Source organism: Vicia villosa, linkage group LG3 (assembly GCF_029867415.1).
Source record: "Vicia villosa cultivar HV-30 ecotype Madison, WI linkage group LG3, Vvil1.0, whole genome shotgun sequence".
NCBI lineage: Eukaryota > Viridiplantae > Streptophyta > Magnoliopsida > Fabales > Fabaceae > Vicia > Vicia villosa.
Window position 1 is genome coordinate 206770195 of NC_081182.1, and position 143231 is coordinate 206913425.

The 143231-nt window shown below is 31.7% G+C and overlaps 1 protein-coding gene, 1 long non-coding RNA gene and 1 pseudogene across 3 annotated transcripts in view; all 3 read left to right on the plus strand.

Annotated features, from left to right (window-relative positions):
- The window catches only part of LOC131593399 (serrate RNA effector molecule-like), a 9588-nt gene extending 902 nt beyond the window's left edge, over positions 1 to 8686 (plus strand). The window contains exons 2-12 of the mRNA XM_058865885.1: positions 1522 to 1646; positions 2704 to 2755; positions 5526 to 5600; positions 5720 to 5794; positions 5932 to 5979; positions 6122 to 6190; positions 6293 to 7090; positions 7179 to 7224; positions 7388 to 7623; positions 7707 to 7886; positions 8331 to 8686. Of these exons, the coding sequence (XP_058721868.1) occupies positions 1522 to 1646; positions 2704 to 2755; positions 5526 to 5600; positions 5720 to 5794; positions 5932 to 5979; positions 6122 to 6190; positions 6293 to 7090; positions 7179 to 7224; positions 7388 to 7623; positions 7707 to 7886; positions 8331 to 8391 (1765 nt within the window). The 3' untranslated portion in view covers positions 8392 to 8686. The remainder of the gene's footprint in view (positions 1 to 1521; positions 1647 to 2703; positions 2756 to 5525; positions 5601 to 5719; positions 5795 to 5931; positions 5980 to 6121; positions 6191 to 6292; positions 7091 to 7178; positions 7225 to 7387; positions 7624 to 7706; positions 7887 to 8330) is intronic.
- Positions 8687 to 52754: 44068 nt separating this feature from the next.
- LOC131659815 (serrate RNA effector molecule-like) lies at positions 52755 to 111660 on the plus strand (annotated as a pseudogene).
- Positions 111661 to 135738: 24078 nt separating this feature from the next.
- On the plus strand, positions 135739 to 140165 carry LOC131593400 (uncharacterized). Of its 2 annotated transcripts, XR_009280950.1 has the most exons (8): positions 135739 to 135941; positions 136037 to 136079; positions 136892 to 137347; positions 137536 to 137614; positions 138466 to 138637; positions 138719 to 138846; positions 138977 to 139045; positions 139453 to 140158. It is a non-coding gene; the product is annotated as an uncharacterized LOC131593400 (long non-coding RNA). The 2 variants fall into 2 exon arrangements; XR_009280949.1 differs by having other exon boundaries at positions 136037 to 137347; positions 139453 to 140165.
- Positions 140166 to 143231: the final 3066 nt, after the last annotated feature.

The window sequence follows — 143231 nt, forward strand, 5'->3', positions numbered from 1 at the left end:
TTTTAATCTCGAAAGGAATTTTTAAAGCGGGGGGGTTTAATGAAAAACAGAGAACATATTCTTGTAGTGCTTAAAATTTTATCGACATTCATTAGGGTTACAACTTCAATATTTAAACCATAATGTTCTATCATATGTCATATCTCTATCGAGCACATTAATCTTTAGATGTTAATAGTTTATGTTCTTTAAAGTCTTCATTGTGGAACATTAATCTTTAGATCTTAATAGTTTATGTTCTTTAAAGTCTTCATTGTGGAATAGTATATGCTTTACCAAGTAGCATTTAGTTGGAGTGGGAATCTAACTTTCAAGGAAATTTCTTTGACACAACACTTGATTTGGGATATGATTGGGGTTTTGGCATCTATTTATTTGGCACTCAAGGATTTGCTGAAGGGGTTTTGCTATTCATGTCAAGGGATTTAGAAGCTTTGTTCCATCGATTATTTATTTTTCTCTGTTGTTTTCTGTTTGTTTAGAAGAGTTCCTTGCCTGCCTGCCTTCCCTTTTTTTGTCAAAGAAATTTCCACTTGAACTTATTATTATTATTTATTTATTTTTTTGTGTTGAAGAACTTATTCTTTTAATTCTAGTTGAAAATGATGATTTTTCAAGTGTCGTTAATATCAAAGTGGTTCGTCATCGTAGAGTTCTAAAATCTCCATGGACATTTATTTTGAATGAGTGTGTGTTTGTAATGTGGTTGTGGATTGCTATTAACATAGGAAAAAAAAAGTAAACTACTATTGTCTTCGGCATTATATGATCGACAATCTGTCATTTTACATACTAGAATCCAGGAGGAAGAACATTACACTGTTCCTTGTGTTTTCTGTATATTTTTTCTGCTTTCCCTTGATGATAGTTATCCTATATTTGTTCCCCTTTACAGATTTGCGATCTATTTCACTTTTTTTAGATTATATATAAATCTCATTAAGATAACCTTGCTTTTCCAATTATGCTTGTGAAGAAATAATGTAGTGCCTTTGAAGGATATTGGATTTATTAGGTTTGTGGTTTTTGTCAAGCTTCCAAGCCAATTTTGTTTATATTCTACAGTTGTTTTCAACTTTGTAACTTACTTGATGATTAATGGTCATACTTATATGTTCAGAGTCATCAGGAATGTAATACTTTTTTATTTATTATCATGTAATTGGCTTCATTGGAAGGATTTTATTCTTGTAAAATGATTTAATTTGTATGAAAATGTTTTAGTGTTTTACACATGTCAATCAATCATAATTGTCAGATCAGTAAGGCGTTAGCTTTATTCCTAATAACTTATAAGTATTCATTTGATTGGTGATTTGTTTTCAATGTAAAACTTTTTACACTGACAATTTATACCAATTGAACTCGTGTAAAAATATAGTTAGATTATAGAGCATGCAATTCTTTTCTGTATTATTTGTTTATTTTTATCCATGTTACCCTTCCATCTATGTTACTCTATGCATTAGACACTATGCTAACATTTTCCTCTCTTTAATTGCTTTGCTATGTGAGCAACAGATTTGGCTATGATCACTTTGGTGGCTATGAAAGGGGAGTGGGCGGAAGGGGTGGTTATGCAGATGATAGACCTGTTGGCAGGTTTCCACATCGATCTGCAGGGGGGTATCAAAACGGAATTTCTGGTACGTTAATAATTGAAGCATGCAAATAACTATCAAATCTTGTTTTTCTTAAAACATATAAATGAAATTTAAGTTTAGCTTTAATTCTTGTCTTTTTCTTTTGATTGAGCCTATTAAACTCAACTAATCCCATTATTGAGTATTGATGTGTATGTATTTATAATAGTTCAGTTTCTTTTATTGCATTTTGTAAGGTTGAGTTAGGTTCTGTCTAAATCGTGAGAGAGGTTGTTCTTTCAGTATTAGTAGCAAGTGAATTAACATGATTAGTCTGCATGTCCCAAACATACAGTCTAAAAGATGTTTTCTTTATCATATATATGAATATCACAGTCCTATAATTTAGTACGTGTTTATCATTGTCTTTAGTCTATTAAGATTTTTGGGGCCCGCCGCATGAAGTTGCAGTTTGAGATTGATAACTATGCTCTGAAGTCATTTGAATTTTTACGCATCATGTTTTATAAATTGTTCATGTATTAAAAAGTTACTTCTTCAGATGCTGCAGCGAAAATGTTTAGAATCCATTAGTATATCTTTATAAATTATGAATTACTCAATCTGCTTTGTTTTCTTTTTCCTTTATTGAATTTATTGCCTTACTTTTTTCTTCTTATGGAAGTTAAATTGTTACCAATCTTGTCATTCAAAATTGAGCATTGAATTTAGTTTTCACACTGTAATTTTGTGGTATCAATGACATGCATGCTGCTTTTCAGCTGTTATAAAGATTGTGCTTGGTTGCTTTTTATTGGTTTGACTTGGTTTTCTTTCGGTCACGTCCCCTGCATGCATTTTTAAACCAATGCAGTTTTTTTCTTCTCTCCCCAACTCTTGATGGAGGGTGTGTGCGTGTGTGTGCCCCCCTGGCTAGTGTTTGGTGTTTATATTCAAGTTAGCTGTTATCTCTTTCTAAGTCTCATTTTTCGATTAATTGGGAATGGTTTGTGACAAAGTAACCCTCATTACGAGCTATCAAACATGCCTATCTTTTCTTTCAGGGTGAAGTGAATTTTTTGTTGAAATGTTCTTTATGTTATGGGTATGTCTTTTGCAGATCTAGATGCCGCTCGCGGTTATGCAGATGGGCCAAGTGGAGGTGCTCGAAGGTCAGTTTACTAATTTAAATTATGAATAACTTGTATTACCCGCATCTATCATGTATTTCTTGGGAAACAAACAACAATTCTCTTCAATGGGAAGGTTGTTGACAAAGTAAATATGACAAACATTCCAATGGATTAAGAGTGCCAGATCTGAAACACGGGATCTAGAGTTTTATGCTGTTAAGGAATTTTTAAATTATCTTGGATGCAAATGTTCCAATATCTTTAATGGGTGGCTTCATTTTAAGATTCACCTTGTTATAGTGATTATCAGTACCCAGACTCTATTAAGTGCTACTTGTATTTTCTCGAGCCACTTGGAAATGAGATTATGGGTGTGTTCTTGGAGGAGCTTAGCGTGTGTGTGTGTGTGTGATGTCAACATCCCAATTCTCCCTTAGACAAAAATGTGTATTTGTAATTCAGATCCAAACAAAACAAATGCAGTGTGAGTGTGAGGAGGAACAAGGTGCTGGAAAATATCAGAGGACAGTTGTTGTCTAAGAACACCAAGTCTGTTATAGTGATTATACAAGGTCAGTACCAGACTCTATTAAGTGCTACTATTTCTTGAGCTACTTGGAGATGAGATTATGGGTGTTCTTGGAGGAGCTTAACAGGTGCTTGTGATGTCAACACTCCAATTCTCCTTTGGTCATAAATGGGTATTTGTAATTCAGATCCAAACAAATGCGGTGTGAGTGTGAGGACAAAGTGCTGGAAAATATCAGTGGACAGTTGTTGTCTAAGAACACTAAGGGTCTGTTTGAGAGAAGTGGTAAAGAAGACAAAGATTCCCCCTTTTTGTCAATTTGCCACTTTTTTCAAACAGTCCCAAAGTCTTCTCTGGTAGCTGGGGCTTTATCACTTTATCTGCGTGACATGACAATATTTGGATATAAGTAATGCCAGAGGAGATACTTGTGAAAATAATTTTTTTATTGAAAATAACCTAATTCAATATTTTTTTGCTATATTCATACACACGACCTTCTCCGGATTTACCTTGTGAGGGCAGTCCTTGTGAATAACATTGAAATGTTAAATGAAGCCAGCCATAAGAAAACATAATGCATTCATGAACAAATATTATGTACACGAGAAAGGTTTTAAAATTGGCTAGTATATCTTCATTGATTATATATTCTCCTAGTGTTCTTTTCTTCATATTTATTATCTTCTCCTAGTGTTCTTTTCTTCATATTTGTCATCGAACCTCCATTTCATAAATTTTTTAGGTTATTCTAGTAAGTTCACCTTTAGAATACCTTAACACACTGATGCAACAACATTGTATCTGGTTCTCCTTCTACCCTGAGCGTTGACAACAACAAGAAGCTACAAATTTTGTTCTAGTCCTCAGCAGCTTGTTAACGTTCTTGATGGGAATAGGTCTTACTGGCCTAGAAAGGCCTATGTTTTGGCCTGACTTGACATATTTAATACGAAGGTCCTAGCTTTTTTAAAAGCCTATTTAATTAAATGGGTCAGACTTAGACTATTAAAAAAAGTCTATGAAGCCTTATGGACAGGTCTATACAGGCACATCTATTACTCCCTCCGGTTTTTATTATAAGTTGTTTTGTGGAAAAATTATGTATCAAATTAGAAATCATTTTACAATACCATTAAGTTATTAATATTATTTTTCTTATTATTTTCTTAGATGTTTATTATACTCTCTTCTTTCCCTTATGTAAATTTATCTTTCCCATACCATTAATGAAAGACAATTTTGTAAAATATTCATAATTTATATTTTCCATACAATAATGATTGCATTTCTTGATTGCATTTCTTAATACGTGTGATAAGTCCAAAACAACTTATAATAGAAAATAAAGGGAGTATAAAATAGGCTAAATAGTAACCCTCCGTTTCTTATTATAAGTCGTTTTGCACTTTTCATACTTATTAAGGAATGTAATAATTATTATATAAAAAGAAAAATTATGAAGGATTTTACAAAATTGTTATTCATTAATGGTGTGAGGAAGATAAATTTACATAATTAAAAGAAGAGAGGATATAATAGGAAAAATAACATTAATGATTTATTAGTTTTTGCAAAATGATTTATATTGTGGTACACATTTTCTCCACAGCGGCTTATAATAAAAAAAACGGAAGGAGTATATAAGAGGCCGTGTTGTCTATTTAAAAAAATAGGTAAATTGAATTATTTGGATTGTTTGAAAGGCTTTGATGCATTTCTGCCAGAGAAATGTTCTGATGCATTTCTTCATTAAGGAAGTTGAATTGTTTGAAAGGCTTTGACTTTGTCATACATACCCAAGATATGTAAGGTTTAAAAGAAGATGCCAAAGCTGGTGATGTGAGTCATGCAGTCACACATGTGAATGGGTTATCAGCGTGTTTACACATGCTGAATAAAAAGAAACGGGTTATCAATGTGTTTAAGATATGTAAGGTTTAAAAGAAGATGCCAAAGCTGGTGATGTGAGTCATGCAGTCACACATGTGAATGGGTTATCAGCGTGTTTACACATGCTGAATAAAAAGAAACGGGTTATCAATGTGTTTACCGCTTTTGTCTTTTATAGTAGTAAATGAGAAAATTGCATTTACTATTTTCAATAAATCCTTTTTATTCCTTTGAAGGGTAGTTATGGAAGTTTCTCTTAAATGTTTATTATGTTATGTTATTGTTGATTTGTGGGACGTTGTTTGCTTTTATTTTACTCTATTGAACTTGACAATGTGATGTTTTGGGGTACGTTTATTCATTTGAAGAGCTTGTGAATTATTTCAGAGAGGGATTAATGTCCTATAAGCAATTCATTCAGGAGCTTGAGGATGATATACTGCCATCTGAAGCGGAGCGTAGGTAAGTTTAAAAAAATAACATCATTTTGCATTTTTCTAAGCTCCTACTCCTAGTACTAAAGAATTTCTAGTTTGTTTATTGATTATTGATGAATCATGTGTATAATCCATTATTTCTAGATACCAAGAGTACAAATCAGAGTATATTACTACCCAAAAACGAGCTTATTTCAATGCTCACAAAGATGAGGAATGGTATGCGTTTTTTCCCACTGCTTAAACTTTCAATTTACTCTTGAAATATTCTTTTTTGGAAAGTATAAATTAGCATCTTGTTTCACGTTGAAGCAATCTCGTGTTCATTCCTTTATTTGATTTAAACTTTGATGTAGGTTGAAAGATAAATATCATCCTACAAATTTACTTCCAGTTATTGAAAGGTGAGTTTATTCAGAATTTGCAGTTTATTGAAGATCTGAACACAACTTGCCCTTTATGTTGATGGATGATTAGATAGTCAGGCAGACTAATATTTTAATTTAAGATATCTAATCATATTGATTCTGGCACTTAATCTTTTAGGAGGAATGAAAATGCTCGGCGTCTGGCAAAGGATTTTTTGCTTGATTTGCAAAGTGGAACACTGGACATGTATGTTTTTGTCTTCTCTCTGTGTGTGTTTCATACTGCTCTTCCTCACGCATATTAAAATTCATTGAATGATGATAGTACTTGAACTGCTGTTTTATGCAGAAATCCAGGTTTAAACTCTGTATCCACTAGATCAGAGCAAGCCAGTGAGCCAAATTCAGAGGAGGAAACAGAAGCCGGTGGCAAACGAAGAAGACATGGTAGGGGATCTAATAAGGATAATGATTTCTCTGCTGCTCCAAAAGCTCACCCTGTCAGTTCTGAACCTAGAAGGATACAAGCTGAGATTCAACAGGTTCAGGCTGTTGTTCGGAAGCTTGACAAGGAAAAAGGGATCGAAGATAATATTTTATGCACCAATGATCATAGCAAAAATGGTGATAAGGCTCACAGTGGATCTGTGGGTCCTGTAATAATCATCCGTGGCCTAACTTCTATTAAGGGCTTAGAAGGCGTTGAGCTGCTGGACACACTGCTAACATATCTTTGGCGGATTCATGGTGTAGATTATTATGGAATGCTTGAGATTAACGATGCCAAGGGTTTTAGGCATGTGAGACCAGAAGGAGCAAGGCATGAAGAAACTGGTAAATCGGGGTCAGAATGGGAGAAAAAGCTTGATTCATTTTGGCAGAGAAGGTTGGAAGGCCAGGATCCCTTGGAAGTAAGGACTGCAAAGGAGAAGATAGATGCTGCAGCAGCTGACATGTTGGATCCATATGTTAGAAAGATTAGGGATGAAAAGTATGGATGGAAATATGGCTGTGGAGCTAAGGGTTGCACAAAGCTTTTTCATGCAGTTGAGTTTGTGTACAAACATCTCAAGCTAAAACATCCTGAGCTTGTGTTGGAGCTAACATCAAAATTGCGTGAAGATCTTTATTTTCAAAATTACATGAAGTAAGTATTAATCAAGCCTTTTTTTTAGTGATTAGTCTTGCAAATGGTAGTGGAAATATCACACTGATTGACCTTACCCTTATTGTAGTGATCCTGATGCTCCTGGTGGAACCCCTGTCATGCAGCAATCTCAGGTATAATGGAAATTCTATTTACCATACAATATTTATCTTGAAAAATATCACAAATGGTCTGCACATCTTTATGGTTTAAGCTTAGCAAAATATTTCTGGATATGTCTTTATGGTTTGACTCTCAATTACTCAATTGTCCACTTTCTTCCTTCCCTCTATATAGAAGGACAAGCCTTTAAAGCGCAGATTACTGGATGGTCGATTGAAAGATGATCGTGGGAATCAGCGAGACCAGGATAGGAATGACCGAACAAATGGAGACAGTTCTCCATCCCGTGAAAGGCGGTTGGGTGGCCGTGATGAAACCATGTTTGATGCATATGGAGGGCCTGCTGTACCTCAATTCTCCTCAGATATGCACCCTCCTCCTTCAGTTTTGATGCCTGTACCTGGTGCCGGGTTGGTTGCTCTTTCACTTGAATGTATCGAATTAATAGTTTTATTGAGTATTTTTGGTACTTATATAATTTACATCTATTCAGGCCTCTGGGACCCTTTGTTCCTGCTCCACCAGAAGTTGCGATGCAGATGTTTAGGGATCAAGGACCATCTTCATTTGATACCTCAGGGATGACTATGCGTTCTGGTCCTCAAATAGGGGGGCAGACTTCTATGATTGCGGTTCCTCCAGCCTTTAGACCTGATCCTCGACGGATGCGGAGGTAATTATTCTAACCATTAGACATGATGCCTTTTTTCCCGATCCATGAATTTGATAGACTTTTTGAGTGCTCTCCGGTAGAATTGCTCTTGCTTTTAAAATTATTCTAACTTGGGAGATGAAACTCCTATCTTTTGCCTAATATTTTTACACATTTATTTTGAGCTTTTATGAGTTTATTCAGCCATAAATGGCTTAGTATTCTGCTTACTTTAAAACCAACATCAAATTTATACCAATTCATAAAAAATCACCACCACGGAATCAAATGCTCATTTATGTGGCTGCGCATTAGGAGTGAAACTCTTTTGGGTTATTAAAATACCGTGTGGTGGGAGTATTTCTACCGTGGATGCTTGCATGTCTTCAGTACTCAAGTTATTCATTCATTATTGAACTGAGTTGTTTATGGGAATGTTTAACTCATTTCCTAATGGTGATGCAGTTATCAAGATTTGGATGCACCTGAAGAAGAAGTTACTGTTATTGATTATCGGAGTTTGTAAGTTTCACTAGGATGTCGCATTGAGATTGAATTGACAGCATATTGTTTCTTTCAATGATACTCTGGTCAGAGCAGCAGTTTAGTCGTGTAATATTGGGGTTAGATATCGTTTCTGTTGTGCCATAGATGTTGTAACATTTATAGATTTCTGGAACAAAATGCTACCTGGCTGGTCTTCTTATATTTTTAAGACGATTACATTAAAACCGAGATATTTATAGAGAGATCAATCAAGACCATCTCCCTCCCCCAACTGAAAAAGATTTTGGTGGATAATAAAAATTTGTTTAAGACAATATGTTGGCTTCGTATCACGTGTGGTTGGTTCTATTGATTTTGAAAGTATTTTAATGTTTGTGAGCAATAATGATTTGAGATATATGATCTATTTTAAAAGTAACATAAATTTTTAACTTATTTGAGTTAGGGTTCTCTAATTATTTGCTAACTATACTTTGTAATATTTTTGTTATAACCATATCTTTGATCTATACCTTTACACTTCTACCATCTTTTTTCTTTGCAACAAACGTTGCACAGCAGATGGCTGTTAATCCCGCCCTGCCACAATGTTTCCTTCATATCAAAGCATTTCCTTTTTAGGTTAGGGTTCTCTAATTGTTGCAAGAGTTTGATTTGAAATCTCTAAGTTCACATGATGCTATTCTTTTCTTTTTTTTAGGTTTATGTGTAGATAAATAAATATTTTATACAAATATTGTATTAGTTACTTTTTTTTTTTTTATATAAATTGAGTAGCTTCATTGCACATAATATTGAGTTGGAGAAAACTATAATAAGTTGCAAAATTCATTTTTAAGTGGTACCAATGATGCATTATTATGACTAATTTGAATTTCAATGTAGAACCTCGTTTGAAAGAGATGTTTGATATATCACCCAAGTGTTTTGAAGATTAATGTTGGTATTTTGAAATATTTATTTATTTATTTTTTTTAAAATTTAATAATACTAACTATAAATAGTTCCACGAGAAAATTAAGTAGTTTTTTTTAAAACTATTTTTATTCATTGAATGAAAACAAAAAAATTAATAGTAGTTTTTTTTAAAACTATTTTTATTCATTGAATGAAAACAAAAAAAATTAATTTCGCCAAGCTGCAATTACAATTTGTGAATTTACTCGCGTTTTAAAAGAATTCTTAGCGACAAGGACCAATCATCCGCTCCAACATCAAGGGTGTCATACCCTCACAAACCGAAGGATCCCCCACAAGATATGAGAATCTTCAGAGTTGTGGCCGTTTCTAGTGATTATGGAAATGCTCTAGTTTATCCACCTAAAAAATCAGTGTTTGTGATTATGGAAATGCTCTAGTTTATCCACCTAAAAAATCAGTGTTTATGACTGTGTTATTTATTATACAAAAGATTCATAGCGGAAACATGATATCACATATCAGGTCACTAAAAAATATATTGACATTTAGATTTATGGTTTACAATGAAGTTCATTTTAAATTCACATATGTCCTCTTCCCTAATCACATCGCCGTCCTGGGCAGTCGTCCTTTGTTGGAGAAGAATCTATAGGATTTAAGGGGGACACCTGTTCCTCGTCCACCAGTTAACTATCAACGATAACTTTAAGAAAGTCCAAATTACTTAGGTCAGGCGGGGATAAAGAAGAAAATATGCTCTCTCGTCCACTCAAAATATATACTAGAGATCGATGATAATTCATCCCAGAGATTTTACACCCCATTTTCCAACTCATTTGTGGAACAAAGGGCGTCTTTCAGAGATGTCTTAAAAGACTTCTTCTTAGTGGCGATCTTTGTGGCCTTTGCTTCCCTGTAACGAGTCTGTTCTCCCAAGTATCCTCGTCCTTCTGCAAGATCTTCAATAACCCATGTCTTTCAGTGTAGTCATCCTTATCTTTCTTGAGCTTCGCCCTTAACTCCTTTTCAACCTAGTCTCTCCTCCTCCGGTCGATATCCTCTAACATTAAAGCCCCCGGTAAAACGTTATCCTTCATGCCGATAAGCTCATGAGGCGTCTTAAATTGGAGAGCCTTGTAATCGTCACAAAACTTCTCAAAAAATGGGATATGGGAACCTATGAATAGAATAGTATCAACACCATCATCACTCTACAAAGTAGGGGCGGCGGAGCTTCGCCATCATACGACCTCTGAGTGCTCGCCTTTCATAAAGTAGGCGAGGGGGTACTGTTTCCAACAACATGTGAAGAGCCCTCTTCCAATTTCTAGGCCTTCTCGGCTTAATTTTTCTGTATTTAACAACAAATCCCTCTAAATGATTCTGAAGGCTATTAGTTTCCCCATGCGCGATTTGGATTTTTTCTCACCTCTTTATCTACTTCTCGAGAGTAATCTTTAACATTTGATCTACATATAATGCATAAAGATCACACACAATATTTGGAAACAGCTATAAATAGCGTCAGGTTATGTAAAATGTACTGTTATAGGCCAATTTGTAGATATATTTGTTCATACTTTTGAGGCCTTTTTGCAACTTATAGTATGGCTTTTAATGTTAAAGTATTTAATTCATGTAAATAAATAAGTTTAAGTTTATGTTTGTATATATATATATATATATATATATATATATATATATATATATATATATATATATATATATATATATATATATGTAGTTTCTTTACTTTTCCTTTGCAATTTGTAGAATTTTTTTGATATAACATGCTTTGGGGCTTAAAGTGTGAAGGAGAAGATCTTTGAAGAGGCAAGAAGTCCAAAACAAGCAAGAAAAATGGAGCAAGTTCGCCAAGCGGGCCTGAAGCGCGCTTAGAGAGGGAGAAACAAAGAGGATACATATTTTGGAGGTCGCTTAGCGAGGTCAACTTTGAAGACCAAATATTTTCGTAGGCTCTCTTAGCGCCTAGCTGGCTAAGCGAGAATTCACTTTATGGAAATTGTGTTTTAGGCACTTTGAGATATTTTAGGGTGTTAAAATTATATTTTACAACAAATTTCCATTCACAACTTTTAGGGCACAAAATAGAGAGAAGAGAAAAAACAACTTTGAAGATTTTATCAAGATTTCCAAGCATCATCCATCTTCATATTTGATATTTTATGCTAGTGAATCTTCTTTTGTGGCTTGTTGTTAAAGCTACCATGGCTATGGCTAGATAAACCTCTTTTGTGTCAAGATTAGAGGTAGTTAATTTGTATAGTATGTATTTCTTTTAATCTTTTGTGTATGAACTCGATTGATGATTAATATATGGTGAATATCTTGTTGTTTATGTTCAATTTGTTGATTTGAATCACTATTGAGAGATATGTTTCAAACCTTGACCTAAAGATATTCATCTATCAATAAACAAACTCTAGAGATAGATTTGTGAGTTAATAATCACTTGTATAAAGCTTTAAAGATTATCATGTTGATTATTGGCATGAGAAATCATCTAATGGTTAATATGATAACACTAACGATATAGCTTTAGAGATAAATGGTATCCAGAGGATACATGATTGTATTAATCATTAATAAGTTCATACGCTTGATTAATCGAATATATATGAAGCAAGTTAACGAAACTTGATCTTGACGGACTTTTCTCAAATAGTTCAAAACTCTATTTTATTGTCCTTACTTTATTTTCTTGCAATCAAACATTCCGTTACTAAAACTTTTCCAAAACCCTTACTAAAAAAATTTTAACTGTAGAACGGCGGTAATATCGCATCAATCCTTGTGGAAAAAAAATACTTACCCTATAAAGTGTTTTCAACATGTACTCAGGTAATAATCAAGGGAATCACCACCCTTTACCCATAAATTAATTACTGTGCGCGAATATGCTCAAATCCATGACCTCAAACCTCCCCTGAAGAAAACTATCCTCGCCTCACTAAGGGTAAGGTACTTACTGTCATATCCTAAAATTGCCACAAGCTAACCCTTCTAGGTCAAGGGAAGAGAGAGGCTCCATTAGCCCACACCACTACGAGAGAGTCTTCTCACCCCCTCACTTGAACAAACTTGTCTATCTAATTCTTGTAGTGGTTTGAGTGAGGCTTAAAAATGGGCTTTTCCCTGCATGTCACCTAAGGAAACCCAACTGTTTTTTTGAAGGCCTGATAGTGTAAAATGATAAAACTACCCCCACAGTAGGGGTGATCTCTAAAATTTCACACACCATCTCGAAGGCCCTATTAAATCCCCAACTATTAATAAGTAACTAGGAAGGCGCGACATTGAGGACCTTCATAAATTCCACGACCAAAGGGGAAAAGAGGAAAAAGATCCCCATATCCTTGATAAAGGGGAGATAATAGTATAAATAAAGGGAGGGATGATCGGAAGGGATAACCATAGTAACCCTCTCTCACGGTGAACATGCCTCCAAGATAACCATCCCTTCATCTTCTAAAGAAGAAATATTCACTTCCGACTGAAAGAAGAGGATCCACTCTTCAGTGATATAGGTGGACCCAATATCCTTGGCCTCTTTAGGTACTATAGAATGGAAAACAGTTGTATCTTGGCTCCTTAAAAAGTAGAAGAACTAAAAAGAAATCATTACCACCATGATAATCGCTAAAGGGGCCACCTAAGCCCTCAAAATTACACGATTTTTCACTAGCCGAAACTTTATTACAAGTTTTATCCTACGGTCCTTGACCACAACTACTATAAAAGAAAAAGAAAAGGATATAATCCATACCTAAAAAGGAGGAGAGAGAAGAGAACTTGTAGGAAAATTAGACAAATTGGGAGAATGAAAGAAGCTCGCGGAAGTTGTAATTATAAATAGAGGAAAGAAGGGAATATGGGGAAGCCTTTATAAGGAAATTAAAATCAGTATCCTTTTAGGCTTCGGACTTTTGAAAAATCCAACACGCTTCTAGCATGTCCCACTGATGTTTAACATCTCGAAAAATAGGCCAACATTGCTTACATTTAATATAAGCAAGCATATCCATCTGAGTGATTGATGTTTGACATCCCCATGTGACATCCTGGCTAATCAGGAGACATATGACATGAGGATGGTGACTTACCCCTAACCAATGGGGCTCACCTCCATTTAATGGAGTTGTCTTCAACTGAGGGACTCACCCTAAGCTGAGGGATTCACCTCCCACAAAGGGAACCACCTTTAGCATAAATAATCTCCCCAAGCTTAGGAACTCACATCCAACCAAGGGAACCACCTTTACTTGTGGACTCGCCTCCCATTCAAACAGATCATCTCCAAATTAGGGACATGCTCTAAGCTAAAGGACTTTCCCTAAATTATGAGGCAGAACCCAAAAGAAGCCTTAAAATACTTTTCCCTTTATAAGCCCTTGTGCTTGAAAGACTATGTAGTGATATATTTATAAGAGTCCCAAATAAGGGCGACGCCGGGTCCTCACCTCGTGAGGCATTGCTCGAGCGCTATCTTTATAGGACGTGAGGGATCATCCTTAGGATAAAAAGCATGTATAGTACCATTATCTCTCCACTAGTTGTGTAAACCGAGTCATAAAACTAATTTATGGAAAATAAGTAATCAACAATCTCCTCATGTCAAGGAGGAGAAATTACCACTTCTTAGGGTTTCCTAATCCCTAGGCCTAGGGGCCTGTACATATACTTTTTCCCTCAACAGGAGAAAGACATATAATTACACCATAAGCATAACACTTATACATAAAGCCTCTCACCTCACTTGAGTAGTCCATCTCACACCACTGTAAACACCACAAACATTACCGAACCTGGCCTCTCGCCGCCGCGGGAAATCCTTAACCATCATCATTTACTAAGGCGTCTTAGTATCCCTTATCTGTGTAAGGGTACCACTCACACATGTACTTCTTGACAAGTACATGACATATCATCTATATAATATTGATCAATATTAATAATTTTATCATTCTTAAAAGGGTTAGATTCATCAAAAGAAACATGTACAAATTCTTCAACAACAAGTATTCTTTTATTAAAAATTTTATATGCTTTACTAAATAGAGAGTAGCCTAGAAATATACCCAAACGGGATTTTGCTTCAAACTTACCAAGGTTATCCTTACCTTTGTTTAATACAAAGCATTTGCATCCAAAGATGTGTAGATATGCAATGTTTGTATTTTTACCTTTGTAGAGTTCATATGGTGTCTTCTTTAAGATATGTATAATCATAACCCAATTACTTACATAACATGTTGTGCTTACTGCATCCACCCAAAAATACTTTGGTAGCTTTGTTTCACTTAAAATTATCCTTGCAAGTTTCTCCAAAGACCTATTCTTTCTTTCAACTACACCATTTTGTTGAGGTGTCCTTGGTGCGGAGAAGTTGTGTGAAATACCATTGTAATCACAACATTTTTCAAATGTTGAATTTTGAAACTCTCCATCATGATCATTTCAAATTGATACATTCATTATAAATTATTCATTTTGGCCTAGCTTTGCATATTTATTAAAGACATTAATAACACCATATTATGAACTAAAAACAATGTCCAAGGAAATCTTGAAAAGTCATCAACAATATTCGATTCACAATAATTACCACCAAAGCTAATAGTCCTCGTGGGACCAAATAAATTCATATGAATTAACTGAAAGTGTGTAGAAGTAGAAAAGAAAATTTTGCCTTGAAAGAAACTTTGATTTGCTTACCCTTTTGATATATATATATATATAACATAATTTATCTCTAACAAATTTCATATTAGGTAAGCTAATAACAAGACCATGCTTTGCTAATTTATTTACAAGGTCCCTATGAATATGAATAATTATTTTATGTTAAAGCCATTTATTATTGTTAACTACAAGACATTTGAGTCTCAAAAATAAGTCATCCAAAGATATCATGAAGATATTATTGATTTTTTCCCAACAAGTTGGATTTCATGAGAAATTTTATCTTCTATGATACATGCATCTTTATTAACATTTATTTTATGGCCTTTATCACATAATTGACTTATGCTTAAAAGATTAAACTTTAAACCATCCACATATAGAACATCGTCAATAGTGGTAAAGGGTGAGTTACCTACTTTTCCAATACCAAAAATCTTCCATTTTCTATTATCTCCATATGTGACAAATTGTTAGACTTTAAGGTCAAAGATGTAAGTTTTTATTTATCTCTCATCATGTGTTCGGAGCATCAGTTATCCAGGTATCAAATATTAGTTGTGGTCTTTAAGCATTCCTACAAAATAAATTAAAATTTGTTAGGTACAAAATATTCTTCGATTCTTGTGGGTTAGTTCATTTCTTTATCCAAACACACTTTTCACTTAGAACACCAATATTTCTCATATAGCAAGCATTTGGGGCATGACATTTAGAATTACAATAAAAGCATGAAGATTTATTTAAAGAAATTTTGTTTTATAATGATAGAAATTATTTTGACATAAGTAATTTTTTATTGGAAGTTATCTTGCACATTCTTGGGTTGAACATTGGTGTAAGCATTGCTAGACTTTACAAATATAGTCTTACTTGAACTTGGTTTGTCAAGTTTGGAATATCCAAGACCCCTTTTATCATTTGTATATCTTTACTTTCTTATAACACTTACTAAAACAAATTGGCATTTTTCATATTTCTTTATCACTTTATCCAATTCAACAATATTTGATTCAAGATAATTATATTTATATGCTGAATCTTTAACTTTGTCTAATTCCACTTGCATGATATTTGCTTAACTTTCTAAACATGAAATTATTTTCTTTTGTTCGATACATGTTTTAGAAAGTGTTAAACATTCAACATGTAATTAAAAAAATGCATTTTGTAATGCATCATGAGATGATTTCTTATTAGTTTAAAAATCACTAACCTCTTTATCTTCGTCGTCAGAATGATACGAGGCCATCAAAGAGAATTTTGCGTTTTCTTCATTGTCTGAATCTGAGGATGAACTCACTTCATTATCTCCCTATCCAATGAATGCTTCCTTTGGTCTCATGTATTTCTTTCCTTGGAATCCATTTTTCTTCTGTGAGATAGGTAATAATCCTTGTTATGTCCTTGTTTCCCACATTTGAAGTATGTAAAGTTATGATTTAAAATAGATGTTTCATTCCTCTTTGAAAACCTCTTAACTTGACCAAATTTCATAGTTTTATCCTTATTTAAGATTTTTCTAACTTCTTGACAAGTAGATTTATGTTTTCATCTTCATCTGGATCATCATCTTGAACACTTACTTACTTTTGATTTCACTTTTAATGAAATATTTTTATGTTTATTTTCATGTTTTTCATGTTGTTCTAGTCTTCCAAGTTTCAATTTATGTTTTTGTAATTTTCCAAACAATATCGCCAATGTCATCTTGGATAAAATTTTCTTTTAGAAAATAGTCGTTACTTTCGGTTGTAATGCTCTTGTTAAGAATCTAAGTACTCTTAGATTTAATTAATTATTTGTGAAAGTTTTCCCAAGAATAATCAAATGATTTGTCAAATGAGTGGACCTATTTTGCAAATCTAGTATCTTTTCTTTTAGTTGCATTCTAAACATCTCATATTCTCTCATATTCTCTCTCTCTCTCTCTCTCTCTCTCTCTCTCTCTCTCTCTCTCTCTCTCTCTCTCTCTCTCTCTCTCTCTCTCTCTCTCTCTCTCTCTCTCTCTCTCTCGAGATAGAGTGTGTGTGTGTTTAGTCTAGATAGTTTTACTTCCTCCGTAACATCGAGTGTGACCTCCAAGGTTTCCCATATTTCTTTTGCCACTTGACCATTATACACCCCAAAGAATTCACCCATCCCTAAGGAAGATGCTATTATGTTTTTGAATTTATTATCATGTATAATTTTCTTATTATCGCCATCATTCAGGTTACCTTTAGGTTTTGGTTGGCTTACATGATGACTTTCTTAGCAAGTGTACTAATATGGTCAAAGCAATAAAAATAAATTCGTCTCATAGGAATTGCAAGTTTAAACAAGATTATAATCGTGCGATTTAAAGTAACTACGGGGTTTTAAGGTTGGTTTTGTGGAAAATAGTTATGCGAATAAAATTTAATAAAAGTTAAGATAATTAGAAGGTGATTAGATCTTATCCCATTCCCTTCATCCCCCCTGTTGATTATTGTGCATTACTTGAATAAAATTGACTCTATAATTTTATGGTGAATTAACAAGACCATTATATCCAATTGATTGGTGTACAACTTTCTAATTTATACGACAAATCCCTAATTCCTTAGACGAATTCCAAGTAAAACTAAGAAATATACGTGCGTTAATTCTTTGGCCACAACTTATAGTTACCTATTCCTAGTTAATTACTAAGTTGAACAATTGCTCTATGTCTGATCAGTAAACTTATGGTCAATAGTCCTTACTTATCTAATTTCACTTTGCACGCTCGTCAATGCACAAAGAGCCTTGAGAATAAAAGCAACAGAATAATAATAATAAATTCAAAATATTCAAATAACATCAAACACTCATATGATCCAAGCGAGTAAAATTAAGTTCATCTCTAAAACCTAATCAAGAGAAATCTAGTTACTCATAGTTAAATAGTGAAATACCATGAGTTTAGATTTAGAGTACATGAAAACCAAGGAAGAATAATCTCTTAAATGGCTCCAAAATTGTCTAAATACTTGCTTGAGAAATCCAGGGGGCAATTTTCTATTGTCAAAACCGTAACCCCTAAAAAGTAGCATTCTTTTCTATTTAAAGTTGTCAAAATGCGTCAGAATCTATCACCATCACGACCATGATGAGTACCATCACGATCATGATACTTTCTCACCGCGCCCATGATGGGAGCATCACATTTTCTTTAATTTCCTATCACGCCCACGATGAGAGCATCGTGGTTGCAAGAATTCTCCGTGCTTTTCTTCCTTTTTCTTTGCTTTTTCTTCATAATTTGGCTGTGTCCCAAATATTTCATCCTTTGACTATTTTGCTTAATTCTTCATCATTTTAACTCCTCTATTACTCAAAATTTTACTGGTTTTATAAAAAATAATCGTAAATATTACGTAATGATAGTGTCATCACAACCTCAAACTTACTTTGTTGCCCATCCTCAAGTAAGTTGCGTGTAAATTGAAAATTTGAACAAAACAAAATGCTTACCCTTACCAATAGTAACTGTCTTTCTATTTTTTTTTCTGATTCGTCCGTTTCTGCTTCAATCCAAATAATTCCAAAAATTTATTTCCACATAAGAGTACTTAACTTGTTTCGCATCTCACCTTTGTTTACCCAATTTGACAGGGTAATCACTTACTCAATGTACAAAAGCATCTTACCATAAGTTTACAAATTTTCTAACAAATTCAATATAAGTTATATTTAAACAAACACTTTCGAGGTCCTTCTAAGGTTGTAACGTAGCTTATGTTAGGGTAGGATATTTTGGAATAATAAGCCTGTAACTTGGCTTATGTAACCCTATTCCTTCCATTATACTCTTTACCCGATCAATTAGTACTAGAGAATACAAATTTTGTTGGTCCTTTTCATTCATTTTCATCATTTTTTTGAAGAATTCATTTTAAATTCTCTATTTTCTTTATTTCTCTTTTTTTCCCTCTAATTTCACCATTATTTTCTCTAGTACCCCCAACCCCAAACTTAACATTGCTCACTTCCAAGAGCAACCCCAAACTTATACTTTTGCATGAGACAAGGAAAATCAATTTTCTACCTAACTTCATGTAGGATGGAAACATTTAATATTTCAAGTCAAATGGTTGTATAATAGGCCGAGGCATCTAGAGATCATTTACACTTCAGTTGGCTGTACCTTTTCTTCATCAAATGTCAATTTGAATCAGGAACTTCCATTTTGATCAACTTTTTTTCATTCTTTTCTGGTGACTTATTTTCATTTTGATTTTTCATATTGTCACTAGTAAGGTAGCAAATCATTAACTGAAGAAACAACAACAACAAACTCGAAATTGAAACTCGAAATTAAAAATATCACAGGACAACTAACACTTTCTATTTCACTATCGTCTACTAGGTCTAATTCTTTGAGTGATAAAGGATCCGATTTCAAAAAAAACCCTCACGTCACTAAGAGAAATTGAAAAAGTATTTCATCTAAAGCTATTTGTCATTATTGTGGTGATAAGGGACACATTAGGCCTCTTTGTCATATTATGAACGTTCAAGTTTCTAATGGTAAAATGACATGGATTCCTAAGTCTACTTCAACTAACCCTAAAGGACCCACTAGTTGGGAATCTAAATTACCTATTTGATTGTCACAGGAAGTCTTGTCTCCGCAAAAAGGCTATGGTTTCTAGATAGCGAATGTTTAAGACACATGATGGGAAATGCTTTCATGTTCATCAAGTTTGATGAGAAGGAAAGCGGTCACGTCATATATGGGGCATCACAAGAGGTAAAATTTTAGGAGAATGTATTATGGAAAATCCCTCCTTAATCACCATTGAAAATGTGCTTTTAGTTAAAGGGCTTAAACATAATCTACTTAGCATTAACCAATTATGCGATAAAGGATACTCACAGAGTTTTAAAAAAGGTAAAGGTTGCATCGCAGTCGTGTAAAGGTTTTTGCGATTTCGGTCAGTACATGTGCGATTGCGTTCGTCTTGGTGTGAACTAACCATAATTTGTTCTTCAATATAAAAAATGGTGATAACGTATCAGTATCGGAACTTGTATAAACCGTTTTGTCGCAGATGTTTTCGCGGTCACAGACCGTTTTTTAAAACCCTGGATACACCGTGGTTTTTAATACTCTAAGTTGTTTGATTGAGCATAAGGCAAGTAAGACCTTAGTTAATTAATATATATATATATATTAAGAACCAACATTAGTTATTTTCTGACCTCTTGGCCTTTTTTTCACTTTCTAGCTTGTGATGAGTTTGTTAACTAAATTGTATCATAAGAACCAACAATAGTTGCCATAGTGGAGATAATGAACTTTCATCTTTTACCATCATTATGTAGCAGCTGAAAAATTTAAGTAGAAAATAAACCAAAAAGGATTTTTCAAGCATGCTATCCAAAATGACATGAATATAAATTATCTAGTTCACTTGATTATAATTGGGTGGTGCAAAAGTTTTGGCTCTAAAATATGCTTTCAATAGAAGAGTCATTTGTCTTTCAAATTGTGAAATCCAAGTGATGAGTAAGGACTGTTTTTTTTATCAAAAGAGTGAAGACTATTATGCTCTTATAAATTTTACTCGGATATATCATGACATTTATTGTTTATCTTTTTTGAAGATATATATTGTAGCTGATTTTTTTTACATAGTTAGAATTATTTTTCCTTGATCATGTGATTTATGACAACATGTGTCCATCTGAGTTGTGCAGTTGAGTACAAGCTTCTCTAGGAGGATGCGAAGAATTTGAAAAACCAATTAGTAAGTACACAAAACGACCAAACCTCTTTCAGAGCTATCATGTGCTAGCGGTTAATTTTCTAACCACGATAATTGAAAATTTTCATGTAGTGACTTCTACTGGTCATTTCCATAAAACAACGATGAGGTGCATGAAGGATAGAAAAACACTTAGAAAGGGGGGGTTTGAATAAGTGTAGTCTTAAAAACTTGAACGATAAAAATAAATTGCGCAGTTATTTTTATCCTGGTTCGTTGTTAACTAAACTACTCCAGTCCACCCCCGCGGGGTGATTTACCTCACCTGAGGATTTAATCCACTAATCGTAACAGATTACAATGGTTTTCCACTTAGCCCACGACTAAGTCTTCTAGAGTATCCTGATCACAACCTGATCACTCTAGGAAAAAATGCTTAGACACAAGCTAAGACTTTCTTAGAGTATCCTGACCACCACGTGATCACTCTAAATACAACTGCTTAGACACAAGCTAAGACTTCCTAGAGTATTCTGATCAACACTTGATCACTCTAGTTACTTACAAATTAATGTAATCAATTCTAAGAGTATTACAAATGCTTCTGAAAAGCTATAATCACAACAGTGATATTTCTCTTAAAGTTTAAGCTTAATCTCACTAATATATTACAACAGCAATGTAGTGAGCTTTGATGAAGATGAAGTTTCTGAGCTTTGAGTTTGAACAGCGTTTCAGCAAGTTAATTGTTAGCAAATCGTCAACCTTGCTTCTCATCAGAACTTCATATATATAGGCGTTTGAGAAGATGACCGTTGGGAGCATTTAATGCTTTGCATGTTCCGTACAGCATTGCATTTAATGTTTCACGCTTTTGTCAACTACCTCGAGCCTTGTTCACGCTGTGTCTACTGACGTTGCCTTTAATAGCTTCCAACGTTCCTTTTGTTAGTCAGCGTAGCCTGCCACTTGTACTTTCTTCTGATCTGATGTTTGAGAATACAACGTTTGAAAATCATCAGAGTCAAACAGCTTGGTGCAAAGCATCTTCTTGTCTTCTGACCTTGAAGTGCTTCTGAGCGTGATACCATCAGAACTTCAGTGCTTCTGCTTCTGATCTCAAGTTCTTCTGATGCTTCCATAGACCCATGTTCTGATTCTGCCTTGACCATCTTCTGATGTCTTGCCAGACCATGTTCTGATGTTGCATGCTGAACCTTCTGAGACAAAGCTTCTGAGCGCTGATTTGTGCATACTCTTTATATATTTCCTGAAATGGAAATTGCAATGTATTAGAGTACCACATTATCTCACACAAAATTCATATCCTTGTTATCATCAAAACTAAGAATATTGATCAGAACAAATCTTGTTCTAACAATCTCCCCCTTTTTGATGATGACAAAAACATATATAAATGATATGAATTTGCGATCAGAAAGAGCAGACGACTAAAGACAAATTACACAGCTATAGCATAAGCATGTGAATATGTCTCCCCCTGAGATTAACAATCTCCCCCTGAGATGAATAATCTCCCCCTGAAATAAATACTCGAAGAACTTTAATAATAAAAGACTTCCCTGATTATTTCGGTAGAGACGATCACATAAGCTTCTGTCTTCTGATAATTCATAGCTTCTGACTTCTGCTTCCATTGGACAACTTCAGAACTTGAATTTCTTTAGATCCCTAGAACACTCACAGCTTCTGATTCCTGCTTCCATTTAGGACAGCTTCAGAACTTGAATTTCTTTGATCTTGAGAACATTCACAGCTTCTGATTCCTGCTTCCATTTAGGACAGCTTCAGAACTTGAATTTCTTTGATCTTCAGAACATTCACAGCTTCTGATTCATGCTTCCATTTAGGACAGCTTCAGAACTTGAGTTTTCTGGATCTTTAGAACATTCACAGCTTCTGATTTCTGCTTCCCTCGGATAGCTTCAGAGCTTTGAATTTCTTCTTACATCACTTCATGCTAGATTGTATCAGAACATTGTTGAATGTACCAGAGCATCATCAGAGCATCTCTACATCCTGAAATGTTACAGAACAAAACTAAACGACAAAAGTCAGCATGAATGAATCAGAACATAAAATATGTTTCAGAACACATAATATGTATCAGAGCCATATAAGCCATATAGAATATATCAGATCCAATAGACAATGTATCAGAGCAAATAGACAATGATTTGGATCATATTCTATTATCAGAATTTCTGATGATTCTTCCTTCTTGCTTCTGATTCTGAAGCTTCCTAGCACTCAGCTTGCTTCAAGAATCCAAGAGCTATTTCTGATCATTCTTCCTTCTTGCTTCTGATTCTGAAGCTTCCTAGCACTCAGCTTGCTTCAAGAATCCAAGAACTTGATTCATCTTGTTGCTTATTTGATCTTGAATCTTCAATTCCTGTAACAACACAACTTAAAAACATATGAAGCTTGCAGCTTCTGTTAGTAATGTGGGGACTTTCTTCCCGGCAACTGCTAATATAAATCAAATTATTTATCACTATTTCTCCCCCTTTTTGTCATAACATCAAAAAGAATGTAAAAGATTCAGATGTAAGCACAGGACAAATGGAAAGAGAAACAAATAGTCATTGATAGAATAAGCAGAAGTACAAGAGTTATGCAGAAAAAGCTTTTCATTGATTAACCAAACAGAGTTACAGAAGATGTATGCTGATACACAAGTGAAACAAGCAAAGAAAACTACAAGGACACAAAGACTACAACCCTAGCCTAGTCCTAATCTAAGCCAGTATATCATGAATCCCAGCGTTGTTCTTGCCCTTGCTTGGTCATCAAATCTTGAAACTCTGCATGCCTGAGCAGCTCCCAGAGAAAGAAGTAAATGAATACAAAGGAGGAACTGAGAACAGTTCACCAGGAGAGAGCGTATTCTCATATGGGCTTTCCCTTAACATAGAAGTTAAGTCATTATGGAACCTAACTTCATCCAATATCTCAAGAAAGTCTTCTTCCTTTGGACAAATGTTGATAACAACATCAAAGAAGAGATCTGACTTGAGAAAAACTTGGAATGCCATCCCGAGATATGTTTCTCATCTTGTAGCCTATTAACCCTTCCATCCGTTCTATTCAAATAGATCAGCCACTGTTGAGACTTAGTTTCTTCAACTGGTTTAAAGTTTTGATGAAGAGAACTAGGCGAAGGATTCATGATGAACGCTAGATCGATGAAGAATGAACTAGGGTTTATGCAAAAGATATTCATAGAAAAGTGAGAGAAAGAGAGAGAGAGCTCATAGATTGATTGAAGAATGCAAAGAAATAGAGAATTAAATAGAGGGAATGTGGGAAAGGAAACGTTCTAGGGAAGGGAAACGTTTGACGGATATAAAAACGAAAAAGAAAATAAAGAAAATGATGAATGGCATTTAATGTTACGTGACAAGAGGAGAGAGAGACTATGACAAATGAAGAGATTTGCACAGTTACCTAAGTAGACGTCCCCTCAACTGCACGCACGCTTGTCCAGAAATAGTGAACACGTGTTTACCATCTGGATAGCCAGTTACAACTGTTTTGCTTTTAAAGAGATTCTGAATCAACTTAGGCAATGAAACGTTAGTAATAACTGAATCACAATTTCTAATTGATTTCAATCAGAACTTCTTAAAAAATCCAATTTCATTTCAGAAGATACTCATACATAAGATCTTCTCATCTTCTCATTCTGGGCATAAATCCATACTAATATTCTTCAGAATGAACTTAAACCTATCTTCAGCAAGGGGTTTTGTAAAGATATCAGCATATTGATGGTCTGTATCCACAAAGTTTAAAGATATAACACCCTTCTGAACATAGTCCCTTATGAAATGATGTTTAATCTCAATATGTTTAGCTTTTGAATGTAAGATAGGATTCTTAGATAAACATATAGCAGAAGTATTATCACAGAAAATAGGAATGTTACTCTCATATATCTGATAATCTTCCAGCTGACTTCCCATCCAGAGCATTTGTGTGCTACAACCAGCAGCAGCAACATATTCTGCTTCTGTTGTTGAGAGGGCAATAGTAGCTTGCTTCTTGCTGTACCATGAGATCAGATGACTTCCAAGAAATTGACAACTTCCAGAAGTGCTCTTTCTTTCTATTCTATCTCCAGCATAGTCAGCATCACAGAATCCTACTAAGTTGTAATCTTTAGATCTTCTGTAAACTAAACCAACATTAGTAGTACCTTTCAGATACCTTAGAATTCTCTTAACCGCTGTTAAATGAGATTCTCTTGGATCTGATTGGAATCGAGCACACAAACAAACACTAAAGAGAATGTCAGGTCTAGAAGCAGTTAGATATAGAAGAGATCCAATCATACCTCTGTACAACTTCTGATCTACCTTCTTACTTACCTCATCCTTACCCAGTACACATGTTGGATGCATAGGAGTTTTGGCTTCTTTGCTTTCAGAAAGATTAAACTTCTTCAGAAGTTCTTTCACATACTTCGTTTGATGAACATAGGTTCCATCGGAAGTTTGGTTGATTTGAATCCTAAGGAAATACTTGAGTTCTCCCATCATGCTCATTTCAAATTCAGCCTGCATAGACTCAGCAAACTCCTTTCCAAGTGTAGCATTAGATGTTCCAAAGATAATATCATCAACATATATTTGACAAATTAAAATATCCTTTTTAAATGTTTTACAAAAGAGAGTAGTGTCCACTTTTCCTCTAGTGAAATCATTTTCCAGAAGGAAATAACTCAAACGTTCATACCAAGCTCTGGGAGCTTGTTTCAATCCGTATAATGATTTCTTTAATTTGAAAACATGATTTGGAGACATGGAGTCTTCAAAACCAGGAGGTTGATGGACGTAAACTTCTTCATCTATGTAACCATTTAAGAAGGCACTCTTAACATCCATCTGATAAAGAGTGATGTTGTGTTGAGTGGCAAAAGAAATTAATAGACGAATAGATTCTAACATGGCCACTGGTGCAAAGGTTTCTGTGTAGTCAATCCCTTTCTGACTATAACCTTGAGCAACCAGTCTGGCTTTGTTTCTTACCACTTCTCCTTTCTCACTTAGCTTGTTTCTGAAAACCCACTTAGTACCGATGATGTTAAATCCTTTTGGTCTAGGAACCAAGTCCCATACATCATTCCTTGTAAACTGATTTTGTTCTTCTTGCATGGAAATTATCCAGTCTGGATCTTCTAGAGCTTGATCAACAGAAGTTGGCTCGATCAAAGAAACAAGACCTAATTGACATTCTGCATTGTTCTTAAGGAATGCCCTTGTTCTGATGGGATCATCTTTCTTTCCAAGGATCACATCTTCTGAATGAGCTGAGGCAAGTCTAGGTGATCTTCTGATAGTTGGTTCTTCAGAAATCCTAAGATTCTCTAAAGATGCAGCAACTTGATCTTCTGATCCATTGCTTCTGAGACTGCCAGCTTCTGCAGCATTGCTTCTTGGTTCTACTGCTTCTGATATATCAATATCAAAATCTGCAAAATTCTCAAACTGCTTTGGTTTTTCAAACCAAGCTTATCATCAAACCTGATATTGATTGATTCTTCTACAATCAATGTTTCAGTATTGTATACTCTGTAGCCTTTAGAGCGTTCAGAATATCCAAGAAGGAAACATTTTTGTGCTTTGGAATCAAACTTACCAAGATGATCTTTAGTATTCAGAATAAAACATACACATCCAAAAGGATGGAAATATGAAATGTTGGGCTTTCTGTTCTTCCACAATTCATAAGGAGTCTTATTTAGAATAGGTCTGATAGAGATTCTATTCTGAATATAGCATGCAATGTTAATTGCTTCTGCCCAGAAATGCTTAGCCATATTGGTTTCATTGATCATGGTTCTGGCCATTTCTTGCAGAGTCCTATTCTTTCGCTCTACAACTCCATTTTGTTGTGGAGTTCTAGGACAAGAGAAATCATGGGCAATACCATTTTCTTTGAAGAACTCCTCAAAGAATTTGTTCTCAAATTCACCACCATGATCACTTCTGACCTTTATGATTTTGCACTCCTTCTCAGATTGGATCTGAGTGCAGAATTCAAAGAACACTGAATGAGACTCATCCTTGTGTTTCAAGAACTTTACCCATGTCCAGCGGCTATAATCATCAACGATGACTAATCCATATTTCTTCCCTCTGACAGATGCTGTTTTGACTGGGCCAAACAGATCAATGTGTAAGAGTTCTAACGGCCTTGAGGAAGAAACAACATTCTTAGACTTGAATGCAGGTCTGGAGAACTTGCCCTTCTGACATGCTTCACAAAGAGCATCTGATTTGAATTTCAGATTTGGGAGTCCTCTGACCAGATTTAGTTTGTTAATCTGAGAAATCTTTCTCAAACTAGCATGTCCTAATCTTCTGTGCCAGACCCATTTCTCTTCAGAAACAGACATAAGACAAGTCACCTTCTGCTTCTCAAGATCAGAAAGATCAATCTTATAAATGTTGTTCTTTCTCTTGCCTGTAAATAGGATTGAGCCATCCTTCTGACTTACAGCCTTGCAAGACTTTTGATTGAAGATTATATCATAACCATTGTCACTTAATTGACTTATGGACAATAAGTTATGCGTTAATCCTTCAACAAGAAGTACATTAGTTATGGAAGGAGAGTTACCAAGACTTATGGTTCCAGAGCCAATGATTTTGCCCTTCTGATCTCCTCCAAACTTGACTTCTCCACCTGGTTTAAGAACCAGGTCTTGGAATGTAGACCTTCTTCCCGTCATGTGTCGCGAGAACCCAGAGTCCAGGTACCATGACATTTTGCTTTCTATCCTCTTTGCCGCCAAGGATATCTGCAACAGAAATTATCTTCTCCTTAGGTACCCACAATTTCTTGGGTCCTTTCTTGTTAGTTCTCCTCAAGTTCTGATTGAACTTGGGTTTAGCAAAATATTTAACAGGAGGAACAACATGATATTCTTTAGGTTTGTCAGCATGATATTTCTTAGGATGTGTCACATGCTTCTTGGTGTGTGTTATGTGAAAACTTTGTGCATGTGATGTGTGCTTAATATCATGGGAGTGGCCAAATTTAAATTGGTTATACAGAGGCTTGTATGATATTTTCATATCATCCATAGATTCAAGCTTGTATGGGATTTCACCCTCATAACCAATGCCAACTCTCTTGTTCCCAGACACAACATATATCATAGAAGCTAGCTGACTTCTGCCAATACTTCTAGATAAGAACTTCCTGAAACTTAAATCATATTCTTTCAGAATATGTTTCAGACTGGGAGTGGATTTTTCTGAATCAGAAGGAGATCCAACATTATTGGATAATTTTAAAACTTTTTCTTTTAATTCAGAATTTTCCAACTCAAGCTTCTTAGTTTCAAATTCAAATTGCTTTTTCAGCTTTTTGTATTTGATACTAAGATGAGCTTTTAATTCAAGAAGCTCTGTTAGACTGGAAACTAACTCTTCTCTAGATAGTTCAGAAAATACCTCTTCAGAATCTGATTCTGATGTAGATTCTGATCCATCATCTTCTGTCGCCATCAGCGCAAAGTTTGCCTGCTCTCCTTCAGAGTCTGATCCTGATTCTGATTCAGAATCATCCCATGTTGCCATAAGACCTTTCTTCTTATGAAACTTCTTCTTGGGATTCTCCTTCTGAAGTTTCGGACACTCATTCTTGTAATGTCCAGGCTCATTGCACTCATAGCAGACAACCTTCTTCTTGTCAGATCTTCTGTCACCAGAAGATTCTCCTCGTTCAAATTTCTTTGAACTTCTGAAGCCTCTGAACTTCCCTTGCTTGCTCTTCTAGAGTTGGTTTACCCTTCTGGAGATCATGGACAGTTCATCTTCTTCTTCTTCAGATTCTGATTCTTCAGGATCTTCTTCTCTAGCCTGAAAAGCGTTAGTGCAATTTTTAACATTAGATTTTAAAGCAATAGACTTACCTTTCTTCTGAGGTTCATTAGCGTCAAGTTCAATCTCATGACTCCTCAGGGCACTGATCAGCTCTTCCAAAGAAACTTCATTCATATTCTTCGCAATCTTGAATGCAGTCACCATTGGGCCCCATCTTCTGGGCAAACTTCTGATGATCTTCTTTACATGATCAGTGTAACACCCGTATATTTTAATTTTTAATTTAAATGGAAATTTAATTAATAATTAGAATTATAGGTGGTTGTGGGAATTAATTGGAAAAGGATGGTTTACGGTGTTGGGCCAAGTGGGATGTTAAGGAATGAGGGGGTGTTATGTTAGTAAAAGTTTTATTCCAATTAAAAGGTTATTTTATAAAATAATAAGGAGTTGAGAATAAGAAAAGGAACGTGAAAAGCAGAGCAGAGGAGATGAGGGATTGGGAAGCTGGTACGTGAAGAGGAGCAATGGAGGGAGAGACCAATCAAGAATCTTTGGCTAAGGTAAGGGGGGACTCTCCGGTTATCATCTGTTATCGTATTCTTGGATAATAATATTGATTAGGGATGTTGTTGAGTCAATTGGATTATATGTCGGGTTTAGGGAGGTTATGAATTGATGAAAATTGCATGGATTAATGATTGATTATGTGTTGTTTTGATGTGTGATGATGAATAATGATGCAATTGATGATTAACTGCCTGTATATGACGTTTAGAGTCAGTTTTGGACTCAGATTGAGTCAGATCGCAGGATCTGACGCAGACCCGAAAATCTGTGAAATCGCCAGTTCGCGCCGCGTCCTAGTGTTGGCGCCGCGAAGGCGTACTTTTTTCCTCGCATCGCGCCGCGTACATAGGTTGGCGCCGCGAACGTGTTTGTGTGCTTCAGGTCGCGCCGCGAAGTCTTGGTTGCGTCGCGTGCTGTAGCGTTAGTTGTTTTCTTGGAAACGTTAAATGATGTGTAACTTTCGAACCGTAGGTCCGTTTTTAGTGCCGTTTCGAGCACGATGAATCTTATGAGATAGCCTATGTTTTAAATGATGAAACGAGGTGTGAATCCAATTATTTTTAAATATGATTTTATTTCTTGATGATTGATGTATTGTACATATATGTGATGAGACGTGTTAAATACATGATATGTTGAAATATTAATCATGTGACGATTTGTTTAATTGGATGATGTATTGTTGACATATATGATGAAATGTGACAATATGAGATGTTGTTTTGAAAAACATTATGATGTGATGATTTGTTTAGGGTCGTATGATGATGACTGATTTGCTTTGAAATGATGTGAATACATGTGTGTCCTTATTTTTGATGATGATGATTGATGTGGACACTTGTATGTTCTTTAATGATGATGAATGATGATGATTGATTATATTTGAATGATGCTAATGTATATAAACATACTTTGATGATGATGATGATGATGATGATGATGAAATGGGTATTTGATGATGTTACTCATTAGACTTGACGATGATATAGTATGTTGTATATGTTGCATTCATTCATGTTCATTGATGATACTGTATCCATAAGGGTGTGTTGGATCAGTGAAGGACATGATTCCCATTGTGTGGAATCTGTGCTGGCAGGGCCGTATCTTGATGATGTTGGATCGGTCATGGGTTATTCCCATTTGATGATGTTGGTACCACATGCATAGTGTCAGTTCATACATATGCATACTTTTATAACATGATTGGATGTATTCCAGTGTTATAAATATTGATGATGTGTTGGTTGTGTGTTTTGTTGAATTAATGTTGAGTATGATTGTCTGTTTGAAAGATGTGTTCTGTTGATGTTTGTGTAAACGATAGATGTTCCTGATAATCTGAATATGATGAAATTGGGTGAATGATATAACTATGATGTGTTGTTATTTAAGATGCAATAACATTTGTTAACTGTGATGAGACTCACCCTTACTGTTAACATTTTCAGATTGAGGATAGCTGCTTTCGACTTGGTGAGGATTAGCTCATAAGTCAGTGGATTAGTGTAGCGTCAGGTGTCATGCTCTGATATTGTAACACTGGGGGAACGTTAGATTAGAGTTTATGATGATACTCTATCGTGTTGTTATTGTATTAAATTATGTGGGATGTTGCATAGATGATGTTATGCTTATCTGTTGATTAATGTTCCGCTGTATAGAAACATGATTTTGTTAAATGGATGGTTTGCCCCTAAGTGAAGCATGACAATTGATTTATGATAAATTTGTTATAATTGGAATTGTGTCACCCTTGTTTTCATGTTTTACTCTGAGTTATTTTATTAATTTCCGCGGGGTTTAGAAGGGTGTTACAATCAGCCTTGGTGTAGCCTTTGTCGAGAACTCTCAATCCAGCAGTCAGAGTTTGAAATCTTGAAAACATCTTTTCAATGTCTTCATCATCCTCCATCTTGAAGGCTTCATACTTCTGGATTAGTGCAAGAGCTTTGGTCTCCTTGACTTGAGCATTTCCTTCATGAGTCATCTTCAAGGACTCATATATGTCATGGGCCGTTTCCCTGTTAGATATCTTCTCATACTCAGCATGAGAGATAGCATTCAGCAAAACAGTCCTGCATTTGTGATGATTCTTGAAATCTTTCTTTTGATCATCATTCATTTTGCTTCTTGTGAGCCTTACACCAGTAGCTTTAACAGGATGTTTGTAACCATCCAACAGAAGATCCCATAGATCAGCATCCAGACCAAGAAAGTAACTTTCCAGTTTATCTTTCCAATATTCAAAGTTTTCACCATCGAATACTGGTGGTCTAGTATAACCATTGTTACCATTGTATTGCTCAGCAGAGCCAGATGTAGATGCAGTTGGATTTGTTTGAGTTTCACCAGCCATCTTTTACTGAAGCGTTTTTCTCTTCCTGAATCTTTTCTAAACACGGTTAAGTGCTTGCACCTTAGAACCGGCGCTCTGATGCCAATTGAAGGATAGAAAAACACTTAGAAAGGGGGGGGGGGTTGAATAAGTGTAGTCTGAAAAACTTGAACGATAAAAATAAATTGCGCAGTTATTTTTATCCTGGTTCGTTGTTAACTAAACTACTCCAGTCCACCCCCGCAGAGTGATTTACCTCACCTGAGGATTTAATCCACTAATCGTAACAGATTACAATGGTTTTCCACTTAGCCCACGACTAAGTCTTCTAGAGTATCCTGATCACAACCTGATCACTCTAGGAACAAATGCTTAGACACAAGCTAAGACTTTCTTAGAGTATCCTGACCACCACGTGATCACTCTAAATACAACTGCTTAGACACAAGCTAAGACTTCCTAGAGTATTCTGATCAACACTTGATCACTCTAGTTACTTACAAATTAATGTAATCAATTCTAAGAGTATTACAAATGCTTCTGAAAAGCTATAATCACAACAGTGATATTTCTCTTAAAGTTTAAGCTTAATCTCACTAATATATTACACCAGCAATGTAGTGAGCTTTGATGAAGATGAAGTTTCTGAGCTTTGAGTTTGAACAGCGTTTCAGCAAGTTAATTGTTAGCAAATCGTCAACCTTGCTTCTCATCAGAACTTCATATATATAGGCGTTTGAGAAGATGACCGTTGGGAGCATTTAATGCTTTGCATGTTCCGTACAGCATTGCATTTAATGTTTCACGCTTTTGTCAACTACCTCGAGCCTTGTTCACGCTGTGTCTACTGACGTTGCCTTTAATAGCTTCCAACGTTCCTTTTGTCAGTCAGCGTAGCCTGCCACTTGTACTTTCTTCTGGTCTGATGTTTGAGAATACAACGTTTGAAAATTATCAGAGTCAAACAGCTTGGTGCAAAGCATCTTCTTGTCTTCTGACCTTGAAGTGCTTCTGAGCGTGATACCATCAGAACTTCAGTGCTTCTGCTTCTGATCTCAAGTTCTTCTGATGCTTCCATAGACCCATGTTCTGATTCTGCCTTGACCATCTTCTGATGTCTTGCCAGACCATGTTCTGATGTTGCATGCTGAACCTTCTGAGACAAAGCTTCTGAGCGCTGATTTGTGCATACTCTTTATATATTTCCTGAAATGGAAATTGCAATGTATTAGAGTACCACATTATCTCACACAAAATTCATATCCTTGTTATCATCAAAACTAAGAATATTGATCAGAACAAATCTTGTTCTAACAATCTCCCCCTTTTTGATGATGACAAAAACATATATAAATGATATGAATTTGCGATCAGAAAGAGCAGACGACTAAAGACAAATTACACAGCTATAGCATAAGCATGTGAATATGTCTCCCCCTGAGATTAACAATCTCCCCCTGAGATGAATAATCTCCCCCTGAAATAAATACTCGAAGAACTTTAATAATAAAAGACTTCCCTGATTATTTCGGTAGAGACGATCACATAAGCTTCTGTCTTCTGATAATTCATAGCTTCTGACTTCTGCTTCCATTGGACAGCTTCAGAACTTGAATTTCTTTAGATCCCTAGAACACTCACAGCTTCTGATTCCTGCTTCCATTTAGGACAGCTTCAGAACTTGAATTTCTTTGATCTTGAGAACATTCACAGCTTCTGATTTCTGCTTCCATTTAGGACAGCTTCAGAACTTGAATTTCTTTGATCTTCAGAACATTCACAGCTTCTGATTCATGCTTCCATTTAGGACAGCTTCAGAACTTGAGTTTTCTGGATCTTTAGAACATTCACAGCTTCTGATTTCTGCTTCCCTCGGATAGCTTCAGAGCTTTGAATTTCTTCTTACATCACTTCATGCTAGATTGTATCAGAACATTGTTGAATGTACCAGAGCATCATCAGAGCATCTCTACATCCTGAAATGTTACAGAACAAAACTAAACGACAAAAGTCAGCATGAATGAATCAGAACATAAAATATGTTTCAGAACACATAATATGTATCAGAGCCATATAAGCCATATAGAATATATCAGATCCAATAGACAATGTATCAGAGCAAATAGACAATGATTTGGATCATATTCTATTATCAGAATTTCTGATCATTCTTCCTTCTTGCTTCTGATTCTGAAGCTTCCTAGCACTCAGCTTGCTTCAAGAATCCAAGAGCTATTTCTGATCATTCTTCCTTCTTGCTTCTGATTCTGAAGCTTCCTAGCACTCAGCTTGCTTCAAGAATCCAAGAACTTGATTCATCTTGTTGCTTATTTGATCTTGAATCTTCAATTCCTGTAACAACACAACTTAAAAACATATGAAGCTTGCAGCTTCTGTTAGTAATGCATCCGGAAGCGAGACTTTAAAATCACACCGCAATTGCGGCCCGATGCGGGTGTAATTGCAGTTGCGGACCGCAATTTAAAACCATAGTGCATTGCAATGAGATTTTGGTGTGGGTATCGTTGTTATTGGTGTGAATATCTCATTACATACTTTCTGTTTTATCTTCCTGTAACTCAATACTTTTGGATCACTAAAAATGATAAATCAAATTGAATTTCTTTAAACTTAAAAGTAAGTAATATTATTAAACTTGTTTTTGTGTTGCTTTTTAAGTCATTTTTTAATTCATTTCAGTTAGATAGATATTACATTTCATACAATCCTCGTGATTGATAATGGATACATTCTTGATGCATAGTTCCAACCACTCCCTTAGTATGAGAATCAAATACTTTGTTTTGGCCCAAATCATTACTTCATTGGAGCTCATAAAAGTGGACAACTCTACAACTCATAACATGGAGCTTAATTGTATTATAAATTTTTTGTATATTTTATGTTATAAAAAATTGAGTACTATGAGCATTATTTTTTATTCAATTTCAACGATTTACAGAGGTTTCAAACCTCAGCAAAAATTTCCCGCAGTTTATATCAGAGACCCGTCTAAAACCCCCACAATTAGATTGTGGGAATCGTATAAGCGAAAATTTTTATTACTCCCGCAATACATTTTGTGGAGTTTAAAACCCCGTAAGTTCTTTAAAAAATAAGCGCCTTTTTTTGTAGTGATACCACAACAATTATTCCCTACCCAATCAAAAGTCTTTCTATCAAGTTTTTCAATACACTAAAACTCTTGGAAGTCTTTCTACCAATTTCTTTGGTACATTAAGACTTCCGCAGGTCTTTATACTAAGTTCTCAAGTCTAGATTATGTCTAAAAAATCAATTTTTTTTTTGTTTGTAAAAATTGCATTTCAGGTAACTACAACAAAAAGTGAGTTTAGGCAGAAAAATCGTTGCCTAAAGTTTTATGCGACCGTTTTTTAGACGTGGAATAATTTTTTTTTCATATATCGTAAAAGCCGTGTCCTATTAGAATAGGCTATAGTTTTTATTTTTACTTTAGGTCACAGTTTGTCATTATTTTCGTTTTTGTTGTAGTCATCAGATAACTTATATAAGTTATCTGTAATGCAATTTATTCCAATTATTTTCGTTTTTGTTGTAGTCATCAGATAACTTATATAAGTTATCTGTAATGCAATTTATTCCAAACATAATGTGAATTGGAGAATTTGGTAGATAGATTTCTATGAATTTTAGTGTATTGAAAATTTTGATAGAAAGACTTCTGAGTGTTTTAGTGTATGGGAAAACTTGGTGGAAAAAATTCTAATACATAAAATTCTCTCAAATTCTCTTAACTTTTAAATATTAGATCATAGAACTTCAACATGAAATGAGAAAAAAAATAAAAATTTCTAATATAAATTATTTTTACAGAAACATTTTGGTCAAATTGAATACAGTGTGAGAGTGAATAAAATTGTTAGAATAATTTCTATATACAAATACTTTAGTTTTGCGTGATAAAATAAATCCATTTAAAATACATCAAACCAAAATTTATTTTTTAAAAAAAGTTAAAACTTTGAAGATGGAAAACTAAAACTATTTTGTAAAAGTTTAACATTTCATAATATCATTTTTTAGAAAAACCTATTTGAATAAAAAAATCAAGTAAAAAAATCAAAACACCTCCTTTTCTGTCAGTCAATTACAATGCACCCTTTAACACATTACCACATTTTCAAAATAAATATTTTCAAATAAAAAATAAAATTAAGTTTCCATAAAAGAATATAAAATTTCAAAATAAAATAAAATAAGATTTATTTACAAAAATTATAATTTTTTTATAGAAAAAGATTTCTATTTCCCTAATCTGAAATTTGGAAATGAATCATAAAAAAAAAAAAAAAAAATTTTTTTTCTTCAAAATATACCTATTTGAAAAATATATTTCATTTAAAATATAAAAAATCACCTAAAATAAATAAAAAATTTAATACATTCTTTGAATAATCACCTTTATAGTAACCCCTTTATTTATTATTGCTATATTTCAAACTTTACTAAATTTGTGAATTTTCTAAAATCATGAATAATTAATTATTTTTAAAACTTTCATCTGAAATTCGTGCGAGTATATAAAGAGATTCTAACCAAACAATACAACATTCCATTCACCCCTTTGCTTCTCTGACTCACCTCTCCCAAATCAAATTCTAGAGAGAGAAACACACACAAATTCTCTTCGAGGGAGAGAGCGCATAAGTATATCTTTCTTCAATTCTTTCATTCATTTTGTTTTTCTTTAGTATGAATCTGAACTTGAAGTTATTTGAATTGTGTTTTTTTTTTAATTTTTCAATTAATGTTTTTTCAGTAATCAGTAATCGGTTCATATTGAAATTCATTTCTTGCTTTGATTTTATGTTTTTGTGAACTTTTTTTGAATTTTGAACTCGATTTTATGTTATTTTAATTTATTTTTTATGCTGAATTTTGGTTTAGTTTCTTTTTAACGGTTTTTGATTTTTTGTTTTTAGTGATAAGGAGAGGTAAAAGGTTTGAAGAATTTTGAAAGTTGAATCGAAGTTGACATCTTCAACTGAAAAAGAGTGAACTTTTAAAAAGTTTTTCTGGGATAGTTTTGTTCTGTTTGGTTTTATGAATTGTTTTACTGTGAGATTTAGACATTTTGTTGATGCTTGTATTTAATAGTTTGTATGAACATGATGCAAAAATCCTAGAGATTAGATTGGATTTTTGGATATTTTCCAACATGCGGAAAATTTTGTTAAGCGTCTAAAACCTTTTTGTGAGTTTTAATTGTAGAAATTAACGTATTCAAAATGGTATAAAATTTTATTAATTATTAGGGTTACACATAGATTTTGTTTTGTTTGAATTATTTGGATATCGGAAAATGGATCATGAATAATGAATTAAATGTTTGGATTGGAGGGATTTTTATAGGTGTGATTTAGTTTTTCGATTTTGTTGATGTTAATATATAGATTTTATTTGTTTAATTGTTCTGAATTTAATTATTTTAAAAATTTTAAATTTCATAACTTTCAATAGAACAGTCAATAGATTGAAATGATCAGAAGCTTAATGTTGATGTCAGTGGTCAAAATGATAGCTAAATCACCTATCACTTACAAAAAAGATGGGAAGTATCCTCATGTCTCGCATAAGTCGAATAGAGTATGCAAAGGACCCCGTTAGATGGTTGGAGTTACCAATGAAGTAGAAAATTTAAATCTATCAAGCTAAATATCTTGCGATGGTGGTGAGATTTAATACTTTACCATTTTGAAAGCTAAATATCTTCTAGGCTCGTATTAATTGCACATGTTTGATATAGGTTTTTTTTTTTTTTTTTGCAAATAAAGAATCTTCAAAAGAGGGTGACAATGAAGAACACCAAATGCCTTCCAAAATAGATGCATCTGAAGGGAAGAACGGCCTCTCATTCAACCGTCTCTCATTCACTTATTAATTATACTCTCTTGTTTACCTTCTTTCATACAATTAATGAAAGATAATTTTATAAAATCATCTATAATTTATATTTTCCAAACATTAATTATTATATTTCCTAATAAGTGTGAAAAATCGAAAATAACTTATAATAAATAACAAAGGGAGTATAAAATAGACTAAATAGTACTCCTCCATTTTTTATTATAAGTTGTTTTGGACTTTTCCCACTTATTAAGGAATGTAATAATTATTGTATAAAATATAAATCATTAATATTACTTTTCCTATTATTTTCTTATGTATTTATTATACTTTCTTGTTTCCCTTCTTTAAATTTATCTTTCACATATCTTTAAAGAAAGACAATTTTGTAAAATTCTTTATAATTTATATTTTATACAATAATGATTACATTTCTTAATATGTGTGAAAATAAAAAACACCTTATAATAAAATATAGAGGGAATATGAAATGGGATAGGATCAAATGACATCAAGGTGTCAAAGTTTTATTTGACATCAAATCTCAACCGTTAAAATAATTGATCAAACGGTGATACAAAATAGCTTATTTTTAGGAGAAAAATATGCTATATATTTATTATTATTATTATTATTTTATTTCGTTTAATATCACCGTTTGATCAATTATTTTAACGGTTAAGATTTGGTGTCAAATTAAACTTTGACACCTTGGTGTCATTTGATCCTATCCCATATAAAATAGGCTAAATAGTAATCCCTATGTTTTTTATTATAAGTCGTTTTGAACTTTCCACACTTATTAAGGGATGTAATAATTATTGTATAAAAAAGAAAAATTATGAAGGAGTTTACCAAATTGTCTTTCACTAATAGTATGAGGAAGATAAACGCACATAATTAAAAAAAGAGAGAATATAATAGAAAAAATAACATTAATGATTTATTGTTTTTTGCAAAATGATTTATATAGTGGTATCGATATTTTTTTCAAAGTGACTTATAATAGGTAAAAATGAATTATTTGAAACTCTTTGTGAAACATGCTTTTAAATAGCCTTCATGGCCAGACTCAAATTTTAAAAAGACCAAACCAAAAAAAGAAACCTATAAATGCGAAAGGCCACTCGCTGACTTGGGCTTTAGAAATTTATTGTAGGCCAGATTCAAGCTTAGTAGCCTATCCTCTCCTATTTCCATCCTAGCATTCTCATTCATGTTTGTTCTTAAATTAATTATTTTTTCGGTGAATTTGTTAGAATGATAGGTGATAATTAGCCAACAAGAAAGAAAGTTCAGTGTTGTTGATTAAAATATTATGTTACAAATTAATGGTCATACAAGACAAGATATGATTAGTAATGAAATTAGTTTGAGTGGATGTCCATATAGTTCTGATTCTGCAAAAGCATCAGTAAGGATGTTAAACTAGACGGTTGATAGTCAAATGGTTAAACTTTGGTTAAATATCTCTTTAGTGTGTGATAGACTGATAAGGAATAGGGTTAATAGAAGATGCCAAAGCTGGTGATGTGAGTCATGCAGTCACATAGGGTTATCGGTGTGTTTACACATGCCAAATAAACAGAAAACGGGTTATCAATGTGTTTACTATTTTCAATACCTCCTTTTTATTCATTTGAAGCCGATCAAGTGCTTTTGATGGAGAGATGAAAAAAGAAGTTGATAGTTTATGATTTAAAGAATGACACTTTTAAGGTTATCGTAAAGTTTCCAACCCTTCCAGAATTCTGCACCGAGAGTTGGATATTGCCTTCTTCTTCATGCTCTTAATTCTAGCATTTTAACTACAATTTATATGTTATTTTATGTTTATATTTTTCATTTTGCAATTGCTATGATTACCGGTTTATGTTATTTTAAAATGCGAGGTTTATGTTATTTTAACATGCTCGCATTTGTTTTTTAATTTTTAACTTGTATAATTCATGTTTCATATTTAATATGATGTTCTTAATATGATACTAGGAGCCTTTTTGAAAATTAATAAATATGAAATTAACATAAGATCACTAGTACTCATATATACTAGTTTTTTTGAATGTGTAGCCAATAGAGAAATTTGGTCTCTTTTGCAGTGTGTGCCTTTATTCCATTGTATATATAGAGTATCAACAACAATATCTATTTGGAAAAAAAAAGATGTTTTGTATGTTATTTTAACATGCTCGTATTTGTTTTTTTATTTTTAACTTGTATAATTCATGTTTCATATTTAATACGATGTTCTTAATTTGATACTAGTAGCCATTTTGAAAATTAATAAATATTCTATTAATTCTAGAAACTTACATTTTTTTTTTGCTTTTTGCTACTAGTAGTCTCTAATGCTTTTTGCCGCAGAACTTGAATTGTAGCCTTATTCCCTTTATTCTGGCTATTGAAGATTGATGTAAGGGGAATATTCTATTGATGCTAGAAACTTACATCTTTTTTATCAACTTAGATAGTAAAACTTGAAATTTTATTTAAACCATGATATCAAGATACTTAGATTCAAAGTTTATTGAAATATGATGTATGATATGATTCTCTTGATAGAATTTGAGCATGTTTATTTTTATTGAAAAGAATGGCCCCTCCTTAATGTGACGGGCTACTGAACATGTACTTTCAGCTAAGCATAAGTATTCCTTGAATCATTCATTTTTCAAACCTTTTGTGTTTTGACAGAAGAACTAAAAAGTCTCACACCTTTATAGATGCATTTCTATTTTTTTTAATAATTATCTCTACATTAATTCCTCTAGTATGCACATTTGAATTCCTTTAATTCTCCATATGATCATATGTACCTGCTCAAATTCAGCTGTTGATTGAGTTTGTTCCCAGCTTAGCTAATTCAATCGATGATATTCTAGGAGATTACTTCTTCCACCATAAGCAGTGGCGAAGCCATAAAGTTTATAAAACCTGGGCATAAATTTAAATATCACAGATTCATTGTATATAATACATAAATAGTCATCAAACAGAATAAAAGAGATGAAAGATAACTTTACAATAGGGTGTTAAATAAAACCACGAGGCAAATATCCTTTTCTGAGACTTCTTTTCTGTGAATGTTCAAATAATATCAATATCATCAAGTGGCTTGAATATTTCACGCTCAGCGTAACATACCATCAAGTCATTGAACCACACGTTGTTGATCTTATTGTGCAATTTAGACTTGATAATCTTCATTGTTGAAAATGCCCTTTCAACGAATGTTGTTGACATCCGTTATATCAAAGCTAACTCAATAAATTTGTAAATCAATGGAAATGCCAAATGTTTCAAGTTAAATGAAGCATTTCTTTTCACTTGAAAATCATAAGTTTCAAGTTAATCCTTTATTGTTTCACGATCATCGTCAGAAAAATCTTCTTGATAAATATCAGCAAGACGAACAAGTTTATCAACGTCAAACATAGAAAAAGAGTTCTTGAGATTAAAATAAATCAACCAATCAATAACAACAAATCAATCAATAACATGAGAGAAATCAATTATGACAAGCTAAAGTAAACAACCAAAACTAAAAATCAATTATTTCCTTTCATTCATAAATAAATTGTTTGATGTGGTATTGAAAACAAGATGCTAAAATAATCTAATATTATATATTATCTATATGTCTTTTATTTGTTTTGTTTATTGTAGTATTTGAAAAGCTTGACAAAAATAACTTTTAGAATTCTAACTATTCAGGTTTGTAAACAACCAGGTTTATTATTAATATATGGTACACATCTTAACATAAACTCTACTGCCCACACATTAGTTACAGCTATGTATGCTAAATCAATTAGGTGGCAATCAGAAGAATTCCAAGGCACAAACAAATCAATTCAGCTATGATCAAGATACTACTTTTTAATATTCTATCAAGATACTGTTTTTTATATCAAAAGAGTGAAGACTATTATCCTTTTATAAATTTTACTCGGATATATCGTGACATTTATTGTTTATCTTTGTTGAAGATATATATTGTAGCTGATATTTTTTACATAGTTAGAATTATTTTTCCTTGATCATGTGATTTATGATAACATGTGTCCATCTGAGTTGTGCAGTTGAGTACAAACTTCTCTAGGAGGATGCGAAGAATTCACAAAACCAATTAGTAAGTACACAAAACGACCAAACCTATTTCAGAGCTGTCATATGCTAGCGGTTAATTTTCTAACCACGATAATTGAAAATTTCTATGTAGTGACTTCTACTGGTCATTTCCTTAAAACAACGATGAGGTGCATTGCAATAAGATTTTGGTGTGGGTATCCTTGTTATTGGTGTGAATATCTCATTACATACTTTCTTTTTTATCTTTTTGTAAATCAATACTTTTGGATAACTAAAAAATATAAATCAAATTGAACTTCTTTAAACTTAAAAGTAAGTAATATAATTAAACTTGTTTTTGTGTTTCTTTTTAAGTCATTTAATTTTTAGTTGACATGATATCTTTAATTCATTTAAGTTAGATACATATTACATTTCATACTATCCTCGTGATTGTTAATGGATACATTCTTGATGCATAGTTCCAACCACTCCCTTAGTATGAGAATCTTATTACATTTCAGATACTTTGTTTTGGCCCAAATCATTACTTCATTGGAGCTCATAAAAATGGACAACTTTACAACTCATAGAGCTTAATTGTATTATAACATTTTTGTATATTTTATGTTATAAAAAATTGAGTACTATGAGCATTATTTTTTATTCAATTTCAACGATTTACAGAGGTTTCAAACCTCCGCAAAAATTTCCCGCAGTTTATACCAGAGGCCGTATAAAACCCCCGCAATCAGATTGTGAGAATCGTATAAGCGACAGTTTTTATTACTCTGCAATACATTTTGTGGGAAAACCCCCTCAATTCATTAAAAAATAAGCGCCTTTTTTTGTAGTGATACCACAACAGTTATTCCCTACCCAATCAAAAGTCTTTCTCAAATTATGGTATGACAGACTCAGGATGTCACTCACGATCCCCAGTTTTTGATTATCCATAAGAAGAAGGAGTCCATGAGTACTGGGACAATGTTAGTTTAGTCAACATAACCAGATTGTAAACTTCATTGGTTCTGTAGCAGGACAAGCTATTAAACCTGAACCTGATGTTATACACGATGTTACAACATTCAAGACTAAACAAACAATACAATGCAGAAGATAAATAACACAGTGAATTGTTAACCCAGTTCGGTCTAACTACCTCCTCCGGGGGCTACCAAGCCAAGAAGAAGATTTCACTATCAGTGGTACTATTTTATGTAAAAAAAAACCTCTGGTTTATAGATAAACAACCTTTGGTTTACCTAGTCACTACCCAATGTAACCTTTATATTAGAACTCCATCCAAGACAAGAGAACCTCTGCTCACTCCCTAGTGATACCTAACTGTTACAACCCTGCAACAACTATTTAAACAATTAACAATAAAAGATTACTTGATCTTGCTTCATAGCTTCAATCAAGAACATAATACTCAACTCTTACCTACAGGTTTCGAGTGAGAACAATAACTTCTCTTACCTACAGGTTTCGAGAAGGACATGGCAGTCATCCCACAACCTTGGTGGTCTACCTTTACAAACCCTAATGACTACATCTTTTCAATACTTGGTTTGCTTAAAAAACTAGGTTACAAAGGTTTCTATTTATAACCTATTCTCAATTGGATTCGGGCTTACAAATCGCAACACAACTAGCTGTTACAAATAAGCATATATCTTTTGTTAAAAGAAAGGTCTTCAATCACAAGTTTCCTAATTTATCTCCTAAATTAGAAAGTGCTAAATCTTCAATATTCTGATTTGATTCTTCAATATTATGACTTGATTCTTTTGACCTTTAAATTTGCGCCACACAGGATTACATAATATTCCATAGAATATTCTGTATCTGTTGAGTATCAGACTGAATCTTCATTCCAGTTCTGCAGGCGCGATGTCATGAGTTGATGTCATGACATTCCATATAACATCTTGCTCTTGTACCTGTTTTATTCTTTCATATTTGTAAGACTTATACAATCTATTACATTTTGCTTCTATTATATTTTAGCCAAACATAGATGCCAATCAGCCAATAAAAACATAAACACTTTCTATCAAGTTTTCCAATACACTAAAACTCTTGGGAGTCTCTCTGACAATTTCTTTGGTACATTAAGACTTTCCGCAGGTCTTTATACTAAATTCTCAGGTCCATATTGTGTCTCAAAAATCTTTTTTTTTTTTTTTTGTAAAAATTACATTTCAGGTAACTACAACAAAAATGAGTGTAGGCAGAAAAATCGTTGCCTAAAGTTTTGTGCGATTGTTTTTTAGACGTGGAATATATATTTTTTCATCCATTGTAAAAACCGTGTCCTATTAGAATAGGCAATAGTTATTTTTAATTTAGATCACAATTTGTCATTATTCTCGTTTTTGTTGTAGTCATCAGATAACTTATATAAGTTATGTATAATGCAATTTATTCCAAACACAATATGGATTGGAGAATTTGGTAGATACATTTCTATGAATTTTAGTGTATTGAAAAATTTGATAGAAAGACTTCTGAGTGAGTGTTTTTGTGTATCGGAAAACTCGGTGGCAAAAGTTCTAATACATAAAATTTTCTCAAATTCTCTTAACTTTTAAATATTAGATCATAGAACTTCAAAATGAAATGAGAAAAAAATAAAAATTTCTAATAAAAATTATTTTTACAGAAACATTTTGGTCAAATTGAATGCATTGTGTGATAGAAGGGTAATAATAGGAGTATATTATTAGTATGGTTATTGGGCTTTTAGTAGTGTTTGGGCTTTTATGTTATTATTATTATCCATTAAGAATGTTATATAATGTAATCTCATGGAGACATTTAGAATCAATCAATAAAAATCAAAGTGATCTTTTATCTTTTATTTTAAGTCCTTTTTATTGTTCTTCCTCTTTCCTAGTTTAAACCCTAGTTTAGAACCTTGGTAGGAATTGCTTCCTATCAATTGGTGCTTTCATTCATGTACTCAAATCCTCCTAGGGAGTATCATTTCCATACACCTTCATATCATCCATGGAGTATTCCTCCTACCTATCCCACAAACCCCTCATTTACATCTCCTACCACACCTTCATTTCCATCTTTTCCATGGGAACTTTTTACACCTTATTACACTCATGCATCTTCATCACCAAAATTATATTTAAATCATGGATATTCACCACATTCTCATTACTCATATCCATGGAACATTCCTCCACTTTATCCCACTAACACAACTCTTCCTATTACTTCACAAAGTTTGGATTTTAATGGTTATCCACTCGTTTCCCCACAACAACACACATGTCATACACCACCTTCACCATGGATGTCATTGATTCCAAATCCAATATGCCTAGTGAAAAAGAAACCGCGCCAGTTGTCTTTGAGGGTAGCCTTCCTATTATCTGTTAGAAATGACAAACACAAAATAGGCAAACGAATGACGAATCGAAAAAGAGTTTCTGAACAACAAACTCCGACGAAATTTCCGGAGACATACCTGACCATTTCATCAGAGTCATCTCCGATGATATTTGTGGCAACAACTGACGAGATCCAGGTCGGTGAATCCTATCAACTTCCGGCGAAGACAGTCTCAGATTTAGAAAAGACCCACCTCGCTGACGAATCGGTGACAACACCACCACCATCGAATCCATATGATTCGAACACTCATGATGCTAACACAAAAGCATATGAATCAACGGAGGAGAACAAAGTAGAAACTGTTCAAGAATCTTCATTCTTGAAAGAGCAAAGTTATTTTGCCGAGGATAACCTAGACAGATCGTCATATCCGTATGGAACACAACCAAAAGGTTCAGGTATGTTCACAGTGGCTAATCGATATTTAACCAAGGGGCCAGTTTCATTTGCTCATATAAAGCCACCAAACGGAAACCAATCATTGACGACACTACCAAAATCACCATCTTCAACAGTCAAGTTTTCATCTCCTCTTATTTTATCTAATTTTCCTCCACTAGAATCAACACTCCGAGTCTTACATCCATCCGAAGAACCGCATCCGAAACCACCAGATCAAATTGATTTTGAGTTTTTGTGTTATGAAACGAGTGAGTCAAACTCAGGTGTTGCCCACAATGTGTTCGTTGAAATACCCCTGCCAACCATTCCCTTATTTTGTTCGAACACTATTATCTTCCAAGACATAGCTCTAGAAGCTGCAAGAAGTGGCATTATACTTTTAAAAAACAATGACTCAATTCTCCAATTTCCAAAATCAACAAACTCCATTGCAATTATTGGGCTGAATGCGAATTCACAGATTGGGGGAAAACTAGATGTGGAGTATGAGACGACTGGTGGCATTGATTGTAAGCAAGCACAGCTTATAATAAAGTACCAATGAGAAAACAGTTTAACTTTATGTACAGGCTCGACAAATAAGGCATCTACTACGATTAATGCTTCTTATTCGCTGTCTTATGCTGCTGCTAAAGCTCCACATCGGCTGAGTGCTGCTATTAGCAACTTCAAACATGACTTGGTGGAAAGTAGTTCTTCTGGCGGAAAGATTCCCAAAACTTCCATTCATAAAAAATCATGGAAGGGTTGCGTAGCTCATGTTCACATCAGGCAACTCATCCGGAGTTTAGAACTACCAAAACAACAGGTTGCCGACGAACCCGTTCTTTATGAGTGTAGTCTCATAGGATTTGATCTCAAGAAGCTTATTTCGATTTTCGCAAATTTGCTACTTAATGTATTTCTGGTTTTTGACCCTGGGCCATGCCATCCGCGACATTACCGTGTTGGATATGGTTTGACATTGATGGAAGACACAATGAACACTACCAATTCAATCTATGGGAACATTGAGGTTGCAGTATATATGGAAGCTTCTGAAATGTCTCCAAAGGCTTTTTCGGCTTTCCGCAGAGTGGGTTTCCTGCTGGTTCATCAAAAGAAATGGTCTGAGGCTTTCCTCGGATGTATCGTCGTCGGCGTCCCCTTTTCCGTTCAGAGGCTCGACACTGAAGCTTTTGTTACTATCATGGTTGGAAAAGCTTTTCAGATTTTTAACTGTGCAAAGCTCCCTTTGGTTGTCGTTGGTCCTCAACTTCCTAAGAAGATTGGTACTCTTGCTTCGTATCGCGATTATACTCTTACTGCATATGGAAACAACATTGGTGTTTTCAAGAGAGCAGCACACCAGGTTGCAACTTGGACCAGCCATAATGCGAAGGTTAAATCGCTACTGTTGTTTGAAGAATATATTGTTAATCTTGATGCTGAGGGAGGAATATTACTAGGACCTTCAGCAATTGGGAGAAACAAGAGATTTCTAGAGATATTTTTTCCTGAAAGAAGCTTAACAGTTCTTGAAACAGTAGCCAACATTGGTCTTGAACTCGACACGCGGTCTATACGCAGAATATGTACAAAAGCCTTATGCATAACCCTTGTTGGGATCAGTGTCTCATTTGTACTTGGTATAGGCACTTCAGTTTTTCTTTGCATGATGATATCCAAAGATGTTAATCCAGCTACCTTCCTCGTCTTCATGGGTGTTTCTCTTTCGATTACAGCCTTTCATGTACTCGCTCGCATCCTAGCTGAGCTCAAACTCCTGACAACCGATGTCGGTCGTATGGCAAGATCAGCCGGTGCTGTCAATGATGTTGTAGCATGGATACTGCTTATTCTTGCCATTTGCTCTTTCGGGATCAAACACTTCCCCTCTTGTTTCCCTGTGGGTCCTGCTCTATGGTGCGGGTTTTACCGTCTCTCCAATACCGGAGAATGTTGTTTTGGTGCCTATGTATTTGCTGCTATTGATCAAGTAATTAGTGACAGTATGGATTTGATTTCTGTTTCTGTTGTTGGAAGTACTAGTACAAATTCTGAAGCAAATTTTTCATATGAGGTTTCAATAGGTGCATTTCATGCACTTACTAGAGAAGCTAACAGTATGCTAAAGAGATTTCGTTGAATGAGATTGAATCTGGTCCGCCGACTATTCTTGTTTTAGAACCTTGAGGACAAGGTTCATGTGAACCCCGCGGCAATGATAGAAGGGTAATAATAGGAGTATATTATTAGTATGGTTATTGGGCTTTTAGTAGTGTTTGGGCTTTTATGTTATTATTATTATCCATTAAGAATGTTATATAATGTAATCTCATGGAGACATTTAGAATCAATCAACGAAAATCAAAGTTATCTTTTATCTTTTATTTTAAGTCCTTTTTATTGTTCTTCCTCTTTTCTAGTTTAAACCCTAGTTTAGAACCTTGGTAGGAATTGCTTCCTATCATTGTGAGAGTGAATATAATTGTTGGAATATTTTCTGTATACAAATACTTTAGTTTTGCGTGATAAAATAAATCCATTCAAAATACATCAAACCAAAATTTACTTTTAAAAAAAGTTAAAACTTTAAAGATGGAAATCTAAAACTATTTTGTAAAAGTTTAACATTTCAAAATATTATAAGGATAATATCAAAATATCTCCTTTTCAGTCGGTCAATTACAATGAACTCTTTAACACATTTCCACATTTTCAAAATAAATATTTTCAAATAAAAAATAAAATTAAGTTTCTATAAAAGAATATAAAATTTCAAAATAAAATAAAATAAGATATATTTACAAAAATTATAATTTTTATAGAAAAAGATTTATATTTCCCTAATATGAAATTTGGAAATGAATCATAAAAGAAAAAAAAATAAAACTTAATTTTTTTTTTCAAAATACACCTATTTGAAAAATATATTTCATATAAAATATAAAAAATCACGTAAAACAAATAAAAAATTTATTACATTCTTTGAATAATCACCTTTATAGTAACCCCTTAATTTATTATTGTTATATTTCAAATTTTACTAAATATGTGAATTTTCTAAAATCATGAATAATTAATTATTTTTAAAACTTTCATGTGAAATTCGTATGAGTATATAAAGAGATTCTAATCAAACAACACAACATTCCATTCACCCCTTTGCTTCTCTGACTCACCTCTCCCAAATCAAATTCTAGAGAGAGAAACACACACAAATTCTCGACAGTGAGAGAGAGAGCATAAGTATATCTTTCTTCAATTCTTTCATTTATTTTGTTTTTCTTTAGTATGAATCTGAACTTGAAGTTATTTGAATTGTGTTACTTTTTTTGTTAATTTTTCAATTAATGTTTTTTCAGTAATCAGTAATCGGTTCATATTGAATTTCATTTCTTGCTTTGATTTTATGTTTTTTTTTTTGAATTTTGAACTCGGTTTTATGTTATTTTAATTTATTTTTGATGCTAAATTTTGGTTTACGTTTCTTTTTAACGGTTTTTGATTTTTTGTTTTTAGTGATAAGGAGAGGTAAAAGGTTTGAAGACTTTTGAAAGTTGAATCGAAGTTGGCATCTTCAACGGAAAAAGAGTGAATTTTTTAAAAGTATTTCTTAGATAGTTTTGTTCTGTTTGGTTTTATGACTTGTTTTACTATGAGATTTAGACATTTTGTTAATGCTTGTATTTAATAGTTTGTATGAAAATGATGCAAAAATTCTAGAGATTAGATTGAATCTTTGAATATTTTCCGATATGCGGAGAATTTTGTTAAGCGTCTAAAACCTCTATGAGTTTTAAATGTAGAAATTAACGTATTCAAAATGATATAAATTTTTATTAATTATTAGGGTTACACATAGATTTTGTTTTGTTTAAATATTTTGGATGTAAGGGAAAATGGACCATGACTAATGAATTAAATGTTTGGATTGGAGGGATTTTTATAGCTGTGATTTAGTTTCTCGAATTTGTTGATATTAATATAGATTTTATTTGTTTAATTGTGCTGAGTTTAATTATTTTAAAAATTTTAAATTTCATAACTTTCAATAGAACAAGCTTGAAATATTCTTTAATGGAGTTGATATAATAAGGATACAAATTAGGATGAAATTTTCTGTCCGATTAGAATGCATCTACCATACATGGAATGTGTTTTTCAATCATCTTGATTTGAGTTTACTTGTGTGTCAACTACTATGTGATGACATGATATTATAAGCATTATGTAGATTAGCTTAGTTTGTGTATAATCAGTTTTTTTTTTTCTTTTCATGTATATATGTTGACTTACTTTTTTATTTTTGTTTCTTAGAGGTTAATAAGGCAAAAGGACAAACGGTCAATAGATTAAAATGATCAGAAGCCTAACATTGATGCCAGCGGTTAAAATGGTGGCTAAATCACCTATCACTTACAAAAAAAGATGGGAAGTATCCTCTAGTCTCGCATAAGTCGAATAGAGTATGCAAAAGACCGCGTTCGAAGGTTGGAGTTACCAATGAAGTGGAAAATTTAAATTTATCAAGCTAAATATCTTGTGATGGTGGTAAGCTTTAATACTTTGCCATTTTGAAAGCTAAATATCTTCTAGGCTCATATTAATTGCACATGTTTGATATAGGTTTTTTTTTTTTTTTGCAAATAAAGAATCTTCAAAAGACGGTGACAATAAAGAACATCAAATGTCTTCCAAAATAGATGCATATGAGGGGAAGAACGGTCTCTCATTCACTTATTAATTATACTCTCCTGTTTACCTTCTTTCATACCATTAATGAAAGACAATTTTGTAAAATCTTTTATAATTTATATTTTTCAAAACATTAATTATTACATTTCTTAATATGTGTGAAAAATCGAAAATAACTTATAATAAATAACAAAAGGAGTATAAAATAGGCTAAATAGTACTCCTCTATTTTTTATTATAAGTTGTTTTGGACTTTTCCCACTTATTAAGGAATGTAATAATTATTGTATAAAATATAAATCATTAATATTACTTTTCCTATTATTTTCTTAAGTATTTATTATACTTTCTTGTTTCCCTACTTTAAATTTAACTTTCACATATCTTTAATGAAAAACAATTTTGTAAAATCCTTTATTATTTATATTTTATACAATAATTATTACATTTCTTAATATGTGTGAAAATTAAAAAACAAATTATAATAAAATATAGAGGAAATATGAAATGGGATAGGATCAAATGACACCAAGGTATCAATGTTTAATTTGACACCAAATCTCAACCGTTAAAATAATTTATCAAACAGTAATACTAAATAGCCTATTTTTTAGGAGAAAAATATGTTATATATTTATTATTATTATTTTATTTCTTTTAGTATCACCGTTTGACAATTATTTTAACGGTTGAGATTTGATGTCAAATTAAACTTTGACACCTTGGTGTCATTTGATTCTATTCCATATAAAATAGGCTAAATATTAATCCCTCTGTTTTTTATTATAAGTCGTTTTGAACTTTTCACACTTATTAAGGGATGCAATGATTATTGTATAAAAAAGAAAAATTATGAAGGAGTTTACCAAATTGAATAAAAACATTAATGATTTATTGGTTTTGGCAAAATGATTTATATTGTGGTACCGATATTTTTTTCAAAGTGACTTATAATAGGTAAAATGAATTATTTGAAAGTCTTTGTGAAACATGTTGTTAATAGGCTTTGAGGCCAGATCCAAATTTTAAAAATACCAGACCGGAAAAAGAAGCCTGTAAAATGCCAAAGGCCACTCGCTGACTCTTGCTTTAGAAATTTATTGTAGGCCAGATTCAAGCTAAGTTGCTTGTCCTCTCCTATTTCCATCCTAGCATTTTCATTCATGTTTTCTCTTTAATTATTTACTTTTTTGGTGAATTTATTAGAATGATAGGCGATAATTAGCAAGCAAGAAAGAAAGGTCAGTGTAGATGATTAAGAAAATGTTGATGATTAAGAAAATTATGTTATTGCTTAATGGTCATACAAGACAAGAGATGATTAGTAATGAAATCAGTTTGAGTGGAAGTCCATATAGTTCTCATTCTGTAAAAGCATAAGTAAGGATGTTAAACAAAACGGCTGATAGTAAAAATGGTTAAAGATGGAGCAATACCAAAGAAAAACATAGTCCTAACCGATTAGAAAAATACAATGTTTAATGATCTTCTTTTTGTATGGTCCTTTAATATTATAGCATCATTTGCTTCATGTAGTCTAGCTCACTTAATGGGGAAATGCTTTAGTTGTTGTTTTTATTGGGCTCATGGTCATTGTCTAATTCTTTGGAGGAATTAGATTGTTTGAAAGACAAGGATTTCTTTTCTTTTTTTGCTTGAACTTTGTAGGAAGAATTTCTACTAGAGAAATGTTCTGAAGCATTTCTTCATTAAGGAAGTTGAATTGTTTGAAAGGCTTTGATAGTTTCCTTTGCTAGAACCTTGAAGAGGATTTCTACCTGAGCAAAGTTCTGATTTGTCTCTTCATTTCTTACTAGCTCGTGAAATGCATAAGAGTTTTATTCATCAAACTCATGGTTCTTTTGTCTTGAGTTTTCTTTTGATGTCAGCTTTGGGAACATGGTTTTGAATCCAGTGATTGAAGGCCATAGATACCCAAAATATGTAAGGATTAATAAAAGATGCCAAAGCTGATGATGTGAGTCATGCAGTCACACATGCAAAATGAAAAGAAAATGGGTTATCAGTGTGTTTACACATGCTGAATAAAAAGAAAACGGGATATCAATGTGTTTACCGTTTTTGTCTGTTATATGAGTAAATTAGAAAGTTGCATTTACTATTTACAATACCTTGTTTTTATTCCTCTGAAGGGTAGTTATGGAATTTTCTCTTAAATATTAATTTTACTATGCCGTGTTATAGCTGATTTGTGGGACGGAGAAATTCTTGAATGGAAACAAACCTTTATCAATATTCTTAGAAACAACCATAAAAATGAAAGAAAATTTTAAATTTATTTTAAATTTAATTTTCTTTTTATTTGGAATCATGTGACGTTGTGATGATGAAAGAGAGAGAAAATCTTATTTTTATTTTATAATTAATAAAAAAGTTGTGATCGACTGTGTATAGGACTACATGTTATGCCTGGGTGTATCAAAGAGTTTTTTTGTGGGGCGTTGGTTTCTTTTTTTTTACTCTATTGAACTTGACAATGTGATGTTTTGGGGTAGGTTTATTCACTTGAAGAGCTTGTGAATTATTTCAGAGAGGGATTAATGTTCTATAAGCAATTCATTCAGGAGCTTGAGGATGATATGATACCATATGAAGCGGGGCGTAGATAAGTTTAAAAAAAATAACATCCTTTTTCATTTTCCTAAGCTCCTAGAACTAAAGAATTTCTGGTTTGATTATTGATTTCTGGTTTCTAAGCTCCATGAGTATAATCCATTATTTCTATATACCAAGAGTACAAATCAGAGTATATTACTACCCAAAAACGAGCTTATGTCAATACTCACAAAATTGAGGAATGGGGTGCGTTTTTTCCCACTGCTTAAACTTTCAATTTAATCTTGAAATATTCTTTTTTGTAAAGTATAATTTAGCTTCTTGTTCGATGTTGAAGCAATCTTGTGTTTATTCCTTTATTTAATTTAAACTTTGATGTAGGTTGAAAGATAAATATCATCCTACAAAATTACTTCCAGTTATTCGGATACAAACAGGGATTCAACAGGTTCAGGCTGTTGTTCAGAAGCTTGACAAGGAAAAAGGGATTGAAGATAATATTTTATGCACCAATGGTCATAGCAAAAATGGTGATAAGGCTCACAATGGATCTCTGGGTTCTGTAATAGTTATCTGTGGCCTAACATCTATTAAGGGCTTAGAAGGTTTCGAGCTGCTGGACACACTGATAACATATCTTTGGCAGGTTCATGGTGTAAATTGTTGTGGAATTTTGATAGGATCAATTTAGTATCTAAATATTGAAAAACAAATGATGCACGGAAAATAAGGGAAATAGACTGATTATTGAAAAGGAAAGGCTAGAGTTCATATGAGATCTAGTAGTACAATCAGTCAGATCTAGCTAAAAGGAAAATGCAGAGAGTGTAAAGAAGGAAGATGGCTCTTAGAGAGACCTATTCTCTCCCATGTGGGTTTCCACTAAATCTCCACGTGCCCAAGAAAGTGGCAGTCACCAATCATTTATTGACCACTCCTAGGATTCTCTCCACTCAAATGCTGCAAGCTGTCGTAGCCTATGTGCTAACCAACAATTTATTCTTACTCTCTCTCCTTGCCCTTCTTACGTTTACTACATAAACTTTACCCTACGTACCAATTCCTCCCCCTTCAAAACTATCCTTGACCTCAAGGATAAAATCTGAGAACTCTGCTTGCATTTTCTCCATCAATTCCCATGAATTTTCAAATTCTGGTATATTTTTCCATTTCACCAAAATCTCCAATTCACCTTGTTCATTTCTCCTTTCATTGATAACCTTCTCAGGCATTGGCTCTAGCTGCCAATCTTCATTCATGAAATTTGGCAGAGGTTGTGGAATTATAGAAGGTATCACAATTTTTTTACGTAAGGATGCATGAAAAACATGGTGCATTTTAGTATCCTCAGGTAACTTGAGCTTATAGGCTACAATCCAATCTTTTGAATTATCTCATAAGGTCCATATTACCTTGGACTCAACTTCTGGTTCAGCCTCTTAGCCAACTTCTTCATCTTGTAAGGCTGAATTTTCAGAAATACCATGTATCCCACTTCATATTCCACCTCCCTCCTATGTTTATTAGCCTGACTTCTCATTACGTCTTGGGCCTTACATAATTGATCCTTCAATTCTTTTAACATCATATTCCTTTCAGTTGTGAGCTTATTAACCTCATCCACTACAGATGAAGGAGTATCACCCTTTATTAGCCGGGGGGGTCTCCCATATAAAGTTCAAAAGGGGTAGTTTTAAGAGAAGCATGGTAGTTAGTATTATACCAATACTCTGCCTAAGATAACCACTTAGGCCAATGCTTAAGTTTCAGCCCAGTAACACACCTTAGATAAGTCTCTAAACACCTGTTTACTACATCTGTTTGGACATCAGACTGAGCATGGTAAGCACTGCTATACTTCAGCTTGGTACCATCCTTTTTAAATTATTCAGCCCATAAATTACTTAGGAAAATCTTATCTCTATCATACACAATGGAGCTAGGAAACCCATGAAGCCTAACAACCTCTTTATTAAATACTTCAGCAATGCTCTTGGCAGTATAGGGGTGACTAATAGGAAAAATTGGGCATGCTTAGTCAATCTGTCCACTACCACCATCACCATGTCAATCCCTTGAACCTTAGGTAATCCCCCAATAAAGTCCATGGAAATATCACTCCATGTTTGTGTGGGAATAGGTAAAGGTTGGATTAAGCCTCCTGATGATAAGGTTTGATACTTGTTCCTCTGACACACCTCACAAGCTTGTACATATTCCTAAATTTTCTTCCTCATACTTGCCCAATAAACCACACTAGCAATTCTCTTATAGGTTTTGAGATAACCAGAATGTCCTCCTATAGTTGTATCATGAAACTCATTAAGTATCCAAGCAATTCTAGGGGAATTTCTTGGACCTACTATCATTTCCTCAAGATAGAGCCTTTCCCCCTTAAACTGAAACCCCTTCTGGCTTTGTGGATTGGTTAACAACCCTGGCACAATGTCCCTCAGTTTGTCATCTCTCTGAACCGCTCCTTCTAACCCTTCCCAAACATCACTTTGAATAGTTGTGATATGTCCATATTGGATCTGCCTAGATAGAGAGTCTAACACATTGTTGTCTCCCTAGAAAATAAGGTCTCCACTTCTAAATGGCTTAGACAATGGCCATTATCTCCCTCTCATACACTGATATATTTTGGGCCTTGTCAGATAGTGTTTGACTCATATATGCAATAGGCCTGCCCTCCTGCATTAGAATAACCCTTATGCCTTTTCCAGATGCATCTGTCTCTAGTATAAATTTCTTCTCAAAATCTGGAATTGCAGACACAGTCACAATAGTCATGGTTGTCTTCAGTTCTTCAAAACCCATTTATTGCTTCATAAGTATTAATAATAAGAAAAATAAAAGAGGTTAAGGTTTTAAGGTTACCGACTATTTGAGCTTTGGCGGTAGGCAAACCCTGAAAATATGGGAAAAATAGAACCAAAGGGCAGTGAGTGCATTATCGATTCATTGACAACTAGGGTTAATCATAATTTGAAAAACAAAGTAAAATGAAATAAAACAAATATTTAAGATAAAAATAACACTTAGCTTTTGATTTGATCTGATAGGGTTGGCAGTCGGAGGTTGCCTCGAGCATTGACTCTGATCCTCGGAGAATTGACAGAAAAAGAAAATACAGTGAGTGTATGGAAATTCTTTCATCAATAAGGCAGAGTAAATATTTAAAAAGAATAAAGGGGAAAATAATATTGCATAAGATATAAAAGAATAAAATTAATTGGGACTTAGCTTCGTGAAAGGCGTGGCGCGTAATCGGAAGGCATGTGAAAAGTCAACCCTGAAAGAGACACAGAAAAAGTAATATTTTTAGTGTAGGGTTAATTCTTGTAAACCCTGATTCGGGCGTAAATTGAATAAAGTGACAAATCGATTTAATTAATTATTGGTTTCGCAACCTAATTAATTAAATCGAAGAAAGAAAACAAAATCAGGCAAAAAACATTTTTTTATGAATTAAAATAAAATATATATGAATTATTGAGAATATATAAATAAATCTAATTAAAATAAATAAATAAGTAAAAAGAAATAAATGATAAATAAAATATATTAATAATATAAAAGAAATAAATTAAATATTATTTTCATATTTAAAGAAGGGTTTTTAGAAAATACATATATAGTTTTTATAAGTAAAAATAAAAAACAAATAAATAAAAACAAATATATAAATATATAAATATATAAATATATAAAAGAGATTATGTAATTAAAAAGAAAAAAAATTGGAAAAACTTAGCTTCTGATCGTATGCAGCACGCGTTGAGGGTGTATGGTGTACCATCAGCTTTAGGAACGTTGGATCTGAGACTAAAACGATCCCATGGACAAGCACTGAAGGACCACAGCATCCAGATAGGTCTTAAAGCACCGGATCTTTCTGATTCCCAGGATACGTTCGCGCGCCTTTTTTGAAACTGGCCTATCACGTGATGACACGCAGTCATCTTCAACCTTGGGCCGTTGCTTTAGAGCCCCCTATACCCACGGTTCTGCATCTCGTTGCCATAGCCTGAAAAAACAACGAATACATCCAAACGCCACCAAAAACTTTTCGCGACCATACTATTGTGGTCGTCTCAGTCTCACAAACTTATTGATACCTGCAATTAGGTCTAATTTTTCCTAAAACGAAAACCCCTAATATATAACCTAGAAATTCATCCATGGTGAGACATGGCTATTGTGCCCAAAAATCGAATTAAAGCTTCAGAAACATTAAAAACATCATGACAAACACAGATATACAATTAGAATTCGTTTATGATGCATGATTTGGCCTAATCTGATGAGTTTAGAAAAGTGCAAACCGTGAGTTATGGTGATGCGTTCTTGATGTCTCAGGCCCTGGGAACGATTGGGAAAGCTTCCTTGAGGATCTTGGAACACGTTGCAATCAACAAAACAACTTGAATTGTCCTCTAATTCTAATTTGGAATTGAGTTTTCTTGGAATTTTTGGACTCGGTTTTAGGGTTCTTTGGCTGCAGAATCCGTGAACCCTTGGCATATGGCTTTGCTCAGTACTTATAAGAGATGCTTTAGGTCAAGAAAATTTGATCAAATCTCTCTTGAATCAAGGATTGAATTGTTTGGAAATTTGATTGAAATTTTCTTCATATTCTTTCTAATTTTGGTTCAATTTCAATCTTTATTGAATCAATCTCTTTTGCATGAATTTGTAATGAATATATGGTTTAATTGATGATTGGAATTGGTTAGAAATAGAATCAAATCAAATTTCTTGCAATTATATGATTTATTTTGATTTTAATCACTTTTAATATGAATAAAAATTCATAATAAATCAAATAATTTAAGTAAATTCGTGGTAATTGATTTTTAGGCCTTGGGTAACTTGTGGATCAAGATTGAATCAAAATAAATTGGGCCCATTTGCAAAAATATTCCAATTCTTTCACATTTTTCCCTCCAAAATAGTCCAACTTTGACAAGGCCTATCTCTCTCAATTTTTGAGGTATGGAAGTGTTCTAGGACTTTTTAGAAACCTTAGAGAGTCCTCTAACTAGTGTATTTTGTCTCATATCAAAATGATTTTCCATGCTCCTTGTGTGTTCTTTTGAAAAAAATGACTTTTGGTTGACTTTTGAAAAAGACCTATAATGTTTTGATCCATATCTCTCAAATGAAGCATTTTTAGACTTGGCACGTGAGAGACAAATTTGTAGGGAATCCATATCTCTCAAATGAAGCATTTCAAGATGAGCTTTGTATGGAAAATTTCTGATGTTCTATGTGAGAGTTATGGCTGGTCAAAGTTCAGTTGACTTTCTCCTATACAAACCCTAATTTAGAAACTTTTTGATTTGTTGATTTTTGATCTTTCCTTGATGAACCATGATCAATACTTGATCAAATGGTGAATGATACTTCAATATGAGGATCTTGACAAAAAATCAGGAGTTTTGACTGTACTTTGACCACAGTTGACTTTTAGGTCAATTTAGTCGACTGTTGACTTTCTGCACAATTGAGTGAGCAATCCTTTAAGCTGAGACTTGATACTTGTCATAGAGGTAATGTGGGATATCTTAGGCCATATGGGATGCCTTGGAGCCATTGATTCATTGATTTTCTTTTTGAACAAACCAAACCCTAGTTTTTGAGCCTTGTTTTAGGAGAGTGTGTCTTGGAGCTTTGTGTGTTGATTTGAGCTTGAATAGGAGAAATAGTATGGGCAAATTTTGGGGTATGACACTGTCATACCAGAATTTTCATAATCAAAATATCAAAACACTTTCTTTTTTTAGTCAGTTTCAAAGCACCCTAACATTACAAACTTTTTTTAAATACTTTCTTTAAATAATTTCAAACAAAATTAAATTAAAATAATTTTTTCATTTTTTTGAAAGCTAAATTTTCACAAAAGAATATAAAAGTTCAAAATTAAATAAATTCAAATATCTTAACAAACTCATAATTAATTTTTAATAGGAAAAGATTTCTAGTTTCCATTTTAAAATTTTGTTAAATGAACTATAAAAGAAAAAAATAAAAAAGTTTCTAAAAAAACCAAAATTTTAAAACATCCCTTTTTAAAATAAATGAAAAAAGTATTATTATTTAAAAGAAAAAGTGTTATTATTAGAAATCAGAGAAATTATTATTATCAGTACAAGTATTAGACATAAAAAAAATCATATTTGAAATTACCACCAAAGCAATGAAATTTATTTAAAAACAAAATTTCAAAATATCACTATTTTAAATTATATATATTAAAGAAAATTATAATAAAGATCCTCTAAAATTATAAAAAATTAGGACATTTTTTAAGTAATTCTATTTATTGCTACATATTCATAAGTAATTATTTTCCCATAAAGTAATTTGTATAAAAAATATTCTCAAAAAAGGTTAAATATCATAAAATAATACGAAAAAGTTATTCATTCTATTAAATGTGATATTTTTCTTAAAAAAATCCAATTTTTTAAATAAGAAAATTACTAAATAAAATTAAAATTTTAAAAATATTTTCATTGTTTGACTATACCAAAGTTTTATAAAATTATAAAATTTCTAAAATCATAAATTATTAATTAATTTAAAAATCATTCAAAACATGAGTATATAAGAGTTTCTAACTAAACAACACAACATTCAATTCGCTTCTCTGACTCACCTCTCTCAAATTCTAGAGAGAGAAACAAACACAAGTTCTAAAGTGAGAAAGATAGAGAGAGAGCATATGTATGTGTTTTCTTCAATTCTTGAGTTCATTTTAGTTTTTTTTTGTGTTGATTATGATTGTGAAGTTGAAGTTGTTTGAATTGTTGTTCGTTGAATTGTGGTTCGTTGAATTGAATTCTTGTTTTTTCAATTGGTGTTTTGATTTTTTTGGGTTTTTTTTTTTCAGTAATCAGTAACTGGTTCTTATTGATTTTCATTTCTTGCTTTGTTTTTATGTTTTTTTTTTTTTTTTGTGAAATGTATTTGAATTATGAACTTGATTTTATGTTATTTTATTTTATTTTTGATATTAAATTTGTGTTTATGTTTTTTCAATTGCTGAATTTTGGTTTACGTTTTTCTTTAACGGATTTTGATTTTTGATTTTTTGGTGATAGGGAGAGGTAAAGGATTGAAGACTTTTGGAAGTTGAATTGAAGCTGACATTTTTGATTTAAAGAAAGTGATTTTTTCTTAAAATTTTTAGAATTTTTTGTTCTGTATGGTTTTATTGCTGTTTAACTGTGAGATTTAGAAACTTTTTGGATTGTATTTGTGTTTTTGTGTTTACTCTCTGTTTTTATGTTGTGGTTCTAAATTGCAGTCTATAAACATAAGTAGGACACTTTCTGATATATACGGCAAATTTTGTTAAGCGTCTAAAACGTTTTTGTGAGTTTTATATGTAGATAGATTGACGTATTCAAAATGATATAAGATTTTATTAATTATTAGGGTTACACGTAGATTTTGTTTTGTTTGACTATTATGGATGTTTAGGATCGTGAATAATGAATTCAATGTTTGGATTGAAGGGGGTTTTATAGCTGGGATTTAGTTTTTCGATTTTGTTGATGTTAATATAAATTTATTTGTTTAATTGTCTTGATTTTAATGTCTATCTTGAAAATTTTAAATTTCATAACTTTCAATTGAACAAGCTTGAAATATTCTTCAATGGAGATGGTGTAATAAGGAAACAAATGAGGTTAGATTGGATTATTGGATATTTTCCAATATGCAGAAAAAAATTTTAAGCGTCTAAAACCTTTTTGTGAGTTTTAATTGTAGAAATTAACGTATTTAAAATGATATAAAATTTTATTAATTATTAGAGTTACACATAAATTTTGTTTTGTTTGAATATTTTGGATATCAGAAAATGGATCATGAATAATGAATTAAATGTTTGGATTGGAGGGATTTTTATAGTTGTGATTTAGTTTTTCGATTTTGTTGATGCTAATATATGGATTTTATTTGTTTAATTGTCCTGAATTTAATTATTTTAAAAATTTTAAATTTCATAATTTCAATAGAACAAACTTGAAATATTCTTTAATAGAGTTGGTGTAATAAGGATACTTATTAGGATGAAATTTTCTGTCGGATTAGAATGCATCTACCATACATGGAATGTGTTTTTCAATCATCTTGATTTGAATTTACTCGAGTGTCAACTACTATGTGATGACATGACATTATAAGCATTATGTAGATTAGCTTAGTTTGTTTATAATCAGTTTTCTTTTTCATTTCATGTATATATGTTGACTTACTTTTTATTTTTGTTTCTTAGAGGTTAATAAGGCAAAAGGACAAACGATCAATAGATTGAAATGATCAGAAGCCTAATGATGATGTCGGTGGTCAAAATGGTGGCTAAATCACCTATCACTTACAAAAAAGATGGTAAGTATCCTCATGTCTCGCATAAGTCGAATAGAATATGCAAAAGACCGCGTTCGAAGGTTGGAGTTACCAATGGAGTAGAAAATTTAAATCTATCAAGCTAAATATCTTGCGATGCTGGTAAGATTTAATACTTTACCATTTTGAAAGTTAAATATCTTCTAGGCTTGATTAATTGCACATGTTTGATATAGGGTTTTTTTTTTTTGCAAATAAAGAATCTTCAAAAGAGGGTGACAATGAAGAACACCAAATGCCTTCCAAAATAGATGCATATGAGGGGAAGAACGGCCTCTCGTTCAACCGTCTCTCATTCACTTATTAATTATATTCTCTTGTTTACCTTCTTTCATACCATTAATGAAAGATAATTTTATAAAATCATCTATAATTTATATTTTCCAAACGTTAATTATTATATTTCCTAATAAGTGTGAAATATCGAAAAGACCTTATAATAAATAACAAAGGGAGTATAAAATAGGCTAAATACTCCTCCATTTTTTATTATAAGTTGTTTTGGACTTTTCCCACTTATTAAGGAATGTAATAATTATTGTATAAAATATAAATCATTAATATTACATTTCCTATTATTTTCTTAAGTATTTATTATACTTTCTTGTTTCCCTTCTTTAAATTTATCTTTCACATATATTTAATGAAAGACAATTTTGTAAAATCCTTTAAAATTTATATTTTATACAATAATGATTACATTTCTTAATATGTGTGAAAATAAAAAAACAACTTATAATAAAATATAGAGGGAATATGAAATGGGATAGGATCAAACGACATCAAGGTGTCAAAGTTTAATTTGACATCAAATCTCAACCGTTAAAATAATTGATCAAACGGTGATACAAAATAACCTATTTTTTAGGAGTAAAATATGCTATATATTTATTATTATTATTTTATTTAGTTTAATATCACCGTTTGATCAATTATTTTAACGGTTAAGATTTGGTGTCAAATTAAACTTTGACACTTTGATGTCATTTGATCCTATCCCATATAAAATAGGCTAAATAGTAATTCCTCTGTTTTTTTATTATAAGTCGTTTTGAACTTTCCACACTTATTAAGGGATGTAATAATTATTGTATAAAAAAGAAAAATTATGAAGGAGTTTACCAAATTGTCTTTCACTAATAGTATGAGGAAGATAAACGCACATAATTAAAAAAAGAGAGGATATAATTGAAAAAATAACATTAATGATTTATTGTTTTTTGCAAAATAATTTATATTGTGGTACCGATATTTTTTTCAAAGTGACTTATAATAGGTAAAATGAATTATTTGAAACTCTTTGTGAAACATGCTTTTAAATAGCCTTTCAGGCCAGACTCAAATTTTAAAAAGACCAGACCAAAAAAAGAAACCTATAAATGCGAAAGGCCACTCGCTGACTTGGGCTTTAGAAATTTATCGTAGGCCAGATTCAAGCTTAGTAGCCTATCCTCTCCTATTTCCATCCTAGCATTCTCATTCATGTTTGTTCTTTAATTATTTATTTTTTCGGTGAATTTGTTAGAATGATGTTCTAACATGCTCGCATTTGTTTTTATATTTTTAACTTTTATAATTCATGTTTCAAATTTAATATGATGTTCTTAATATGATACTAGGAGCCTTTTTGAAAATTAATAAATATGAAATTAACAGAAGATCACTAGTACTCATATATACTAGTTTTTTAGAATGTGTAGCCAATAGAGAAATTTGGTCTCTTTTGCAATGTGTGCCTTTATTCCATTGTATATATTGAGTATCAACAACAATATCTATTTGGAAAAAAAGATGTTTTGTATGTTATTTTAACATGCTCGCATTTGTTTTTTTTTATTTTTAACTTGTATAATTCATGTTTCATATTTAATATGATGTTCTTAATTTGATACTAGTAGCCTTTTTTGAAAATTAATAAATATTCTATTGATGCTAGAAACTTACATTTTTTTTTTGCTTTTTGCTACTAGTAGTCTCTAATGCTTTTTGCTGCAGAACTTGAATTGTAGCCTTATTCCCTTTATTCTGGCTATTGAAGATTGAAGTAAGGGAAATATTCTATTGATGCTAGAAACTTACATCTTTTTTCTATCAACTTAGATAGTAAAACTTGAAATTTTATTTAAACCATGATCAAGATACTTAGATTCAAGGTTTATTGAAAAATGATGTATGATATGATTCTCTTGATAGAATTTGAGCATGTTTATTTTTATTGAAAAGAATGGCCCTTCCTTAATGTGACGGACTACTGAACATGTACTTTCAGCTAAGCATAAGTATTCCTTGAATCATTCATTTTTCAAACCTTTTGTGTTTTGACAGCAAAACTAAAAAGTCTCACACCTTTATAGATGGATTTCTATTTTTTTTAAAATTATTTTCTCTACATTAATTCATCTAGTATTCACATTTGAATTCCTTTAATTCTCCATATGATCATATGTACCTGCTCAAATTCAGCTGTTGATTGAGTTTGTTGTCAGCTTAGCTAATTCAAACGATGATATTTTAGGAGATTACTTCTTCCACCATAAGCAGTGGCGAAGCCAGAAAGTTTATAAAATCTGGGCATAAATTTAAATATCACAAATTTATTGTATATAATATATAAATAGTCATCAAACAGAATAAAAGAGATGAAAGATAACTTTACAATAGGGTGTTAAATAAAATCATGAGGCAAATATCCTTTTCCGAGACTTCTTTTCGTTGAATGTTCAAATAATATCAATATCATCAAGTGGCTTGAATATTTCACGCTCAGCGTAACTTACCATCAAGTCATTGAACCACACGTTGTTGATCTTATTGTGCAATTTAGACTTGATAATCTTCATTGTTGAAAATGCTCTTTCAACTAATGTTGTTGACATCCGTTATATCAAAGCTAACTCAATAAATTTGTAAATCAATGGAAATGCCAAATGTTTATCAGTTTGGACCATCTTCATAGCCAAACTTTAAACATCTTCACATGTGGAAAATGAAGCATTTCTTTTCACTTGAAAATCATAAGTTTAAAGTTAATCCTTCATTGTTTCATGATTATCGTCAGAAAAATCTTCTTGATAAAAGTCAGCAAGACGGACAAGTTTATCAACGTCAAACTTAGAAAAAGATTTCTTGGGATTAAAACTAAATCAAACAATCAATAACAACAAATCAATCAATCAATAACATGAGAGAAATCAATTATGACAAGCTAAAGTAAACAACCAAAACTAAAAATCAATTATTTTGTTTCATTCATAAATAAATTGTTTGATGCGGTATTGAAAACAAGATGCTAAAATAATCTAATATTATATATTATCTATATGTCTTTTAATTGTTTTGTTTATTGTAGTATTTGAAATGCTTTACAAAAATAATTTTTAGAATTCCAACTATTCAGGTTTGTAAACAAACAGGTTTATTATTAATATATGGTACGCATCTTAACATAAACTCTACTGCCCATACATTAGTTACAGCTATGTATGCTAAATCAAACAGGTGGCAATTAGAAGATTTCCAAGGCACAAACAAATCAATTTAGCTATGATCAAGATACTGCTTTTTAATATTCTATCAAGATACTGTTTTTTATATCAAAAGAGTGAAGACTATTATCCTCTTATAAATTTTACTCGGATATATCATGACATTTATTGTTTATCTTTGTTGAAGATATATATTGTAGCTGTTGTGAAAACGATACCAATAACAAAGTATAATAGGGAATTAGGGAAGAGAATAAGAATACAAGAATTGGTTATAACTGCTATTCTTTCACTTTCTCTTAAAACAAGATTACAAGTTTACAAGAATAACAAATAACCTCTCTCACCCTAAATTAGGATTTGCAGCTTAGCAATGATGAGAGACTAGTATGCTATTTATAATACAACCTAACATACTAACTAATGGGCTTTTTCAGCAAGGCCCATTACACAAGCCAACTTAATAAACAAGCTAACTTAACAAATTAGGGTTTAAACACTAAAACCTAATTTAACATGCTAACAACTCTAGCATCTTCGACATCTGCATGCTAGACCCATCTTCGACTACAGCATGCACACTTCGACACCAGCATGTGAACAATCCTTCGACTTCATGCTTAACTCTGTCGAACTGTCGAACCAAGAAGCTACCCTTCGACAATACTAGAGTTCGATCCAATATCTCACAAATCTCCACCTTGGACCTAACTCTACAACGTCAAGGAACAAGCTAGCTTTCTTCATGCAGCTGTATCAACTGCATACAGTGAAAAAACTTGCAACTCGGCAATGTCTTGGTGATCATATCAGCAGCATTGTCTTCAGTCGAAACCTTCAGCACTTGGACTTCTCCACGCTCGATTACTCCTCTGACGAAATGCAGCCTCACATCAATGTGCTTAGTTCGCTCATGATAGGCTGAATTCTTCGACAGGTGTATTGCACTTTGACTATCACATTTAACAGTGATACCTCGACCTTGAAGTTTCAGCTCCTTCGCAAAACCTTCAAGCCACAATGCTTCTTTCACAACTTCAGTTAATGCAATGTACTCCGCTTCAGTGGTTGATAGAGCAACAACCTTCTGAAGTGTTGCTTTCCAACTAATTGCTGTGCCAAACATAGTGAAAACATATCCAGAAATAGATTTCCTGGAATCCATACAACCTGCATAATCAGAGTCGACATATCCTTCGATTACTGCTTTACCATCTTCACCCAAGGCTCCACCATAAATTAGGACTCTATTCAGAGACCCATTTATGTACCTTAAAATCCACTTCAATGCTTGCCAGTGAGCCTTTCCAGGATTCGCCATGTACCTGCTTACAAGACTTACTGCGTATGCTATGTCGGGTCTAGTACAAACCATAGCATACATCAAAGAACCAACTATATTAGCATATGGGATGCTATTCATATAGGCTCTTTCCAAATCAGTACTGGGACACTGATCAATACTCAGCTTGAATTGAGGGTTTGTTGGAGTCACAACTGGCTTCGAATTCGACATACCAAACTTTTCAAGAATCTTCCGTAGATATGCCTCTTGAGATAGGCATAACTTCGACTTCTTTCTATCTCTTCGAATGTCAATTCCAAGAATCCTGGAAGCAGCTCCCAGATCCTTCATATCGAACTCCTTATTGAGTTCAGCCTTCACCCTCATCACATCTTCGACACTGTTGCTTGCTATGAGAATATCATCCACATAAAGCAACAAAATAACAAATGAATTACCAGGTCGAAATCTGAAGTAAACACAGTGGTCGAACTGACTTCTAATGAAACTTATGCGTGCCATGAACTTGTCGAATCTCCTATTCCACTATCGAGGAGATTGTTTCAGCCCATACAAAGATCTCTTTAACTTGCACACATAATCTTCCTTCCCCTTTTCGACATACCCTTCAGGTTGCCTCATCAGGATCGTTTCATCTAAATCACCATACAAGAACGCAGTCTTCACATCCATCTGTTCCAGTTCAAGATCGAACTGTGCCACCATGGCCAGCAACATTCGAATGGACCTATGCTTCACAACAGGAGAAAACACATCATTGAAGTCGACACCTTCTTTCTGAGTGAAACCCCTTGCAACTAACCTTGCCTTGTATCTTTTCGACGTCACTCCTTCAATTCCTTCCTTAACTTTGAAAATCCATTTACAGCTGACTAACCTTGCCCCAACAGGTTTCTTGATCAGTTCCCAAGTATGATTATCATGAAGAGATTTCATCTCATCATCCATGGCCTTCAGCCATTCAGTCTTATTTCGACTCCTCATAACTTCCTTATAGTCTCTAGGTTCTTCGTCTAGAACCTCACTTGCAGAGATTAAGGCATAAGCTATAAGATCTGCATATCCAAGTCTCTGAGGTGGCTTGATGACTCTTCTCGACCTATCTCTCGACAATAGGTAGTCATCGTCAGTTTCCTCAACTTCAGCATCTTCTGCTTCTTCTTCGACTTCATCTGGGATATGCAATTCAGCATCAACATGCTCCACCTCAACAGGAATCTCTACCTGTTCCAGCTCTTCGTCAGATGTTTCTGTACTTCGACCAACATCATCAGTTTTCTTAAAAGCCATTTCAGCTTCATTGAAAACTACATCTCGACTGGTGATACACCTCCTGTGACCTGGCTCTAGGCACCATAGCCTATAAGCTTTGACTCCTTCAGGGTATCCCATGAACATGCATTTCAGAGCTCTAGGTTCGACCTTGTCTTGCCTAATGTGAGCATAGGCTACGCAGCCAAATACTCTCAGTTTGTCGAGATCTGGTGGATGTCCCGACCAAACTTCTTCAGGTGTCTTCATATCTAACGCTGTCGAAGGACATCTGTTTATCAGATATGTTGCTGTCGAAACAACCTCAGCCCAGAACACCTTTGTTAACCCCGCACTAGTCAACATGCATCTGACTCTCTCCAAAATAGTTCGATTAAACCTTTCAGCCAAACCATTTTGCTGTGGAGTACCTGCAGTAGTTCTATGCCTTGCAATACCAGAGGCAGCACAAAAACTGTCGAATGCCTCATTGCAAAATTCAAGGCCATTGTCGGTTCTCAACCTCTTGACCTTTCTGCCAGTCTGATTTTCAACCAGAGTCTTCCAACTTTTGAAATTCTCAAAAGTTTCATCCTTAGTCTTCTGGATGAATACCCATAATTTTCTGGAATAATCATCTACTATGGATAGAAAATACCTTGCTCCTGAATGTGATGGACACCTTGCAGGTCCCCAAAGATCAGCATGGATGTAATCAAGGGATCCATGTGTTCTTTGTTTGCCTTTGTTGAACTTCACTCTGCAAGATTTTCCAAGTACACAGGGTTCACAAAACTTCAGCTTTTCGACTTTGTCTCCACCAAGCAGATTTTGTTTCCCTAATTCGACCAGACCCCTTTCACTGACATGGCCCAATCTCATGTGCCAGATTTCTGTCTTCGACAAAGGTTTCGTGGATACAACATTTGTCGAACCACTTACAACTTTAGCCTCAAGGGTATACAAGCCTTGTTTCTTCACGCCTCTCAAGACTTCCTTCGAACCCTTCATGACTCTTAGGATACTTTTCTCTCCTTGGAAAACATATCCTTTCTTGTCGAATTCACCAAGAGAAAGCAGATTTCTCTTCAAATCAGGAACAAACCTGACTTCAGTCAACAACCTTATTGACTCATCATGGAGCTTGAATCTAATAGATCCAATACCTGCAATCTTGCAAGCCTTGTTGTTTCCCAGCAATACTGATCCACCATCTTGATCACATAATTCCTCGAACAAGTCTTTGTTTGGAGTCATGTGCCAAGTGCACCCTGAATCCATAATCCACTCTCTTCTCGAGTCACTGCTTGAAACTACAAGAACATCAGATGATTCAAAATCATCTTGAACAATGGCTGCATTGCCATTATCCTTACCTCCATGATCTTTCAGGCGTTCAGGGCACACCTTTCTTGTGTGACCCTCCTTCTTACAATGATAGCATCGAATGCCAGATGCTTCGCCACTGTAAGACTTCGACTGGCTTTTGCCTTTCTTCTTGTCGAACTTACCATCCTTTCGTAAGAGTTTTCCTTTAACGGCCAAACCTTCGCCAACAGTCGAAGGTTTATGCTCCTTTCGTTCATTCAAGTCCTTAGAGTACAAGGCTGATTGAACTTCTTCAAACGTCAGGGACTCCCTTCCATACAAGAGAGTTTCTTTGAAGTGAGCATGTGATCGAGGCAAAAAACACAATAGTAACAACGCTTGATCTTCATCATCGATCTTCACATCAATATTTTCAAGATCAAGAATCAGCTTGTTGAACATATCCAACTGCTCAGCCAATACTTTGTCTTCAATCATCTTGAATGAATACAAAGCTTGCTTCAGGTAGAGTCGATTTACCAGCGATTTGGTCATATACAAACTTTCAAGTTTCACCCATAACCCTGATGCCGTCGTCTCCTTTGATACCTGCCTGAGAACCTTATCACCAAGGCTCAACAAAATTGCGCTGTGTGCCTTCTCAATCATAGTCGTCTTCTCCGCTGCCGTTAATGCAGCATTCATGGCTGCCTCTCCCTTCAACGCTTCCAAACAACCCTGCTGAACCAGTAGGGCTTTCATCTTCAAGCGCCACAGACCGAAATCATTCACTCCGGTGAACTTTTCAATCTCATACTTTGTTGACGGAATCTTCTCCACGCTCACCGCACCAATTTGTTGTGAAAACGATACCAATAACAAAGTATAATAGGGAATTAGGGAAGAGAATAAGAACACAAGAATTGGTTATAACTGCTATTCTTTCACTTTCTCTTAAAACAAGATTACAAGTTTACAAGAATAACAAATAACCTCTCTCACCCTAAATTAGGATTTGCAGCTTAGCAATGATGAGAGACTAGTATGCTATTTATAATACAACCTAACATACTAACTAATGGGCTTTTTCAGCAAGGCCCATTACACAAGCCAACTTAATAAACAAGCTAACTTAACAAATTAGGGTTTAAACACTAAAACCTAATTTAACATGCTAACAACTCTAGCATCTTCGACATCTGCATGCTAGACCCATCTTCGACTACAGCATGCACACTTCGACACCAGCATGTGAACAATCCTTCGACTTCATGCTTAACTCTGTCGAACTGTCGAACCAAGAAGCTACCCTTCGACAATACTAGAGTTCGATCCAATATCTCACAGTAGCTGATTTTTTTACATAATTAGAATTATTTTTCCTTGATCATGTGATTTATGATAACATGTGTCCATCTGAGTTGTGCAGTTGAGTACAAGCTTCTCTAGGAGGATTTGAATAATTTGAAAAACCAATTAGTAAGTACACAAAACGACCAAAACTATTTCAAAGCTGTCATATGCTAGCGGTTAATTTTCTAACCACGATAATTGAAAATTTCTATGTAGTGACTTCTACTGGTCACTTCCTTAAAACAACGATGAGGTGCATTGCAATAAGATTTTGGTGTGGGTATCCTTGTTATTGGTGTGAATATCTCATTACATACTTTCTTTTTTATCTTTCTGTAACTCAATACTTTTGGATCACTAAAAATTATAAATCAAATTGAACTTCTTTAAACTTAAAAGTAAGTAATATAATTAAACTTGTTTTTGTTTTTCTTTTTAAGTCATTTAATTTTTAGTTGACATGATATCTTTAATTCATTTATGTTAGATACATATTACATTTTATACTATCCTCGTGATTATTAATGGATACATTCTTGGTGCATAGTTCCAACCACTCCCTTAGTATGAGATTCTTATTACATTTCAGATACTTTGTTTTGGCCCAAATCATTACTTCATTGGAGCTCATAAAAATGGACAACTTTACAACTCATAACATGGAGCTTAAGTGTATTATAACATTTTTGTATATTTTATGTTATAAAAATTTGGGTACTATGAGCATTATTTTTTATTCGATTTCAACGATTTACAGAGGTTTCAAACCTCCGCAAAAATTTCTCGCAATTTATACCAGAGACCGTCTAAAACCCCTGCAATTAGATTGTGGGAATCATATAAGCGACAATTTTGATTACTCCCGCAATACATTTTGTGGGGATTAAAACTCCCTAAATTCGTTAAAAAATAAGCGCATGTTTTTTGTAGTGAAACCACAACAATTATTCCCTACCCAATCAAAAGTCTTTCTATCAAGTTTTCCAATACACTAATACTCCTGGGAGTCTTTCCGCCAATTTCTTTGGTACATTAATACTTCCGCAGGTCTTTATACTAAGTCCTCGGGTCCATAATATGTCTAAAAAATCATTTTTTTTTCTTTCTAAAAATTGCATTTTAGGTAATTACAACAAAAAATGGGTTTTGACAGAAAAATCGTTGCCTAAAGTTTTATTTTTACAGAAACATTTTGGTTAAATTGAATGCAGTATGAGAGTGAATATGATTGTTGGAATAGTTTCTGTATACAAATACTTTAGTTTTGCGTGATAAAACAAATCCATTTAAAATACATCAAAACAAATTTTTTTTTTTTTTTAAAAGTTAAAACTTTAAAGATGGAAATCTAAAACTATTTTGTAAAAGTTTAACATTTCAAAATATCATTTATTAGAAACAACAATTTGAATAAAAAGATCAAGTAAATATATAAGGATAATGTCAAAACACCTCCTTTTCTGTCAGTCAATTACAATGCACCCTTTAAAACATTACCACATTTTCAAATAAAAATAAAAATTAAGTTTCCATTAAAGAATATAAACATTCAAAATAAAATAAAATAAGATATATTTTTAAAAATTATAATTTTTTTATAGAAAAAATTTCTATTTCCCTAATATGAAATTTGGAAATGAATCATAAAAGAAAAAAAATAAAACTTATTTTTTTTTCAAAATATACCTATTTGAAAAATATATTTCATATAAAATATAAAAAATAACCTAAAATAAATAAAAAATTCATTACATTCTTTGAATAATCACTTTTATAGTAACCCCTTAATTTATTATTGCTATATTTCAAACTTTACTAAACATAGGGGTGTTCATGGGTCGGTTTGGGTTGAATTTAGCTAAAACCATAACCCAACCCATACATGGTACACTGGTTTGGGTGAAGAAAAATAACCACCCACAATATCATTGGGTTGGTTTGGGTAAAACCACAAATTTGTGGGTTGGATTGGGTTGGGTAATGGGTTACCCAATATTATTTTTCCTTATATAATTATTAATGATATGTTACATTTTTTCTTAATAAATAGTTTAACATATTACTACTGTTTTTTTAAACATCAAATGTCAAAATGTATAATAAAATTTATCATAAACATATATTTGTAAAAACCAAAGTTACATTACAGTAAAACCTAGAATTGCATAAAATACTTGCAATTTATTAGAATTAGCATCAAAATAATCAAAATGTGGCATCCTAAATAAGTTAAAATCATTACTTACTAGATAAAAGATGTTCAAAAAGTTGAAATTCAAGCAAGCAAAATTAAAAACATCAAAATCATCACTTGTCAAATTACAAAAAAGAGAAAAAATATAGTCACTCAATAACCCATGGGTTTTGTGGGTTGGGTGTGGGTTTACCCATAACCCAATTATTTTCAATGGTTTTTCATTTTTGAAAACCGTATTCACCCAATAACCCAACGCAACCCACTTTTTTGGATCGGTTTGGGTGGGTTTTACTGGGTTTATTGGGTTTACCCAACCCATGAACACCCCTAACTAAACATGTGAATTTTTTAAAATCATGAATAATTAATTATTTTTAAAACTTTCATGTGAAATTCGTGCGAGTATATAAAGAGATTCTAACCAAACAACACAACATTCCATTCACCCCTTTGCTTCTCTGACTCACCTCTCCCAAATCAAAGTCTAGACAGATCTAGAGAGAGCATAAGTATATCTTTTTTCAATTCTTCCATTCATTTTGTTTTTCTTTAGTATGAATCTGAACTTGAAGTTATTTGAATTGTGTTATTTTTTTTAATTTTTCAATTAATGTTTTTTGTTCATATTGAATTTCATTTCTTGCTTTGATTTTATGTTATTTGTGAACTTTTTTTGAATTTTGAACTAGATTTTATGTTATTTTAATTTATTTTTTATGCTGAATTTTAGTTTACGTTTCTTTTTAACGGTTTTTGATTTTTTGTTTTTAGTGATAAGGAAAGGTAAAAGGTTTGAAGACTTTTGGGATAGTTTTGTTCTGTTTGGTTTTATGACTTGTTTTACTATGAGATTTAGACATTTTGTTAATGCTTGTATTTAATAGTTTGTATGAAAATGATGCAAAAATCCTAGAGATTAGATTAAATTTTTGGATATTTTTCGATATGCGGAAAATTTTGTTAAGCGGTTAAAACCTTTTTGTGAGTTTTAAATGTAAAAATTAATGTATTCAAAATGATATAAAATTTTATTAATTATTTGGGTTACAAATAGATTTTGTTTTGTTTGAATATTTTGGATGTCAGGGAAAATGGACCATGAATAATGAATTAAATGTTTGAATTGGAGGGATTTGTTTAGCTGTGATTTAGTTTTTCGGATTTGTTGATGTTAATATATAGTTTATTTATTTAATTGTCCTGAGTTTAATTATTTTAAAAATTTTAAATTTCATAACTTTCAATAGAACAAGTTTGAAATATTCTTTAATGAAGTTGGTGTAATGAGGATACAAATTAGGATGAAATTTTCTGTCGGACTAGAATGCATCTACCATACATGAAATGTGTTTTTAAATCATCTTGATTTGAATTTCCTTGTGTGTCAACTACTATGTGATGACATGACATTATAAACATTATGTAGATTAACATAGTTTGTGTATAATCAATTTTTTTCATTTCATGTATATATGTTGACTTACTTTTTGTTTTTGTTTCTTAGAGGTTAATAAGGCAAAAGGACAAACGGTCAATAAATTGAAATGATCAAAAGTCTAACGTTGATGACAGCGGTTAAAATGGTGGCTGAATCACCTATCACTTACAAAAAAAAAGGGAAGTATCTTCATGTCTCGCATAAGTCGAATAGAGTATGCAAAATACCGCGTTTGAAGGTTGGAGTTACCAATGCAGTAGAAAATTTAAATCTATCAAGCTAAATATCTTGTGATGGTGGTAAGATTTAATACTTTACCATTTTGAATGCTAAATATCTTCTAGCCTCGTATTAATTGCACATGTTTGATATAGGTTTTTTTTTTTTTTTTGCAAATAAAGAATCTTCAAAAGAGGGTGAAGAACACCAAATGCCTTCCAAACTAGATGCATATGAGGGAAAGAACGGTCTCTCATTCAACGGTCTCTCATTCACTTATGAATTATACTCTCTTGTTTACCTTCTTTCATACCATTAATGAAAGATAATTTTGTAAAATCTTTTATAATTTATAATTTCCAAACATTAATTATTATATTTCTTAATAAGTGTGAAAAATCGAAAATAACTTATAATAAATAACAAATTGGGAGTATAAAATAGGCTAAATAGTACTCCTCCATTTTTTATTATAAGTTGTTTTGGACTTTTCCCACTTATTAAGGAATGTAATAATTATTGTATAAAATATAAATCATTAATATTACTTTTCCTATTATTTTCTTAAGTATTTATTATACTTTCTTGTTTCCCTTCTTTAAATTTATCTTTCACATATCTTTAATGAAAGACAATTTTGTAAAATCCTTTATAATTTATATTTTATACAATAATGATTACATTTCTTAATATGTGTGAAAATAAAAAACAACTTATAATAAAATATAGAGGGAATATGAAATGAGATAGGATCAAATGACATCAAGGTGTCAAAGTTTAATTTGACATCAAATCTCAACCATTAAAATAATTGATCAAACGGTGATACTAAATAGCCTATCTTTTAGGAGAAAACTTTGCTATATATTTATTATTATTATTTTATTTCGTTTAATATCACCGTTTGATCAATTATTTTAATGGTTAAGATTTGGTGTCAAATTAAACTTTGACACCTTGGTGTCATTTGATCCTATCCCATATAAAATAGGCTAAATAGTAATTCCTCCGTTTTTTTTATTATAAGTCGTTTTGAACTTTTCACACTTATTAAGGGATGTAATAATTATTGTATAAAAAAAGAAAAATTATGAAGGAGTTTACCAAATTGTCTTTCACTAATAGTATGAGGAAGATAAACGCACATAATTAAAAAAAAAAAAAAGAGAGAGGATATAATAGAAAAAATAACATTAATGATTTATTGATTTTTGCAAAATGATTTATATTGTGGTACCGATATTTTTTCAAAGTGACTTATAATAGGTAAAATGAATTATTGGAAAGTCTTTGTGAAACATGCTTTTAAATAAGCTTTCAGGCCAGACCGAAATTTTAAAAAGACCAGACCAAAAAAAGAAGCATATAAATGCGAAAGGCCACTCGCTGACTCGGGCTTTAGAAGTTTATCGTAGGCCACATTCAAGCTTAGCCTATCCTCTCCTTATTAATACATGAAATTTCAAATTTCAAATCACCTCTTCAATGCAATTTAACATTATTGTTATCATTCAAATATCAAAACAAGTGTTTGTGTTCTTGAACTTTCACAAAGAACTTTTAGGCACGCATTTCCATATTAGTCCAGAAAAATTTATATAATATTTTACAAACACTTGAGCACTATATTCTATCATTATAATTTTTACCCTAAAATCTGGTTAACAACTAGTAGTCTTCCAAATTAAATAGTTTGGTAACTTACATGATCGACTAGATTGATCCTAGGACATGTGTCTAAGTTTTTATGGTTATGCTTACAATGGTATTCATCTTTCGACATAACACTCCTTCAATGAAGATACTAAACCGTTTCTTGAAGACAATACATAACAAGAATGAAGGATAGAAAAACACTTAGAAAGGGGGGGGGGGGGTTTGAATAAGTGTGACTTTAAAAACTTGTAAGATAAAAACAATGAACACAATTATTTTTATCCTGGTTCGTTGTTAACGAAACTACTCCATTCCACCCCTTTAGAGTGATTTACCTCAACTGAGGATTTAATCCACTAATCCAACTGATTACAATGGCTATCCACTTAGAAAACCTCTAAGTCTTCTAGAGTATACAGATCACAACTTGATCACTCTAGGAAATCACCACTTAGATAACCTCTAAGTCTTCTAGAGTCTACTGATCACAACTTGATCAATCTAGGAACCTTTTACAATCAATGTAAAATAATGTTTACAAGAGTAAGATTGCTTCTTATAAAGCTATAATCACAACAATGATATTTCTCTTAATTTCTAAGCTTAACACTCACTAAATATTACAAGAGTTTGTGAGGTTGAAGATGAAGTTCGTGAGCTTTGATTTTGACAGCGTTTCTGTATTTTTCGCAAGTGTTCTTATATGCTGCTTCTGATCAGAACTTCTATGTATAGGCGTTTGAGAAGATGACCTTTGGGTTGCATTTAATGCTTTGTGTGAATAGTACAGCTTTGTATTTAATGTTTCACACTTTTGTCAACTACCTCGAGCCATGCTTTTGCTGCTTTTACTGACTTTGCTTTTTGTAGCTTCTAACGTTCCTTTTGAAAGTCATATATTAGACTTAATAGCCCGTCATCTTGTAATTTCTTCTGAACTCAGATTTGTAGATAACAACCTTTGAATTTTAGAGTCAACAGCTTGGTGCAAAGCATCTTCTTGTCTTCTGACTTTGAAGCGCTTGAGCGTGATACCATTCAGAACTTCAGTGCTTCTGCTTCTGACTTCATGTTCTTCTGATGATTCACAGTTCATGTTCTGATTCTGCTTGACCATCTTCTGATGTCTTTCCAGAGCATGTTCCGATGTAGCCATCCAGAACCTTCTGAGTCAGTGCTTCTGAGCGCTGATTTGTGCATACTCTTTATGTATTTCTTGAAATGGAAAATGCAAAGGATTAGAGTACAACATTGTCTTATAAAAAATTCATATATAATGTTATCATCAAAACATAGAATATTGATCAGAACAAATCTTGTTCTAACAAAGAATGCAAAGTAAAGTAATTCGACTAAAGAAAATAAATGACTGGAATGGTAAAGGCTTCACCTGAAGAGTAAAGAAATATAAGGGATATGTAAAAGGACTTTGTATTAATAAAGTAAATGACTTTGAAATAAAAACATGGTGTTTTTATACGTATATTCTATGCAACTCTTTTCTCTAACACTGGTACTTTGAGTATTTTGAGTAATTTGTACAAAATGAACACACTGAATCCTATTGCTAAGACTCTAATTTATACTATTTTGACCCTAACGGTCTTTATTCAAGAACATGCCACGTTCGACATTTGCATGACTCCCTCAAATATCATACTTCCACGGGTCTTTATGGATGATACAATCCATTTCGAATTCAAATCTTATCTTATTAGCAGGCCGATTTGTCTTAACCAAACAACTTCGAATTTTAAATCTGTTAATGAATATAGTTTTGTTTGAAGAAACATTTGGGCCTTTTCTAACTTTACTCAGTCGAAGCCCAAAAATACTCTACTTACTTCGACCCAACTCATATCGAAATTACCAGTCAACACATTGCCCCTCAAAAATGTATATTTCGTCATATGAAGACGTATTCATTTTTGAAAATTACATGGAATTTCGAAAGACCACTGCTTATTACAATAGCCATAAAGCTTCTATGGCATCATAAGCAACGATTTCTCTATTTTCTTAAACGTCTAATCATACGTGCGTGCAACAGTTTTCATCATTAATGCTTAGTAGTCAGTTCCCAAAGTGACATAAAGTAACCTCTTCTTTTTTTATGGTAAGACAACACCACGTGTCTCACTAACTCATTAATTTGAAAACTTCCTCAACTGCCACAATCTCCATATAAATACTCCATTTTCTTCATTTCACAATTTTTGTCTCTGCAACTTCATGTTTCCAGAAATATATATCATAGTAAACCAATTTCTTTCCTCCATCAAATTTCATTCAAAAACTCCTATTTTCCCCAATGTCACCTTCCAAGAAACAACAAAAGTCCAAGAACACGAAGATGGAAGCAGAAACCTCAAAGGATCCTGCCTCTCAAACTGATCTCCTCATTAGCAAGCTTGTTACTGCTGGAAATTAAGAATTCATCTCAACTCCTAAGCTTTCTCCAGAGCAAAAGGAAAATTATGCCTCCCAGATAATCATTCCTTTTACTCTCTGGTAAAACCCTAGGATTTATGGGTCCATTGATTCCGGCAGCAGATTTAGAGAAATTTAAAAAGTTTTTCCTGTTTATCATGGAACTAAACCGATAGCTAATAAAGCCAAACCTCCTAAGGAAGAAGATGAAGACTCTGCTAAGAAACCAATTAAAATCCTTAAGGAGAAAGTTTCTGAGGAAACTTCTTTAGTTCCTAAAACTAAGAGAGAAGTTTTTCAGCTTGGCTACATAACTGAAAACTTTAGGCCTTTTCGATCATGCCCCACGCTAGATGAGCCATACTTGGCCGGGTTCAAATTTGAAAAGAAGAAAGCCCAAGCTTGGAAATATTTAGGAATCTTCTACTTAATCCAAATGTCAAAGCTAGGCTTTAGCTATTGCCAACCCTTGCTGCTGGCATCCCTGTACTTCTAGGACAACACTTATTACACCTGGAATAATAACTCCTACTCTTTTTGATATTGCTGCAATCACTAGTCTCCCACCTACTAGAGAGGCTTTTGATCCTTATTTGCAAGCGGACAACACTATTAATTTCCAAGTCAAGAATGCTACCTTTACTGCATACACAAGCTTCTACCATGTCGAAGGAGATGAAGTTTCCAAAGTTGAGCACATAGCTTTCCTTGACCTGTGGCTATCCAAATACATTTTCTACTGCAAATCCCTACAAGTAGATAGGAGATTTCTAACTTTGGCGAACCAACTACATTCTGGTCGAAAGGTTTGCTTGAGTGGATTGCTTTTAGTTGGACTTTATGAGAGTTTAGGATCTGCTACCTCTAAGATGAAAGGATACAAAGTTGGCACCAACTTGCTTTTGGCTGACCCATATTGGCTTCTTCAACTATGGCTTAATGCAACCTTCGAGCCCTCGCTTCACACCTCTGGCAAAGTGAATGAGAAAGACCCTGAGTTCCTGAATCGAGCCATTGAAGGGACCAGGCTACTTCAATTGACCCCAAATGATGATGCAGAGAATTTTCAAAACTACTTCACTCGTTATGTCATGATGTTTTCGAAATGCCACAATTTTACTCCATCCATGGCCCCCTTTGCCAATCGAACTCATGGACCTGAGTGGTTAACCTGGCCACTTGATAATGTCTCAAGGGTGAACACACAAAAGTCGAAGACATTTGGTGCGCGTTCCTTCTTCCTAGACTCATAGTCTCCAGGATCATGCCAATGAAAAGTCACGTTTGTTTGTTAGCTTACCAACCAAACTTTGTGTCTAGATAGTTAGGGTTATGTCAACTTATCCCAGAACCCCTTTTTGATTGAAAGCATGAGCTTTGTGTTGTAGGAGTGGACCACACCTTTTCAAACATTGAAAAGTACCAGAACTACCGTGTCAATTTTGCTGAATTCAGACTCACTCCTTTCCAACCTGCTTTCTACATGACACAAGGCTTTTACTCCCGGTGGACAAATTTTTATGCGAACAACATGTTCGACACAACTCAGATTAGCAGACATCTAACAAAGGTTTTTCGTTTGTGCAGAAACAAATTCAGAAAGGTAAGTAAACACACATCAACAAAACATGGGCATTTCAGAAAATATGGATTAGCTTGAACTTCTGGGCTTTTATATGATGTTCATGTTAGCGACGAATTTTGCGACGAAGTGTCTGTCGCTATAAATAAAATTTATATAAAAAATATAAAAGAGGGACCAAATGCCACGTGACATCCATGTCAGCATCTTTGCCACATGACAGTGTCACGTCAGCTCTGTTAAGGGACATTAGTAGGAAAGATTAAAATTGTGGATGAAAAATTTTAGAGGGACTAAAAACGAAATAATTAAAATATTTAGAGAGACCAAAAAATTCATTAACCTTTTTATTTATCTATCCTTAAAACGCATGCTTTTAGAATAAACAATGTTTTACCTTAGGCCACAATTTTTTATTATTCACATTTTTGTTGTAGTCTTCGAATAACTTCAAATAACTTCAAATAACTTATTTGTAAGTTATCTGTAATGCAATTTTTCTTTTGCATTTTTTTCCAGACATTATATAGATCGGAGAACCTAGTAGAAGACTTCTAAAAATTATAGTATCTCAGAGAACTCGTTAAAAAGATTTCTGAAAGTTTTACGGTATTAAAAATCTTAGTAAAATAGCTTTTAGGAGTTTTAGTGTATCAGAAAATTTTATGGCAAGATTTTTAGTATTTAAAATGTTCCTAAATTCTCTTAACTTTTAGGTCATATTAACATGTGCCCTAAGGGCACAGGTTAACGATACTATAATTAGAAAAAGTTAAATGTAATTAAATATAATAAAATTATATTTAAAGTTTCGATCCATTAAATGTACGCGTTTCAAAAAAATATTTCTATAAATATCTAATTATCCTGTGCCCTTAGGGCACATGTTAGCTTTTCCCCTTTTAAAATACTAGATCAGAGAACTTACAATTTTTTTTTCAAACATAACTATTTATATAAGATATTTTGATCATTTAAGTGTATTGTAACACTAAAGATAGTTACTGGAATATTTTATATAAACAAATAACTTTGATGTGTTTGGTATAAAATAAATCCATTTAAAACACATAAAACCAAAATTTATATTTAAAAAAAGAAGTTAAAACTTTAAAGATTGAAATAAAAAACTGTTTTTGTAAACATTTAACATTTCAAAATTCCACTTTTTAAAAAGCAACGATTTGAATAAAAATTAACTGAATATAAGCAAAATATCAAAATACCTCCTGATTTTTCAGTCAGTTTCAATGCACCCTTCAACCACCTTTTAAAAATAAATATTTTTAAGCAAAATAATTTAAAATAATTTAGTCATGTTTTAAAAGTTAAATTTTAATAAAAGAATATAAAATTTCAAAATTAAATAAAATATGATATCTTAACAAAAATGATTATTGTCTTTGTAGAAAAATCTTTCTATTTTCCATAAGATAAATTTTGGAAATAAACTATAAAAGAAAAATAAATATATTTTTTTTTAAATAAAAAAAGTAATTTTTCAAACTATACCCTTTAGAAAATATATAAATAAAAAATGATATTCTAAATAAACATTTTCCAAAACAAAAATTAATTTTGAATAATTTATTCATTTTCCGTAAGCTAAATAAAATAAAATATTTTAACAAAATGATAATCTTTTTTTTATAGAAAGATTTTTTTTATAGAGAAAGCTTTCTATTTTCCATACGACAGACATGGGAAATGAATCATAAAAGAGAAAAAAAACAAAAGTTCAAAATATACCATTTTGAAAAATATATTTCATATAATATACATAACAAAATCACCTAAAAGAAATAAAAAATTCCATCACACACGTGTCACATTCTGAACCGTTAGATTTCCCATTTGAAATAAACTCATTTCTTCATCGTCAAAATTGATCCTCATCTCAAGTTTGAAACTCGAGCGACTATATAAAGAGGTTCTAACTCAAGAATACAACATTCCATTGACTTCTTTCGCTTCTCTGACTAACATATCTGAAATGAAATTCTAGAGAGAGAAACAACACAAATTCTAGAGAGAGAGAGAGCATATGTATGTGTTTCATCAATTTCTTCAATTCTTCGGTTCATTTTGTTTTTCTTTATTATGAATATGAAGTTGTTTAAATTGTGTTCTTTCAATAGTTTGTATTCAATAGGTATGTGTTCTTTTAATATGCTTGTATTCAATAGTTTGTATGAAATTTTAAATTTCATAACTTTCAATTGAGGAAGCTTGAAATATTTTTTAATGGAGATGGTGTAATAAGGAAACAAATAACGAAGATAATTTATGTTTGATTAGAATGTATCTAATGTACATGGAATGTGTTTTTCAATTGTCCGCCAACTTCTATGAGATGATATGATATTATAAGCATTATGTAGATTAGCATAGTTTGTGTATGATCAATTTTTTTCATTTCATGTACTTATGTTTTGCTTGACTTAGTTTTTGTTTTTGTTTCTCAGATGTTAATAAGGCAGAGAAAAAGGGTTAATAGATTCAAATGTTGTTAGACTATCCTTCAAAAGCCTAAAGTTGATGCCAACAGTTAAAATGGTGACTAAATCACCTATCACTTGCGAATGAAATCGGAAGTATCCTCGTGTGTCTATAAGTCAAATATAATATGCAAAAGACCGCGTTCGATGGTCGGGGTTACCAATGAAGTGGAAAATTTAGATCTATCAAACCAAATATCTTGCAATGGTGGTAAGCTTTAATACTTTACCATTTTGAAAGAAAATCCACATATTGGATGGTTTTTGTGACTCTTCTAGGCTCATATAATACAAGAAAAGCCACTTATTAATTGCACATGTTCGATGTAGGTTTTTTTGTAAATAAATATTCTTCAAAGGAGGGTGACAATGAAGAACACCAAATGCCTTCCAACATAGATGCATTTGAGTGGCAGAACAGTCTCTCATTCACTGGTTGTGTAGAGTCAGTAATAGAAATGGTAAGACTCACTTTCATTTCATGGATCATATTGATACAAATTGTTTGTCTTTAGGTATATTATGTTTTACATGCATGGAAGATTAGTGCATATAATGATTTATCTGAGTGACAATTCAATATCACTATTGTTAATGGTTGACAATTGATACCACTTGCACTGAATTGAACATTTGGCTTGACTTTTGATGCAAGTTTTGATATGTAAGAGTTGATCTTCTTGATATTGTGTGCAATGTGCTTTAAATTAAATATGCAACAGATGTATTTAAGTATAATCGGTAAAAATATATGTTTTTAATCAATGTTTTGAATTATTTATGTTATTTCAATGCTATCACTTCATTAACTTTTTTGTTTTCGATATTTATTCAAATATTTAGTCGTATGCATTGGTGAGCTAGGATTTTACTATTTATTGAAAACTGATTCATTGGAGATTACTTTGGTTACTTCTCTTGTATATTCTTAAAAAAAACAAAATAGTGAACTATCATATTTATAATTTTTGCTTCACATTATTCGCAATGGATGGGGCATGGATGAATTATATAGTCGAAGCATATTGGTAACTCTGTAAATTCTCTTTGCTTCACATTATTCACAATGATGATTTTAGTATCAGGATCCTTTTCTAATTTTTGTTCCCCAATATCATATTTATATGCGCTGTTAGCTTATTTTAACAGGCTTGATGATAACCTATTTGATGGAGGTACCCATCTGAAACCATACTTGTTATAATCTTTTTTTTTATTCCAAGATAAAAAACCTAATCAATGTGATCTCTGTATAGTATGAGGGAGGAAATCAGTACCCCTTTTGATCAAGTGGACGCCAATAACTTTTCCAATTTCTAAAACACCTGACATGACATGCTAGACTTCTATATGGATGAACCATGTCTTGATTTGTAGAAAAGTTATGTCTCAAATTAAATTCGTTTGACCATACCAATAAATCATTACTATTATTTTCCTATTATTTTCTTAAGTATTTATTATATTTTCTTGTTTCTCTTCTTAAATTTATGTTTCCCATACCATTAATGAAATGCAATTTTGTAAAATCATTCATAATTTATATTTTCCATACAATAATGTTTACATTTCTTAATACGTGTGATAAGTCAAAAACAACTTATAATAAAAAGTAGAGGGAGTATAAAATAGGCTATATAGTACTCCCTTCGTTTCTTATTATAAGTCGTTTTGTACTTTTCACACTTATTAAGATATGCAATAATTATTGTATAAAAAAAAGAAAAATTATGAAGGAGTTTACAAAATCGTCTTTATGAAGGAGTACATAATTAAAAGAAGAGGGGATATAATAGGAAAAATAACATTATTGATTTATTAGTATTGTATAGCGACTTTTAATTTTATACATAATTTTTTGATTTTGTTGATGTTAATATAGATTTTATTTGTTTAATTGTCTTGGTTTAATGTCTATCTTAAAAATTTTAATTTTCATAACTTTCAATTGAACAAGCTTGAAATATTCTTTTTTAGAGACGGTGTAATAAAGAAACAAGCGAGGATGAAATTTTCTGTCCGATTAGAATGCATCTACTGTATATGGAATGTGTTTTTTAATCATCTTCCAACTACTATGTGATGATATGATATTATAAACGTTATGTAGATCAACATAGTTTGTGTATGATCAATTTTTTTCAATTCATGCACATATGTTTTGTATGGCTTGTTGTTTTTGTTTCTTAGGTTAATAAGCTAGAGGAAAAAGGGTCAGTAGATTGAAAGATTGTTAGACTATCCTTCTGAAGCCTAACATTGATGCCAACAGTGAAAATTTAGATCTATCAAGCCAAATATCATGTAATGGTAGTAAGCTTTAATACTTTATTTGAAAGCAAATCCAAGTATTGGTGGCTTTGTATGACTCTTCTAGGCTCATATAATACAAGAAAAGCCACTTATGAATTGCATATGTTCGATGTAGGTTTTTTTGTAAATAAAGATTCTTCAAAGGAGACTGACAATGAAGAACATTAAATACATTCCAATGTAGATGCATTTGAGGGGAAGAATGGTCTCTCATTCAATGAATGTGCAGGTCAGTAGTAGAATTGGTAAGACTCACCTCCATTTCATGGATCATATTGATACATATTGATGGTCTTAAGGTACATTATGTTTTACATGCATGCAACATAAGCGCATACAACAGTTTATATGAGTGACTATTCAAACTCACTATTGCTAATGGTTGACACTTGACACCACTTGCACTGAAAAGAACATTTGGCTTGACTTCTGATGCAAGTTTTAATATACAAGAGTTGATCTGCTTATTATTTTCTACAATGCATTTTTTAAATCATGTATTATGTATTTATGTATAATCAGTAAAAATTATGTTTTTAATCTGTGTTTTGAAGTAATGATGTTAATTCAATGCTTTTGCTTCATTAACTTTTTTCCTAGATATTTATTCTAAGATTTAGTTATTTGTATTTGTGAGCTAGGATTGTTCTGTTCAATGAAAACTGGTTCATTGCATATAATTTGGCTTCTTCCATAGTATATTCTTAAAAAAGAAACCAACGAAGTGTCAATGTTCTCTTTGCTTCACATTGTTCAAAACTGTGATTTTTATAGCAGGATCCTTTCCAGTTTCTGTTCCTGCAATCTCAGATTCAAATGCGTTGTTAGCTTATTTTAAAAGGCCTGACGATAACCTATTTGATGGAGGTACCCACTTGAAATCGTACTTGTTAAAAACTGCTTATATTTGCAATGATAAAAAACCTAATTAATATAATCTCTTTATAGTTAATGGGGAGGAAATCAGTACCTTACCTAATCAAGGGGACGCTAGTAACTTTTCCAATTTCCAAACACCTGACATTGTGGAATAGTCATGTATAAAATTAGAAGTCGTTTTACAATAGCAACAAAACATTAATATTAGTTTTCCTATTATTTTCTTAAGTACTTATTATTCTCTCTTCTTTTCCTCATGTAAATTTATCTTTCCCATACCATAAATGAAAGACGATTTTATAAAATCTTTCATAATTTATATTTTCCATACAACAATGATTATATTTCTTAGTATATGTGATAAGTCAAAAGCAACTTATAATAAAAAACAGAGGGAGTATAAAATAGGCTAAATAGTACTCCGTCTGTTTTTTTATTATAAGTTGTTTTAGGCTTTTATCCCTTATTAAGGAATTTAATCATTATTGTATAAAAATAAAGGATTATACAAAATTGTCCTTTATCAATGGTATGAGGAAGATAAACTTACATAATTATAAGAAGAGAGGATATAATGTGTAAAATAGCATTAATGATTTATTAGTTTTTGCACAATGATTTATATTGTGGTATCAATATTTTTTTATAAAGCGACTTATAATAAAAAAAAGGAAGGAGTATATAAGAGGCCGTGTTGTCCATTTAGAAAATAGATGCCAGCTTTTGATTCATCAAGCTCATGGTTCTTTTTTCTTGAGTCTGCTTTTTGATACCAGCTTGTTGTTGCTCCATACTTAAACTTTTATTGCTGATTTGTGGGACAGAGAAATTTTTGAATGGAAATAAACCGTTATCAATATTCTTTAGAAACAACCATAAAAATGAAAGAAAATTTTAAATTTATTTAAATCTTAATTTCTTTTTTATTTATAATCACGGGGTGGTTAAGATGATGAAAGAGAGAGAAAACCTTATTTTTATTTTTTAATTAATAAAAAAGTTGTGACCGGTTGTGTGTAAAACTATATGTTATGTCTGTGTGTATCTAAGAATTTTCCTGTCGGGCGTTGGTTGCTTTTATTTTACTCTATTGAACTTGACAATGTGATGTTTTGGGGTAAGTTTATTCACTTGAAGAGCGTGTGAATTATTTCAGAGAGGGATTAATGTCCTATAAGACATTCATTCAGAAGCTTGGGGATGATATACTGCCATCCAAAGCGGAGCGTAGGTAAGTTTAAAAAAATAACTGCCTTTTGCATTTTTCTAAGCTCCTAGTACTAAAGAATTTCCGATTTGTTTATTGATTATTGATGAATCATGTGTATAATCCATTATTTTTAGATACCAATAATACAAATTAGAGTATATTACTACCCAGAAACGAGCTTATTTCAATGCTCCCAAAGATGAGGAATGGTATGTGTTTTTTCTCACTGCTTAAATTTTCGAATTACTCTTGAAGTATTCTTTTTTGTAGAGTATAAATTGGCTGTAATAATCATACGTGGCCTAACATTATGTTTTACATGCATGCAACATAAGTGCATATAACGATTTATCTGAGTGACAATTCAATCTCACTATTGCTAATGGTTGAAACTTATCACCACTTGTACTGAATTGAACATTTGGCATGACTTCTGATGCAAGTTTTGATATGCAAGAGTTGATCTGCTTGATATTGTTTCCAATGTGTTTTTTAATCATGTAATATGTATTTATGTATAAACAGTAAAATTTTATGTTTTTAATCAATGTTTTGAAGTATTGGTGTTATTTCAATGCTATCGCTTCATTAACTTTTTCCTTGGATATTTATTCAATGAAAACTGATTCATTGCATATAATTTAGCCACTTCCATAGTATATTCTTAAAAAAGAAAATAGTGAAGTGTCAATGTTCTCTTTGCTTCACATTGTTCACAACGATGTTTTTTTAGCAAGATCCTTTTCCGGTTTCTGTTCCGACAATCTCATATTCAGATGCGTTGTTAGCTTATTTTAACAGGCCTGACGATAACCTATTTGATGGAGGTACCCACTTGAAACATTACTTGTTAAAAACTATTTTACTTGCGATTATAAAAAACCTAATTAATGTGATATCTTTATATTTAATGGGGAAGAAATCAATACCCCACTTAATCAAGTGGACGCCGACAACTTTTCCAATTTCCAAACACCTTGCATAATGGACTTGTATATGGATGAACCATGTCTTGATTTGTGGAAAAATTATATATCAAATTAGAAGTCCTTTTACAATACCATATCAATAAGTCATTAATATTGTTTTTCCTATTATTTTAGTAAGTATTTACTACACATACTATATTGTTTCTCTTCTTTAAATTTATCTTTCCCATATCATTAGTGAAAGACAATTTTTTAAAATCCTTTATAATTTATATTTTCCAAACAATAGTTATTACATTTTTTAATATGTGTCAAATTGAAAACAACTTATAATAAAAAATAGAGGGAGTATAAAATAGGCTAAATAGTACTCCCTCCGTTTTTATTATAAGTTGTTTTGGACTTTTCCTACATATTAAGGAATGTAATAGTTATTGTATAAAAAAGAAAAATTATGAAGGAGTTTACCAAATTGTTTTTGAATAATAGTATGAGGAAGATAAACGTACATAATTAAAATAAGAGAGGATATAATAGGAAAAATAACACTAATGATTTATTGGTTTTTGCAAAATGATTTATATTGTGGTACAATTATTTTTTTCAAAGCGAATTATATTAAAAAACAGAAGGAGTATATAAGAGGTCATGTTGTCTATTTAAAAAAATAGGTAAAATGAATTATTTGAAAGTCTATGTGAAACATGCTTTTAAACAGGCTTTCAGGCCATATCCAAATTTTAAAAAGACCAGATCAGAAAAAGAAGCCTATAAAATGCGAAAGGCCACTCGCTGACTCGGGCTTTAGAAATTTATCGTAGGCCAGATTCAAACTTAGTAGCCTGTCCTCTCCTATTTCCATCTTAGCATTCTCATTCATTTTTTCTCTTTAATTAATTATTTTTCGGTGAATTTGTTAGAATGATAGGCGATAATTAGCCAGCAAGAAAGAAAGGTCAATCTTGATGATTAAGAAAATTATGTTATAGACTAATGGTTATACAAGACAATATATGCTTAGTGATGAAATCAGTTTGAGTGGAAGTCCATATAGTTCTCATTCTGTAAAAGCATCAGTAAGAATGTTAAACTAGACGGCTGATAGTCAAATGGTTAAAGATGGAGGGATACCAAAGAAAAATGTAGTCCTAACCAGTTAGAAAGATACAATGTTAAATGGTCTACTTTTTGTATGGTCCTTCAATATTATGGCATCATTTGTTCCATGTATAATTCTTTAGTTTTTGTTTTTTTTGGGCTCATGGTCATTGTCTAATTCTGTAGAGGAAGGTTTAGATTGTTTGAAAGACAAGGATTTATTTTTTTCTTGAACTTTGTAGGAAGAATTTCTACTAGCGAAATGTTCTGATGCATTTATTCATTAAGAAAACTGAATTATTTGAAAGGCTTTGATTTTGTCCTTTGCTAGAACCTTGAAGAGGATTTCTACCCGAGCAAAGTTCTTCTGATTCATCTCTTCATTTCTTACTAGCTTGTGAAATGCATAAGAGTTTTGGTTAATCAAGCTTATGGTTCTTTTGTCTTGAGTCTGCTTTTGATGTCAGCTTGTTGTTGCTCCATACTTAAACTTTTGTTAAATATCTCTTGAGTGTGTGATAACCTGATAGGGAACAAGGTTTTGAATCCAGTGGCTGAATGCCATACATACCCAAGATATATAAGGTTTAATAGAAGATGCCAAAGCTGGTGATGTGAGTCATGCAATCACACATGTGAAATGAAAAGAAAACAAGGTTTTCGGTGTGTTTACACATGCTGAATAAAAAGAAAATGGGTTATTCGTTTGAAGCCGATCAAGTGTTGTTGGTGGAGTGTTGGTGGAGAGATGGAAAAAGAAGTTGATAGTTTATGATTTAAAGAATGACACTTTTAAGGTTATCGTAAAGTTTCCAACCCATCTAGAATTCTGCACCGAGAGTTGGATATCACCTTCTTCTTAATGCTGTTAATTCTAGCATTTTAACTACAATTTATATGTTATTTTATGTTTATGTTTTTCATTTTTCAATTGCTATGATTACCGGTTTATGTTATTTTAACATGCTCACATTTGTTTTTTATTTTTAACTTGTATAATTCATGTTTCATATTTAATATGATGTTCTTAATTTGATACTAGTAGCCTTTTTAAAAATTAATAAATATGAAATTAACAGAAGATCACTAGTACTCATATATACTAGTTTTTTTAATGTGTAGCCAATAGAGAAATTTGGTCTCTTTTGCAGTGTGTGCCTTTATTCCATTGTATATATAGAGTATTAACAACAATATCTATTTGGATAAAAAATATGTTTTGTATGTTGTAATATATAGAAGACAACACTACAACCCTATTTGGCATGTTTAATGCATCTTTCAACCTTTGGAATATGCTCAAAAATTCTAATAGAGTTTGAATAATTAATTTACTATACTATAAAATAGAATGATTAGTGATATGAATTTTCCAAAACTTGACACACATATATGCTATTTACACAAACACATTATGTATGGATTAGATAGTAAAACTTGATATTTTATTTAAACCATGATCAAGATACTGCTTGAGAATCAAACTTTATTGAAAAATGATGTATGATATTTTTTTTTTCAATAGGCAATTGATTAAAGAAATCGCACTAGGGGTGCAACCATATGATTCTCTTGATAGAACTTAAGCATGTTTATTTTTATTGAAAAGAATGGCCCCTCCTGAATGTGACGGGCTATTGAACATGTACTTTCAGCTAAGCATACGTATTCCTTGAATCATTCATTTTTCAAACCTTTTATGTTTTTACAGAAGAATTAAAAAGTCTCACACCTTTATAGATGCATTTCTATTTTTTTAATTATCATCTCTACATTAATTCCTCTAGTATGCACATTTGAATTCCTTTAATTCTCCATATGATCATATGTACCTGCTCAAATTCAGCTGTTGATTGAGTTTGTTGTCAGCTTAGCTAATTCAAACGATGATATTTTTGGAGATTACCTCTTCCACCATAAGTAGTGGCGAAGCCAGAAAGTTTATAAAATCTGGGCATAAATTTAGATATCACAAATTCATTGTATATAATATATAAATAGTCGTCAAATAGAATAAAAGAGATGAAATATAACTTCACAATAGGGTGTTATATTTCAACGATTTACAGAGGTTTCAAACCTCCGCAAAAATTTCCCGCAGTTTATACCAGAGGCCGTATAAAACCCCCGCAATCAGATTGTGAGAATCGTATAAGCGATAGTTTTTATTACTCTGCAATACATTTTGTGGGAAAACCCCCTAAATTCATTAAAAAATAAGCGCCTTTTTTTTGTAGTGATACCACAACAGTTATTCCCTACCCAATCAAAAGTATTTCTCAAATTATGGTATGACAGACTCAGGATGTCACTCACGATCCCCAATTTTTGATTATCCATAAGAAGAAGGAGTCCATGAGTACTAGGACCATGTTAGTTTAGTCAACATAACCAGATTGTAAACTTCATTGGTTATGTAGCAGGACAAGCTATTAAACCTGAACCTGATGTTATACACGATGTTACAACATTCAAGACTGAACAAACAATACAATGCAGAAGATAAATAACACAGTGAATTGTTAACCCAGTTTGGTCTAACTACCTACTCCAGGGGCTACCAAGCCAGGAAGAAGATTTCACTATCAGTAGTACTATTTTATGTAAAAAACCTCTGGTTTATAGATAAACAACCTCTGGTTTACCTAGTCACTACCCAATATAACCTTTATATTAGAACTCCATCCAAAAAAAAGAGAACCTCTGCTCACTCACTAGTGAGACTTAACTGTTACAATCCTGCAACAACTATTTAAACAATTAACAATAAAAGATTACTTGATCTTGCTTCATAGCTTCAATCAAGAACATAATACTCAACTCTTACCTACAAGTTTCGAGTGAGAACAATTACTTCTCTTACCTACAGGTTTTGAGAAGGACATGGCAGTCATCCCACAACCTGGGTGGTCTACATTTACAAACCCTAATGACTACATCTTTTTAATACTTGGTTTGCTTAAAAAACTAGGTTACAAAGGTTTCTATTTATAACCTACTCTCAATTGGACTCGGGCTTACAAATTGCAACACTAGTAGCTGTTACAAATCAGCAGATATCTTTTGCTAAAAGAAAGGTTTTCAATCACAAGTTTCCTAATTTATCTCCTAAATTAGAAAGTGCTGAATCTTCAATATTCTGATTTGATTCTTCAATATTCTGACTTGATTCTTTTGACCTTTAAATTTGCGCCACACAGGATTACATAATATTCCATAGAATATTCTGTATCTGTTGAGTATCAGACTGAATCTTCATTCCATTTCTGCAGGCGCGATGTCATGAGTTGATGTCATGACATTCCATATAACATTTTGCTCTTGTACCTGTTTTATTTTTTCATATTTGCAAGACTTATACAATCTATTACTTTTTGCTTCTATTATATTTTAGCCAAACATAGATGCCAATCAACCAATAAAAACATCAACATTTTCTATCAAGTTTTCCAATACACTAAAACTCTTGGGAGTCTGTCTGACAATTTCTTTGGTACATTAAGACTTTCCGCAGGTCGTTATACTAAGTTCTCAGGTCTATATTATGTCTCAAAAATCTTTTTTTTTTTTTTTTTTGTAAAAATTACATTTCAGGTAACTACAACAAAAATGAGTTTAGGCAGACAAATCATTGCCTAAAGTTTTATGCGATCGTTTTTTAGACGTGGAATATATATTTTTTCATCTATTGTAAAAACCGTGTCCTATTAGAATAGGCGATAGTTATTTTTAATTTAGATCACAATTTGTCATTATTCTCGTTTTTGTTGTAGTCATCAGATAACTTATATAAGTTATCTATAATGCAATTTATTCCAAACATAATATGGATTGGAGAATTTGATAGATACATTTCTATGAATTTTAGTGTATTGAAAAATTTTGATAGAAAGACTTCTGAGTGAGTGTTTTAGTGTATCGGAAAACTCGGTGGCAAAAGTTCTAATACATAAAATTTTCTCAAATGCTCTTAACTTTTAAATATTAGATCATAGAACTTCAAAATGAAATGAGAAAAAAATAAAAATTTCTAATAAAAATTATTTTTACAGAAACATTTTGGTCAAATTGAATGCATTGTGAGAATGAATATAATTGTTGGAATATTTTCTGTATACAAATACTTTAGTTTTGCGTGATAAAATAAATCCATTCAAAATACATCAAACCAAAATTTACTTTTAAAAAATGTTAAAACTTTAAAGATGGAAATCTAAAGCTATTTTGTAAAAGTTTAACATTTCAAAATATTATAAGAATAATATCAAAATATCTCCTTTTCAGTCGGTCAGTTACAATGAACCCTTTAACACATTACCAGATTTTCAAAATAAATATTTTCAAATAAAAAATATAATTAAGTTTCCATAAAAGAATATAAAATTTTAAAATAAAATAAAATAAGATATACTTACAAAAATTATATTTTTTTTATAGAAAAAGATTTCTATTTCCCTAATATGAAATTTGGAAATGAATCATAAAAGAAAAAAAATAAAACTTAATTTTTTTTTCAAAATATACCTATTTGAAAAATATATTTCATATAAAATATAAAAAATCACCTAAAATAAATAAAAAATTTATTACATTCTTTGAATAATCACCTTTATAGGTAACCCCTTAATTTATTATTGCTATATTTCAAACTTTACTAAATTTATGAATTTTCTAAAATCATGAATAACTAATCATTTTTAAAACTTTCATGTGAAATTCGTGCGAGTATATAAAGAGATTCTAACCAAAGAACACAACATTCTATTCACCTCTCCCAAATCAAATTATAGACAGATCTAGAGAGAGCATAAGTATATCTTTTTTCAATTCTTTCATTCATTTTGTTTTTCGTTAGTATGAATCTGAACTTGAAGTTATTTGAATTGTGTTACTTTTTTTTGTTAATTTTTCAATTAATGTTTTTTCAGTAATCGATTTTATGTTATTTTAATTTATTTTTGATGCTGAATTTTGGTTTATGTTTCTTTTTACGGTTTTTGATTTTTTGTTTTTAGTGATAGGGAGAGGTAAAAGGTTAGAAGACTTTTGAAAGTTGAATCGAAGTTGACATCTTCAATGGAAAAAGAGTGAACTTTTAAAAGTTTTTATGGGATGGTTTTGTTCGGATTGGTTTTATGAATTGTTTTACTGTGAGATTTAGACATTTTGTTGATGCTTGTATTTAATAGTTTGAATGAACATGATGAAATCCTAGAGATTAGATTGGATTTTTGGATATTTTCCGATATGCGGAAAATTTTGTTAAGCGTCTAAAACCTTTTGTGAGTTTTAATTGTAGAAATTAAGGTATTCAAAATGATATAAAATTTTATTAATTATTAGGGTTACACATAGATTTTGTTTTGTTTGAATATTTTTGATATCGGAAAATGGATCATGAATAATGAATTAAATGTTTGAATTGGAGGGATTTGTATAGCTGTGATTTAGTTTTTCGAATTTGTTGATGTTAATATAGATTTTATTTGTTTAATTGTCCAGAGTTTAATTATTTTAAAAATTTTAAATTTCATAACTTTCGATAGAACAAGCTTGAAATATTCTTTAATGGAGTTGGTGTAATGAGGATACAAATTAGGATGAAATTTTCTGTCGGATTAGAATGCATCTACCATACATGGAATGTGTTTTTAAATCATTTTGTTTTGAATTTACTTGTGTGTCAACTACTATGTGATGACATGAAATTATAAACATTATGTAGATTAACATAGTTTGTGTATAATCAATTTTTTTTTTCATGTATATATGTTGACTTACTTTTTGTTTTTGTTTCTTAGAGGTTAATAAGGCAAAAGGACAAACGGTCAATAAATTGAAATGATCAAAAGCCTAACGTTGATGCCAACGGTTAAAATGGTGGCTAAATCACCTATCACTTACAAGAAAAATGGGAAGTATCCTCATGTCTCACATAAGTCGAATAGAGTATGCAAAAGACCACGTTTGAAGGTTGGAGTTACCAATGCAGTAGATAATTTAAATCTATCAAGCTAAATATCTTGTGATGGTGGTAAGATTTAATACTTTACCATTTTGAAAGCTAAATATCTTCTAGCCTCGTATTAATTGCACATGTTTGATATAGGTTTTTTTTTTTTTTCAAATAAACAATCTTCAAAAGAGGGTGACAATGAAGGAACACCAAATGCCTTCCAAATTAGATGCATATGAGGGGAAGAACGATATCTTATTCAACGGTCTCTCATTCATTTATTAATTATACTCTCTTGTTTACCTTCTTTCATACCAGTAATGAAAGATAATTTTATAAAATCATCTATAATTTATATTTTCCAAACAATAATTATTATATTTCCTAATAAGTGTGAAAAATCGAAAATAACTTATAATAAATAACAAAGGGAGTATAAAATAGGCTAAATAGTACTCCTCCATTTTTTATTATAAGTTGTTTTGGACTTTTCCCACTTATTAAGGAATGTAATAATTATTGTATAAAATATAAATCATTAATATTACTTTTCCTATTATTTTCTTAAGTATTTATTATACTTTCTTGTTTCCCTTCTTTAAATTTATCTTTCACATATCTTTAATGAAAGACAATTTTGTAAAATCCTTTATAATTTATATTTTATACAATAATGATTACATTTCTTAATATGTGTGAAAATAAAAAATAACTTATAATAAAATATAGAGGGAATATGAAATGGGATAGGATCAAATGAAATAGGCTAAATAGTACTCCTCCATTTTTTATTATAAGTTGTTTTGGACTTTTCCCACTTATTAAGGAATGTAATAATTATTGTATAAAATATAAATCATTAATATTACTTTTCCTATTATTTTTGTTTCCCTACTTTAAATTTATCTTTCACATATCTTTAATGAAAGACAATTTTGTAAAATCCATTATAATTTATACAATAATGATTACATTTCTTAATAATGTGTGAAAAATCAAATACAACTTATAATAAAATATAGAGGGAGTATACAATAGGCTAAATAGTAATCCCTCCATTTTTTATTATAAGTCGTTTTGAACTTTTCACACTTATTAAGAGATGTAATAATTATTGTTTAAAGAAGAAAAATTATGAAGGAAATTACCAAATTGTCTTTCACTAATAGTATGAGGAAGATAAACGCACATAATTAAAAGAGGAGAATATAATAGGAAAAATAAGATTAATGATTTATTGGTTTTTACAAAATGATTTATATTGTGGTACCGATATTTTTTTCAAAGTGACTTATAATAGGTAAAATGAATTATTTGAAAGTATTTGTGAAACATGTTTTTAAATAGGTTTTCAGGCCAGACTCAAATTTTAAAAAGGCTAGAGAAAAAGAAGCCTAAAAAATGCCAAAGGCCATACTCATTGACTCGGGCTTTAGAAATTTATCGTAGGCCAGATTCAGCTTAGTAGCCCGTCCTCTCCTATTTCTATCCTAGCATTCTCATTCAGGTTTGATCTTTAATTATTTATTTTTTCAGTGAATTTTTTAGAATGATAGGCGATAATTAGCCCGCAAGAAAGAAAGGTCAGTGTGGATGATTAAGAATATTATGTTATATATTAATGGTCATACAAGACAAGATATGATTAGTAATGAAATCAGTTTGAGTGGAAGTCCATATAGTTCTCATTCTGTAAAAGCGTCAATAAGGATGTTAAACTAGACGACTGATAGTCGAATGGTTAAAGATGGAGCAATACCAAAGAAAAACGTTGTCCTAACCAATTAGAAAGATACAATGTTAAATGGTCTACTTTTTGTATGGTCATTCAATATTATGGGGCATCATTTGCTTCATGTATTCTAACCCACTAAATGGGGAAATTCTTTAGTTGTTATTTTTACCGGGCTCATGGTCATTGTCTAATTATTTGGAGGAATTTAGATTGTTTGAAAGACAAGGATTTATTTTTTTTCTTGAACTTTAAAGGAAGAATTTATGCTAGACAAATGTTTAGATGCATTTGGTTGTAGCAACCTGCCTAAAAATTAACTTAGAGAGTCGCCACCTATTCTAAAGGGCGAATAGGAAACCCTACGCAGTATAGAGATCAGGGTAAGATACTATATTCAGGTCGAGGGAAGGTGTTAGGCACCCTCAACCCTTTCCTATTGGCTTTGAATCTAAGGCAAAGGTTTGATGGCTAAGAGTATTAAGGTAAGGTTTATGCTAAAGAATTGAATAAGGGGAAAATTGAGATTTTAGGGTGGGGGACTCGCCTTGTTGCCAAGTGCCTACGTATCTCCTTATGGAGAATCAGAGTCAACGTAGTTCGGGCCACAGGGTTGTACGCCTTTGAATTGAGATGAAGTTGTTTGAAGGCTTTTTGAATGGCCTGTCGTAGTTTGTGATTTGAAAATCGCAGTTGAATGGATAAAAATCCGTAGTATCGTGGTTTAGTGTGTTTTAGATATTTTGGGCGTACAACCCTGATTTGGCACAATTAACCGCAATGATCAATAGGTTTGATCACCATAGTTAAAAGATTGGGGTTTTGCACCATTACCAATTCAAATCGATTGATTCGATTATCACTAATAATGAATTAACGTATTTTATTATTTTATGAATTTGTATTTTTATACTGTTACCTCTCATAACCGATTAATACGATTACAAATAATAACAAATTGATAAGGTAGGCTAATCATCATAACCAATAAGATGGTTAAAACCATTTAGCAAAATAATGTTTATTTTAATTTATAGGATTTGATTAATTAAATTAATCGATTATTAACCATCGCGACTAATAAATTTAGTCGAAACGAATAATAAATTGAATCCTAATATTTTGGCCAAATGGCCAATGGGATTAGCTAAACCCTAATATTTACACCTTTATAGGGTTTTTGTTTGTGATTTTTTTTAATAATAATATAATCAAATAAATTAACTCGAAAAATCGAGGAAAATGATCGAGGGAATAGTCGGGAATAATTACAGTATTAATCCTAACTATATTGTAAATCCTGATTTATATTCTAATTAAAACAAATAAATTAAATAAACAAACATTTATTCTAATAAATAAAAAAATAAAAAAAATACAAAAGAAACAAGTAAAACGATAACCTGGGGCCTGGTTGTATGTGATGCGCTCTGGGAGGGTCCACCGTGAGCTCGCAGCCTAGGACGTTGGATCTCTAGCTAACACAGATCCATTGGCTGATGCGTGGGGTGCATGATAGCCCTATTCTTGATCGTGAGAGTTGGATCAAGAAGCTTGTCATTTGTAACAAAAATTATGTAGAAACCTGGGGATCGAACCCAGGACGTTGTAATTGCAGTACAATCCCCTTGCCACTTAAGCCAATTTTCTCATTTGTTAGTATAATAATCACCAAACAATAAATATAAATAAAACGCAGTAAATATTAATTGGAAAGAGAGTCAAAGTGGGCCCTCTGGAATGTTTGAACAGCGAATCAGGAGGAGAGAGAGGGCTTGGCTTCGTTGACCGGCCAATAGTGGATGGAGAGAGGAAACGAGACGCTGGGGCCAGCCAATCACAGCATGCGAATTTGCCACACACTCGGTCAAAGAGCCGCCGGCACTGTTCATCATCCTCTCCAAGTGTACCTGCGGATTTTATTGCAGAATCTGCTACGAAACTACCTGCGAATTATTCCACGACCACTGGTGCAGCCATGGCTAACCTTTGGAACCTGCAAAAAATCAAAAGAGGACAACACCAAACTAACCCAGATCCGCTAAAACAAGTGCTACGAATTCAATGGTCGCGTTGGTTTGGTCTTAAATCCGCCTCAACTATGAAAACGAAGGAGGGCTTCTCTTAAACCCTAACAATGGTGTCTTTTGTTTTAGACTCCTAAGCTTCCATGTAGCACGTCACACCTGTTCTAAATAACCTCCTGATCACGTCTAAACAAACAAAAATCAGTAGCAACGCAGGGATAAGTGAAATCGATTTCAATCTTGGTATTACCTCATGAGTTGTTTGGCTGGGCGATTCTGAAGGACTCTGAGCTTTACCAACAATTGAAACGTGTTGCTGAGAGCTTCAGGACATTGAATGCATGGCTGGAGAGAGTTGAAACTGGTTGTAGCAGAGTGTGACTTGAGCCCTAGTTTTTTTGTCAATTTTGCAACTTGAAAACCCTTGCTCCCCACCCCTATTTTCGTCCTCCCCTCTCTTAATGAATTTTAGAATATATATCTCAATGGAATTAGGTCAAACATGAGCTTGGATTCTTTATCTTTGGTCCCTTTGATATTTTGCATGAATATGCATGGAAAAAAAAAGTCCCTTCTAATTTTGATTAAAAAACCTTCCCTTCACATTTGGACCTCCTTATGGCATTTGTTGAGCCCTTGTGTGATTAAAAGAAAATCCATATAATTTAATCCATTTGTCTTGATATTTTTATAAATTTATTTGATATTTAAATGAATTAAAATTCACATAAATAGTAAATAAAATTATAAAAGGATAAATATGGATTTAGAGGTCTCCTACAAAGTCATGACCATGTTTGAAGTAAAAATATTAGGCCCCTTAATCAAGAACTTCAAAATTCATTACTTAGGGTTTTATGTATTTCTTGAAATTTTGCCAACTTGCGCGCCTCGTATCTCCCTTCACTTTAGTCACATAAATTCATTCTAGGTCCTTTTTTAGAAAACTTGAAGAGTCCTTTAAATGACCTTTTTGGTTTCATATCGATTGAAGCTTCAATGCTCAAGTTATGAGCTTTGACCTAAAAGGTATTTCTTGTTGACTTTTGGAGGACCTGTAATCTCTTGTACCCCTCAGATGAAATGAGATGGGCAAATTTCGGGGTATGACATTGGTCATTAAGGAAGTTGAATTGTTTGATAGTCTTTGATTTTTTTCCTTTGCTAGAACATTGAAGAGGATTTCTATTCGAGCAAAGTTTTTCTAATTCATCTCTTCATTTCTTACTAGCTCGTGAAATGTATAAGTGTTTTGGTTCATCCAGCTTATAATTCTTTTGTCTTGACTCTACTGTTGATTCCATTAATGAAAGACAATTTTGTTAAATCCTTTATTATTTATATTTTTCATACAATAATTGTTACATTTCTTAATATGTGTGAAAAATCAAAAACAACTTATAATTAAAAATATAGGGAGTTTTTGTCTTCTGGAAAAGGATTTTTTGCTTGATTTGCAAAGTGAAGCACGGGACATGTATGTTTTTGTCTTCTCTCGCTCTGTGTGTGTTTCATCTTGCTCTTCCTCCTCATGCTTATTAAATTTCATTGAATGATGATAGTACTTGAACTACTGATTTATGCAGAAATTCAGGTTTAAACTATGTATCCACTAGATCAGAGGAAGCCACTGAGCCAAATTTAGATGAGGAAACAGAAGCCGTTGGCAAATGAAGAAGACATGGTAGGGGATCTAATAAGGATAATGATTTCTCTGATGCTCCTAATGCGCATTCTGTTAGTTTTGAACCTAGAAGGATACAAGCAGAGATTCAACAAGTTCAGGTTGTTGTTCAGAAACTTGACAAGTTAAAAGGGATTGGAAGATAATATTTTATGCTCATAGTGGATATGTGGGTCTTGCAATAATCATCAGTGGTGGCCCAACATCTATTAAGGGCTTAGAAGGTGTTGAGCTGCTGGGCAAACTAATAACATATCTTTGGCGGATTCTGGTGTAGATTATTATGGAATGCCCGAGACTAACTATACCAAGGGTTTTAGGCATGTGAGACCAGAAGGAGCAAGGCTTGAAGAAACTGGTAAATCGGGGTCAGAATGGGAGAAAAAGCTTGATTCATTTTTGCAGAGAAGGTTGGAAGGCTAGGATCCCTTGGAAGTAAGGACTGCAAAGGAGAAGATTGATGTTACAGAAGCTGACATGTTGGATCTATATGTTAGAAAGATTAGGGATGAAAATTATGGATAGAAATATGGATATGGAGCTAAGGGTTGCACAAATATTTTTCATGTAGTTGAGTTTGTGTACAAACATCTCAAGCTAAAACAAACCGAGCTTGTGTTGGAGCCAACATCAAAATTGTGTGAAGATCTTTATTTTCAAAATTACATGAAGTATTAATTAAGCCTTTTTTTATAGCGATTAGTCTTGCAAATGGTAGTGGAAATATCACATTGATTGACCTTACCCATATTGTAGTGATCCTGATGCTCCTGGTGGAACCCATATTTTGCAGCAATCTCTGGTATAATGGAAATTCTATTTACCATACAATATTTATCTTGAAAAATATCACAAATGGTCTGCACATCTTTATCCTTTAATCTTGGCAAAATATTTATGAATATGTATTTATGGTTTGATTCTCAATTACTCAATTGTCCAATTTCTTCTTTCCCTCTATATAGAAGGACAGGCGCAGATTACTGGATGGTCGATTGAAAGATGATTGTGGGAATCAGCGAGACTATGATAGAAATGACCGAACAAATGGAGACAGTTCTCTATCCCGTAAAAGGCGGTTGGGTAGCCGTGATGAAACCATGTTTGATGCATATGGAGGGCTTGATGTACCTCAATTCTCCTCAGATATGCACCCTCCTCCATTTTTTATGCTTGTACCTGGTATCGGGTTGGTTTCTCTTTCACTTGAATGTATCCAATTAATAGTGTTATTGAGTTTTTTTGGTACTTATATATTTCATATTTATTCAAGCCTTTGGGACCCTTTGTTACTGGTCCACCAGAAGTTGCGATGCATATGTTTAGGGATCAATGACCATCTTCATTTAATACCTTAGGGATGACTACGCGTTCCGGTCCTCAAATAGGGGGGACAAACTTCTATGATTGTTGTTCCTCTAACCTTTAGACCTGATCCTCAACGGATGCGGAGGTAATTATTCTGCTGGACCTTTAGACATGATGCCTTTTTTCACTATCCATGAATTTGATCGACATTTTGAGTGTACTCTAGTAGAATTGCTCTTGCTTTTAGAACTATTCTAACTCGGGAGAGGGAACTCATAGCTTTTGCCTATATGTTTACACATTTATTTTGAACTTTTACGAGTTTATTCAGCCATAAATGGCTTAGTATTCTACTTACTTTAAACCAACATCAAATTAATACCAATTCATAAATAATTAGCACCACAAAATCAAAATCTCATTTACATGGCTGGATGGTAGGAATGAAACTCTTTTGGGTTATTAAAATACCGTGTGGTGGGAGTATTTCTACCGTGGATGCTGGCATGTATTCACTACTCAAGTTATTCATTCATTATTGAACTGAGTTGTTTGTTGGTATGTGAGTGTTTAACTCATTTCCTAATGGTGATGCAATTATCAAGATTTGGATGCCCCTGAAGAAGTTACTATTATTGATTATCGGAGTTTGTAAGTTTCACTAAGATGTTGCATTGAGATCAAATTGATAGCATATTGTTTCTCTCAATGATACTTTGTCAGAGCAACAATCTAGTTGTTTAACAATGAGGTTAGATCATATTTCTGTTGTGTCATAGATGTTGTAACATTTATAAATTTCTTAAGCAAAATGCTGCCTGACTGGTTTTCTTATATTAAGACAATTACATGAAAACTCTATAGAACACCAATCGGGGTGTCAAGCGAGAAGCATACTATGGGGCCATTTTTTAAGCAACACACCTTTGTGGGAGACACACCACTTTTCCACATAAAACCTTAAGGGTGATAGGTGGGCGGGTTCTCCCACTTATAAATGCTCAAGTCACCACATTCCTATTAAATGTGAGACTATTTCCCCACACCCACACTTGTAATTCTTAACAAAACTGAGATATTTATAGAGAGATCAATCAAGACTATCTCCCGCCCCCAACTGAAAAAGATTTTGGTGGATAATAAAAATTATTTAAGACAATATGTTGGCTTCGCACCAGAATTTGCTGGTTCTATTGATTCTGGATGTCAGTGTTCTGTGTTTTGTTCCTCCCAATTAAGCTCAAGGTCATCCCAAGTCCAAGGGGAGTAAGGCCCGTCGCCTTTTAGGTCTCATTTTCTTGGGCCTTTGAAATAAGCCTCAAATGCTGAAAAAAAAGGCCTCTAAATTAATATAAGTTATATAAGTTTCAAGAAATTAATATAAAAACAAAATAGCCAAGCGGTAAGCAAGCCTCCGTTAAGCAATGGTTCACGAATTAAATTCTGCTAATTTAATATAAATATATATATATATAATTTAATTTAAAAAAATATTAGTTTGAAAATATTGTATATTAATTTGCCTTAGGCCTCAAAATACCTAAATACATTGGGTCAGCCCTGATTAAGCTATCCATCTTTTGCAAACGACCCACCTCATCATAAAATTTATTGAAAGTATTTTAATGTTTGTGAGCAATAATTATTTGAGATATATGATCTATTTGTTTGCATACGACCCACCTCATCATAAAATTTATCGAAAGTATTTTAATGTTTGTGAGCAATAATGATTTGAGATATATGATCTATTTGACCAAAATTTTAAAAGTAACATAAGTTTTAAACTTGTTTTAGTTTGTGTGATCTAATTATATCCAAACTTTATTTTTGTCCTGAACGGTCTGGCTGTTAATCCCGCCCTACCATATTGTTTCCTTCATATTATATCCAAACTCTGTCTTTTATCTCTCGCATGAAATTTTGTGCGATATGTCTAATACATTAAACATGAGTAGAATGGGGTCTTGCAAACTATTAGCAGGATTGTTGTATGCACTCTCAATAGAAACATATATGTCGGAAGTTAAATAGAGACTAGATTGCGGAACAACATGTGTTCGGAGATTCTTGACAAAGAAACTCCAACCTCCATCGATCTCTCCTTCCATTAGAGCGAAGACAATTGGGAAAACATTGTTTTTTCCATCTTGTGCGACTGCCATCAGTAGGTCCCTTTATATTTCCCGTACAATGTCTATTTGAATAATAGGTTTGTAGAACGCAAACCCTTTAATGCAAGGTTGAAACGCCTAGACCAATCAATGGAATATTACATTGTCATTGCTTACGAGAGGTAAGATTTCTTAACATATAAGATCATAACTTAGTTTATAATGATCTTGTGTCTGATTAGTTGTAACACAAGTATGTTCTTGAGAAATAGAGTCGTTCACCCAAGAATCACTTCTCAACTTGTATGATGCTTCAAGCATAAACATACACTCCTCATTCGCACAACTAATTTTGTACTTCTCTGCATTTTTTATCTACTTTAAAATCAATATAGTTCACCATGTGGAACTTTTTTAATAGCTCACACACAATCATCTTTTGAACGAAACTTGTTTCCCTCTTTTAATTGTTCATCTGACTGCACATACCGATTGTAGAATACATATATTGATGATTCATCTTCGTCCAAATTAAAGTTTGTCATGTACACAGGTGGCGTGTACACATGCGTTGAAGGAAATGGATCCTGACCATCCTCTTCAGAATCCAATTTCGCGCATGGCTTCTTGCACATTGGTGAATTGAGTTTTGAAGCGATTCTCCAGTTCACGAATTTGCCTCGTGATACATGGTTCTACTAACGCCATGATGCGTTCCTCTGCCTCACGAATGGCGTTGTGTAGTCGCGTCGCGTCTGCCATGAATGGTGTGGCCGAGGTAGACAAGCTCTAGATACCAATGATAGGGAAAAGATAGAGAATGTAGAGAGAGAGAGAGAGAATAGAGATTAGAGATTAGAGATGGGAAGAAAGATTTTCTTTATTCAATAATAGCATACATTTAATGGTTAGTTTCTAACTATTTATAATTGTCAAAACAGTTATAAGAACCCCAAACTAACTATATATGCATCATTTTGATTGGTTAATACAATTTCATTTAGTCTATTACCATAAAAGACTTTTTATAGTATAAATTATTTTTTTTGTAAAAAGGTATATTAGGGAGAGACTAAGTATGTCTCATTCTTAGATAGATTCTTAAATAGATAGTTGATAAGTATTGCTTGGTTCAATCATTTTTTAACCTGGGTTCAATCACGGTTAAACTTTAAAACCCTTAAACCTTAAATACACCGGTTTGATGTTCAGTCCGATTTTGATTACTTTGAGAAATTGCCTAATGAATAATCCTAATTTTAAATGATAAAAAAAATCTATTTAAAACACTTCAAACCAAATATTTATTTTAAACTATTTCGTGTGCTATTACATAAAAGTCACGAAGTTCGTTAAACTAACAAATTTTAATATTTTGGAAGATTTCCGTGTGCTATATACTACATAAAATTCACGAAGTTCGTTAAACTTGCATACATTGGTATTTTAGAAGATTTTCATATGCTATATCCTACGTAAAAGTCACAAAGTTTGTTAAAATTGCAAAATTTTGTCTTCTATAAGATTTTCGTGTGCTACACTACATAAAAGTCACGAAGTTTGTTAAACTTGGAAATTTTGGTGTTTTGGAAGATTTTCGTATGCTATACTACATTAAAGTCACGAAGTTCGTTAAACTTGCAAATTTTTGTATTTTGAAAGATTTTTGTGTCCTATACTACATAAAAGTCTTGAAATTCGTTAAACTTATATACATTGGTATTTTGGAAGATTTTCGTAAGCTATACTACATAAAAGTGACGAAGTATGTTAAACTTGCAAAATCTGGTCTTTTGGAAAAATTTTGTGTGCTATACTACATAAAAGTCATGAAGATTGTTAAACTTGCAAATTTTACTTATTTTGGATATTTTCGTGTGCTATATTACATAAAAGTCACGAAGTTTGTTAATCTTGCAAAATTTTGTATTTTGAAGAATTTTTGTGTTTTATACTACATAAAAGTCACAAAGTTTGTTAAACTTACAAAATTTAGTCTTTAGGTAGATTTTCGTGTGCTATATACTACATGATAGTCTCGAAGTTCGTTAAACTTGCAAAATTTGATCTTTTGAAATATTTTCGTGTACTACACTGCATAAAAGTCACAAAGTTTGTTAAACTTGCAAATTTGGTCTTTTGGAAGATTTTGGTGTGCTATACTACATAAAAGTCATGAAGTTCGTTAAACTTGTATACATTGGTATTTTGGAAGGTTTTCGTAAGCTATACTACATAAAAGTCACGAAGTTTGTTAAACTTTCAAATTTGATCTTTTGGAATTTATTCGTGCGCTATACCACATAAAAGTCAGAAGTTCATTAAACTTGCAAATTTTAATATTTTGGAAGATTTTTGTGTGCTATACTACATAAAAGTCACGACGTTTGGTAAACTTGCAAAATTTGGTCTTTTGGAAAATTTTGTGTGCTATACTACATAAAAGTTATGAAGATTGTTAAACTTGCAAATTTTTGTATTTTAGATATTTTCGTGTGCTATACTACATAAAATTCACGAATTTTGTTAGTCTTGCATAATTTGGTATCTTGAAGGATTTATGTGTTCTATACTACATAAATGTCATGAAGTTTGTTAAACTTGCATACATTGGTATTCTGGTAGATTTTCGCGTGCTATACTACATAAAAGTCACGAAGTTTGTTAAACTTACAAAATTTAGTCTTTTGGAAGATTTTCGTGTGCTATATACTATGTAAAAGTCCCGAAGTTAGTTAAACTTTCAAAATTTGATCTTTTGGAATATTTTTGTGTACTACACTACATAAAAGTCACAAAGTTTGTTAAACTTGCAAATTTGGTCTTTTGGAAGATTATTGTGTGCTATACTACATAAAAGTCATGAAGTTCGTTAAACTTGTATACATTGGTATTTTGGAAGGTTTTCGTAAGCTATACTACATAAAAGTAACGAAGTTTGTTAAACTTTCAAATTTGGTCTTTTGGAATATATTTGTGTGCTATACCACATAAAAGTCACGAAGTTCATTAAACTTGCAAATTTTAATATTTTGGAAGATTTTTATGTGCTATACTACATAAAAGTCACGACGTTTGTTAAAATTGAAAAATTTGGTACTTTGAGAGATTTTTGTATGCTATACTTCATAAAAGTCACGAAGTTCTTTAAACTTGCAAATTTTTGTATTTTGGAAGAATTTTGTGTGCTACTACGTAAAAGTCATGAAGTTTGTTAAACTTGTATGCATTGGTATTTTAGAAGATTTTTGTGTGCTATACTACATAAAAGTTGTGAAGTTTGTTAAACTTGCAAAATTTAGTCTTTTGAAAGAATTTGGTGTGCTAAATAATACCTAAAAGTATTGAAATTTGTTAAATTGGCAAAATTTGGTCTTTCTGAAGATTTTCTGTGCTATTACATAAAAATCACGAGGTTCATTAAACTTGCAAATTTTAATATTTTGGAAGATTTCCGTGTGCTATATACTACATAAAATTCACGAAGTACGTTAAACTTGCATACATTGGTATTTTTGAAGATTTTCGTATGCTATATCCTACGTAAAAGTCACAAAGTTTGTTAAACTTGCAAAATTTGATCTTTTATAAGATTTTCGTGTGCTACACTACATAAAAGTCACGAAGTTTGTTAGAATTGGAAATTTTGGTGTTTTGGAAGATTTTCGTATGCTATACTACATTAAAGTCACGAAGTTCGTTAAACTTGCAAATTTTTGTATTTTGAAAGATTTTTGTGTCCTATACTACATAAAAGTCTTGAAATTCATTAAACTTATATACATTGGTATATTGGAAGATTTTCGTAAGCTATGTTAAACTTGCAAAATCTGGTCTTTTGGAAATTTTTTGTGTGCTATACTACATAAAAGTCATGAAGATTGTTAAACGTGCAAATTTTTGTATTTTGGATATTTTCGTGTGCTATATTACATAAAAGTCACGAAGTTTGTTAATCTTGCAAAATTTTGTATTTTGAAGGATTTTTGTGTTGTATACTACATAAAAGTCACAAAGTTTGTTAAACTTGCAAAATTTAGTCTTTAGGTAGATTTTCGTGTGCTATATACTACATAATAGTCTCGAAGTTCGTTAAACTTGCAAAATTTGATCTTTTGAAATATTTTCGTGTACTACACTGCATAAAAGTCACAAAGTTTGTTAAACTTGCAAATTTGGTCTTTTGGAAGATTTTTGTGTGCTATACTACATAAAAGTCATGAAGTTCGTTAAACTTGTATACATTGGTATTTTTGAAGGTTTTCGTAAGCTATACTACATAAAAGTCACGAAGTTTGTTAAACTTTCAAATTTGGTCTTTTGGAATATATTCGTGTGCTATACCACATAAAAGTCACGAAGTTCATTAAACTTGCAAATTTTAATATTTTGGAAGATTTTTATGTGCTATACTACATAAAAGTCACGACGTTTGTTAAAATTGCAAAATTTGGTCTTTTGGAAAAATTTAGTGTGCTATACTACATAAAAGTTACATAGATTGTTAAACTTGCAAATTTTGTATTTTAGATTTTTTCGTGTTTTATACTACATAAAAGTGACAAATTTGGTTAATCTTGCAAAATTGGGTATTCTGAAGGTTTTTGTGTTTTATGCTACATAAAAGTCACGAAGTTTGTTAAACTTACATACATTGGTATTCTGGTAGATTTTCTTGTGCTATACTACATAAAAGTCACGATGTTTGTTAAACTTGCAAAATTTAGTCTTTTGGAAGATTTTCGTATGCTATATACTACGTGAAAGTCCCAAAGTTTGTTAAACTTGCAAAATTTGATCTTTTTGAATATTTTCGTGTACTACACTACATAAAAGTCATAAAGTTTGTTAAAATTGCAAATTTTGGTACTTTGGAAGATTTTCGTGTGTTATACTTCATAAAAGTCACGAAGTTCTTTAAACTTGTAAATTTTTGTATTTTTGAAGATTTTGGTGCGCTATACTAAATAATAGTCATGAAGTTTGTTAAACTTGTATACATTGGCATTTCTTAATATTTTGGTAAGGTATACTATATAGAAGTCACGAAGTTTGTTAAACTCGCATACATTGATATTCTGGTAGATTTTCGTGTGCTCTACTACATAAAAGTCACGAAGTTTGTTAAACTTGAAAAATTTAGTCTTTTGGTAGATTTTCAAGTGCTATATACTACGTAAAAGTCTCGAAGTTTTTTAAACTTGCAAATTTTGATCTTTTGAAATATTTTCGTGTACTACACTACATAAAAGTCACAAAGTTTGTTGAACTTGCAAATTTGGTCTTTTGCAAGTTTTTTGTGTACTATACTACATAAAAGTCAAGAAGTTCCTTAAACTTGTATACATTGGTATTTTGGAAGGTTTTCGTAAGCTATACTACATAAAAGTCACGAAGTTTGTTAAACTTTCAAATTTGGTCTTTTGGAATATATTCGTGTGCTATACCACATAAAAGTCACGAAGTTCATTAAACTTGCAAATTTTAATATTTTGGAAGATTTTTATGTGCTATACTACATAAAAGTCACGACGTTTGTTAAAATTGCAAAATTTGGTCTTTTGGAAAAATTTAGTGTGCTATACTACATAAAAGTTACATAGATTGTTAAACTTGCAAATTTTGTATTTTAGATATTTTCGTGTGCTATACTACATAAAAGTGACAAATTTGGTTAATCTTGCAAAATTGGGTATTCTGAAGGTTTTTGTGTTTTATACTACATAAAAGTCACGAAGTTTGTTAAACTTACATACATTGGTATTCTGGTAGATTTTCTTGTGCTATACTACATAAAAGTCACGAAATTTGTTAAACTTGCAAAATTTAGTCTTTTGGAAGATTTTCGTATGCTATATACTACGTGAAAGTCCCAAAGTTTGTTAAACTTGCAAAATTTGATCTTTTTGAATATTTTCGTGTACTACACTACATAAAAGTCATAAAGTTTGTTAAAATTGCAAATTTTGGTACTTTGGAAGATTTTCGTGTGTTATACTTCATAAAAGTCACGAAGTTCTTTAAACTTGTATATTTTTGTATTTTTGAAGATTTTGGTGCGCTATACTAAATAATAGTCATGAAGTTTGTTAAACTTGTATACATTGACATTTCTTAATATTTTGGTAAGGTATACTATATAGAAGTCACGAAGTTTGTTAAACTCGCATACATTGGTATTCTGGTAGATTTTCGTGTGCTCTACTACATAAAAGTCACGAAGTTTGTTAAACTTGAAAAATTTAGTCTTTTGGTAGATTTTCAAGTGCTATATACTACGTAAAAGTCTCGAAGTTTTTTAAACTTGCAAATTTTGATCTTTTGAAATATTTTCGTGTACTACACTACATAAAAGTCACAAAGTTTGTTGAACTTGCAAATTTGGTCTTTTGCAAGTTTTTTGTGTACTATACTACATAAAAGTCAAGAAGTTCCTTAAACTTGTATACATTGGTATTTTGGAAGGTTTTCGTAAGCTATACTACATAAAAGTCACGAAGTTTGTTAAACTTTCAAATTTGGTCTTTTGGAATATATTCGTGTGCTATACCACATAAAAGTCACGAAGTTCATTAAACTTGCAAATTTTAATATTTTGGAAGATTTTTGTGTGCTATACTACATAAAAGTCACGACGTTTGTTAAATTTGCAAAATTTGGTCTTTTGGAAAACATTTGTGTGCTATACTACATAAAAGTTATGAAGATTGTTAACCTTGCAAATTTTTGTTTTTTAGATATTTTCGTGTGCTATACTACATAAAAGTCACGAATTTTGTTAGTCTTGCATAATTTGGTATCTTGAAGGATTTATGTGTTCTATACTACATAAAAGTCATGAAGTTTGGTAAACTTGCATACATTGGTATTCTGGTAGATTTTCGCGTGCTATACTACATAAAAGTCACGAAGTTTGTTAAACTTGTAAAATTTAGTCTTTTGGAAGATTTTCGTATGAAAGTCACGTTTTCAGAAATCTATTTCCGAAACTAGGGGTATTTGGGTACTTTCATCAGAGGTGACTAAGAAGGGTAGAAGGTGGGTAAAGAAATTCTCTAAAACTATTGACTTCTCATTTTACACGAATAATAGCATTACAAGCTACGAACAATAGATAGTGATTGTCCTCACTAGGCATGCCAACAGACAACCCATCATTAGTAGTATTAATGCTGCACATGTTAGTGTATGTGACGCTTGAGGGACCCCTAGCACTGCTTGAGGAACTCTTTGTAAGCTCCATTTGAAGAACTCGCCATGCTTCACTTGTGGAGTTTTGCTGGGTTCGATCCAATCCTGAAAGTCTAAAATACTTGGGTTAAATCATTTCTCCCTTTCGAATACCTCATGCTTGAGGGACTACATATTGGAATAATTTTATGAGACCTTAGAAATAAAAAGGTCCGTGAATATACTATATAATTCAATTGTCTAAACACCGTGTGAACTACCACTACATGATGATAAGCTGCTATAAATGGGCCAACAGGTTAAAATAAGAAGAAGTCGCATAGTAATAATATGGCAACAGGCCACCCATTTAAGCATGAACGATTTTAGATGACCCATTCATTGACCATATTAGACTTATGAGGTGTTCAATCACTAGTCGACTATAGGAATGAGTCATAAAGGCCAAGTCTTCTCACGTTCCCACAGTGTTGACGGAAAAGATAGGAAAATTGTCTTTATAGCCATCCAACTCAGGCACAATAAGCCTTCTATATATACCTCGTTCCCTGAAAAGAATGAAAATTCGTTTTTTTTCCTAGAAAATCATATATAAAGCTTCTCACCACCTGGTGCAGTGTAGCCCTTACCAGATGAACATACCTTAATACCTTTTTAGCAAATACAAAATTCGATAATAACAAAATATTTTATATATAAATATTTTGTAGAAAATAATATGCCCATTCATGGATATTTTGTATAAAAAATTATTTTATACATAAAATCTATTGAACTTTAAATGACCTATTATGAGAAATTTTACTCCATGACCCAACAATTATTCCGTATCTATACAAATCACACAATTTAACCAAAATACCCATGCATAAAGTGTTTATGTTTTAAAATTTTCATTTTTTCTCTTTGTATTTTAAAGTTCTCCGATCCTGATTTTTTTTAAAATAACCATGTATTAAAAAAAATGACGCAAATAACCACGTTTCGGAAAAAATTACGCAAATAACCACGTTTCGGAAACCCTTAACACCAAGGCGCCATCTCACATGGCTTATTCATTTTTTTCCCTAGGCGCCATCTCACATGGCACACTCAGTCCAATAAGCCATGTCAAATGGCGCCTCCATTCAACTTTTAGGAGGAAGATCCATCTCCTATGGCTCCTCCTTGTATATGTGTCTTCTATAAATAATACCTCATTTCTCCACCATTCTTCACACTTTCTCAATAAATCTTCTCATTTCCTCCCAAATTTTAGCATCATGGCTTCTGAGATTTTCACAGGAGATGGGGATGTATTTTTCTCGGCCGTTAAACCACCGATTAAAATGAAACTTTGCAACAACCATTCCATGGAGCGTCTAAAGAGATATTTGAAATGCTGGTTAGATGACGACATCCCAACAGGCAAAGAAATTAGAAAAATCCAGAGAAGAAAAACTTTTGTGTCACTTGCAATTGGAACGTCTCGCACTTTGTTGGAGGAAGTTGAAAGAGACAGAGACGTAATGATGATGATGCAGGGTTCTAATGACATTGTTTTAGTGCTTGTTATTTCTTAGATAACTTGTCGTGTTGTTGACGTTTTTTTTATCCGTTTTATGCGTTGTTTTTAAGTCGTTATGTCATTTAATTTCTAACAATGATATGTGTTGTAACAAATGTTCTTAATGAAAAGAAGACGTGTTAAGACCTTAAAAGAAATGTGTATACAAAATTCATTTCTAAGAACCACTAGCACGATTAGGACAATTTTTTTATTCTGTCCGACTTGGCGACATAAACCACACTTTTTTTCTAGCTTATCGAGCTCGTCTATTTCTATTGTGATACGCTTACTTTTGGGATGAACCTTTTTATTTCTCCGCATTTGGTCGTTGTGCCAAACAATTTCCCCCTCGTACGCAGGCCAATAATCCTCTTTTGCTACCACTGCAAAGCCATTGTTGTATACCTGGAGCAATGTCTCAGACTTGTAAATGGGAGACAGAAGTGATAATGCATCTAAGTGAAGCCATCCTAAAATATGTTCAGCGTCCCACCTTTCACCTCTTTGTGCAAACAATGAAGCCATCTTAAAATATGTTGATTTTACCAAAGCAGTTACAAGGAGGTGTCGTAAGCCTTTGAAGACACCGTTCAATGATTCAACAAGATTTGTTGTCATGTGTCCCCATCGATGTCCATTGTCATATGACCTAGTCCATTTCTCCATTGGAATATTATCAATCCAAGTACCTGCATCTAAATTTGACAATCTGATCTCTCTACGGTAATGTTTGAAATATGGTTGAGTTAATGCATACCCTGCGTTCATAACTAATTTTCGAAGAGCCCTGTCTTTAATTTCTCACGTGAAATTTTGTACAACATGTCTAACGCATAATACATGCGTAGAAGGGGGGTCATGCCAACCATTAGTCGGGTTATTGTATGCACTAACAATAAAAGCATGTCTATCAGAGATCAAACAAAGACCAGTTTGCAAAACCATGTGTGTTTTGAGATTTTTGAGAAAGAAACTCCAACCTCCACCGGTCTCTCCCTCGACTAGAGCGAATGCAATTGGGAAGACATTGTTGTTTCTATCTTGTGCGACTGCCATCAGTAGGGTGCCTTTGTATTTTCCATACAACCACGTTCCATCTATTTGAATAATAGGTTTGCAGAATGCAAACCCTCTGATGCAAGGTTGAAAGGCCAAGAATAGATGACGAAATATTCCATTTCCACTGACAAGAGTACCATTTGGAAATGGAACTTTTTTATTGCTCGCATGCACTCATCCTTCGAACGAAAGTTATCTTTCTCTTTTAAAGTTGCATCTGACTCCATGCAGACATTGTGGAATATGTCTGATGAGGGTTCATCACCGGCCATGTCAATGTTCGACATGTGAGAAGGTGGTGTGTATGTTGAAATTGGAGGTATTACACCTTCAACATCGTCTTCAAAATCGTCGTTCACCATGTCATCAAATGCTAACTCTGGATGTTCTTCGTCTTCATCAATTACATCGACCTCAGCTTGTTCCGCTTCGATGGGATCAACAACCTGGCTCTCGTTTGGTTGTTGGAGCAGGACATACAACTCAATCGAGTCGTACCCGGAAAATTCATGATTACAAAACATGTTTTGTAGAACTTCGTCATCCTTAACCTCCACCTGGTAAAATTTTGTTTGGTCTCCAAAAAAGACTGGATGTTGATAGAAGATTTGTAAAACTGTACCTCAGGATAGTTTGATCTCCTATCGGTTTTTGAAATGTACGAAGTTTGATTTTCGACTTAAACAAAATTGGGTAACCTCAGTGTTTTGAAATAAAAAACCGGATGCATCACATTGGAAAGTGTCACCATTGATGTGTGCATTAATAATATATTATGGTGCAGAGGCCATGTTGTTGTTTCAGTGTTTCAGTGTATGAGAGTTTAAGAGTTATGTTTGAGTACAGATAAGTGCAAAGGATATCTTAGTTCAACGTGATGCGAGGGGACAAGGTATTTTTCTTACTCAACTTAAGACACATTATGACAGTCTTCAATTGAATGAACATTCAACCGTGGAAGAAAGAATAATAAAAGCTAGAAATTACATTATGATTTTGATTGGTTGCTTCTTATTTCCCGAAAGTACGGGCAATAATGTCAATATGTTGTATTTACCATTGCTTTGAGATTTTAACCAAATAAGAGAGTATAGTTGGGGTTCTTGTGTTTTAGCCTTTTTATACGCTTCATTATGTAAGTGTGCAAAAAGAGACGCTTGTACTTTCTATGGATGCGCCCTCTTGCTGCAAGTATGGGGTTGGTGGAGATTAGAATCTTTTAACCCCATAAACGACATGATATTCAGCTTCCCCTATGCTACAAAGTAAGTCCACATCGCTATCTATTTTATATTAACTTATGATAAATATTTGAAAATAACTTAATAAAACTATTTGTTTTAGGTTTTGCGTAACGGGCATGAATTACATGAAGAGTCCTTGACGACATCTAGCCACGTATCGAAATCTTTTAGATCACCTTGGGGAAAGCGATGTATGTATTACCTATAAAATTTTCTTATTTTACTTTATTTATCTTTAATCGTTATCATTAATTTAAATTTCTGTGCAGTTTATTTGGAGACCATATTTGGGTTTGGAGCATCAACCTAACTAAGAGGATATGGAAATTTGGACTGCAAAAACCGCAATCATACAGTTTAACATTGTGGAGATGCACCAGAGCGACCGAGTTAAAATGCAGTTCGGCATGCTTCAAGATATTTCGTCTGACCTAACTTGTTTGGATCCTTGGCATAAAAAAAGGATTGACGGCCAGTGGGATATTGCTAACTGGAAAAATTTTGCACCAGAGTGCTGTAGGATGTGGAGGAGATGTGCTCGACATGTGTTGTTGTATCCTATTTTCCCCGATGAGCATCCTATGCAACACACACGACAATATATGTCATGGTACATAAGGGTTACTAACCCTGAGATGTTTGTGGCTAAGCCGAGGTATTTGGTTGACCCACGCACACGTTGGGCATCGACATCAAATCAACAACAATAATACCAACCAACATACACCACCCAACAAGAATACCAACAACCGTTCACCACCCAACAACAATACCAACACCAAACCTCCCATCAAACATAACGACGGCGCAGATCCACAAGCATTGATTTCACGGGGCTCTCAACCCAACCACAACAAGAAGGTCCTAGAGTGCAACGACGAACTAGGCGATCTCGCAATAGTCGTTTTCAAAATCCGAACGATAATTAAATTCTATGTAATTGTATTCCTATTATGTAATCGTTTTATCTTAATGAAAATCTTTGTCGTCTTTGTTCAATTGTCCATTGTCAATTATTTAGAAAGAAAAAAAAACAAAAGCACCAAGGCGCCATCTAAGATGGCTTATTGCAGAAAAGCTTCACATAGAAGCCATCTCAAATGGCGCCTCCCTTCATCTGGTACAATGGTGGCGCCATCTCACATGACGCCTTGGTGCTTTTGTTTTTCTAGACATAATATGGATTGGAGAACTTAGTAGAAAAACTTCTAAAAGTTATAATGTATTAGAGAAGTTGATAAAAAACTTAAAAGACTTCTATGAGTTTTAGTATAAACTCATAGAACTTCAAAATTCTCTTAACTTTTAAAATACTAGAGCAGAGAACTTCAAAATGAAAAAATTAATGAAAATTTTCAAATATAAACTATTTATACAAAGATATTTTGATCTATTAAATGCATTGTAACATATTGCATATTTTAGATAAACAAATAATTTAGTTGTCCTTGATAAAATAAATCCATTTAAAACAAATCAAACCTAAATTTATATTTAAAAAAAGTTAAAAATTTAAAGATGGAAATCAAAAACTATTGAGTAAAAGTTTAACATTTCAAAATACCACTTTTTAAAAACTTACTATTTAAATAAAAAATCAAGTAAACATAAGTAAAATATCAAAATACCTCTTTTTTTTAGTCAGTTTCAATGTACCAAACCACCATTTCAAAAAATATTTTCAAACAAAATAAATATAAATTATTTGTTATATTTTTAAAAGTTAAATTTTCAAAAAAGAATATAAAATTTGAAAATAAAAGAAAATATAATATCTAAACAAAAATGATATTTTTTTAAAGAAAAATCTTTCTATTTTCCATAAGATAAAATTTGGAAATAAACTATAAAAGAAAAACGAATATAGAGAATGCTAACGAGTGCTCCAGGAGGGCATTGGCTAATATGCATAAGGATTTTCCTTATGCACCATGCATAAGTCAATCTAAGCCATTGGATCATATTTTTAATCCAGTATTGAGTATTGAGTATTGAGTACTGAGTATTGAGTATTGACTATTGAGTGGTGAGTATTGAGTATTGAGTAATAATTATAATTTGATCTAATGATCCAATGGTCAATAATACTCTATGCACGATGCATAGATTTTTATCTATGCACCGTAACTGCACCCCTCCAGGAGCACTTATTAAGAGTTAAAAAAAGTAAGTATTTCTTATATTTAATGTTTTAGAAATGAAAATTATTGACTTTTTAAAGAATAACACTTATTAAGTTTATTTTAATGAAATGAAAAGTAAGCACTTATTAAGTTTATTTTAATGAAATTGCTTGTATTCAATGTATTTGATATTGAAATAAATAATTTATTTAAGGAATTTTGGCTTTATATGGAATGATTAAAGAGTGTCCCTGGAGCACTCGTTAGCATGACCCTAAATCTTTTTTTAAAAAGTAAATTTCAAAATCAACCTATAAATATATAAATAAGGAAATTCTAAATAAATTTGAAAATGCATAAATAAATTTCCCATAAATAAGTTTCCCTTTTTAAAATATATAAATGGAAAAAAGGATATTCTAAATAAGTTTCCCATAAATAAATGCATATAAAAAATATTTTCAAAAATGAATAAATATCATTAAAAATATGAAAAAGAAATTCATTTAATAAAATCTTTTTTTGCTAAAAAATATTTTAAAAAAAGAAAAAGTACTCAAATATCAAAACTTTAATAAATTTGTGAATTTTCTAAAATCCTAAATAATTAGTTATTTCTTAAATCATTCAAAAATCAAACACCCGTGTCATATTCTCAACCGTTAGATTTTCTATTTGAAATAAAGTCAAATCCTCAACGTCGAAACTGATCTCATCGTTTGAAACTCGTGTGAGTATATAATGAGATTCTAACAAGTAACGACAACACAAGTTACACAACATTCCATTGACTTCTCTGAGTTGCCTCTCTCAAATGAAATTCTAGAGAGAGAAATAAACACAAATTATAGAGAGAGAAAGATAGAGGGAGAGCATAGGTATGTTTGTGTTTCTTCAATTATTTCGTTCATCTTAGTTTCTTCAATTCTTTCGAGGGTGTATGTATTGTGTTCTTGTTTTTCCATTTGTTTATTTTTTTTTGAATTTTTTTTCAGTAATCACTAATTGGTTCTTATTGATTTTGTTTTTTTTTAAATTGTTTTAAATTATGAAATTGATTTTATTTGATTTTTTATGCTCAATATTGGGGTTTACGTTTCTTTTTAACGGGTTTTTGATTTTTGATTTTTGTTTTGTTTGTGTTTTTGTGTTTTCTCTCTGTTTTTATGTTGTGGTTATAAATTGCAGTCTATAAACATAAGTAGGACACTTTCTGATATATGCGGCAAATTTTGTTAAGCGTGTAAAATTTTTTTGTAAGTTTTATATGTAGATAGGAGATTAGATTGACGTATTCAAAATGATATAAGATTTTATTAATTATTAGGATTACACATAAATTTTGTTTTGTTGAAATATTTTGGATGTTGGAAAATGGACCGTGAATAATGAATTTAATGTTTGGATTGGAGGGGATATTATAGCTGGGATTTAGTTTTCGATTTTGTTGATGTTAATATGAATTTTATTTGTTTAACCGTTTTGATTTTAATGTCTATCTTAAAAATTTTAAATTTCATAACTTTCAATTGAACAAGTTTAAAATATTTTTTAATGGAGAGGGTGTAATAAGGAAACAAATGAGGATGAAAATTTTAGAATGTGTCTACCGTACATGAAATGTGTTTTTCAATCACCTACCAACTATTATGTGATGATGTGATATTATAAGTATTATGTGGATTAACATAGTTTGTGTATGATCAATTTTTTTCAATTCATGCACATATGTAATTTGTATGACTTGTTGTTTTTGTTTCATATGTAATAAGGCAGGGAAAAGGGGTCAGAACGGTCTGTCATTCAATGGATGTGCAGAGTCAGTAGTAGAAATAGTGGCTTACCTTCATTTCATGGATCATATTGATACAAATTGTTAGTCTTAAGTATTAATTATACTCTCTTGTTTTCTTTCTTTCATACCATTAATGAAAGACAATTTTGTAAAATCTTTTATAATTTATATTTTCTTAACATTAATTATTACATTTCTTAATATGTGTGAAAAATCGAAAATTATTTATAATAAATAACTCAGGCAGTATAAAATAGGCTAAATAGTACTCCTCTGTTTTTTATTATAATTGTTTTGGACTTTTCCCACTTATTAAGGAATGTAATAATTATTGTATATAATATAAATCATTAATATTATTTTTCCTATTATTTTCTTAAGTATTTATTATACTTTCTTGTTTCCCTTCTTTAAATTTATTCTTCACATATCTTTAATGAAAGACAATTTTGTAAAATCCTTTATAATTTATATTTTATACAATAATGATTATATTTCTTAATATGTTTGAAAAATAAAAAACAACTTATCATAAAATACAGAGGGAGTATAAAATAAGCTAAATAGTAATCCCTCTATTTTTTATTATAAATCGTTTTGAACTTTTGACACTTATTAAGGGATGTAATAATTATTGTATAAAAAATAAAAAATTATGAAGGAGTTTACCAAATTGTCTTTCACTAATAGTATGGGGAAGATAAACGCACATAATTAAAAGAAGAGAGGATATAATAGAAAAATAACATTAATGATTTATTGGTAAAATGAATTATTTGAAAGTCTCTGTGAAACATGCTTTTAAATAGGCTTTCAGGCCAGACCAAAATTTTAAAAAGACCAGACCAAAAAAAGAAGCCTATGAAATGCCAAAGGCCACTCGCTAACTCGGGCTTTAGAAATTCATCATAGGACATATTCAAGTTTAATAGCCTGTCCTCTCCTATTTCCATCATAGCATTCTCATTCAGGTATGCTCTTTAATTATTTATTTTTTCGGTTTTTTATTATAAGTTGTTTTGGGAAAAATTATGTATCAAATTAGAAATCATTTTACAATACCATTAAGTCATTAATATTATTTTTTCTATTATTTTCTTAGGTATTTATTATACTTTTTTCTTTCCCTTATGTAAATTTATCTTTCCCATACCAATAATGAAAGACAATTTTGTAAAATATTCATAATTTATATTTTCCATACAATAATGATTGCATTTCTTAATACGTGTGATAAGTCGAAAACAACTTATAATAGAAAATAGAGGGAGTATAAAATAGGCTAAATAGTACCCCCTCCATTTTTTATTATAAGTCGTTTTGTACTTTTCACACTTATTAAGAAATGTAATAATTATTATATAAAAAGAAAAATTATGAATGATTTTACAAAATTGATATTCATTAATGGTGTGAGGAAGATAAACTTACATAATTAAAAGAAGAGAGGATATAATAGGAAAAATAACATTAATGATTTACTAGTTTTTGCAAAATGATTTATATTGTGGTACACATTTTCTCCACAGCGACTTATAATAAAAAAACGGAAGGAGTATATAGAGGCCGTATTGTCTATTTAAAAAAATAGGTTAAAAGAATTATTTGAATTGTTTGAAAGGCTTTGATGCATTTCTGCTAGAGAAATTTTCTAATGCATTTCTTCATTAAGGAAGTTGAATTGTTTGAAAGGCTTTGACTTTGTCATACATACCCAAGATATGTAAGGTTTAAAAGAAAATGCCAAAGCTAGTGATGTGAGTCATGCAGTCACACATGTGAATGGGTTATCAGCGTGTATACACATTCTGGATAAAACGAAAACGGGTTATTAATGTGTTTACCGCTTTTGTCTTTTATAGTAGTTAATGAGAAAATTGCATTTACTATTTTCAATAAATCCTTTTTATTCCTTTGAAGGGTAGTTACGGAAGTTTCTCTTAAATGTTTATTATGTTATGTTATTGTTGATTTGTGGGACGTTGGTTGCTTTTATTTTAATCTATTGAACTTGACAATGTGATGTTTTGGGGTAAGTTTATTCACTTGAAGAGCTTGTGAATTATTTCAGAGGGGGATTAATGTCCTATAAGCAATTTATTCAGGAGCTTGAGGATGATATGCTGCCATCTGAAGCGGAGCGTAGGTAAGTTTAAAAAAAATAACATTTGTGTATTATAAGTAAAGATAATTATGGAGATATTTTATATAAAAAATAATTTAGTTGTGGTTGATAAAATAAATTCATTTAAAACACATCAAATCAAAATTTATGTTTAAAAAATAATTAAATTTTAAAGATAAAAATCAAAAACTATTTTGTAAAAGTTTAACATTTCAAAATACCACTTTGATTTGAATAAAAATTCAAGTAAATATAAACAAAATATCAAAATACCTCCCGTTTTTTAGTCAGTTTCAATGCACCTTTCAACCACCTTTTCAAAATAAATATTTTCAAACAAAATAAATTTAAATAATTTATTTATTTTTTAAAAGTAAATTTTCATAAAAGAATATAAAATTTCAAAATAAAATAAAATATGACATCTTAACAAAAATGATAATTTTTTGTGTATAAAAATATTTCTATTTTCCATAAGATAAAATTTGTAAATAAACTATAAAAGAAAATAAACCAATTTTTTTATAAAAAAAATTAAAAGTTCAAAATACACCCTTTGGAAAATATATAAATAAAACATGATATTCTAAATAAATATTTTCGAAAAAAAAAATAATTTTAAATAATCTATTCATTTTTTAAAATCTAAATTTTCATTAAATATTATAAAACTTAATATTAGATAAAATAAGATATTTTAACCAAATGATGAACACCTTCGACAATTGTTATGGAATGTCTAAACAGATATTTTTACAAGATGTAGGAAGATAACAAGTTCAATCATCATTCCAAGTGTGAAAAATTGAAGATTACTAATTTATGCTTAGCCGATGATCTGTTATTGTTCTCACGAGGATATAGAATTTCTGTGGAAATGATGATGAACACCTTCGGTATGTTTTCTAAAGTGATTGGTATGGATGTAAATCCCCACAAGTGTTTATATACTACAGGGTTGAATGCAGAGACTAAACAAGACATCCTTCGCATCACTAGTTTTAAAGAGGGTCAGTTGCCTTTTAAATATTTGGGTGTGCTGGTGACTGGAAAGAAGCTAGCTGTTTGTCACTATATGCCGCTGGTGGACCGGATTGTGTGTAAAATTAAGCATTGGACCATCCGATTGTTAATGTATGCAGGAGGATTACAGCTTATCAGTAGTGTGATATTTACAGTAACTAATTATTAGTTGTGAGTCTTCCATATTCCCAAATGTGTGATACATAAGATAGAGTCTATATGTCGAATCTTTTTATGGATATGAGGGTTCGAAAATAGCAGAAAGTCTCCAGTAGCATGGAAGAAAATTTGCATACCTAAATGTCATGGTGGTTAAACATCATTGACATGGAAGTTTGGAATAAAACCAATCTGATTAGGCTCCTTTGGAACCTGAGTACGAAGGCAGATTCGCTTTGGGTTCGTTGGGTCCAAGCATACTATGTGAAGAAGAATAAGTTGATGGAAATAGATATAAAACCCACCGATACATGGATTATGAAAGCTATCTTAAACCATAGAATTGAGGTCCAGAGGCTGAATGGCTGTGAGAACATCATGGGCTGGCACAATTACAACATGAGCAAATTGTATAGAAAACTGCAGGATTTTGGTGTAAAAGTGGATTGGAAAAATTTGGTGTATGACAATAATGCAAGAACTCGAGCATGATTATTCTTATGGCATACAACTCACGGAGTTTGTTAAAATTGCAAATTTTTGTATTTATGAAGTGTGCTATATACTAAGTAAAAGTCACGAAGTTAGTTAAACTTGCAAAATTTAGTCTTTTGGAAGATTTTTCGTGTGCTATATACTTCGTAAAAGTCCCGAAGTTTGTTAAACTTTCAAAATTTGATCTTTTTGAATATTTTCGTGTACTACATTACATAAAAGTCATGAATTTTGTTAAACTTGCAAATTTTGGTACTTTGGAAGATTTTTGTGTGCTATACTTCATAGAAGTCTCGATGTTCTTTAAACTTGCAAATTTTTATATTTTGGAAGATTTTCGTTTTTAATACTACATAAAAGTCAAGAAGTTTGTTAAACTTGCATACATTGGTATTCTGGTAGATTTTCGCGTGCTATACTACATAAAAGCCACGAAGTTTGTTAAGCTTGCAAAATTTAGTCTTTTGGAAGATTTTCGTGTGCTATATAAACTACGTAAAAGTCCCGAAGTTTGTTAAACTTGCAAAATTTGATCTTTTGGAATATTTTTGTGTACTACGCTACATAAAAGTCACGAGGTTTGTTAAACTTGCAAATTTTGGTACTTTGGAAGATTTTCGTGTGTTATACTTCATAAAAGTCACGAAGTTCTTTAAACTTCTAAATTTTTGTATTTTGGAAGATATTGGTGTGCTATACTACATAATAGTGATGAAGTTTGTTAAACTTGTATACATTAGTATTTTGGATGATTTCCGTAAGCTGTACTATATCGAAGTCACGAAGTTTGTTAAACTAGCAAAATTTGGTCTTTTAGAATATTTTTGTGTACTATACTACATAAAAGTCACAAAGTTTAATAAACTTGCAAATTTTTGTATTTGGGAAGATTTTCGTGTGCTATACTACATAAAAGTCAAAAAGTTTAATAAACTTGTAAAATTTGGTATTTTGGAAATTTTTTTTGTTCTATACTACATACAACTCACGAATTTGTCAAACTTGCAAATTTTGGAATTTTGGTAGATATTTGTATGGTATGCTATACTACATAAAAGTCACGAAGTTTGTTAAACTTGCATACATTGGTATTCTGGTAGATTTTCGTGTGTTATACTTCATAAAAGTTGCGAAGTTTGTTAAACTTGCAAAATTTAGTCTTTTGGAAGATTTTTGTGTGCTATATACTACGTGAAAGTCCCGAAGTTTGTTAAACTTGAAAAATTTGATCTTTTGAAATATTTTCGTGTACTACACTACATAAAAGTCATGAAGTTTGTTAAACTTACAAATTTTGGTACTTTGGAAGATTTTGGTGTGTTATACTTCATAAAAGTCACGAAGTTCTTTAAACTTGTAACTTTGTGTATTTTGGAAGATTTTTGTGTGCTATACTACATTAAAGTTATGAAGGTCTTTAAACTTGTATACATTGGTATTTTGGAAGGTTTTCGTAAGCTATACTACATAAAAGTCACGAAGTTTGTTAAACTTTCAAATTTGGTCTTTTGGAATATATTCGTGTGCTATACCACATAAAAGTCACGAAGTTCATTAAACTTGCAAATTTTAATATTTTGGAAGATTTCCGTAAGCTATACTACATAAAAGTCTCGAAGTTTGTTAAACTTGCAAAATTTGGTCTTTTGGAAAAATTTTGTGTGCTATACTACATAAAAGTCACAAAGTTTAATAAACTTGCAAATTTTTGTATTTTGGAAGCTTTTCGTGTGCTATACTTCATAAAAGTCAAAAAGTTTAATAAACTTGTAAAATTTGGTCTTTTGGAAAGTTTTTGTATTCTATACTACATATAACTCACGAATTTGTTAAACTTGCAAATTTTGGAATTTTGGAAGATTTTTGCGTGGTATGCTATACTACATAAAAGTCACGAAGTTTGTTAAACTTGCATACATTTGTATTCTGGTAGATTTTCGTGTGTTATACTACATAAAAGTTGCGAAGTTTTTTAAACTTGCAAAATTTAGTCTTTTGGAAGATTTCCGTGTGCCACATACTACGTAAAAGTCCTGAAGTTTGTTAAACTTGCAAAATTTGATCTTTTGAAATATTTTTGTGTATTACACTACATAAAAGTCATGAAGTTTGTTAAACTTGCAAATTTTAGTACTTTGGAATATTTTTGTGTGCTATACCTTATAAAAATCACGAAGTTCTTCAAACTTGCAAATTTGTGTATTTTGGAAGATTTTTGTGTGGTATACTACATAAAAGTCATGAAGGTCGTTAAACTTGTATACATTGGTATTTTGGAAGGTTTTCGTAAGCTATACTACATCAAAGTCATGAAGTTTGTTAAACTTGAAAATTTGATCTTTTGGAATATATTCGTGTGCTATATTCAACATAAAAGTCACGAAGTTCATTAAACTTGCAAATTTTAATATTTTGGAAGATCTCCGTAAGGTATACTACATAAAAGTCAGGAAGTTTGTTAAACTTGCAAAATTTGGTCTTTCGGAAATTTTTTTTGTGCTATACTACATAAAAGTCATGAAGATTGTTAAACTTGCAAATTTTTGAATTTTGGATATTTTTGTGTGCTATACTACATAAAAGTCACGAAGTTTGTTAATCTTGCATAATTTGGTATTTTGAAAATTTTTTGTGTTCTACACTACATAAAAGTCCAAAGTTTGTTTCACTTACATACGTTGGTATTCTGGTAGATTTTCATGTGCTATACTACCTAAAAGTCACGTAGTTTGTTAATCTTGCAAAATTTAGTCTTTTGGTATATTTTCGTGTGCCATATACTACGTAAAAGTCCCGAAGTTCGTTAAACTTGCAAAACTTGATCTTTTGAAATATTTTCGTGTACTACACTACATAAAAGTCACAAAGTTTGTTAAACTTGCAAATTTGGTCTTTTGGAAGATTTTTGTGTGCTACACTACATAAAAGTCATGAAGTTCGTTAAACTTGTATACATTGGAATTTTGGAAGGTTTTCGTAAGCTACACTACATAAAAGTCACGAAGTTTGTTAAACTTTCAAATTTGGTCTTTTGGAATATATTCGTGTGCTATACCACATAAAGTCACGAAGTTCATTAAACATGCAAATTTTAATATTTTGGAAGATTATTGTGTGCTATACTACATAAAAGTCACGACGTTTGTTAAAATTGCAAAATTTGGTCTTTTGGAAAAATTTAGTGTGCTATACTACATAAAAGTTACGAAGATTGTAAAACTTGCAAATTTGGTATTTTTTATATTTTCGTGTGATATACTACCTAAAAGTCACAAATTTGGTTAATCTTGCAAAATTGGGTATTCTGAAGGATTTTTGTGTTTTATACTACATAAAAGTCACGAAGTTTGTTAAACTTGCATATATTGGTTTTCTGGTAGATTTTCGTGTGCTATACTACATAATAGTCACGAAGTTTGTTAAACTTGCAAAATTTAGTATTTTGGAAGATTTTCGTGTGCTATATACTATGTAAAAGTCCCAAAGTTTGTTAAACTTGCAAAATTTGATCTTTTGAAATATTTTCGTGTACTACACTACATAAAAGTCATGAAGTTTGTTAAACTTGCAAATTTTGGTACTTCGAAAGATTTTCGTGTGTTATACTTCATAAAAGTCACGGAGTTCTTTAAACTTGTAAATTTTTGTATTTTGGATGATTTTGGTGTACTATACTACATAATAGTCATGAAGTTTGTTAAACTTGTATACATCGGTATTTTTAAAGATTTTTGTAAGCTATACTATATAGAAGTTACGAAGTTTGTTAAACTCGCATACATTGGTATTCTGATAGATTTTCGTGTGCTATACATAAAAGTCATGAAGTTTGTTAAACTTGCAAACTTTAGTCTTTTGGTATGTTTTCGTGTGCTATATACTACGTAAAAGTCTCGAAGTTCGTTAAACTTGCAAAATTTAATCTTTTGAAATATTTTCGTGTACTACACTACATAAAATTCACGAAGTTTATTAAACTTGCAAATTTGGTCTTTTGGAAGATTTTTTTGTGCTATACTACATAAAAGTCATGAAGTTCGTTAAACTTGTATACATTGGTATTTTGGAAGGTTTTCGTAAGCTATACTACATAAAAATCACGAAGTTTGTTAAACTTTCAAATTTGGTCTTTTGGAATATATTTGTGTGCTATACCACATAAAAGTCACGAAGTTTGTTAAACCTGCAAAATTTGGTCTTTTGGAAAAAATTTGTGTGCAATACTACATAAAAGTTATGAAGTTTGTTAAAGTTGCAAATATTTGTATTTTAGATATTTTCGTGTGCTATACTACATAAAAGTCACGAATTTTGTTAGTCATGCATAATTTGGTATCTTGAAGGATTTATGTGTTCTATACTACATAAAAGTCATGAAGTTTGTTACACTTGCATACATTGGTATTCTGGTAGATTTTCGTATGCTATACTACATAAAAGTCATGAAGTTTGTTAAACTTGCAAAATTTAGTCTTTTGGAAGATTTTCGTGTGCTATATACTATGTAAAAGTCCCGAAGTTTGTTAAACTTTCAAAATTTGATCTTTTGGAATATGTTCGTGTACTACACTACATAAAAGTCATGAAATTTTTTAAACTTGCAAATTTTAGTACTTTACAAGATTTTTGTATGCTATACTTCATAAAAGTCACGAAGTTCTTTACACTTGCAAATTTTTGTATTTTGGAAGATTTTCGTGTGCTACTATGTAAAAGTCATGTAGTTTGTTAAACTTGTATACATTGGTATTTTAGATGATTTTTGTGTGCTATACTACATAAAAGTTGTGAAGTTTGTTAAACTTGCAAAATTTAGTCTTTTGAAAGCTTTTTGTGTGCTAAATACTACCTAAAAGTATTGAAATTTGTTAAATTGGCAAAATTTGATCTTTTGGAAGATTTTCGTGTGCTATTACATAAAAGTCACGGAGTTCGTTAAACTTGCAAATTTAAATATTTTGGAAGATTTTCGTGTGCTATACTACATAAAATTCACGAAGTTCGTTAAACTTGTATACATTGGTATTTTAGAAGATTTTCATATGCTATATCCTACGTAAAAGTCACAAAGTTTGTTAAACATGCAAAATTTGGTCTTCTATAAGATTTTTGTGTGCTACACTACATAAAAGTCACGAAGTTTGTTAAACTTGCAAAATTTAGTCTTTTTGTATGTTTTCGTGTGTTATATGCTACGTAAAAGTCTCGAAGTTCGTTAAACTTGCAAAATTTGATCTTTTGAAATATTTATGAGTACTACACTACATAAAAGTCACAAAGTTTGTTAAACTTGCAAATTTAGTCTTTTGGAAGATTTTTGTGTGCTATACTACATAAAAGTCATGAAGTTCGTTAAACTTGTATACATTGGTATTTTGGGAGGTTTCGTAAGCTATACTACATAAAAGTCACGAAGTTTGTTAAACTTTCAAATTTGGTCTTTTGGAATATATTCGTGTGCTATACCACATAAAAGTCACGAAGTTCATTAAACTTGCAAATTTTAATATTTTGGAAGATTTGTTTGTGCTATACTACATAAAAGTCACGAAGTTTGTTAAACTTGCAAAATTTGGTCTTTTGGAAAAAATTTGTGTGCTATACTACATAAAAGTTATGAAGTTTGTTAAACTTGCAAATATTTGTATTTTAGATATTTTCGTGTGCTATACTACATAAAAGTCACGAATTTTGTTAGTCATGCATAATTTGGTATCTAGAAGGATTTATGTGTTCTATACTACATAAAACTCATGAAGTTTGTTAAACTTGCATACATTGGTATTCTGGTAGATTTTCGTGTGCTATACTACATAAAAGTCACGAAGTTTGTTAAACTTGCAAAATTTAGTCTTTTGGAAGATTTTCGTGTGCTATATACTTTGTAAAAGTCCCGAAGTTTGTTAAACTTTCAAAATTTGATCTTTTGGAATATGTTCGTGTACTACACTACATTAAAGTCATGAAGTTTGTTAAACTTGAAAATTTTGGTGTTTTGGAAGATTTTTGTATGCTATACTACATTAAAGTCATTAAGTTCGTTAAACTTGCTAGTTTTTGTATTTTGGAAGATTTTTATGTCCTATACTACATAAAAGTCTTGAAATTCGTTAACTTATATACATTGGTATTTTGGATGATTTTCGTAAGCTATACTACATAAAAGTGACGAAGTATGTTAAACTTGCAAAATTTGGTCTTTTGGAAATTTTGTGTGTGCTATACTACATAAAAGTCATGAAGATTGTTAAACTTGCAAATTTTTGTATTTTGGATATTTTCATGTGCTATATTACATAAAAGTCAAGAAGTTTGTTAATCTTGCAAAATTTTGTATTTTGAAGGATTTTTGTGTTTTATACTACATAAAAGTCACGAAGTTTAATAAACTTGCAAAATTTAGTCTTTTGGTAGATTTTCGTGTGCTATATACTACATAATAGTCTCGATGTTTGTTAAACTTGCAAAATTTGATCTTTTGAAATATTTTCGTGTACTACACAACATTAAAGTCATGATGTTTTTTAAACTTGCAAATTTTGGTACCTTACAAGATTTTTGTATGTTATACTTCATAAAAGTCACGAAGTTCTTTACACTTGCAAATTTTTGTATTTTGGAAGATTTTCGTGTGCTACTATGTAAAAGTCAAGTAGTTTGTTAAACTTGTATACATTGGTATTTTAGAAGATTTTTGTGTGCTATACTACATAAAAGTTGTGAAGTTTGTTAAACTTGCAAAATTTAGTCTTTTGAAAGCTTTTTGTGTGCTAAATACTACCTAAAAGTATTGAAATTTGTTAAATTGGCAAAATTTGATCTTTTGGAAGATTTTCGTGTGCTATTACATAAAAGTCACGGAGTTCGTTAAACTTGCAAATTTAAATATTTTGGAAGATTTTCGTGTGCTATACTACATAAAATTCACGAAGTTCGTTAATCTTGTATACATTGGTATTTTAGAAGATTTTCATATGCTATATCCTACGTAAAAGTCACAAAGTTTGTTAAACATGCAAAATTTGGTCTTTTATAAGATTTTTGTGTGCTACACTACATAAAAGTCACGAAGTTTGTTAAACTTGCAAAATTTAGTCTTTTTGTATGTTTTCGTGTGTTATATACTACGTAAAAGTCTCGAAGTTCGTTAAACTTGCAAAATTTGATCTTTTGAAATATTTATGAGTACTACACTACATAAAAGTCAAAAAGTTTGTTAAACTTGCAAATTTAGTCTTTTGGAAGATTTTTGTGTGTTATACTACATAAAAGTCATGAAGTTCGTTAAACTTGTATACATTGGTATTTTGGAAGGTTTTCGTAAGCTATACTACATAAAAGTCACGAAGTTTGTTAAACTTTCAAATTTGGTCTTTTGGAATATATTCGTGTGCTATACCACATAAAAGTCACGAAGTTCATTAAACTTGCAAATTTTAATATTTTGGAAGATTTTTGTGTGCTATACTACATAAAAGTCACGACGTTTGTTAAACTTGCAAAATTTGGTCTTTTGGAAAAAATTTGTGTGCTATACTACATAAAAGTTATGAAGTTTGTTAAACTTGCAAATATTTGTATTTTAGATATTTTCGTGTGCTATACTACATAAAAGTCACGAATTTTGTTAATCATGCATAATTTGGTATCTTGAAGGATTTATGTGATCTATACTACATAAAACTCATGAAGTTTGTTAAACTTGCATACATTGGTATTCTGGTAGATTTTCGTGTGCTATACTACATAAAAGTCACGAAGTTTGTTAAACTTGCAAAATTTAGTCTTTTGGAAGATTTTCGTGTGCTATATACTTTGTAAAAGTCCCGAAGTTTGTTAAACTTTCAAAATTTGATCTTTTGGAATATGTTCGTGTACTACACTACATAAAACTCATGAAGTTTGTTAAACATGAAAATTTTGGCGTTTTGGAAGATTTTTGTATGCTATACTACATTAAAGTCATGAAGTTCGTTAAACTTGCAAATTTTTGTATTTTGGAAGATTTTTGTGTCTTATACTACATAAAAGTCTTGAAATTCGTTAAACTTATATACATTGGTATTTTGGATGATTTTCGTAAGCTATACTACATAAAAGTGATGAAGTATGTTAAACTTGCAAAATTTGGTCTTTTGGAAATTTTGTGTGTGCTATACTACATAAAAGTCATGAAGATTGTTAAACTTGCAAATTTTTGTATTTTGGATATTTTCATGTGCTATATTACATAAAAGTCAAGAAGTTTGTTAATCTTGCAAAATTTTGTATTTTGAAGGATTTTTGTGTTTTATACTACATAAAAGTCACGAAGTTTAATAAACTTGCAAAATTTAGTCTTTTGGTAGATTTTCGTGTGCTATATACTACATAATTGTCTCGATGTTCGTTAAACTTGCAAAATTTGATCTTTTGAAATATTTTCGTGTACTACACTACATAAAAGTCATGAAGTTTTTTAAACTTGCAAATTTTGGTACTTTACAAGATTTTTGTATGTTATACTTCATAAAAGTCACGAAGTTCTTTACACATGCAAATTTTTGTATTTTGGAAGATTTTCGTGTGCTACTATGTAAAAGTCAAGTAGTTTGTTAAACTTGTATACATTGGTATTTTAGAAGATTTTTGTGTGCTATACTACATAAAAGTTGTGAAGTTTGTTAAACTTGCAAAATTTAGTCTTTTGAAAGCTTTTTGTGTGCTAAATACTACCTAAAAGTATTGAAATTTGTTAAATTGGCAAAATTTGATCTTTTGGAAGATTTTCGTGTGCTATTACATAAAAGTCACGGAGTTCGTTAAACTTGCAAATTTAAATATTTTGGAAGATTTTCGTGTGCTATACTACATAAAATTTACGAAGTTCGTTAAACTTATATACATTGGTATTTTAGAAGATTTTCATATGCTATATCCTACGTAAAAGTCAGAATGTTTGTTAAACTTGCAAAATTTGGTCTTCTATAAGATTTTTGTGTGCTACACTACATAAAAGTCACGAAGTTTTTTAAACTTGCAAAATTTAGTCTTTTTGTATGTTTTCGTGTGTTATATACTACGTAAAAGTCTCGAAGTTCGTTAAACTTGCAAAATTTGATCTTTTGAAATATTTATGAGTACCACACTACATAAAAGTCACAAAGTTTGTTAAACTTGCAAATTTAGTCTTTTGGAAGATTTTTGTGTGCTATACTACATAAAAGTCATGAAGTTCGTTAAACTTGTATACATTGGTATTTTGGAAGGTTTTCGTAAGCTACACTACATAAAAGTCATGAAGTTTGTTAAACTTTCAAATTTGGTCTTTTGGAATATATTCGTGTGCTATACCACATAAAAGTCACGAAGTTCGTTAAACTTGCAAATTTTAAAATTTTGGAAGATTTTTGTGTGCTATACTACATAAAAGTCACGACGTTTGTTAAAATTGCAAAATTTGGTCTTTTGGAAAAATTTAGTGTGTTATACTACATAAAATTACGAAGATTGTAAAACTTGCAAATTTTGTATTTTAGATATTTTCGTGGGCTATACTACCTAAAAGTCACCAATTTGGTTAATCTTGCAAAATTGGGTATTCTGAAGGATTTTTGTGTTTTATACTACAGAAAAGTCACGAAGTTTGTTAAGCTTGCATACATTGGTATTCTGGTAGATTTTCGTGTGCTATACTACATAAAAGTCACGAAGTTTGTTAAACTTGCAAAATTTAGTCTTTTGGAAGATTTTCGTGTGCTATATACTTTGTAAAAGTCCCGAAGTTTGTTAAACTTTCAAAATTTGATCTTTTGGAATATGTTCGTGTACTACACTACATAAAACTCATGAAGTTTGTTAAACATGAAAATTTTGGCGTTTTGGAAGATTTTTGTATGCTATACTACATTAAAGTCATGAAGTTCGTTAAACTTGCAAATTTTTGTATTTTGGAAGATTTTTGTGTCCTATACTACATAAAAGTCTTGAAATTCGTTAAACTTATATACATTGGTATTTTGGATGATTTTCGTAAGCTATACTACATAAAAGTGATGAAGTATGTTAAACTTGCAAAATTTGGTCTTTTGGAAATTTTGTGTGTGCTATACTACATAAAAGTCATGAAGATTGTTAAACTTGCAAATTTTTGTATTTTGGATATTTTCATGTGCTATATTACATAAAAGTCAAGAAGTTTGTTAATCTTGCAAAATTTTGTATTTTGAAGGATTTTTGTGTTTTATACTACATAAAAGTCACGAAGTTTAATAAACTTGCAAAATTTAGTCTTTTGGTAGATTTTCGTGTGCTATATACTACATAATAGTCTCGATGTTCGTTAAACTTACAAAATTTGATCTTTTGAAATATTTTCGTGTACTACACTACATAAAAGTCATGAAGTTTTTTAAACTTGCAAATTTTGGTACTTTACAAGATTTTTGTATGTTATACTTCATAAAAGTCACGAAGTTCTTTACACATGTAAATTTTTGTATTTTGGAAGATTTTCGTGTGCTACTATGTAAAAGTCAAGTAGTTTGTTAAACTTGTATACATTGGTATTTTAGAAGATTTTTGTTTGCTATACTACATAAAAGTTGTGAAGTTTGTTAAACTTGCAAAATTTAGTCTTTTGAAAGCTTTTTGTGTGCTAAATACTACCTAAAAGTATTGAAATTTGTTAAATTGGCAAAATTTGATCTTTTGGAAGATTTTCGTGTGCTATTACATAAAAGTCACGGAGTTCGTTAAACTTGCAAATTTAAATATTTTGGAAGATTTTCGTGTGCTATACTACATAAAATTTATGAAGTTCGTTAAACTTATATACATTGGTATTTTAGAAGATTTTCATATGCTATATCCTACGTAAAAGTCAGAATGTTTGTTAAACTTGCAAAATTTGGTCTTCTATAAGATTTTTGTGTGCTACACTACATAAAAGTCACGAAGTTTTTTAAACTTGCAAAATTTAGTCTTTTTGTATGTTTTCGTGTGTTATATACTACGTAAAAGTCTCGAAGTTCGTTAAACTTGCAAAATTTGATCTTTTGAAATATTTATGAGTACTACACTACATAAAAGTCACAAAGTTTGTTAAACTTGCAAATTTAGTCTTTTGGAAGATTTTTGTGTGCTATACTACATAAAAGTCATGAAGTTCGTTAAACTTGTATACATTGGTATTTTGGAAGGTTTTCGTAAGCTACACTACATAAAAGTCATGAAGTTTGTTAAACTTTCAAATTTGGTCTTTTGGAATATATTCGTGTGCTATACCACATAAAAGTCACGAAGTTCGTTAAACTTGCAAATTTTAAAATTTTGGAAGATTTTTGTGTGCTATACTACATAAAAGTCACGACGTTTGTTAAAATTGCAAAATTTGGTCTTTTGGAAAAATTTAGTGTGTTATACTACATAAAATTACGAAGATTGTAAAACTTGCAAATTTTGTATTTTAGATATTTTCGTGGGCTATACTACCTAAAAGTCACCAATTTGGTTAATCTTGCAAAATTGGGTATTCAGAAGGATTTTTGTGTTTTATACTACAGAAAAGTCACGAAGTTTGTTAAGCTTGCATACATTGGTAATCTGGAAGATTTACGTGTGCTATATTACATAAAAGTCACGAAGTTTGTTAAACTTGCTAAATTTAGTATTTTTGAAGATTTTCGTATGCTATATACTACGTAAAAGTCCCGAAGTTTGTTAAACTTGCAAAATTTGATATTTTGAAATATTTTCGTGTACTACACTACATAAAAGTCATGAAGTTTGTTAAACTTGCAAATTTTGGTACTTCGGAAGATTTTCGTGTGTTATACTTCGTAAAAGTCACGGAGTTCTTTAAACTTGTAAATTTTTGTATTTTGGAAGATTTTGGTGTGGTATACTACATAATAGTCATGAAGTTTGTTAAACTTGTATACATTGGTTATTTTTATTATTTTTGAAAGCTATACTATATAGAAGTCACGAAGTTTGTTAAACTCGCATACATTGGTATTCTGGTAGATTTTCGTGTGCTATACATAAAAGTCATGAAGTTTGTTATACTTGCAAAATTTAGTCTTTTTGTATGTTTTCGTGTGTTATATACTACGTAAAAGTCTCGAAGTTCGTTAAACTTGCAAAATTTGATCTTTTGAAATATTTATGAGTACTACACTACATAAAAGTCACAAAGTTTGTTAAACTTGCAAATTTAGTCTTTTGGAAGATTTTTGTGTGCTATACTACATAAAAGTGATGAAGTTCGTTAAACTTGTATACATTGGTATTTTGGAAGGTTTTCGTAAGCTATACTACATAAAAGTCACGAAGTTTGTTAAACTTTCAAATTTGGTCTTTTGGAATATATTCGTGTGCTATACCACATAAAAGTCACGAAGTTCATTAAACTTGCAAATTTTAATATTTTGGAAGATTTTTGTGTGCTATACTACATAAAAGTCACGACGTTTGTTAAACTTGCAAAATTTGGTCTTTTGGAAAAATTTTGTGTGCTATACTACATAAAAGTTATGAAGTTTGTTAAACTTGCAAATATTTGTATTTTAGATATTTTCGTGTGCTATACTACATAAAAGTCACGAATTTTGTTAGTCATGCATAATTTGGTATCTTGAAGGATTTATGTGTTCTATACTACATAAAAGTCACGAAGTTTGTTAAACTTGCAAAATTTAGTCTTTAGGAAGATTTTCGTGTGCTATATACTATGTAAAAGTCCCGAAATTTGTTAAACTTTCAAAATTTGATCTTTTGGAATATGTTCGTGTACTACACTACATAAAAGTCATGAAGTTTGTTAAACTTGAAATTTTGGTGTTTTGGAAGATTTTTGTATGCTATACTACATTAAAGTCATGAAGTTCGTTAAACTTGCAAATTTTTGTATTTTGGAAGATTTTTGTGTCCTATACTACATAAAAGTCTTGAAATTCGTTAAACTTATATACATTGGTATTTTGGATGATTTTCGTAAGCTATACTACATAAAAGTGACGAAGTATGTTTAACTTGCAAAATTTGGTCTTTTGGAAATTTTGTGTGTGCTATACTACATAAAAGTCATGAAGATTGTTAAACTTGTAAATTTTTGTATTTTGGATATTTTCATGTGCTATATTACATAAAAGTCAAGAAGTTTGCTAATCTTGCAAAATTTTGTATTTTGAAGGATTTTTGTGTTTTATACTACATAAAAGTCACGAAGTTTAATAAACTTGCAAAATTTAGTCTTTTGGTAGATTTTCGTGTGCTATATACTACATTATAGTCTCGATGTTCGTTAAACTTGCAAAATTTGATCTTTTGAAATATTTTCGTGTACTACACTACATAAAATTCACAATGTTTGTTAAACTTGCAAATATGGTCTTTTGGAAGATTTTTGTGTGCTATACTACATAAAAGTCATGAAGTTCGTTAAACTTGTATACATTGGTATTTTGGAAGGTTTTCGTAAGCTACACTACATAAAAGTCATGAAGTTTGTTAAACTTTCAAATTTGGTCTTTTGGAATATATTCGTGTGCTATACCACATAAAAGTCACGAAGTTCGTTAAACTTGCAAATTTTAATATTTTGGAAGATTTTTGTGTGCTATACTACATAAAAGTCACGACCACTAGTACAAAAATATCTTTTTAGCAAAGGTTTTTAAGTCAGTACACAAACCACCTGACTTAAGAAGCGATGCGGTGGCAATTTCGTAAATATTTCTAAATTTGTTAGGTCGGTTGTATATAAAACCGACTTAACAAATATTAAATAAAAAATATATAATTTGCATTCAATTTCTTACGTCGCCTATATATTATAACTGACTTAAGAAATTAATTTTTTAAGTCAGGTGTCACACACCTGACCTAAGAGATTTTATTTACTACTAACAAGGTGCAGGTTCGATTCCTACTTCAAACATTTTAGTGAAATAAAATTTTGGTTGATATGAGGTCTACGCGCTCCCAAATAAAAAGAACTTGCCATTATGCTAAATTGTTGCGATATTTAAGCGGAATATATAATTAAAGTTAATTTTTGGTGAATGAATTTTTTTATTTACTAAAACAAAAGCACCCACGAACCCACGCAGTACTCACCATTATCTATATCGAGAAGAATAATAGGGTTCATATGTCTCTCTTTGCCTTCGCTTCACAACAAAATCACCATCATCACTGCTCTCACCACAACCATAATCATAAACCCTAAATCGATAATCAACAAAAAAAAGTATTGATATAGCGAATGCTCTACGTTTCCAGATTTAGGTTTCTTCACTATCTTTATCTCTCACTGCAACTTTGTTTTCTTTCTAATCGCTACTACAACGTCTCACTTTATTTTGTTGTGAATCTTGTTGCAGAAAGAGTCATCGGTTGGGTTAGCTACACAATCTGCCCATCCTGGTAATTTCTTAAACTCAGTGTAGATTTATTGCTTTTATTTCTTATCCCGCCTTTGAATTTATGTTATACATGTGAGTGAATAAGTGATTATAAAGTGCTTTTCCCTAATAAGTGATTATTTGTGTCATGCCAAGATCTTTTAATTATACCTGGAACCATTTTAATAGCTTTTTTAATCTGCTGTGTGATGTATTTTCGTGTCAGTATCCTACAGTCTAGCCAAATTTCTTGACAGAAATGAAATTTTTTTCTTTAGGGCTGCTGTTAGCCTGTTACTAGTTCTTTCTTGGACTCAGTTTGTTTATGTAGTTCCAGGTGTTGTCTAATAAGATGTTTATTCAGTTATCAAAGTCTGCGAACTCCGTAAATTTTCCAATGATAACCCCAAATAATTATCAATTTCTTGTTCAAGTGTTTGAGCTCCTTGTCACTTAAATCAGGTTTATGATCAAAAGAAAATAAAGAATCTGACCCCTGAATTTGTGAATTAAGCAAAGGAATCATGTGTCTTGCATATAGTTAAAGTAACTTAGGAATCGTGGATACAGTTATTATGTTCATTGTTCTATCATGTTTGATACAAAGTTTGTGGTAGTATCTCCAAATAAAATGATATTTTTCAAAAGTGACCATGGACATCGTGATCGTGAGTCATATTATGGAGATCTTGTTACAAATACCCTTGTGAAGGTACAAGATATATTTAATTTAAACATGTCATACTTCCAGATTTTGCTTGATTAGAATTAAAGGTAACATTAATCATTCTCTAAGATTTAGAATTATTACGATTTGGTGTTTTAATTGTATAGTGTAAAATGGAGCAAAACCTCTCGTTCTGCCGACAACTGGTCTGATCACATCTGGCCCTCTAAACTCATCAGGACTTCCGAGGAACGTGTTTGGTCCATTAGAATCTTTAGGGTCGATGAAATCGCATAGTGTTGTTGTAGTTCATAATCCAACTGTGACTACTCTTAGTGTGGAATGTGGACGATGAGTATTCCTTCAAAAATAACTTCCGGAAGCCAATATTGTGGCATGTGATTCTGATTTTTGTTATGGGATTCATTGCCGGTGGCTTTATTGTCGGAGTTGCCCACAATGCTATATTGCTTATTGTTGTAGTAATTCTTTTTGGCGCGGTTGCGGCATTGTTCACTTGGAATAGTTGTCAGGGAAGAAAAGCTATTGTTGATTTCATTTCTAAATATCCAGATGCAGAGCCAAGAACTGCCGAGAATAGACAGTTTGTGAAGGTTTCCGGGGTACGTAATTTAACATTGATGCATTGATTAACTAAACATGTATAATACATTGTATATTAGTGTTATATATTCATGATTGAGGGAAATAAAGTGTTGAAGGTGGTTACTTGTGGGAATGTTCCCTTAGATTCACCCTTTCAAAAAGTTCCAATATGTGTTTATACCTCTGCTACCTTGTATGAATATAGAGGATAATATAGAGGATGGGATTCCAAAGCATCTAATGCAAAACATCGCTACTTTACCTGGGGACTTCGTTTGACCGAGGTAAGCAATAGTCAGTTCTATCTTTTCTTTTTAGATTGCCAAGTTTTATTTGAGTTTGATAAAATATTGTGACTTATTGAATTATTGTGATAGAATGTGCTTTGCTTATGTGGATTGTTGAGATGTGAACAAAAGAGATTATGCCACGGTTACTGAATATAATACCAATTTGATAATAAATACATGAATCTTAATTCTTAATTTCCCTAATTACATGAAACTCAAACTAACTTGTAAACTATGAATTTGGGAGCTGTGAAGCGTACATACCATGGTCTTGGGAAGAGATCTATAGGTGTTGTGAAATTTGATACCACTAATATTTTGTTTACATTTAATATACTGCAAGTGAAACTTTTCTTTTTCCTAGTTTATAGTTCCTGTCTTTCCAAATATAATGACATAGTTTAATCTAAAGAGTTGTGATTTTCATTAATTGTTTAGAAAGTGAATGATATAATTATTAGGAATAGAGGAATATATGTAACATTTCAATTTGTTGTCACTGTTTACAAATCAAAGGTGAAATATGCATATGCTTGCTTTACATTGAGTCGCCTCGTAAATTTGAACATTTAAAATAGGTATATTCTTTGAAATATTATATATGAATATCAAATTATGAAGGACATATATAACAATTTTAATATTTAAAATATAAATTGTCAGCTTTTTAAATATCTCCATTTAAGAGTTGGAAAACAAACGTTGGATGCCAAAAAATACACATCTTCATTTAATTAAGGCTTTTGTTTTTCATATCTTATAATTAAACATTATATTTGGAAAGACAAATTATGCTTGCATGATCTAAACCATCACTTTTCTTCCCATGTTGTTGTATCTACTAGAAGGACAAGTCATTGCTATCAAGCAACATAAATTGGCTAGTTCTCAAGGTGATGTCGAGTTTTGCTCAACACCGGAATGTTGTTATGTTGATTGGATTATGCATGGAGGATAAGAGAAGGCTGGTGGTTTATGAGTACATATGTGATGGATCATTTGATTCACATTTATATGGTAATTGCAATATAATATTGAATTCATGGTACTGATACATTTTTGATTCTATATTGATCTTATATTTTGTAATATTTCAAGGCGGCAAAGGGATACATTAGAAGTCTGCAAGGTAGAAAATTGTTGTTGGAGCTGCTCGCGGGCTAAGGTCTTCACGAAGAGTGCAGAGTTGGTTGTATCATCCACCGCGACATGATTTAGCTTAACAGGTAGAAATTATAAAAATATTGTGTCCTCTTCATTGTCAACATTTATATGGTAATTGCAATATAACAGTGAATTCATGGTACTGATACCTTTTTGATTCTATATTGATCTAATACTTTGTAATATTTCAAGGCGACAAAGGGATCTATTAGAATGGTCTTCAAGGTAGAAAATTGTTGTTGGAGCTGCTCGCGTAGTAAGGTATGTTTACGAAGAGTGCAGAGTTAGTTGTATTATATCATCCACCGAGACATTATTTAGTTTAACAAGTAGAAAATATAAGAATGATGTGTTCTCTTAATTGTCAATCATGTAACGTGTTCACATGATCCAACATGTTTATAGAAAATATAAAATTTTTAGTTATGTTTCATACTGTGTTCAAAAAATATAAAGAGAAACATGTATTTTTCGTGCTTTTAACAGATCATAGACTGACTGTTAGTTCTGAGACACATCATAGTAAACAAGTTACAGTAGCTCATGTATGGTGTTAAATATGATTTGTATAGTTTTGTTTATTACTTTGAAGTTTATATAGTGTTTATGATTGATTTTCCTTTGCTATTTTGTAACATATGTAATTCCTGATATTTTCCATGTTGCAGAACACGAAGTTGTACAGAAGCCTTAAAATCACACTGTGCTGCCATCATTTGTCTCATTTGGGAAGAGGACAGACACATAGTTATTGTATGACTCTTCCGTCCGAGAGAGAGATGTTTATGCTTGTCATTTTGTTAGATAATTTGACCTACCATCACTAGTTTTCTTGATTTACTTCTTACTGTCACTACCAGTTATTATTTGTTAAGGAAATAAAAAGCTTTGGTTTTTATGCTCCTTAGATCAGCCTGCACATTCTTAATTTTCTCTCTATTTGATATGATATAGTTTGGTGATTAGTTAGTTGTAACTAAATTGAGGACTTAGAATTATGCTCTTCTTCATCTACACAATTGCATCTGTGTTTGGGTTATAATAATATGATAATGATAGTTATATCTAAGAATAATTCGAAGAAAACCTTGAACCTATTTATCATACCAAATATGCTGATGGAAAAAAATCTGTTGAAAAAAAATACAACTTGTTAGGTCGGTTAATTGTATCTGATTTAAGAAAGCAACTTCTAAAGTCGAGTATAAATGACGTTATTAAGTCAGACGCTTTTTAACAGACCTAATAGTCTTTTCTTAAGTCAGGTCCAAATCCGATTTAAGAAGTAAAAACTTCTTATGTCGGCAACTCTTAGGTCGGTTTCGGAACCGACTTAAAAAGTCATTTTTAACCGACTTAACAAGTGTTTTTTCTACTAGTGGACGTTTGTTAAAATTGCAAAATTTGGTCTTTTGGAAAAATTTAGCGTGCTATACTACATAAGAGTTACGAAGATTGTAAAACTTGCAAATTTTGTATTTTAGATATTTTCGTGTGTTGTACTACCTAAAAGTCACAAATTTGGTTAATCTTGCAAAATTGGGTATTCTGAAGGATTTTTGTGTTTTATACTACACAAAAGTCACGAAGTTTGTTAAGCTTGCATACATTGGTAATCTGGTAGATTTTTGTGTGCTATACTACATAAAAGTCACGAAGTTTGTTAAACTTGCAAAATTTAGTATTTTGGAAGATTTTCGTGTGCTATATACTACGTAAAAGTCCCGAAGTTTGTTAAACTTGCAAAATTTGATCTTTTGAAATATTTTCGTGTACTACACTACATAAAAGTCATGAAGTTTGTTAAACTTGCAAATTTTGGTACTTCAGAAGATTTTCGTGTGTTATACTTCATAAAAGTCACGGAGTTCTTTAAACTTGTAAATTTTTGTATTTTGGAAGATTTTGGTGTGGTATACTACATAATAGTCATGAAGTTTGTTAAACTTGTATACATTGGTATTTTTTAAGATTTTTGTAAGCTATACTATATAGAAGTCACGAAGTTTGTTAAACTCGCATACATTGGTATTCTGGTAGATTTTCGTGTGCTATACACTACGTAAAAGTCTCGAACTTCGTTAAACTTGCAAAATTTGATCTTTTGAAATATTTATATGTACTACACTACATAAAAGTCAAAAAGTTTGTTAAACTTGCAAATTTGGTCTTTTGGAAGATTTTTGTGTGCTATACTACATAAAAGTCATGAAGTTCGTTAAACTTGTATACATTGGTATTTTGGAAGGTTTTCGTAAGCTATACTACATAAAAGTCACGAAGTTTGTTAAACTTTCAAATTTGGTCTTTTGGAATATATTCGTGTGTTATACCACATAAAAGTCACGAAGTTCATTAAACTAGCAAATTTTAATATTTTGGAAGACTTTTGTTGGCTATACTACATAAAAGTAACGACGTTTGTTAAACTTGCAAAATTTGGTCTTTTGGAAAAATTTGTGTGCTATACTACATAAAAGTTATGAAGTTTGTTAAACTTGAAAATATTTGTATTTTAGATATTTCGTGTGCTATACTACATAAAAGTCACGAATTTTGTTAGTCATGCATAATTTGGTATCTTGAAGGATTTATGTGTTTTATACTACATAAAAGTCATGAAGTTTGTTAAACTTGCATACATTGGTATTCTGGTAGATTTTCGTGTGCTATACTACATAAAAGTCACGAAATTTTATAAACTTGCAAAATTTAGTCTTTTGGAAGATTTTCGTGTGCTATTTACTATGTAAAAGTCCCGAAGTTTGTTAAACTTTCAAAATTTGATCTTTTGGAATATGTTCGTGTACTACACTTCATAAAAGTCATGAAATTTGTTAAACTTGCAAATTTTGGTACTTTACAAGATTTTTGTATGCTATACTTCATAAAAGTCACGAAGTTCTTTACACTTGCAAATTTTTGTATTTTGGAAGATTTTCGTGTGCTACTACGTAAAAGTCATGAAGTTTGTTAAACTTGTATACATTGATATTTTAGAAGATTTTTGTGTGCTATACTACATAAAAGTTGTGAAGTTTGTTAAACTTGCAAAATTTAGTCTTTTGAAAGAATTTTGTGTGCTAAATACTACCTAAAAGTATTGAAATTTGTTAAATTGGCAAAATTTGGTCTTTTGGAAGATTTTCGTGTGCTGTTTCATAAAAGTCAAAAAGTTCGTTAAAATTGCAAATTTTAATAGTTTGGAGATTTTCGTGTGCTATACTACGTAAAATTCACGAAGTTCGTTAAACTTGCATACATTGGTATTTTAGAAGATTTTCATATGCTATATCCTACGTAAAAGTCACAAAGTTTGTTAAACTTGCACATTTGGTCTTCTATAAGATTTTTGTGTGCTACACTACATAAAAGTCACGAAGTTTGTTAAACTTGAAAATTTTGTATGTTATACTACATTAATGTCACGAATTTCGTTAAACTTGCAAATTTTTGTATTTTGGAAGATTTTTGTGTCCTATACTACATAAAAGTCTTGAAATTCGTTAAACTTATATACATTGGTATTTTGGAAGATTTTCGTAAGCTATATACTACATAAAAGTGACAAAGTATGTTAAACTTGCAAAATTTGGTCTTTTGGAAATTTTGTGTGTGCTATACTACATAAAAGTCATGAAGATTGTTAAACTTCCATATTTTTGTATTTTGGATATTTTCATGTGCTATATTACATAAAAGTCTCGAAGTTTGTTAATCTTGCAAAATTTTGTATTTTGAAGGATTTTTGTGTTTTATACTACATAAAAGTCACGAAGTTTGTTAAACTTGCAAAATTTAGTCTTTTGGTAGATTTTTGTGTGCTATATACTACACAATACTCTCGATGTTCGTTAAACTTGCAAAATTTGATCTTTTGAAATGTTTTCGTGTACTACACTACATAAAAGTCACATAGTTTGTTAAACTTGCAAATTTGGTCTTTTGGAAGATTTTTGTGTGCTATACTACATAAAAGTCATGAAGTTCGTTAAACTTGTATACATTGGTATTTTGGAAGGTTTTCGTAAGCTACACTACATAAAAGTCACGAAGTTTGTTAAACTTTCAAATTTGGTCTTTTGGAATATATTCGTGTGCTATAACACATAAAAGTCACGAAGTTTGTTAAACTTGCAAATTTTAATATTTTGGAAGATTTTTGTGTGCTATACTACATAAAAGTCACGACTTTTGTTAAAATTGCAAAAATTTGGTCTTTTGGAAAAATTTAGTGTGCTATACTACATAAAAGTTACGAATATTGTAAAACTTACAAATTTTGTATTTTAGATATTTTCGTGTGCTATACTTCCTAAAAGTCACAAATTTGGTTAATCTTGCAAAATAGGGTATTCTGAAGGATTTTTGTGTTTTATACTACATAAAAGTCACGAAGTTTGTTAAACTTGCTTACATTGGTATTCTGGTAGATTTTCGTGTGCTA